This window comes from Anser brachyrhynchus (assembly GCF_964034855.1).
Source record: "Anser brachyrhynchus genome assembly, chromosome: 16".
In the NCBI taxonomy this organism is placed as follows: Eukaryota; Metazoa; Chordata; class Aves; order Anseriformes; family Anatidae; genus Anser; species Anser brachyrhynchus.
In genome coordinates, this window is record NC_137734.1 from 5,427,695 (window position 1) to 5,571,557 (window position 143,863).

Genomic DNA, 143,863 nt, shown 5'->3' on the forward strand with positions numbered 1-143,863 from the left:
TGCTTTTTTCTGTATTACTGTAGTTACATTCTTGTGTGGTAGAACTAAGAGATACTTCAAGTTAATTATTCAAAAGGATATGTGGAAAATGATGAAGTTTGAATTTTTAAGCACTTCTTTTTGCTTTGCAGGCTCAGCAGAGTTGATGCTGGTAGTATCTTCTGCCTTCCAATTCCTGATGTTAGAACTGCGTCACAATTACAAGAATTTGTAAAACAACAACAAAAAAAACTGACAAAGACCAATGATCCCCAAAAAAAGTTTCATTCTGAAGACCAGGAACAAGAGGAGGAAGTGGAGAACAACAAAGAGGTGCATGTAGCATTCCCCTACCTGCACTGAAACTCCAGCAAATAGCAGAAAAATACATGGAGCTCAGATAAAATTTGTTTGCAGCATATACAGGAGCTATAGAAACAGTTCTGCAGAAAAGTTTTGCTCTGTCTAGTTCACTGTGTAGCCTAAGTGATCTCCCAGAAAAGGCTCTCCCACTCCAGCTGTGACTGTTCAATGCAGCACTTAGAGACTCAGGGGTACCTTGGCCTTTCCGGAGGCTCCTGTGTACAGTTCTCCACATCACTGCATCCAGACTGGATCACATCCACACTAATTAGAAAGTGCATTAAAGACATTTTGAGCCCTGTTTACAGATAGCTTGATTTTCACATTACACTGATGTTTGGCTCTTGTTCTTTTACAGGGCTGTTAACAGAAAAAAAGTTTTACAAGTTGATGAAACTCTACTGTTACTCCCAGCTAGTAGCATTGGGACTGGATGGAGTGTAGCTGTGTTATAGGAACACGATACCCTGGTGTGATATTTAATGCAGGAGCATAGACAAGAAGTTCTCTTGCCACCACCTGAGAGCAGAAGCCTGGAGTAGTATAATGTGCTACCGATGACCACGAAAGAAGAGAGTGAGGTGGGCTAGCATTCTCTCTTATCACCATGAACACATTCAAAGAATTTCAGAGATACTATTTCTCCTTTCCTGCTTTTTCCTTCCAGCCATTTAAGTCTCCTAATAATCAAAACACTATTCAGAAAAATAACACCTTGATAACCATGTCAATACGCAGGAATTGTGAGTCACTAGGAAGCAGTTCCAGCTTCCTGCACTACTGCACTAGGAAACTCTGCAGGAAGACAAGTTGCATCTACAATATCCTCGTGTTTCACTTTTAGACAGCTTGTTTCTCAAGTGGCAGCTGGCAGGACAGTCCCTTTTCACAGCCTGTACACAGCCTTTCCTGCAACGTTCCTGCCAACATCTGCAAAGGACCCAGCCCTAATTTACCAGGTACAATCCTCTACGAGTGATAATTACAGGACTAAACGTGACGCAGACCAAAGCACAGTCACCACTCAACCCCAAGTTAAAAATGGAGATGGTTTTGTTGTAAATTCTCAGTCGTGGGGAAGGCAGGACAGTGAAGGCAGCACCAACACACCAAACCCCTGAGGCAGGCAGCCACAGCACTGTACAATTCAGGCCCCAGCAGTTTTGCAAACCGCTCACCACACATTTGCCTCAGTATTGTAGTTCAAGCAGCCTTCTCTGGTTCCAAAAGCTTCCCAACACCGTGCAGGGAAGGGATGGGCGCTGTGCTGAAGCTCACAGGAAGGACCTTGCAGCCATCCTGTGAGCAGCCCAGGACCTTGTGAGGACCATCTGTGGCTCCTGAGGCAGAAGTTTCTGCCACCGAGACCATGCCTGTGTTTCTACAGATTGTCCAGCTCACTCCGGGAGGTGTTGCTCCAAATAAGTGAATTTTGAACAGGTAGGTGGGGGCCTTTCACATCCAACGGAAGGGCTTGTTACACGTGCTCTGAGCAGCGACCAGCTGAGAGGTCTGCCAGTCTCTTCTGCCTTTTCAGCCAACAGTTGCTAGGTGGCATCACGTAAGGCAAGACAAGCCACCTACTAAGAGACGAGTTTGCAACCACAGGCATGGATAGTTATAAAAAAGGTGTCAAGACAGCACAGTGACAGCATCATGCCCAACAGATTTTGTTTCTTCTTATTACAGAAGGGCACAAACCACAATCTTCTTTTGGGAATCCTTGGTGCCCTGCTTGAGGGAATGCGAGGTGAGTATTGGAGCGGTCAGCAGCCTGGGTGAGGTGCTGCAGGGACCTGCTGTGCTGCGCTGTGCTCCTGCGGGTGCTGCGGGGGCCTGGAGGTGCCACAGCAGCTTTACCTGCCTCGGGCTGGAGCTTTCCAAAGGAAAAACGTCATGGGAGTTCCAAAAAGTCCCAGGCTCTGCTGGCATGTCAGGTGTGGTGTTTACAAAGAGAAAAAAAATACCTCCAATGATAGCAGGATTTGCACTTTTTTTTTTTTAAATCAGTTGTAAGAATTTTCCTTCTATTTTTCTTTTCTCTTTTAAAAAGACCTGGAACTTTAGTGCTGGTTGGGTAGAAATTATTTAAGTGATTTCTAGTTCTGACAGTAGGCTAAATAATCCATTATTTGCATGGCTTTACTGGGGATAAACAGGGTATAAGATTCTTTAAAACAAAAATCCTGTTTAGACATTTGTGACAGCAAATGGAGGAGAGAGGAGATTTATGAAACAAATATTTTCTCAGCTATCTCAGTGCTTAGTTCTCTGTTCACTTTGCCCTGGGCCCCCTCCCCTAGGATCGTTATTACACAACTCCAGAAGCAGCATCCCTTGAATTTACCACCTGCCTGAATCTGCTGCTGCCATTCCTGCAGTACTGTGAGGAACGTCTTCACGCATCCCGGTATTGCACATGCTCCAGGACTCGTGTCACACTGCACTCCTGTTCCTAAAAGCAGCCAAGATTGCTCTAAGCGTCCCCAGGCTGGTCTCCTAGCGTAAGAAACACAGAGCAGCATTTTAGATGCTGTGAGTTTCGACCGTCTGTCCTCAGCTTCCTCGGTACTTCTTGCTTAGTGTCATGTTTAGGATTTCCAGATGTCCGAGACCATTTCAAACTGGTCTTGAGAGCCACCCAGTTATTTTGGGGCTAGGCAATGGAGATGACAGCGTATCACGATGAGCTTGCCTCCTGTGTTCGAAAGCAGCTGCCTCCACCCACGGCAGGGGCTGTATTTGAGAGCATTACCTGGGAGCACAACTCAGCTGTCAGATATTTCATCAGCTACAGGTTGTTTTTTTTTTTTTTTTTTTTTTAAATTTGGATCAGAGGCAAGGAAATATGAGGACAGGGAGCGTCTTCTTGGGAACTGGGCACCAGAAACAGTTTGCTGAGGCATTGAAAAACCTGTAGTAAGGCCAATTCTCTGAGGCCATAAACATAAACAGCAGCAGAGACCTACAGATGTCTGCACCTCCTTTGCTCTCTCCTGGTACAGTCTCAGTGATATCAGATGCTGCAGGTGCACGCTGGGCTCTGATGGGGACATTTCTCCCCCTCATCTTCCTCCCACACAAGATAGCAGAAGGTATCAGAGATTCTCAGCAGCTACTTGGGCTATCACCCACTTGCACAGAAGAACAGAATATTGCTTTTAATGTTTAACTCCATAAATAATTGCATTGCTTTCTGACTTCTATAAACACACGACTTACTAATACAGCAAAATTTTGTCTGTATAGTCATACTGCTGTATTTATACATGCATACAACAAGTATAAAGACACTTATTCCAGGAGTGTTTTTTTTCTTTTTTTTTTCTTTTAAGTGTTTCTTAAAACTGTTCTCAAGCTTCACAAGCCAACTCAGGGTAATTTTCTAAAGGACAGTACACTGCAAACTACAAAGCATGCCTTCGTGTTTACTTGGATTGCTGTGTTCTTGCAGATGTGCCTTGCTGCTGCCATTAATGTTATACAGCACCATATGGATTTCTATGTGCTGCTCCGTGTACGTTGGGCAATCTCTCTGCTGTGGCGCCAGAGAAAAGCCGTGGCTGAAATCTGGCCAAGACAGTGCTGTTTCCTGGCCACTGTCATGGCCTTCCAGTATTTGCTGTGTCTTGGCCCTCTCCCACTTTCTACAGAGGTTTGTGCAGTACAGTTGTAAGCTTTGGGGAACTGAGAACGCGGAAAGGACCTAAGATCGACCTGGGTAAAGCACAGCAGAGGACGGCTGGAGGGTTCCTGCCCTTCCAGCTCTGCAAGGGGAGGGCACCCAGATGGGAGGTGGGATCCCAGCCAGCACTGCCAGGCTGCCCTGGGACTCTCCCTGGGTGCTCCGTAGGCTCATGAGAGCCCCCACATGGGGATGCAGACAGCAACCCGAGCCTCAGGTCTCCAAGGCTACTTCCTCAAGATTTGTTTTTATCCGCCCAACAGTCAGAAAAGCAGTGATCAGTTGCACAATAACCACCAAAATCTGTTCATGCTCAGGAATACATGCTTTTTCTCTGTTTCCTTTCAAGCAGCCTCTCTTCCTTCTCTCTCCTGCATCCTAAGCACCCATGTCTAAAGAGGTGTCAATTCCTCATTATAGAAAATCTCCACTCAAATCAAGAATTTCCAAGATTTCATTCAAAGACAGCCAACTGCTAAGATGTTAGACTGAGGCCCACATACAAAGATGAATTAGCAACACAGTGTACTATGCTCCTGACAGCTCCATGACCACAATTTTCTTTTCATGTTTCATTCTGCTGGAAGCAACTAACGCACGGTGCATTTTGAGAACCTGCAGGCCAAGAATACAAAACAGTGATCACTGTTGTAAGCCATTCTCCCACCTGAAGTTTTCCCTTCTCTCTGTACACAGCAAACCGAGGAGCACAGGACTGAGCTCCTCCTGCAGCCCAGCTGAGTCCCCGGGCTCTCTCCCTGCCCACGAGCAGTCCAGATGCCAGGATTCAAGCACCCTCCCAGGAAGGTGGCGGTCACCGCAACGAAATATTTAAAACAAGGAAGTAAAAGGGAGGAAGGGATATCTCAGAGCTCAGTTAGCAATTGGCAGAGCTCAACTAGTGCTGCATAATGACAAGAGACCAGAAAACGTTTTGGAATAGACCCCGATGAGCTCCTTCTGTTATATCCCCAACTCACCAGCTGCAGAGCAGTGAACCAGACAGCGGGTATGCAGCTAGGAACATCCATCTGAAGTCAACTCACTTAGCATCTCCCACCCCGTGTTGTTGCTGTTGGAGCACTGTGAAGGTAGGTGCAGGTTTACGGGCAGCCACATTACCTCTGCACATCTCACCAGACATCTTTTTCCTCTATATAGCTGTCTGTGTTTCTACATCACTAGTGCAGAAAGTGGCTTGAGGCACTGCATGTGATGACAACAACCCCTCTGCTAACAGATACCCATGGAGGAGCTTTCACTGACCCATCCTTTCTAGCCTGAAAAACGTCTCTATCTACCTCATTTTTCAAAAAGAGGTAATTCCAGCTTTTTCTTGCACAAATACAAACAGCCTAGTGCCATCCTACAGCTGGAGCTAAACGGTGCCTTGCTGTAACAGCAAATACCAGCAGACTAACCTCATCCGTACGTGCACTGACATTTCTGGCTCTTCTGCCTTTCTCAAAGACTTAGGACTCCTGCTTTCTGCCTCCCTCCAGTGGCAAGTCGGGCAGGGGACAAAGCAGAGATGTGATTTCGACCGAGGTGCCCTCAGCCACTGCAGCCCCACACCGAGCTTTGTGCACTGCAGGTGGGAGCCAGGGAGCTGTTGGAGCTGGAAATGCAGGACCTTCCCATACTGACTGAGGAGGTTACAGAAGAGAAAGGCAAATGCAGCCAAGACTAACTCAGGGACTGCTGGTCTGCACAGCAGATACTATCACCAACTCTTCTTTTTTTCATTATTTTCTCATAACATTTTTTAGGCTAATTTTACATATGTTTAGTGGTTCTGTCCTCCCCCTCCTTCCCCCCGCTTATCCTATCTCACCACATCATTTTCTAGAAAAAAAATCAAAAACTGACTCTAGTTTACTTGAGTCATTACCTTATGTTTAACCAAACTATATCTTCAGCATTAAGTCTTTGAAGAAAGCGGGAGACTCTCCCATTTCTCCTGACAGTTTGCTCTAACATCTGACTTTGTTCGCTTTCAATTACAAAATAACCCAGTGCTGTCAAGTTTCTCCTGCGGAGAGCAGTCCAAATATCAACAAACCAATAGGGTGCTCATGTCTTACACAGTTTGGAAATAGCCAGAACACCATCTCCTGGCTGCTGCCTCAGAGGAGCTGTCTGTGCTCATCAAAGCAGGGCTTTGCTGCTGGGAGACACCTGTCCACGCTGTTCAGTGGGATTGTGGCTTCTTGCCTGCTTTACAGCAAAGGGTGAAGGGCCGGGTGATTGGATTTGACAGAGTGAGATGGAGGCCATCTGCACACTAAGGCTTTAGTTGATACCATAATTGCACTGGTGCAAACAACTAGCATAAACACACTGCCCCAGCATAAACAGGGACTGACCCCTGTGCTTTCTGTCGCAGGCTCTCCAAAAAACCCCTGGCACAAAGACAATCAATGTGTTTTGTAGATACACCACGGTGAAAGCCTTACAAGAAACAGCTGATGAGAGTCCTTCACTGCAGATGTCTTTATGCAGATGAAGAGAGGACAAAGTACTGGAGCTTCCCTGGAAGACTGGGGGCAGTGTGTCCGATACCAATGTGCGCGGCGAGCGATCAGCAGCCCGGCAGGGATGCAACAGGATCGCCTTGCCATGCTTGTCTGCCTAGACACTGCACCACTTCTTGGCAGAGCACACTTAGATACAGTACGTGGGCTTTCCGTGCTGGAACAACGAGGCTCGTTTTCAGTTTACAGTCAGGCCCGAGTGAATGAAGCCTTCTCAGTGCCTTTCTAGATGAACAAAGATGGATCAAACGCTTCGTGTTATCTGCGGCACAATCTCACAGATGTTTCCTTGTAGAAATCTTAAGTGGAATACCAAATGTTTTACCACCACATACAAAGCTGGTCCAAAGCCAATGTTTATGATGTTGTTTTGTGTTCGTCTGTAGTATCGCATGTGCCTGTCAAAGCTGCTTCCTGTTTTGGATATTAGGTCTTTGGATGGAGAGCTTCCAAATACTAGGCAGGTCCAAAGTAAGCTGTGCTCAGTAAAAATAAAAAACAATAATATCAGAAGAAATACAAATATTCAGATGAATAATTGTCTCTCTATTATTTCCTGGCTTGCAAACTTACATGTGTTCATAGGAGGGGGGCAATTTTAAAAGACATATGCTAAATCCCTGCTGGCTAACGATACGAAAACCTCTGTTACTCTCCCAGGCCTGATATTTTACAACTCAAAGCACTATCCATTTAAGACCCAACCCTTTTCATAAGCATAGAATGGGCTTTGGATTAGGTTTGTGAGCTTGTTCATTGTGCAGTTTGCTGAAGACAAAGGAAATGCTCTTTTGCTGTCACTGGCAGCATTTCAGACAGACATGAGGAGTGGCTAATGTAGTGAAACTGCTTATGAAGTGAGATTCAGAGAGAACGTTGGTGGGATACCCGGTCTAATGAGAAGCAGTGTGACAGTCAGATGAGGTAGAAAGTCATGTTCGTGAATGCGAATGGCCATGACTGGTATTTTAAGCACCAGACCTAGAGCCAGTAGGCTCTTTAGTCTTAGCCTTACATCTTTGGGGAAAATACTTCCAGATTTGCAGTCTGGATTTATTCATTAGAACTGGTTTGACAAGACACAAAAATGTTGTAAAATAAAATAGGGCAAAATAAAAGTATTTGACTTGGTAAAAAAAAAAAAAAGCCCAACATTTTACACTAAAAAATGAACATTTCTCATTTAATTTCTAAATCAAGTCTGAGTTTTCCTATTATTTCTATAACACTGAAGTTGCAGACTCTATGTCACAGAATTGTCACAAAGAGCTTTAGTAAGGCACTCAATTCAGATAAAATGCATACCTAACCTTTAGCAACGATCACCTTAATTTTGTTTTCAACCAGTGAAACGTAACTATGAATATAAGACAGAAAAAATATGAGAGTTTGACACAAGCCACTAGCCCTGCGATCCCACCAGAGAAGGAGCAGCAGATCCCAGCTGCAGGTAAAACTCCGGCATCATGTGGAGCCCTGACCAGCCCTCTGCAAAGGAATGCCATTCTTGTAACTAAAGGGGAAGGAAAATCTGTCCGTCTGCTCTGTTATATTAGTTTTACAATCACCCATGCGGAGGATGGTGAGAGGAAGGAAAATGATGGTGAAAACAAATGGTGGCAACCCTGGCTGGACCATGCCTTGGGTGAGCTAACATCCAACAAGCCATTGCTAGCAGAAAAGACGATGTGTAGAAGTGGAAACAACACGTCCTGCTGGAGACGTGGCTTTGCACACAACCATGGCCTGCAGGAACAAATCCTGCTCTCCAGTAGCTGCACCGAAAGCCACCCTCATCTAAGAAGAGCATGCATATTTTAGCAAGATGCGTACGATTTTCCGCTCTGTCCCTCCCAGACACTACCACTGCCCAACAAACTTTAATGTATATGGAAAATTATTTTCTTCCCAGATGTTCCTGTTTAGATCTCAATAACTGCCTTAAACTATATTAAAATTACATTAAGATACTAATAAAGAGAATAAAAACATTAACAGAATGTTCCGTTATGCTATCATTAACTTCTATTAAAATATGTATCTTATTTAAACAGAAGTTAAATATAGGCACCAAGATTTCCAGCAGCACACACGGTTTACAGGCACGGTTCCTTTGGATACTGAGGAGAATTGCATTTCTAAATCCTATATACTTCTCTAAACTCCACTGCATTTTAACTTGTTTCAGGGATTCAGACTGGCATTTTCCCCCTCTTTGAGGCTGACAGTAAAGAAAAGGAGGCTGCAGAGCACAATGAGAAGCACAAGAAAGAAAGAGCTTTAGGTGCAAGACTTCTTCCTGGAAACATCAGCCTAGAGGATGGGGCATCAGGCGGGGAGCTGTTGAAGATGTACTTCCAATAGAAAAGTCATCGAAGATGATTGTTTTTTTCCAAGCCATTAATTTCTCTGTAAAATGGGGGTACTGAGGCTGACTTCTTCAGTACAGCATTTCAAGATCTACAGGAAAATGGCACAGGGCTGCTCTTACACATGACAGCTGAGCATCAAAACCCCAAGCCTCTCTCTGCTGCGCTCCTCTAGTGGTGCTCTCTGAGCCTGGCGGGGAGCAAAGAAGGTCAGGGACCTGCTGCTGGGAGCCGGGGCGAAGGGATGCGGGGCTGGGGGTGAGAGCAGCAGCAGGCTCGGGTAGCAAACGGGTGCATCCAAGGCAGCCCACGAGAAGCAGCACCCGCCAGGCTCTGCTAGCTGGATGGATCTGTCAGCTTCCTGAGCAGAGGGACTGGAAAAGAGCTCTGTGCAGCTTGCCTCTGAAGCTTGGATGACCTGCTCTACACTGGCTCTAAGAACAAGGGGGCAGGATGAAATCAGAGGATGGAAAAAGAAAGAAGACAAAGAGCACCAAAGGCTGGCAGGTATTGAGGAATGTGCTCAGACACTTTGCCACTTTCTTACCAAGTCAGACCGATTGGAACTGCCTGGGAATGAGAAAAACTGAAAGCAGCAGGTCAGCAAGCACAAGCTGTCTGGACCCAGAAGACTCTGTGGGAGCATTAAATCCACGTAGCCCTGCAGTACACAAGCTGCAAACATTCCCGGGGTTGTATGGTACAAAAATGGGACAAAAAATGTAAGATGTCTTTATCCTCCACATATTCCACATGCTGCATAAAACCTTCCCGTTTCTCTTGCCCCAATATCCTCAGCTCTGCCCCAATAGTTGTGAATTCCAGAACAGCTCTAGAGGATGACTTGCATTTCGGTGCAAAAGCCCATTTCAGTGAACAGTGAAAGGGGCTCAGCACTGATGTGCAACAGAAAGATGTTGAGGCAAAATTTATATGCTTGTGTTTGTATTTCTGTATGACACAGGAGTGGTGAGAATTGAATGCTGTGAAGAAGTGGGAACATCAGCTCCTAGAGAAAGTTTAAAGGAAGCAGGATGTTACCTAGGCTGCAGCAACAGCCCATAGCCCCTGGACTCAAGGTGTCAATAAAAAGGTTAAGATAACCTGAAATGATTTTTACAATTTGTTACCACCACAGCAAGCACTGAGGAATGGAAACAGCAGTGGAAAATCATGGTGAATAATTTCCTGTTTGTAAATGCATGCGCCTCGTTCCTTCCCTGCTAACAGAAAAGATTATCCACAGAATAATCAGGATCTTTGTTCAAGGACTGCGATCTGATATTGCAGGAACACCGAATTCCCTCTGCAAAACCAACCTGGGCATTGCAGAGGTACTCAGAATTGAAAGATGTATGCTGGAGCATGAAATAAATTGGGTAAGAACATTGTTCACATGCATTCCAGCTTTCCACGTTGAATGGATGTCTGAATTCATTGAATTCTTATTGTTACAGACTGGAAATCCTGGTCTGTCCCGAACTGCTTCTACAAAGAAAACATTGTCACAAAGAAAACATTGTCAGATGTGAAAATAATGCATTAATTTTCCTACATAAAACTATCCGAAAACCAAAATATTGTCACTGGCCACAACTTCAGCAGTTTGTCCAGCTCAGGACTCCATTTCAACTAAAGTTTTATTCACTTATTCTTTTCTCCATATTAATATCAACTCTGCATATTCTTGGTATCCATTTAAATGTCCAAGTAATCTGACAAAAAAGAACGCTAAATAATTCTATTCAGTTTGTGCAGAGAACAATGACAGAGCCCAGCACTGTTTCCTGAAGCAGACGAGGAGAAGGAAATCACACCTTGTTTAACAGTGAGAAATCAAAATGAGAGGAAGTAAAAATCAAACCTAGCTGCATGTTTTAGAGGTGAGAATTCACACGGAACCCAGAGGTCTCCCGGTTTGGGATATATCTCACAATCAGTTCCTTTAGCAAAGGAGAATCCGACTGCCAGCAGACTTCCAGAGACAACACCCTGCTGTCTCATGAAACAATCGCATCCAGGTGAACAGACAGTGCTAATGATTAAAGCATAGTATATTATTCTTGTTCTACTGACAAGGAAATGGAGAAAAGACTAAAGTAGTTGAAATGACATACAAAGCTCCGTAACTAGTACAATATCTCAAACGGAAAGACCTAGAAGCACGGGTATCTGAAAATTTTGTTGAAATTCTAAGTTCTAGACCAACCTGACTCTCTAGGTTCAATATAAGCAGCACTCTCATTTAGCAAGCCAGAGACTGCTCCAAAGTGAACACAGAATAATTCAGAATATTCAAAAACAGAAAGATCAAATACTTTGAGTGTATGATTGAGAAATATTTTCTGATTTCTGTAGAAGGTAAATGTTATCAGAATTAAAACGATGGCATAAAGATTCATACAATTAATTAATTGTATTATTTTTAATGTATTAATGCAAGTGTGATTATTTCCTGTTAAATGACCACCTGGGAACACTTCTGAGCAGGCAAGAAAAACCTAAAACCAAACCCACCCGTTACAATATCTTTGTGCTCAGTGAGAAAAAAAACAAAAACCCCACCAACTTAAAAATACAATAACATTTAATAGTTTCCAATTGTTTTAACTTTCTCTAAACTGGACTTGAGTTATGTGTGGACTAAAAGGACAGCGTAAATTGGTTGTCCTAAGACAGGATCGCTGCACTCACAGAGAACGTGTGCCAGTTCTGAACACGTGTCTGCCTGCTGGGATCACACTTAGCCAGTGTTATCAGCAATGCCATCTGCAGGAACTGATGCTCATGTTCACACTCTGCGCTGTGTTTATGGCCTTTTAAAGACCATTAAACTTTTGACAAAGTACTCTGGCAACTGTTTAGTGTCCTGCTCCATGTGTAAGTGTAAACTCATCCTTGTAATTTAGGAGGGATTACAGAGCAGGTGCAGTTCAGATGATTTAACTCGCATCCATTTAATACCTATAAATCAGTCCTAGGGTCCTGGAATATGATTATCACTGATTGAGTCAGCAAAAGCTTTTATGAAAGCCTTGGTTGACATGCTGTTACAACCTCACACCTGCAGTTCTTAAGATGTTCCATTATGTCATCCCCCAGCCTGATTTATTTGATCATCTGGGTTAAAAATGCCTCTTAACGTTCTCACACCCTTTTTCCTAGAAAATAAAATTGATTCATTTGCTGATTTTTTTTTTCCGTGGTTTGGGATATTTCATGACAATCAATTGGAAGGGTCAGAGAAGTTTTACCAGAGTTTGCCTTGCGCTTTAAAGTTGGACTTTGCTTTGTACAACACTCTGGTATCCAGGTCAGAAATGTTTTGCTGTTTTGTGAGTTCTTGATTCCATTCTGAAACATGATTTCTGCTTCAATCCTCACTTTGGTTTTGCCCATTTTCACTTTTTTTTGTCTTTTCTTTTTCCTCTCTTTCTCTGGGTCATGTTATCCATTCCAATGCCAACAAAATCCTACTGGCTGACAGCTGTTGCTTATACACAGGTATGTTTTTCTTACTACTGCTGAAGTTTTTTCTTACTATCGAAGTGAATAACTTTGCAAACAAGATGTATTTAAAGTACAATGAATACCCTTTAAGATCAATGCTTGTGTGGATTAGCAAGTCCATAAGACTTTAAAAAAAAAAAAAAGCGTTCATGAACTGCAGACAATTCACTGTCTTGAAAATGAGAACTAAATGGAGTAAAAAGAGAAAATATTTATCCACCAGAAAGTTTCACTGGCTTTCAGGGCAGCACTTTTTCCTCCCGAGTTTTAAACCATTAAGAATGTCTATTGGAACCATCCCCTGTACTTAAAAGACCTGCAAATTCCTCTGAGAATGCTTATATTCCAAAGGTTTGTGTCTTCCAGCTAATTTGGTTTCTCTACCCTCCTTTCTAGATAATAGCAGCTGTCAAATATTTTCCCAGTTTGGATCCTTTCCCCGGACCACTAAATTGTATTGTGCCATCAATGCAGAAGAACCATTCGTTCTGCCAAGTATTGTTGGGATGGAGAAAAAGGCTGGCTATGCGCACTTTGATCTCATCCAGCTGCTTGCCTTGTTCTTTCCCAGGACAATCCTGAAGGTAAGTTTCCCTATATTAGGAGAGAAAATGATTTTTTTTTTTTCTAATCCTGATCCACGTTTGTAGTTAAATCCAGTGCTGCTGAATGTGTTTTGTTCTACGTTTTTTTGTTATAAATCCAAAATTGACTTTTTTGGTTTTGCTCAGCAGCTAAACTTTGATTTGAAGGTGAATTTAAGAGCTGACTTGCAGCTTTGTAAAAGGCTAAATCCCACATCTAAGCACCACTGTCCCAGATTCTCAGGCTACATGATATGTATAAATGCTGCATATTTAATAGAATATGCTCCTATATCATGGTAATTAAAGACTTGGGAGGAAAAATTTTGGTCCTTTTGGGAAATTCAATAAGTTTTCCCACTGTTTCAAGGAACCCGAAATGTTTATCTGTATCTGTGAGGTTGGGTTCATTATTTATTCACCATAAAATTCTTACATAGATCTCTAGTACAGAGTCTCTTTACGGCCATTCCCTTGTCCATCTCTTTTCCCCGTCTGACGTACAATTCATGATTTTCATAACTCAAGCAATATTGTATTATGCTTTCCTGAATTAGTCCTCTTAATGCCATGGACTATGGAGGTTTGAACGCGTTATGTTCCTGATTCCAAGAAGAAAGGACTGACTAGAAGGCAAAAGAAAAAGGAGCACAGAGGTAATGCAGTGGAAGAGGAACCTGGGTGAGGGAGATGGTATCTTTTCAGACGGTATAATTCCTCAGTGAGCACCTTCAGAGGAAGTCTGACAGCCCCAGGGAATGGAGGCAATGGGACTCAAAGCTATTTTTGTACATTTGAAGAGAACAATGTTCTATTTTAAACCAAGATAGAAAGAATTCAGTGAAAGTATAACAACTGGCAGTTAAGACGTAGCTTCTTAAGAATATTACTTCTGGCATCTCTCAACAAAATGCACTTCAACACAGTAGAGTTATGTTAATCTCAGTCTTCACAGGCTCCATGCATTAAAGACATGCATATGTACAGCTTAAAGGTTCCTTAAGCGAAAACGTCCACTAAAATGGTAGAAATTAGCCCCAGAACCCTCCAAGTCTAACAGCCTGTCATGCAGTTCTTCTATGGTATCATTCAACCAGATACAGCCTCATGTTTGCTGCCTGTGTTCTGATGTTTTTAGTTGATCAACTTCATTACCTTTGGATCTGAACTTTTGTGATAAGTACAAAAGTGTTAATTTTATTCTACAGGCTGGAGAGCAAAATCTTCTGTTTCTTGGGGATCATAATATACTCTCAACAGCCTCAGCTAGGACTTTATTTGTGAAGCTGGGTTTTAGGAGAGCCCTTAGATGATCTGTGTTAATAAAAAGCAGGGAGTCCATGGTCAGAAGCCTGAATGAGCCATATACTTTATTCCCTCTAGCTGACTGCTTTGCTCTACCACTAGGGACATGATGGGAATTTCCTATGATCTACAGCGGCTCTTTTTTTTTCCTTGCTTTTTGATCCAGTCTTAATTCCAGTGAAACATAACTCAGATGAGTATCACGATAACTAACTATTATAGTAGGAAGAGGGAATGCACCAGAGAAGACCATGAAAATGGGATGCAGATGTGGCAACATCACTGCTTCCCAAGAAAAGCAAACTACGTGCTTTGAGGTTTTCCCAAAGTATTTTCCTTTTCTGGGCAAATTGTGGGGGAGTCCTGTACAGGACAGGAGCAGATCTCTTCAGCGTGGAGATAAGGCACATGAAACAGAAATGAATCAGAGGGCCTGGATGACTCCTCGAGGAAGCGAGCCATCCCAATTCCGTCAAGATGCAGGGCTGATGCAGGGCACCGCCATGGCAGGAGAGAGGTCCTTTCAGGATCTGGTTGCCAGGGCTGGAGCAAGGAGGCCAGCTCCACTTCCAGACTGCTCTCAATACCAACTGGGAGCAATAAACTTCTGGAAAAAGCTCTCAGCTCAATCTTAAATGTTGCCAGCACTGCTGTATGCATACTGTGGTGCACTCTTCTAGGCCAACCCTTGCAGTGGGATGTAAAAAGGAGTTTGCATCCTACAGGCACTCTGAGGATTTTAGGTTTGGATCATTTTCCACAACTATTGTTAAAGTGATTGCTTCAATTAGAGATGTGGACACCAGTCTGGGAAGATGGGCGACAATAACAATTGATGGATTTCTTATGAGAGGGGTCTCTGCAAAACAGTTCTAGCAAATATATATATATATATATATAAAAAAAAAAAAGCAAACAAGGTCAAGGATATGGATATTCTTCATCTTACCAGGCATGACTGAAAGGTACTACTTTGCCCAGTGTCATTTAAGGTACTTCCTGTGCCCTAAAGTTCGTCCATTGCTTCCTATGAAGAAATGGGAAAGAATTCATGGTTCTAAGAACTGATCTTTGTGCGTGCTATCAATAGAGCCTTAGCATATTCTTTTGGCAGACACGCTGTGATTGGGGTATTTGGAAAGAGGTAGGTGGACACTGAACTTCAGGTTTTGCTGCAATCCACAACTGAGAAGTACAGCATGTTCTGGGCAATGACTATGCAAGGATGTACAATTAATTATTTCCAATTTTTTTCTGCAGACAGTTGTGCCTGTGGTTCATATGTCTGCTTGGATGTGGTAACTGTATTTGATGCTGATAGGAAGGCCCGAGCTCCACCAGAAAAAGGTGTCATCTGCATATGTATGAACTATGGCAAAGACAAATCCCAGCAGAAGCATTTACCTAAGCTTAGCCGAAAGCTGTTTTCTATAAGTAAACCCCAAAGTTCTTGGACTTTTTACTGTTGAAAATATAGATGAAATGAGCATTTAGCATGGCTTCCAACTCTCGCATGTGGCAAGCAACTCTGAATCTTGGGTTTTGGTGGGTTCAAATCTGGTCTGAACTTTTACAACAATAACACATTTGACCTCTTTAAATACTCACATTTTAATTTGTTAAAATAATTTTTAGGGGAAAAGGACAACAACAGATCCTATATTCTAATTTATAGGAGGGTGAACTTAAGCCAGACCTCTTAGCTTTGGTCAAACGCATGTATTTCAGTTTGTCAGACCATCAGACCAAGCATGGCCAGCCCAGTTGAGTCACAGGCAACGTTCAGACAAAGGGCTGCAGTTGCATCAACCCTTTCTAGTTTCTTGAGTAAGAAAAGCTGAATGTCACAGCTGTTACAGAGTATGTAAACTGCAGGCCCAGTTCCACCTGAAAGGGGCCATCAGCACAGTGGTTTAGCTCTGGACATTTACAATTTGTAGGAAGAACAGCAGAAATCCTTTGCAGGAAATGAGAACAGTGCCTGAACGCTATTGTCCCTGTACCAACCATGCTTCTTACTACTATGCTTGCTTACTTAACATGCCTTACTCTTTCCTTCACAGACTACTCCAATTCTAAATAATTCCTCCATAAGTATCTCAGACACATGGTCTCATTTCTGGCAGCCTCCACCGTGCTAAATTCTCTCTGGTGCCTGGAACAGCTGCTTGTTCCTCCAGCCTGGGCCTTTTAGATGTAAATAGTGTAATCCGACTTCAAGAGGCAAGGAAATATTAGCAGAATTTAATGTAAATATTGTATAAATCATCCCAAAATAGCATGGCCACGGGATGAGCCAAAGACACTAACAGAAAGTTAAACAGACTAAGTAAATACAGACTAAATATATTCCCCTCCTGGAATTGCCACTGGAATGATTCCAGGCAGGAAATAGGTTAAAATGCAGTCTTGTGGCAGTGATATTAAAAAGCCATTGGCCCACTTGGTGACATTTATAGTGAATTTTATGTACTCCATACATTCTTAATACATGCTGAGTTAAATATTATCAAATCTATAAAAAGATATGGAAAAATGTCTGTTTTCATACAGGCAGACAGTGCCCGGAACTCTCTTTGTGGGTTTTGTGTAAGAGAAGTGTTTGAAAGAAAATATGAAAGGGAAGAGAGAGGAAAAAAAAGTCTCCACACCCCAACTTTTGAAAACTGTTGCTTGCCCATTCAGCACCTAGAAGCCACCACATAGCAAGACAACAGAATTTCTAGGACACAAACCACAATGAGGACTAAGGAATAAAATACATTAATTCAGTCGCTTACATGTGCAAGTGGGGAAAAAAATAAAAATATCAGTTAAAGTGCCTAGTATGGGCCTGTGCAGCTTTTGATTCAGTGTGGTGTAAGTATAAAAGGATGTTTTTCTTGTATGGACTTTCTTCTACAAGTCCCAAGACACTAGTGTAGAAAACACAATTAATGACAGTTTTGTGCATCAGTACTGGAAGATAAAAAGATGTCCTGATTCACCCAGTGCAGTCCTGGAATCCAGACTCTTGTCTTGATGTCCCAAAGACCATTTTTCAAAAAGCTATTTTATCCCAAGTTTTACAAACGGGATGGGATTTCCATACCTCCCAGTCTCAGACTGTACCCGAAGCCAGCAGTAGCACCTCAGCCCCTGGACACCCTCCATAGCTCTGATACCCAGATGAATTCCGGTCAGAAGCCACAGGAAAAGTGCAACACACCTTGGCCCCATCAAGGAAACAAAGGTAAAGGCCTGCAGCCAGGACTCCAGCCTCCAGCAGATGCTCCAGCCTAAAAGGTACCAGCTGGCTCTGGACAGGCAGAGCCCATAGCCTCTCTAGCTGGATCTGTGCTGAAGATTTATATGCTAACATTTTCTTTACGAAAGGCTGGAGGGAGTCTGAGAAGGCGAGTGACTCCTGTTGTGCAATCCCTTCTCATGACAACTTCTGGAACAGCTGTGGCCAATTAACTAAAGATTTCTTTCTTTGCAGAAATATTCTTAACCTTCAGGGCAGCAGAGGAAAACGGTTGTGAAATATGGTGTGGGGCTGCACTATCCTCATAGTGACTTGCACTGCATGGTTCCCCCTGCTCCTTATGCCCCTTCGTCAGTCAGTGCCAGGGGTGACCACCAGTCCCTGGACGCCTCTGCCAGCCTTGCAATGGGTGGTTACAGGGTAAGGGGCTCCTCTCACCAGAGCTGACACAGATACAATTTCAAAACTCAATAGCCAAGGGACTTGAACACGGGAGGAAGCCCTTTCACTTCACAGGTTAGCTGAATGCTGTTCAGTCCCATGTATAAAGTGCCAGGGAGAAAGATCGAAAAAAAGCTAAGGGAGAATGAGAAGCGTGGAAGTAGCAAGTCCCGTTTAATCTCATTCAGTGTTTGGCAGCGCCAAGAAGTGGTAATACATGCAGCTGACTTCACTTGCTCCACACAAAATGAAGCTCAGTCAGAAAAATCTGTGGCAAGGTTTGCCAGCTGAAGGTCAATCAAAACATTACAGAGATTTTTCCTGACTGAGCATGTTGGTCTGGGTCAACCCCTAAAGCACCAACTCCTCTTTGCTTCAAGCAAACCAACAGATCACCTGCTCAGCACCTCTCCTGGCGAGGAGGCAGCCCTCTTGCTCACAAAACCAAACAGAACTTTGCTGGTTCAGACTTGCATCCGTGATAATGCAGTGTGGGCAGCTCTGTTCCTCCAAGAGCTGTTGTGACTGTGCAGCACCACAGAGCACTGCCCAGCAAAACTCCCGTTGACTCAAACAGCCTGGAACAAGCAGCATGTCCTCCACCCAGCTGTTAACTTGCTTATTGCTGAGACCCCAGGGTCTGGCAGAAAGCAGAGCAAGCCTTTCCAGCTCTTTTTGTATGCTCAGGTGCACCAGAGCACCAGGCTCCAACCCACCACCGCTGTCCCAAGCACAGTGGGCCCTGGTTTCTGACAGCTCTGCTCACGCAGTTCATCCCACCAATCCTTCCTTACTATTGTCCTCCCTCCCCAAATCTGCCGTGCAGCTCATAGCAAGCTACCAAGAGCAGAACCAATCTGTTGTAGAAGTATTCATCAGCCCCCAGAGCCGGGTGGCCATGGCAGAGAAGTTCACTAACTCACCCGATGGCTGTGTCAGCTTCTACCAGGAAATCCTCAGCTAACAGCAGCGTTGCCCAGAGGAAGTAACAAGGAGAAAGAAATAAGGAGCAAGCTGTTGTAATGCTGTGTGAGACCAGGAAGGAGCCAACATCCACATTTTTCTTTGAGAGGCACTACAAAACACACATAGGCAGAAAGCTAACACTGTAGAAAAAAGCAGGCTTAAGAGGCCTACACCATTTTCGAAGGTCAGCGGGAAGACGTGACCTGCACTCCCCAGGTCTACTAGCTTATGTTTAATTACCAATCTCCTTTTGAAAGTGCTGGGCCCACCACACCAATTGCTACATCTGCAGCAATTTAAGCTTTAATTCCTAGAGAACAATCTAGAGAGACACCTCCCTAGCTCTGTGCTGCTTCTGGAGCCTGGTGTCAGGCCCTGCACAACCTTGCTCTGTCTCTAGCACTTGCTCAGAAAGTAGCAGAGGTGTAGTAGGTCAGCTGGGAACCTGGAGCTTAGGAGCCCCCAAATTTTACTTCTTTACTTAGGTATTAAGGTTATTTTCCACAACCCAGTGAGCCCTGTGGAACTTTGGTATCTTTGGTGGCTTGCTCCAGGGTACCCTGGAGGACATAGGCCCTACTGAAGTTTTATTAAGCTACATAGGTGCGCACTGCCCAGCATAAAGTGCTTCTATTTAAAGCTGCTTAAGTGGTACCAGAATATACTTCAGGTGTGGTCACCTAAATCCACTGAGGTAAACCTCTGCTGTCTGAAGGTGTTCCCCATGAGTAACACGCTGCTTTGTCACATGGAGGGGACTGCACAGTTAAATATGTTCATAACCACGAAGCACTTGGTCAGGACAGTAATAGATGCAGTAAGAACATCAAACAGCTTTTTAATCTGCTCAGCTATTAGCAGAAATGGGTGTCAGTTACAAATTCCAGTTGTGTTTGATACAGGCTTATTTCTGCTTGGTAACTATCCTTTGTATAATTTCTGACACTGGTTATCTGCTACTTCTAAGGCAGTTTTGATATCTCCCCTTTCTTAGATTGTTTCCAGACCTCACACCAGGCTACTTCAAGGTAAATGCTGCAGCAGAAGCTAAAATTGTCCTTCACCTGAAAGCAGGTAAGCAAATCCAGGAGGTGGTAGAAGCATGCCTTAGTGGAACTAAAATTCTGTCCATTAGGGGGCTAAGATAGACTGTGAGCTTAACAAGCATGAGATCTGAAACCTCGAAGAAAATCTGAAACTTGATCTAGAGATCACAAATCGCTTTCCTGTATAGGTACTAAGTTCTGTTGTAGTGGATACTCCTTATCTAAACAAAAGGAAATAACAATGTGCATGGGGAATAGCTAGAGATGTTAATTAAAACAAAACAAAAACGTGACTTTTATTTCATCGTTGGAACAGCTCCTTCTCAAAAAGCATCAAACCTCTTTCTCTTTATTAGGTGTTGGGTTGATTTATTTTACTCTGCTTAAGCAAATTTAAACTCTTTTTCAGTTTTTGATTTCCTAGATATTTATCTCTTCTACTCCTTTTCGAGTATTTCCTATTAGATTTTTTCAATATTAATTTTAATAGATGGCTTCTACTAAGTGCCTTCCAAATTAAATCCAGCAGTATGATGTGCTTTGAGAAACAGCAAAAGAGAATACCATAGTAAGTTATTAAAATCTCATTTCTCTTTTATCTAGACTTGCAGCATTCAGTGAATAATAGAATCTTATACACCACAAAACTGCAGGCTACTGTGTATGTAAAAACCTGCCTCATTTGGCAAAACACTGTAAATTTCTAAGTTAGAACTAATTAATCTGAAGTGTGTTTCTACAGCATGGAGATTTCAGATGATTTCAGAGCACTGAAATTAGAACATTTTGCCATTAGCTTCAGTGGTCAGACTGAATCAGAAATGAAAATAGCTCTTTGACACATTTCCTACAACAGATTTTGGTAGCAGGTAGTGCTTTACACTGAGTGTCTAGAATGAAGCCTGAACTTTCACTTCTATCTAGATTTCCTAAAACTGTGTTCAAGTGGACAAGGAAACTGAAACAGCAATAGGAAAATATAGGAAATAATGAAGTTCTAGGAAAAAAAATTACACTCTGCCTATAAATCAAATATAGCCACAAAAACAATATGAAATTTTTTTTCTACCTTCTGCATTAGGCTTTTCACAAGGTCTTTAATGAAAAAAACAAAGCCAAAACCAGATGTGTACATCACTGTTAGAACTTCCATCTAAATCCCAGCACCAGTTCTCCCCAGAGATCACCTCCAACACAGGGAAAGGTATAATTTTTCACAACTCGGCTTGACTTTATCTTCAAAGCAGCCAAAAGTGTGTGCTGGGTTGGATTTTTTCAACATCGACGCTGTTTGAGCCAAGAAATGTTTCCAAAGGCTGATGCTTGAATTCACCAGGCAGGGACCAGCACTGATTAAGAGTTGGTCACACTGTTCCTAACTCTGCTGCTGACATTATATAAATTGGGGCAAGTCATTTCCCATGTGTGCCCAAGCCAAGCTATTACTTGGAAGCTCTTTGAGACTAATTTATACAGAAACTAATATTACGCATCCCGACTACTGTTGAATCAAACAAATGAAATGAATCAGTGTAAGTTCTTCAGAACTGCACCATACCAATTGGTATAAGCTGTTACTGTGTTAGGGTCTGTTTTCAGATGTGTGAGTGCTGGCAAAAGGAATTTGAATGGAGCAATGAAGTCGCACACAAATCTTTGGAACACTCAGTTTTCTCAGAAATGTAAATAACACTATGAAGCACCACATGGGATATGTAAGATGATTTAATAATAATAAATTTATTAAGTGGCAAGAAGCCACTCTGCTTTGTAAACGGATTTTACTCAATCACAGCCCCCCATTTTTTTCCTCATTTAACATGAATACATTCTGTAATTTGAACGTGAAAGATTTATGTAGAGATATGCTCTGGATCACTTACAGATTTTACTGGTCAGAAATACATTACACATGCGGAAACAGCACCGTATTAAGACTAAAGGCCTTTTCTCATTATATCTCCTTTACTAAGTTAAATTGTCATTGAATATACCAAAACTAGTTTTCTTTTCCTTATCCTGTGTTCAGAGATGTAGTGGGGCCTGCAGAAACATCTGATAAAACCTCATGTAAAATAAGTAATTCAGAAGGCTTTGTAAGCAAGAACTGCAGCTGCTTCTTCAGAATAGAGAGAGCTTCTCATGCATTAATGCACTTAGTTTGGTTTTGTGAGGTGCTCAGAGGAAGATGTGCCTTCCTCCTGGTACAGTTAGCTGAGCCTGGAGTCTGCACCACTGATACTGTTCAGCAACTGCTTGCACCAATAATTTAAAAAAACACTAACAAAAAAGAATCAGGCTGTTTTTATCAGAAACAAGTAATAAATCTTATCATGATAGTAAAAAAAAAATGGCAATTTCTGACGTGACATTTTCATTGCTTGAAAACAAATCAGTGCAAAGTGAGGTAACACATGCACCCCGTCACATAGGGCTGGGGGCGCATTATATCAGGCGCCGCCTTTTGGAATCCCTCTCCATATCCTCAGGGGGAGAGTCTCCATTGCACCCTAGAGGGGACACCATGTTTAGCAAAGGGTCTTCAGATGCCCCTCCAAACAGGGACAGCAACAAAGCCACGCCATAGCCAGTAGCTCGTTCACCCTGGAAAACACAAAACAATTCACATTTCAGATTGTATAATATGGGCTGGTTTAATTTAGCTACTCATCAAAAGCATTGACAGCACATGGACATAAATACTTGGAGACACTGTCAGCCTGCTTGACTTACGCTTCTGTATCCTTACTGCTATTACAATCTTTCCCTGTTAGATTAAACCAACACATCAGTTGATTCACAAAAACAGAGCTCATACTGACTTGAGGATGGACTTATGCTAGCATTCTTCAAGGCAGAGAATGTTCCATCCAACAGGACCATGGATTTGGAGCATGAGCTGAATAAGATGGGTTTAAAACAAAGGTGGGTTGGGGGATGAGGAATAAATTGGCAAATTTTTTTTAGGGGAAAAAATCGCACATGTTCCATCCAACAGAGGAACAACCCCAAGAGCAAATAAATGTTTTGTGTGAGGGAGGTGGGTAAAATGTCAGAAGTCCTATGAACATACTCACCGCATGAACAGGGGCAGCAATGTCTACGTGGACCCAGACTCCAGGCCAGTCGAAACCGATGTGAGAAGCGATGAAGAGCCCAGCACAGGAACTTGGAGTATTGTCTCGGTCCTGTAGAAACAGTAAAAATACAGTTGGTCTTGCAAGAAAAGAAAATGTCAATGTTGTCTTCTTGACTATACAAAAGACAGTTGTGCAAATCTAATTCAAAGCTTAATGGATGGCTATAAACCCAGTCTTTAGTCATGTATACTGTAAATGCATTGAGTTAATTCCTGGGTAGGAATCTGGTCCTACTTTTTTCGTCTTCTGCCCAAACTCATTTCTGCAGTGTTTTTGGAACTTACTGCACACTGTAACTCTCAAATTCTGCAAAAGCAGCTGCAGAAATCCCTGAGGTCTCTGTCCTCAATTTCCTGTTTTTTCCATTCCCAGTTACTGTCTCCAATGGTTATATACGATCTGAGGAATGCTTGATTTTATTTCTTAAAAGGTCTCCATCCAGGAATTTAGCATTCATCTTAAGGTTATGTTTAAAAGGCAAGCAGCCCATAGATAACTTTGCAGCAGGCTACCCTGTTTAAAATGGATGCTAAATATCAGTGGAGTGGCATTTAACTTGCAAAATCCCCTATTAAATGGTCTTTGAGGTCCTAATATGATCCATTTCTAAAAGATTACAACCCACAGGAAGAACTTTCAGGCAGCTATCAACAGATGAACACGTGATCCAGAATACACATAGGAGCATATTTTTATCTAATAACAGAAATGTGAAGAAAAAAATCTTACTGCAACAGAGTTCTTCATATCAGCTACAGCAGAGGTAAATTCACTGAAGTGGAGCTCAGGGCAATACACAAGAGGATGGACCAGGTCTCCACAGTTCCTGCCAGCTTTAACACATGCTTTTTCCCACTCCTCGTTATTGGTAAGGACAGCAGCATGATACTTTCCTGTAGCAATTCCCTAATGAGATATACAACAAAATCAGGAAGGATTCACCCTGACAGTGCTGCATAGGATAGTTCTGTACTCTCGGCATGAATAGCTGCTTTCCATCTAACAGAACCACCAAGAAAAAAAAGACATCTTAAAAGTACTTGACAAAAGAAGGTAGTGCTACAAACAGAGACAAAGACATTGCAGCTACGGCCATATCTCTTAAAATTGTACATATAATGCACAGACACTAGAAGGATGTACCCCCTGTCCACTAGCAGGTCTGTATCAGTACCTGAGCTCCAGTAAGAGTCGCCATATCAAGAATGATATCAGCTCCAAGATCTTTGCATGCGTAAGCTACTCCATCAGCCAGTATTAGCCTCCCTTCTGCATCAGTGTTATTGATTTCCACAGTTCTAGAAAGAAAAGAGGGCATTTAATACAACAATACTTCAGATTGCAAGTTAAGACACATCTGACTAGAACACTGGGTTAGAAAGCAGACTCAAACCTTATGTACTTTCTTACTTGACTCTGCAAAACTGCACTGCTACATATTCCACTGTTGTAAGCATCCAGACAGAACAAACCTGGAAAACTGTAATAATAGTACTGTCGGCACGGTACTGTCACTACCTGTCAGGCCTGTATAATGCCCAGCATGTCTGGCTGGAATTTTATTAATTACTGCTTTCCACTAAGTACCACACTTGGTTTAAAACCACAAGAGATTCTTAGACAGTCCAAGCCTGCCTCTGCAACTGAGACAGTACAGACTACAGATGGTCACAGAAAATTGGTCGTACTGGAACAAACACAGGAACCTGAGTGCTTTAAGGAAACTTCATCTCATGACAGATGATACGTATCTTGATATGCACTTACATACCACACAGGTCACTCTAAGCACACAGAAAACTCGCTATTATGGCCATCTGAAATCCTATTAGCAATCCTTAGGGAAGCTGTTGAGGTTCACGATCTATACAGTACTCAGACAAATAGAACCAAAGATTGTTTCCTCTCAATGTTTCTGGGAAAGATACAGACACAAACTTACTTTCCAGAGTAAAGAACATGAATGTCATCAGGTCTTGTTGCACGTGGTCCAACTGCATTCTCGGCCAAACAAAAAACAGCATGAAGATTGTCTTTAAAACCCTGTAATAACAATAGGAGAGAAATGGGTTTCAATTCACACCAAGCTTATTTATTTGGACTGAAATCAACATGGGATTACGATTTTATGGCAGCAATGCCACTAATTACATAGGAAATCTACGATAAATGTCTTATCTTGTAGCTGAGGACAAAAGTTACAGAAAGCAGGCAAGGAGAAAACATGCAATCCTGGCTTTAGAGTTCTGAACTCACCAGAAAACTGCTGGGCTCACCAAAAACACCCGTTAAGTCACAGAACTACAGTACCCCTGAATGAAATCAGCTGAATACATCTCCAAAGATGTGGTACTTTAATTTCAGTACAACTCCAACATAGACTCACAACAGAGATGTGAACTTTATAACCCCTTCACCTTTCATAGTCAGAAAGGAAAGATCCAAGTAACAGATGCTTTGATCATGACAATTAGAAAGGTTTGTGACAGCATGTTACACAGCCAGTCAGGATGCCTGGGATTATTTTCCAAACCCTGTTTTTTTCCACTGCTTTTATTTAGTTTCCAATAACAACAAAGACACAATTGGGGCCACCTGAGAAACTGAGCTCCTTCCCATCAGAGAAACTGAGCTCCTTCCCATCACATCTTCAGCATTGCAGGAGAGCTTACAGTACTAATGGAAAAAGATGGAAATAATAAATGCTAATATGCAGCCATTTGTGAACTCTACACTTTCCTAAAAAAACAACCCCAGATGAACAGATTCCATCTCTGATAATTTTGCTGGAAAGCAACTTTGACCATGGCAACCCTGGAACATGGTACTCCTCCACGTCTCAGTGGATCTATCAACTGCCAGCAATGCAGCTTGCTGCCCAGAATCAAGCCTGGAACACACGTAAGATACATACTACCAGTACCTACCTTCTCTCTTTACATGTGAAAGTAAAAATTATCCATGGCTAGTATTAGTTGTTTTCCATTTTTAATTTTTTTTATAAATATAAAATTCCTGCTACGAAGGACACAGCATTTTCAAACTCTTCTTACCCCTTAACCTTCTCTTTTCTACCAGATCCCATCTAGTTTACTTTGGTTGAAAATCAAGGACTTATATAGTTATGGATATTTTAAAATGTTAAGATTTTGTTTGTACAATGACTGTATTATGTGGAGAGATCCTACGAACACAAAGGGAGGCAGCAGCACTTAACAAATAAAAGCATCGTTCCTCCTCAACTGGGATAGCTAGCCTTAAAAACACCAAACTCCTAGGGAAAACAGGCTCAGTTTTACTGTGAATCTCTTGATAAAAGTCCTGTAGCCAAAGTAATGTGGGCTTGCTGAATCAGCCCATGTTCTGAAGTCCAAAGGAGAAACGCATCAATCAAAAACTTTCAAAAATAACACGCAACCTCTAGAAACCATAAAATAACTTTACAGCTGCTAGTCCAGCCAGTGGGAAAACAGCATTGTAGATGAGATACCCTTCCATCTACGATCCTTTCCTCTTCCAAAATTGTCTGCAACAAAAAAACACTCTATTAAGAATCTCTTACTGAATTGCACCAAATTTTCCTCCTCCAATTGGGAGATGCGGTTAATCTACTGTCAAAAAACATAAACCTACTTCTGCTATCAACTGCCTTTTACTGAATCTCATCCTGCAGCTTTTTAAAAGCAGGATTCCCTACGTTAACATGCAGGAGGTGAAAGGATTTAGAAAATGTATTTTCTCTTCTTCCTTGTGTTGGAAAGCTCACAATGGATAAAATGCATTTCTGAAGGAAAAAATCACTCACTCGTGTTTGCTATCCAAAGGCTTTTAAAATCACATTGTAAAATTGTTGAACGGCATGTAGGCAGATGGTATTTTCTGAAGATGGATAATAACCTTTGCCCCTCTTCCTACTGAGCTTTCTATCCAACAGAAGTTTAAGCTTCAGTCTTTTTGACAAAGTGCAGCCAATTTAAACCTCTTCCAGATTTATATTATTCTTAAGAGCATTAAAAAAAAAAAGGTCTTGAAACAGTAACAAAGACAAATTATTTCCACTGCCTACCTGAATACATTTTCTGCAAGGATTTAATTAACAAGTCTTCTTGCACGGGGTTGTAATATTAAGCAGTGATAACATTCTCTTGTTTTTACATTCGAAGGCACAGACTTCTTGTGAGGTATGACAGCCTCTTCAGGCTCAGTTTGTCCAAACATATTACTACCAGTTTATTCATTCATGTATATGAAATAACTGATGACTTACATTCACAGCTACTGGGATTGTGAACGCAACTTGCCAGTGCAGATAATTACATGCACACATACTTCTGAAACAAGGACTGAATCACTGAATGTACCACATGCATGACTTTCCCAGACTCTCCCAAAGCACTGTAGAAGTTCTAGCTTTTGTTCCTTGCAAACACGTGATCTAACTTTCTGAAGAACTTTGTTATGAAAACCTAGCAGTTTTTCTATGATGCTGCTCAGAAATGTGTTTTCAATTTTAAGTCTCTGCAGATAACTGAAGTTAACAATTCTTCCACATCAAACATATTGCTAAGGCCAAGGCACAGAGCTAAACTGTTGAGAAATGGGAATTTGGCAATGATCATCCCCTGGACAAAGCTTCCATCAGATCTATGCATTAATCTGCAGCAGTGCAAGTTCTTTGAACTTTGGATACTCCTTGGAGGCAACAGCTGCTCTGTCAGCAAGACTCAGTGACTGAATTTGTGGAGAGGGCAGAGTTTTATTGGCAGCAGCTACTTCATCTCCCCAGTTCATATTGTTAAAGCATAACGTACTTTCAAAAAATTCTTCATATTTCAATGCTTGGCTTCTTCTCAGCTCCCCTACTACTTTCTGACCACAGGAGCCCAACAAGCAGCTCCTGATGAGACTAGAACTGCCACTTCCCTAGTAGGTTAATATTAGAACTGGCACAGGATGTGGAATATGGATAGACTTCATACCCTGAGTTGCTCATCCCTTTCTTTGCTAAGGGGACAACAGTTGCCCCAAATCCCAAAGCTTAAACAAAAGCTTTATACCTGGATAACTCAGGTATGAATCTGATTCAAGGAACTACAGTCAACTCAATCCTCAGAACAGACCCTGAAGCTCAACAAAGACTCATAAGGAAAAATTAGCACGTGAGCAACTTCTCACAATTCCCAAGATACCAGCAAAGATTTGAAATGCTTTCCTGAAATAGCACAAAGAGCAGAGTGGCCCAAGATCACTAAAGGCAGTGGCAGGTCAGAACTTTAGGATTAGGCTGACCCTCATATCTGGGAATATATCCAAAAGCCAGCCTGCTCCTTGCCAATGCTGGGCTACATGATATCAATTAACACATTTTACTTACTTGCTTTACAGTGGCTTTGAAGGCACCCAAAATAGCAGCTGCTCCACCACAGTCTCGCTTCATGCCAGGCATAGTAGTCTATTTAAAAAGAGAGAGAGAGATTTTTTTAAAAAAAGAAAATTTATGATTTGAGTTTCAAAGTGCATCCTGATAAAACTAGTATTTCTGATGCTTCTACAACTCTGCTTTTGACAGTACCATAACAAACGCAAGGAACACATGCACGTCTACTTTTTAGTGGATCTTGCCTTAGAACTGGAAAATACTAAACCTCTACTGCTAGTTTGTTAGAAAAAAGAAAAACATTGATTACAAGACATGCATTGAAGTCACCTCAAATGGGTTTTGGATCTTTCCCCAAAATCAGAAATGAAACATCTTTGTTTCTCACTTTCTGCTAGCAGTGTGCCATACTTAAAGGGCAAAATACCCAGTAGCTCTGTAAAATGTTCCTTAAATTCTATATGGTCTTTTCTCATGGTATTTTGTGTCTGCACAGATGACGGTAAATCAAGTGTTTACTCAAAGAGATACTCTTTGGTTTCTGTGAACATTAACAGAATTATTTCCGTAAGGAAACAACACAGTAAGCAAAGAGAGCAGAAGTGTTTATGTACCTTTCCCTTAATGCTGAGTCCTCCAGTATCATACACAATACCTTTGCCCACCCATGCAATGGTCTGTGTAGCACCATCTGGAGTATGACTGAGAACTGCTAGGGCTGGAGGATGCAGAGCTGCCTTGCCAACCCCGTAGATACCTGGAAAACAAGACAATTAAGCCACAATTAAGCAAGAAAGACTGCAAAAAGCAATCTCTGGCTATATCTTGGAATACTGTGGGCTATAAAACTGTTTCAGAAATGCATAAATAAAATATCACAATGGAGACAATGCAATATTCCTATTAACTGCTAGGAAAAAAGTGGAATTTTCAACAAGATATACCTCCAAAGCCTCTCTCCTTCAGCTCCTCATCTCGAATAATGGTAGGAGTAATCCCAAGATCCTTGCCAACTTTTTTGATTTCCTTCATCATTAAAAGAAAAAGGACAATGTCAGTCAGTCAGTCATCAGGACACATTTGTGTCATAAAACCCACATGCGGGTTTTATATGATTTTGCAAGTACACACATACATTCACTATTTTGGGACTGACGCTGGTTTCCAATGGTCTAATTTCACTGACACCCTTGATTATTTAGTATTGCATGAAATGCAAATCTGACCTTTAAGCTCTGCCAGGAAGAGAAATCTTCATAGGTAAAAGCCAGCTGTTCACTCTACTGAACCACGATGAAATAGGGCAGAAATATTTTCACTCTCAACAGCTTTCCAGATTTTGATTTGCAAGCATGTCAACTTCTGTCCCATAATTTCAGAAACTTACCACCATAGGGCTTAAGAAAGCACTAGCACTGGCAAAGGAGCCAGTGTCATCACCTCTTCTGACTCCCGGTTCCTTACACCAAGCATTACACTAACTCCTTCCAACTTTGGTAACTTGTCCTAAATATTAACGGCTAAAGAAATAGCATGAGCATCCTTGAATAGGTTGTTTAATGCATCTCCTACACTGACAAAGAGGTTTTGCTCAGAGATAGGAACACTAGTTCTTTATTGCTGTAGTCAAGACTTCCGACATGTAACTCCTGCTCATCAGCTGTGTTACCCACCTCCAGGAAGTTATCTGTGTTCATCTCATTGCAAGGGGTGTCCACGATTCGAGCAGCCAGTCTGACTCCTTCTGTAGCGCTTGCCAGGCACTATAAAAAGAAGCGAAGACACTTAAGAACTGGCCTTGCTTTAGGTGGTTTTCTGCATAACTTTGCACCTAGTCCTAAGCAGCCTACACTGGATGTAGGATTTCTGTGGAGCACAATAATGCCTAACTGCAACTGGTCGCAGGTAGCTGAGCAGTACTAACTAATGCCAACCAAGCTAACTTATTTTCCACGCGTGTTAAACAGAAGATATTTTTTCCTATGCTCTGATTTCTAAGCAACTGGATTCCTTCCAGTGAATTGATTCTGCAAAATTAGTAGCGTTCTCCACTTTAAAAGCAAGACCAAGAATGCAGAGCAAGGTGGAGGGCTGGAAAGACAAGATAAAACAAATTCAGGAAACCACAATGAACTTGTAGTCTACTTGGGCTGGAAACCTGCAGCAATTACATAATGTACAACATGTTTTAATACAGCAGGCAGAATGGTTCAGTGCAACAGAGATTAATACCATAAGACGTTCTATATGGCAGGCACATGGGGAAGGTGAAACATGAGCTATCTGTGTGAAACATGCAGGCATCGACTACCTCGCTCCTGTGGCAGAACTGACCGCCCTTCACCTGGACCGAGAGAAGACGTACCTACCCAAGAGTGGACTGAATCAAAATGGCCCACAGCAAGCACGCTGAGGCTGTTCCCTTAAAGAAGCATCCTCCTGGCAAAAAGGACAATGGAGGCACCAGAGGCTAAGCTTTAACTTTCAGCTCCTGGGAACCAACAACTTGAAGCAAAAAAGACCAGGTGGAAGGGAACTCTGTTCAAGTTTTCCAGTAGCCACACTACACCAAAGACCACACACACAGCAGAAGGGTGAGTCAAGATGGGTTTCAAAAGAATCTGATGTGTTGGCTAGTTATTTGTGCTGAGGTATCCGAAGTTTGGCTTGGCCAGACTGGCCTAAGGACTCTATATATTCTGTATCCCAGCAGACTCATAAACCTTGGCTTGTTTTGGAGTGGTGCCTGATTCCCTACAATTACTTTGATTGCTTTACTTCCCCTAAAGGGATAAGAACCTCCTCAGGAGCCAGACTAAGCTGGGAGTGATTCACCACTAGGGTCATGCAGGTAAAAGGAGGTGCTCTAACCTAAACGACAAGTCCAAGGGAATCAATACGACACTCACAGAAATAAGCTGTGCCTGCCTTTGGCTTCCAGGCTACTGAAGAGAACCAGGAAAACAACAATCTTTAGTAATTGCCCTATAAAACTGTGACAATCCCTGCTAGACCTCACCATAAAATACCATGGACAATGCAGTAGGTGCGGAATATGGCAGCATGCCTAGGGAGAGGTTTAGCTAAAAAATGCTACCACATGCCTCCTCCACGCTCTACACTAGCTGTCTGGTGCTGGTTGAATTTAAGGGGGGAAAACTTAGCTTGGAGGAAGCCAGCGGTTGTTTTGGCATTGACATCAAAGGGAAGAATGGGAGAAAGAATTTTTTTTTTTTTAAAGAAAGAAATCTTTTTTATTATTATTATTTTGGGGTAAGGGAAAATTCAATGATCAACTGTTGTACTCATAATCCATCTCTCTCACTTTCCTGAAGGCTGGTCTGGCATCATTTGCTGTATCCAACTCATTTAGTAGAATAAGAGCAAAGTATGCAGTAAAAGTTACAGAAGGAAAAAAACCACTAAAGCTGCAATTCTGCGAATTTCAGATGTAGCAACAGTCTCCTCAATCAGATCACAGTGTCATCGTGCACTGAAATACAGATCTGGAGCACTGACCTGGAAGTTGCCTAACAGCTCAAGTTCAAAACTTGGAATAGCTTTTAAGTTAGGGTCTTGAAGATTAATGGCCTACAATAGTAAAGGTTACCTGATGTGTAGTTTCCTCTCTAAAGTAGTCAGGTGCAAGGGAAACGATCTTTGACTACCTGCTACTGAAAGACGACTTAGACAAACACTGAAGTGTTATGTATAGCTCATCCCCAAGCTAGAGCATTTCTTCAGGGGTTTTCCTTCTGGCTACAGTTTTTTTTTTTTTTTTTATAAAAACTCAGCCAAAGAGGTACATCACACAAATATCAGAAGCCACACATGATCCCAGAATAAACAAATTTTTAGTGACATCAGTGTGATACTCACCTGCACAACCACAGATTGTGCCCAAATAAAAGAGAGCAGCCCACACACTGAAGGTAACAATATTAAACACTAATACCCTACTATTTGCATCTATGATAAATGTGAGAAAAGAGGAATCTCTGTTTTACTTGCTTGGTGTTTTTCACCCCTGAAACGTACACTCTAAATAACATCTTCAGCCTTTGCTGCAATAATATGTTCAATATTTTTACTCACGCATGCTCTGAACTGAACAATTTCAAGGAACCTTGATCTAGAATTTCTTACTTTAGATACAACACCTACGCCGTACGTAGCCTGAGGTACACATCTGTGCATGCGACAAACTGAATAAAATAAAAAAAGATTTCAGAGAATAATGAAAACAACTGATCACAAGGGGAAGGGGGGAACAAAAGCCTACTTTAAGCGTTGCCACTTCTATTGGTCCATTGTTTTGTCCAACCAGGAAAAACTCGACCGTTACAGTTTTCTTCTCTGTGCGTCTTGATGCACTTGACCGATGTGTAAACAGTGGGAAAGCCCTGGCCAACGCACAAGCAGAAGCGAAAACTTCAGACCGCTCACAGACCATCTGAAACAACAGCCAGTAGAGAACCAAGTCAGGTAACATCAGGGACATGAAGACTACATTTAGAAAGATTAATTAATTGGGAAAGAGGAAAAGAACTGATGTCTGAACGGAGACACACTCACACGTTGCACTTTGCTTGGGTGGGGGAGCAGTACAAACAGCACCAAACTGAACTCACTCAGTTCAGTTCCCATACAGAAATGAACTACATTGCTGGACCTGACTGTGTAGGAATTAATTGTCCTTATAAGGGAACTAGACTGCTTTAATTATACTTGTCTAATTAACACTGGTTAGCCTATGGATTGAGACAAAAAAGCAAGGGAACCATCAGTATGTGTTCAAAACAAATAAAACAATGAGAGTAATGATATGAGAATGTGGTTAAAATCAACCCAAACCTTTTTAACATATAAAATATTTTTCTGAAGTTCATTACAGAAATTACCAATGGAAAGAAGTTTTAGTTAAACATCTCCACATTTAACTACAAGGGAAAAAATATGAGTAGAATTAATATTCTTGCAAATAAGTTTTCCAGGTGAAGAGTATAATTAGATTTTGTTATTGACACCGACTATATGAGCTTTCTGTAGAAAGCTAGAACTCTGGATTAATCTGGAGAAGCCATAGAAAGAAAAACCACCAAATTCATCAGGCTCATGCAGAAGATGACCAAAGTAGTGCAAGACCTTTTCCTGCACAGGATTTGTGCTGGAGTACTAGTTTACATTAAGATTTCTAAAACTTATTGACTAATTTGAGTCACCTAAAACTGGCTATCCAATATAGACATAGCACTCTGTATGCAGTCCACGTCAATCTTCTAAAGCACGATATGTACCATGTGCTAATGCCTTAAATATTTTTTCAAATAAATCCACTGCTGGTTCCCTTTGCATGGACGTTACTGGTTGAAAACATTCCATACATATCCATCCTTAATTCCTTCCAACTGTTTGAGCATGCATAAGCTATTATACTTAAGTCTTGTTTACGCTCCAGAGCAAAACCATTTATAAATGCTGGTATAATTATACTGGTAACACTCATCCACCTCTTGTCTCCTTGGATACAGCTAAAATCCTGAAAAGTCAACAAAATACTAGACATTTCACCAGAAACGTTTTCCAACAGCCACTTACAACAATACATCTGTTGACACCTCCTGGAAGACAGTTTCTGACCAGGCGGGTGATGAACTGAGCTGCAGATGGACTATTGTGTCGGCTGACCCTGGAAGGCAACGCGGCCACAGTGGCGTAATTCAGGTAGAGAGGACAGCTGTCGGTAGGGTTTGGATTCAGAGTGCTTAAAGCAGACTGCCATATCTGAGGAGAAAAAAAAGAATTAAAAAAGAAAGAACTGTATCAGACTTTGTTTCCAATACCTAAAATCCTTTATTTAAGAATGCCTCAACATAGTTGGAATGAGACGGAAAGACATTATGCACACCCTTTTAAATGCAATAACCTCTATGACAGTAAAGAGGCAGGAAATATGATGAACCTGTTTATTAATCAGAAAATACAAATGTGCTTTCCATTACAAGTGTCTCTTAAGCCACATGAATTATAATTTAAAAACACACCATTAATGCACAGGCTGCTTCAGACCCTTTTAAGTTAAGACCATTTTGCTACTGATAAATAGATGGACTGATTTACTGGTCCCGTGTTATTCTTTCATACAGCAATTTAATTAAAAACAAAAAAGAAGGCTAGATATTGTCATAAGAGACTCGAGAGCCCAACAAATAAAACTGCCAAGCATCTAGCAACCTAAAAGCCGCGATGCAAAACATCTATCGTTTTGCCACAAGCCATCAACACCATCTAAATAAAAATAGATCCACATACTCCCCAGCAGTAGCTGAAAGCAGGGGAGGAGGAAAGAGATGCGATATCTTTCACCCCTTGCAGGCAGCCAGGCTTAGTCTCCAGCTTGCCACCTGCCACCTAAGAACGTGTATTTCGAGAATTATTTTAATTGCAGTCAGCAGCTTGTCATCTGGGAGGAATGCAAAGCACTTTTCACCCGTCAAAGCGGGTAAAAGGTAAGAGCCGTACGCTTTAAGGGGCAGCGCTGCCCACAGCTCCAGCGACAGGCTCCGGCCACAACCCGGGGCTGCCCCAGGGCCTCGGGGACACCCTGCAGCACCGAGGCGAGCGGGCCCCCGACGGGTTTCGCTTTTCATTTTTCCGTAAGGGCCCCCTCGGGGTGATTTTAGGGCACCGCTCAGCCGGGTAAAGCAAAGCCCCTTCCCGCTCCCGAGGCCGTGCAAAGCCGGGTTTCCCCCGAGCAAGGCCCGGCAGGCCCCGGCCCCTCACCGCGGCAGGCCCCGGAGCCGCAGCCGGGCGGTCCCCAGCCCCCGGGACGGGTCCGCAGCCCCCCGGGGAGCGCCCCGAGGCCGCCCGGCCGCAGCCCCGGCACGGCGCGGGGAGCACCACGAGGCCGGGCCGGGCCGGGCCGGGGAGAGGCGGCCTCGGGAGGGGCCGCGGGCAGCCGGGGGAGGCGGCGGCGGGGCGGCGGTGACGGAGGGGCGGCGGCGGTGGTGGTGTGTGGGTGTGGGGGGAGGGTCCGCGCTCCCCCAGCCCGGCCTCACCTCCTCGGTGACCCGCGGCTGCAGCTTGCCCCGCAGCTGGGCCCAGGGCAGGCGGTGCAGGTTGTGGAGCTGGCCCAGGACGAGCAGCGGGCGGCTCTGCGGGTCCGCCTCGCCGGCGCTGGCCTGGAACTCCAGCTGCACGTTCGCCATCTTCCTGCCCGCCGCCCGGCACGGCCCGGCCCGGCCCGGCCCGTCCGCACGGCTCCGCCCCACCGCCCAGCGCCGGCTCGGCGGGGCGGGCACCGCGGCGGGGCGGGCGGCCTCCGGCGGCCGCGCCGGGCACCGCAGGCGGGCGCGGGGCCCGGATGTGGCTCGGGGCCCGGAGGTGGCACCGGGCCGACGGCGGGGCCTCCGCTGGGCCCCGGGAAGCAGCCCGGCCCCGGGGCTTCCGCCTGGCGCGTGGGGGGCACGGGCTGCCCGACGGGGATGTGTAAATACGCGTAGGGGTACGGGCCGCTTAAGCTCGTCTGGAAGCTTTGCTTGTGTGGAATATCTACATGAAATAACCTGATAAGCTGTAAATAAAACGTGAAGGAAGCGTGGTTTACTGTACGGTGATGGTTAACTAATAACCACCCCGCCACATCTTGCAGCTTGTTCTTCCCCTTCTTACTTGGAAGCCACTAAATAATACACACACACAGAGGAGCGGTGTTCCCCTTGCATCTGCTGGGAACCTTACACATAACAAAAAGCAACACTTGTGCTAGATCACAGAACGGCTCGGGTCGGAAGGGACCTCGAAGACCACCCAGTTCCAAGCCTCTGCCGTGGCAGCGATGCCACCCGCTAGGTCAGGTTGCCCAGGGCCTCATCCAGCCTGGTCTTGAACAGCTCCGGGGATGGGGCACCCACAGCTTCTCTGGGCAACCTGTTCCAGTGCCTCCCCACCCTCTGAACGAAGAATTATTAGATGATATTAATAGGCCTTTTGTATTTGACCCGAGTTTCAGAAAACACACATGTAGATCATTTCGGTTTTCTACAATTTCACAGTTCATAGACAACAATGGAAAAAAGATGCTGCAACACTGCAGTGCACAGTGTGACACTCCTCGAGTCTTTCTGCCTCTTCAGTAAAGGTATTTGTACTAATTCCAGCCACCTCCATGTACAATTAAAATGCATGCAATTTTAATCAAGCTGGAACTCTTATTTGCCTCTCATAACTCCATTTAAGGATGAAAATGCTACATTTTGAAAGTGTAGAATCATACAGGGATAAAAATGGAAAGAGCCAAATTCTTTCCTTCATGAAGCTAAGTATCAGAGAAAATGTGCTTCTAAAAACATTACAGAAACAGAGGAAAAAGCCAAAATACACTCTAAACTATAATATGGGTAGTCACTTAAAGGAAACACTGTTTTACAAGCTCCAACTTTAATAGTAAATTTGTGTTTTAAATATAATAGGATTGTTATCCTTATATTTTTATATTTGTCAAGCACCTCCTATTAATGTCAGGTCAGGAGGGAATCAATACTCATTAATCTGCAGCTATGTGAAAAGTCTAAATATCTCAAAGGGAGTGCACTTCCATTTATAATGGAAAAGTAAATGCAGATGCAAATAATGGAAGTACATCTAAGAAAAAAATACATATTAGGCTGAATTCCAGAAAAAAAGGCTTTCTTAGAGTAACTCTTACTTGGTCCCTGATGGAACATTATGGAAACTTTATTGCCCAATACATTTAAAATTAGCTTGAATAAAAGATCTAGCAAAATCTATTGCAGAGGTCAATCACGCGTCATCACAGACTGGACAGGATAACCCAATAAACAAGTTCAAACTCCAACACTTGATAACACTTCATGTAGAGATATGAAAGGCAACTTTTATGAGTCTCTTTACCGAGCCAAAGAACATAAGCTGTGTAGGGATTCACTATTATTCCATTACATATGGACAGTGAGCAAAATATGAAAGAGAATAATAGAACAATTATTATTTCTCAATTGAGACATTCAGAAGATTCTACCAGGTAAACTCCTTATCATTTAGTACAGATTCTGCCATTCCTAATACTGCAAGATTCATAATACAGTACTGCCCCAATCTGTATTATTCAAAAGAAACAAAGCAGTAGGAAACGCTCATCTAAATCTAGAACCTTCCATCATTAAGTTAGGGACAGCAGAGGGGCGTCCTAATCAAAACAACAGAATGATTGGGAAAGTCAGTTCTATCTATGATACAGAAACTACACTTATTTTCCACTAATAGTAGTTGCAAACATTTCTACTCATGGGAGCCTCAAAGGAAGTTGCAGCATGGACTAATCTTCCATGGCCACTCCAATTGTTACTCCTCAAGAAGTTGCAAGTATTAACGGAATTAAGCCATTCAATATTACATATTCCACCGTAATTAATATGCAAAAGCGTAATGGATTCCTTGTTTTAATTAAACTTAAATGTAAAGTTTCTTAAAAGAAAAATTCTTCCATTTTACTTTTCAGAGTTTCTAGAGAACGCTCGCAATAGATATTAATTTACTGTTGCAGCACTTATAATACTGTCATTTTCAGATATCACTAGAATTAACTTCTGTTAATAAGGAATAGCAGCTTCTTGTTGTATGCTTGCATACATTTTAATGGAGAAAGTCTGTACAAGCCAACAGCTTTATAAGTCGTTCAGACCAAGTGGGGAACCACAGATTCTTGGGAGATGCTCTAGCAACGTCGTGCAGTTCCCCGTGGCGTTCGGTAAGCAGTCAGGCAGAGCCTCAGTACAAGCTGAGAAGAATCCAGCAACCATGAAGAGGCCACAGTCCGCAGAACCCTGTTTCTCTGCAGCAGCCCACAGAGGTGATTACAGGGCTGGACAGAAGCAGTCACTTGGTTCAGACAGCTTTTGCTCCTGTAACACCTGAGTAGGTAGCAGCCACTATTGAAGCCAAGATTCTCCTCATTTGCAGTGGCTTTTTTGGGCACTGAGGCTACCCCTTCCATAACACTACATAGAAAGTTATTCTTCCAAAGCATTGCATAAGGGTTTATGGTTTAGTTATCAATAATTTAGACTGAATTGTAACAAATTAGATATCCGAAGTGATACAGAAGTCTAGAAGTTTGTTTTGCCTTTTTTTTTTTTTTTTAAATATTCAGCCTCAAATTCTAGCTCAAGTTACACAGGACAATTCACATCAGAATTCAACCTCTTGTGCAGTGCATATTAAAAAAGTGCATTTCCTTTCACAGAATTTGGATAGGAAATACATAGCCATTTACCTTAGTGGAGTTAAGATATCACTGGCATTTCAATGGCAACTACATGGGAAAAAAAATCACTGTTTTGACAATATAAATTACATAGTGCTACATAAAGTTTAAAAAAATCAGGTATTTCATGTCACTGCTGCTTTTATTTAAATTCAAAAAATATACGAGACATTAACATCACAAATATTTGCTTCAGTTTATACTATTTTTTTAAAAAATGAGTAATTGACCAATAAGGTTGGAAGTGTTTTATTACTTCTTTGAATTCATTAGCCATGATAAAATGTCAAAAGCACCAGTCAAGACAGAAATAAATAACACGATCTCATGTTAGAAAGTTGCAAATACAGTATATTAAATTATAGCAATATGCTGCTTCACACCAACTGATGTAGACAGCACACTAGGGAGACAGTAGTTTTACTCACGATCATTGAAAAGATCTATTACCAGAACAGGGGAACTGCACACCCACCTAAAAGCATCATTCTTTCTTTTAATGATTTTATGAATTTAATGAAGGGCTTGAACTGGCAGTTTTGGAAGTTCAACATCCCCTTTGTCTAGAGGTAACAGGAGTGGTACAAAGCTTTTCACAATAAGCCCAAAAGCCACAGCTTTCATTTCTTTGTAGTCTTTTCTTTCAGGCTCATTCCTGCACCGAGTCAGTGTAAACCCACATCTTAGGTCCTCCTTAGTACATAGTAAAGACAAGTTCAGTGCAGGTAGAGGAATCCTGTTTCACATGTGCAACATGAAAATCATAATATTATTTAAACTGCACTTCAGGGGATTTGAGCAGAACATCTATGCAGCTTTATGGGGAGCACGGCATCAGTCAGAAATGAAGGAAATATAAGTTACAGTCCCTTTGGGGAAAAGTACATACAGAAAAGCCATATTAAAAATATTAAGGCAAGGCCTCTACAATTGCACACCACTTCAGGCCTGAATTAAAACATGAATACTCTATTACTTAGATGTTTCTCTAATTTCTCTTTTATGGCCTACAGCAAAAGTTTTCCACTGCAAAAAAAGAGTGGAAAAAAAGAAACTTCTTTACTGAAGGCCTAGTACATGTCACTTGTATGACATCTATCATGGTCAATAAAAGACCATAAACACGTCCTTTTCTAGGCAGGCATTAGAAAAAAATAATCTTCTGTCAGGGGAAAATGGATGTAATGTATACTGTAGTGAAATCACTTTTATATAAAAAACTAACATTTGGACAGATGCACTGTAAAATAAACATCTTACACAACAACTAAAGTATGAAACATCCAAGACCACTATAGCAGGCCAGATTGTGTAGAAAGCCAAATGGAGAATCTCTACTTTTTAGTTTTAACTTCATCGCATCTTTAATGTAATGGCTGTATTTAAAAAAAATGTACATGTATATATATGATCATTCTAGTGAGGGAAAACATTCCCATGATTACTCAAGCTCAGAAAAAAAATTAATTAACTGTGTTAAATTATGCCAGTGATTAAATCTTATTATTTACAAGACTATATAGCTTTCTGATTCTTAGTGATGATGCAATATCTAAATTAAGATCAGAGGGATTGGACTAGGTTCTGGTTGTTAAAAGCCTTCTTTTTCACCTAATTCATTGGAGTTTGAGTCTGGAAGAAAAGAAATTAAGTCAAACATTCTTGTGTCTAAACATATTTTAAATCTAGATCAATTTCTGTTATCTAGTTCCATGACTCAGTAACACAGTTTAAATTTGAAGCCTATAACAATTGTGACATAATATAGAAGACAATGCATTATTGTTCACAGTAACAAAGAAATTACTGTACTCACTGGTAAACTTCAATTTTGTAATTATTTAAGTAACATGTTTCCAAGTACCCCTGGACAAAGAACCAAATTATCCATTTGGAAGCATCAAATTTCCGGACTTTTTTTTTTTTTTTAAACAAACACTTCACCAAATTGCCAAACTTGTACTTTGAAGAATTCTACAGAAACATTGCACAGACTTTGTACCACAAGGGCTTATACATTCAAAGGCAGCTTTCTGGAGTGCAGATCCATCCATTCACATTGGGGAAAAAAGTTCACATAAACTCCAAAAATAAGAAAATTAAGTGAAACCTAGTGTGACTTTACACCAATAAGAACAACAATAAGGACAATTACTATAACAAACAAAATTAAAATAACAAGCATCTTCCGATTCTTCTTTTGATATTGCTCTGCCTATAGAAACAGAAAAGAAAGAGTTAATACTTAGATTTCTGCAAAGCTCTAAGTATGGACTCTTGTTCAATATAATTAAGTACATGTACCTCATTTCCTTTGGCAATTTGACTTTTCATGTGCAGTATATTGCAAGCAACTCCCACAAAATAACTCTAATCCGAAGACTTCAGTGAAAATAAACATACACTGAAGTCATATTTATCCATATTAAGTAAGAGACTATAAAGAATGCATCCTCATGTTGGTTATGCAACCTTACTGTGAATTCTTCTCAGCAGTTCTCAAGAAGGTCCTATGCCTCCACAGGACACGTGAGCTATACAGAAGAATGATATTATTTGCAAGAACTCTTAGCTATGAGGACTGTGGAAACAAAAATCAAGCAACAGGGTATGCGAAAGTCTGAACAGTAAAAATTGGCAAGATGTTTTAAATCATTTTGTCAATAGAGCATTTCTATATTATAGCTGGAGGACATTAAAATTCACAACAATACTTCATTTTTAATAGGCATTTTGTTGTACCTGATTCAGCTGTGCATTTTCATTTAATTTCAATTAGAACTGAAAGCTTTCATTTTGTTTTGGTTCTCAGTTTTCTGCTTCATTCCTTCTTTCTTCTAACCACCTTTTCTCATCCCTTTCCTCTTTTTCCCAGGGGAATTAAAACGTGGAGAAAATTCTCCTAAAGCCAAATGAAAGTCTCCTAATAGAAACTAAACAAAACAAAACTTGCATTTAATTCTTTTTTAATTAATAAACCTTTAAAAATTTAAAGGGAAAAGATATTAATTCTTTTCCTTTCTAGTCCCTGTAAAAAAAGATATTTTTATCAGATCTTCTAAGGTGGAATTTTTGACCTGAAACGATGTAATACACAATCACTGCAGTTATTTTACTTAATCAGGCTTTAAGTATCACAAAGCCTGACAAAGTATCACTAATAATTCCTATTTTCCAGTTGAAGCAGAAATTAATAACTAGTGATTCACAACACCAGACTTCTGGAATGAATTAATGCAATTTCTATGAAAGTGCTATCTAGGTAGTTTACAATAATTATGCCAATTAAAATAGAAAAGAAAATTCACATTTATTAAATCAGAATAGGGTTAACAACAGTACTAAAACCGGCGGGGTATCTGTATTTTATATTACTATTCAGACATGTATGTTTTCCTTGATAGGTGAAAGAATTTTTATGCTATGCTGAAAACACCTGATCTCCAGTATATATTGCATCAAAAATCCATACTCTCATCAGCATTCCAAGCAGGGGTTTGCTGACAATTCATTAACTACCACTCGATGAGAAATAGCATTGATTCCAACTGATTCATTTACTTCCAGTTCAGTTTGTGCAAATTGCTTGCAATTACTTTAAGCCTTGTTTGCTAATGGTCAATGCCTTATTTTAGCAACCCCCAACTTACTTTTACGTATAAAAAGAAGAAACCTAGAACTAATTTATTTTGCTTTTCCTCAAGTGACAGTTTTTCCTGTGCATATTTTACAAGTCTGCCACAATATAAAGTTGAATGTGTAGCAGCAAGATGTCCGCATTTCCAAAACAAACTGTTCTACTTAGAAGTTTTTACATAAATCTCTCATTCTAATTTTTCCAGTAATGGAATGACTGAACTGAGCTGACAAGTCAGAACTTAGCTTAAAATCAGAACAAAACAAAAAAGCCAGCAAAACAACCACAGAAATCTGTGTTGTTCTGCCAATTGAAACTTTTCAGATGTTCATAGTAAACCTCCACATTAAAAGCAAAAGGTTGCACTTAACTTCTAACAAATGTCACATGGTAAAAGAAAACATTATTTTTTTTCTTGCTGCTCATGCTATTGAGATAACATTTTCAAACTTTAATGCATTAACTGAGTGACTGAAACCTAATAGCAAGGTACCCAATAACCAGTCCCCTTTCAGAAGTGCTGAGCTCTCAAAACAAACAGTGCAGTGAGAAGAAATTGTAGATACATTCCACCAGGTCAGCAACTCAAGATCAAAGCACGCTACCTGGATGCCCAGAAAACTATTTGACATTAACAAGCATGATGTTACCAGAAGTTACATGGAAAGTTCCTACTACAGCACAGTAGGGCATATCATACTGTACAGCAATCACTTCTGTCAGGGATTACATATAAATGAAAAGTGACTGAATAACATAATGGCTATTGAATAAAAGATAATTAGATATGCAAAACAGGTTAAATATTCTGTCAGCTTACCTTATGTAGCTGTTTTAAACCCTCTTCAGTTTTGATACATGACTGTTCAACGTTGTAGTCAATTCTATCTAGAACTGTTCCCTAAATGAAATGGAGGGAGAGAATGAGCACCAAGTTAAACCTAAACAAACTACATGAAAAAAATACCATTATGAGCAGCAGGGTAATAAACAATGCTCACAGCAAGCAGCCTGAAATGTTCATAGTTTACATAGTTCATTAGAAGACCTAGTTGGGACTTCTCTAGAGGACCTCCTTGCTTAATGCCTAACTTGGCAGCTCTGTCACAATCTCACATCACAACCTGGAATTGCCATAATCCTAGCTCAGGTATTTTTGGCTGACATATTTAACCTAAGCTGAATGTCTAGAAGAAATAACTAACGGAACTCTATAACTAATAGAACATCTGCAGAATAAACAGATGAGTTATTACTTTTTCCTCATTAATTCAACTTCTTGCAGATTTCAAGCAGAAGAAACTTCGCCTGAATTACCGTGTTTGGAAAAGTAAGGAGTGCATAAAAATACGCTATTACAACAGGAAGAGTCTAGAAACCTTAATGCTGCACAGAATCACCCATCTCTTGCTAACATTGTGGTGTTGAGGTACCTGTTCTACTATCATTGCTCCCAGGTCCCTAAATATTTCATTGAGATCGGAGATTGACTGTACAATCTGACGGATTTCTCTTTCCCGCTCTTCCACCAGTAATGTGTTCTGCTCCACCAACGCTAGCTGGTCATCTGTAAAACCCTGTTAAAATAACAGATTTGTGGTTTTCAGGTGTTTTTGAGTGAAACCTCTAGAAAGAATTATAGCAGTTACATGACTCAATAACACAATGCTCCTTTTGGAATTTCAATGATAGACAACTATTTTAGAAAAATTTTACTGTATTCTTAAAACAGTTTTAGGTCAGCTAATTATAGTCTTAGCATAGAAAATTTAAATCTTGCATCCTGCCTAATCACACAAACAACTTGTTTTAAAATAAGATCTGTCCTAAAACAATGTTTGTTATTGATCTACAAAACAGATACAGGTAGGTGTCTTGTATTTATGGCACATCTACTGATGGATCAGCATTACAGAAAGTCCCAGAATGTCAATGATCATTAACACGTGTAAAGACATGCAGCAATTTTGATTTTTTTTCTTTTACACTGTACAGACCTTACTGTTTGTCTCCCAAGGCCATTTACAACTGCACACTATCCTCCCCCTCCACATCCCCATCACTCTTATTTAGAAATCAAGTGAAAAGTCTTATACACTAGGTTAGCTAGATATGTCTTGCCTTTTTCCATAACTTTTCAGTTGAAAAGCAAGCATTACAGATACAAGTATTTTGCTGCACTATTGGATGGGACACCACAGAACAAATTCCAAGGTTGCTTAGAAATGTAGCATACACAAACTCTGCAACAAAATAAAACAGAGGGTGCCTGATACTACTGTTCAACATAAGTGCACAGAAACAAATCCTTACACCATTACTTGCAACAATTTGTAATACTGTAACTGAAGATTTTCACTTTAAATTCACTTTATAGAGTGCCATCTTCCACCAAAACTCAGCATCACACCGACACAATTCTCAAATAATTACTCTTGCGTTTGGCCAGAAAGGTAGGGTGACAAAGGACTGCACTGTATTTACAGACCTTCCAGTCCCTGTCAGTCATACAATGAGAATTCAGCAGCTGCACTGAGTTCCCTCACACTGCAACACTAAGGCCAATGGCACACTCGTCTTAACATCAACAGCAATACTCATTAAGGAAATGCATCACAAATCTGCAGAAATAGAATTCCCATGTAGTTTGGTACTCAGAGTGTACCATTTTGATATTTTCATACTAAAAGTAAATTTAGAAGATTCTTTGTACTGAATTTGCATAATAACAACTTACTCTGTCATAAAGCGTATCATCCTCCCCATCATCCATCAGTGGGACTGAGGTGTCAAAGAAGTGTTTGGATCTTTCCTCTCTATTCTTCATGCCTGTGAAAGACAAACTGTGTTGGAGCATGTTGTTTACACACGCTGATGTCATTCAGATTTCCTAGCACTTATCAAAAGTGTGCGCAAGTAGGACAGTATTTTCCCACAGCTTTTGGAGGAAACATGATAGATACTGGAGAGTAAGAGTAACATCTGAAGCACTAGACAGAAAAGCATATGAAAAAAATCTACCTGATAAATGACAAAGTGTCTAAATTCTAATTGTCACATAGGCTTACTATTTAACAAAGCATAACAAATTCTAGCACACTTACAAAACATTGATTGTATCAGCATTTTTAAGTCATTACATTCCATGAAGTTAAAAGATTTTGAGCAAGCTAAGAGCCTTAAAGTGTGATCACTGGGCTGTTTTCTAACAGATTCTCTCAGGAACATCCCTCTTCTGAATTGTGATCCTCAGTTCCACCTGTACCATTTATACCAGGGGAGGAAGAAATTGAAGCATTAAATCTGAAGATTTTTTTTTTAAATAAATAAGCTTACTTTACTTTGCCAAAAATAGAATTGAACACAATGTTAGACTTTAAATAGGATATTCCATTCTTAATCTGTTTACTGATGCACAATTTTAATTTATCACAGACCATCTTTTAAAGTTTAATCTATCATAAACTACCAATCTAATATAATTCTGGTGGTCCTGTGACCATCACTAACCAAACTTTTCCGTACCTTCCCCAACAAGAAAATAAGTAAACCTTAATTAGTGCTTTCCACAGAAAGTACCCATGCATTACTGCATCTCTTATGCTTACGTTTGAGATAGTCAGACTGTGCATGCCTGAAGTTGGTGGATAGGTCCTGAAGGGACTGTGCTAAGGAAGACACTACATTCCTGAGAACACGTGCTTCTTGTTCTGTACAACTACGTGACTTGCTCTGCAAGACCTGGACTGCTCTCTGACATCTGTGAAATAACTGAAAAAACAATTGCATTAGTATAGAAAAGATACAGCAACACACGTGCTTTAAATATCACATTGCCAAGTTCCAAAGACTAATACTTTTGACCTCTAGATTTTAAAATGAATTTCTTATTGCCCGGTGCAAAGTTTAAAAAGGCACAGAAACACAGAATATAGATTAACAACCTAAATCTAACAGGATAGAGTTACACAAGCACTTCTAATCAAAGGCATTTTCTTCTTCATAACTGTTTGGACTGGAAGTCATATAATACACTCGAGGATTTCTGTGAGGAAGCTGTAAATGTGATTTAATTAAGTCTTCCAATCCCATTCCAAGATAGAAAAGCAAACAAGCAATTGACTCATTGAAAAGTTCACTGAGATGGTAAGTGCAGTACCTAGCATAAGAGCCCAGGACTTCTGGCTCACTCTAATAGTGACAAGAGAAGAAATGCTTTATCCCAAGGAAACCGCTGCCTTATCATGATACGCATTACAGATATGTCAATGTTGGTTTAGAAACAAAAGCTGTCTGTACCTGTGTGATCTCTTGGGTCGTTATTTCTATTGCACGTTCTTCGTCACTGCTGTCATCCAGTGTTGGTCTGTTTAGATGTTTATCATGAAGACTGGCTAATTCTTTCATCTTCTGTTTAACCCTGGCAATATCATACTGAATCTAAAACAGCAAAGCCAACAATAAGGAAAGGGAAGTGACTAATATTTCAGGGGAAAAGGTTCGGACAAATGCTACACAAAAATATTGAAAGAAATCTTTAACAAAAAGTGTACCAAAGATCATAAAAAAAAAAAAAAACACACAAAAAGCTAATGTCTTAGTAACTGAAAACTCAGAGTATGGTTTGCCATTTTTAAACCTCCTCTTGTTAATCTAAGAGAAGACTGCTGTTTTCAGATATTCTCCATTAAGTTGGAGTTAATGTATTTATCATTATATAATTTAGTAAGAAAGGTTTAACAAACTTCCAAAACATAAATGAAAATTCAGGTTACACCTTCAACTCTGTCAAACATGCTACAGACTAAACTTTACAGCTTAAGTTAAATTACTTGCTTTCCAACTAGTCATTACAATAGATCTGTAAGGACGATTACTGTCTTTCTGAACACGCAAACTGATGAGCTGACCTGTTTGAGATTTTAAAAGCATTTTCTGAAAGTCAAGAAGAACTTCACGCTCCAAATACTGGAAAAGGCTCTTAATTGGATGCCTCCAGAATCATTCCCTCATATTTGTCCAAATACTTCTGTAACTTGCAGCTCATCTGTGCTACACAAGCAGGAAAACCTCTCCTGCTAAGACACTAACACTTCTTGTTTTCAAATAGTAAACTGCTAATCTATGTAACTGGATTCCTCAATGGGTTCAAAAAAAGACTAAAGAATATGCTGAATTTTTTGTACCCTCCTTTCTGCATTTATATCTGAGAACTTTTCTTTGCTGAGAGCTTTAGGACTTTCTTGAAGTCTCAAGTCTAAATGCTCAGCTATAGCACGACTGCCCTAATGGCCCAGGTACACACAGTGCCAGTGCTGGGCTCCCGTTGATGATACACATCCAGTCTTCTGGAATCTCTGCTCTTGGACAACCTCCCTTTATTTCACTTGCAATATATCTTTCAAAACAATAAATCACAGCTTGCCTGATATTTTCTCTAAACAGGGGTGTCAGGAGTTAGAAAAAGTGCTTGCTTTAATCTTTCTTCTAAAACCACTTCTATCATAAAAGTTACAGCATTGGCAATACAACTGACAACACAAACAAACTCCTACATGAGAAAAACTCAGGGCTGGATTTGCCATACAACTTACTTCGTCTGCTCCATCCACCCATTTGGGAGGTAAGCGTTTTGTTACTCCAATTGCTGCCTCAGGATCTAGACTTATTCCTGATACCAGTGCCATACGATCATCAGCAAGCTACAAAAGATACAAGAAATATCCTTAAAAAGAGACAGCAAATCAACTTTACTCACACTAGATGCAAATCCTTGACCAAAAAAACAGGTACTTGTATGCCTTCCCTTCCAATTAAAACCTCAGAAATGTTTGCACATGATGCAAGTATAATCACGATCCACTTTTTCTAACGAGCTCTCCCACATACTAATGATCTATATTCTCCCACTTCCTACAGGATATGAAAGTTAGGGTAAATTCTTAACAGATTTTCAAGGAGAAGAGATGTTATTGCAGTGAGAATTCGAGTAATTCTTGCACTGGTACATTCATTTTTGGAAGTGATTCACAGCCAACAGAACCCTACCAATGGTTTACCATGGTTCATACTGAGCCAGATAGGTCTGACAATCTCATTTTGGAAAATTTCCAAATAAAGATGTTTTGTATGTACAAGAATAAACTTGCAGGAAAACGGGTGGAATAATTCTCAAAAAAAATTCCAGGGATTGTCAGAGAGTAAAATAAAACAAAGTGCCAGCCAGCTTTCACACCGCTTTCCACAGATTCACAGCAGTGTTGGGGACAGGAAAAAGATGAAAAAAAAAAGAGTAAAAGAAACGTAAAATCACAATTAATAGTAGCCTGAATTTTGAGTAACTCCAGTGCCACAACATTTAGTGCTGGGGCCTCATATGTTCAGTCATCTTCCTCCTCTGAGGGGAAGGCAGGAAAATGGATGGAATTGGAAGATGGTATAGATTTTTTTTTTCAGGTTTTCAGTTGAACCAAGCTTTGTAATTCCAGAGATTAGATATCTTCCTTTACTGGAGACAGAAGAAGGTGTTATCATAAATGACACTGCTTAAAACCTACCTAATTACTTCACTGTTTGTTCTCAGGGAAAGATTTCACACAAAAGCTCTCTTCCTAGTTCTCTCAGATTTCTACTTTTCCTGTATCAGACTTGAAATCTCTGCAGTCCCCCACCCCTTTTAAAAACCAATACTTATTCCTTCCTTAACAATTCTCTCCTGAAAGCCTGTTGGTTTTTTTTATCCCTGACATTGTTTCCTGAGCAAAGTTTATATAATTTATGCATAGCATAAAATATTGTCAATAGTTTCACTGTACCGTGTCCCATATGCATACAGTAAGTCAGACTAGTTTATACATATATACATATAAATACTATAACATTATTTCACAAAATGCTCGTCTTCTCCATGCAGGCTCGTCCTTCTACTGTATATGAGGATGCCCCATCCTATATAAAGGGATTTAATAAACTTGCAGAATAAGGAAAGGGTCATTTTAGCTCAGTTATGTATGCTTGATGCACCGTGACAAAATAAAATGTGAAAAACAATACCTCATCCAACTCCTGAAGCAATTTGTGGATCCCATCAGCCCCATCCAGTTAGAGACAGCAAAAAAAAATAAAAGAAAAAAAAAAGAGACATAGGACAGATATAGTATTTTCTCAATTGACCATATCCTAGGCTTTTTATTTATTAAACATGATTGTTTACAAAAAAACAAAACAAATTGACTTAAAACACTATTCAATAGAAGTTCAGTATCATGATATATTTGAGTAAGCATTTTGCTTGATGTACAAACTTTTTTTTTTTTTGTATTTCAGCTGCTTGATTAACAGAGAGATCAGGTTAAGAACCCGTTTGATTTCCATACTAGCTGCACAGTGAAGTTTCTAGTTACTAAAATTTCAAATTGAAAAGCTGCAATATATTGAAGCATGACAGCAAGGGTAATTTGACTGTAGTATTTAACATCCACTGGTGATTTAGGTTTGACTCTGATTGGAGGATCCACATACAGAATTCAGTAGGACATTTATTGGTAAGCATCCCAGTCATCACAGGTTAAAACAGACAGCAAATGACGAAAAGCGAAAGCAAACACAGTTTCTGCTCACTTATGTATAAACTTCAATTATGCTCTAGTTTCAGATACCCTTAGTTTTATGTGCACCTCCAAACCCCCCAAAAATTAGCATCTGCAATGTATCTGCACCTTTGTAACTCATCACTCCTTGTAGCGCAGGGGGTATGTGTGAGCACTGAGATCTATAACAAGGACAACGTATTTGTGGTTTAACAAAGCAGAAGGCTTCCATCAATGACCTCTTTTATCCTATACCAAGATCTTGAAATACTACCATATTGTCAAGAATGCTATTTTGATTATCTGAGTTTAAGGGGTGGTTGACAGTCAGCACGAGAACGCATCTTCCAGGGCAGAAAGCAGGTTTTGACATACAGTTCTCATAACACAGGACTTTTCAGGAGAAGCCTAGAGAATGAACGAAGCTAAATCAAAGCACTATGAGCTAGAATTAGCAACACTGCCCTGTATACAGGGGCTCTGCTCTGGGAATACCACCCAAAAGAAAAAGTAACCAGCTAATAGTGATAAACACCTTGGAAACACAAAGGTGAAGAGCTCACAGTACCACCTGTACACTTCTTGCCATGCTTGTAACAGGGAGCTGCTACAGAACTCTGTCCACCAGATCACGGCTGAGCCACTGACTCATCTGCTTGACAAGGCCCTAACAATTTCCAAACACTTCACTTTGGTTATATTTGAACCAGCATCCTAGAAAATGCTTCAGTTCGTATCAACAAAGACTGTAAACAAACATCTTATGCAAGTGCTCAGTGTTACTGCACTCGCTGTTGAGTAAAAGTAGTTTCGCTGCTCGGTAGCCTGTAGGCAAGTTCAAGGATCAAAAAATTTCAAGGATCAAAAAAATGATATTGGCAAGAAAAATTACTGAGAACCAAATGCAATGCCTAATGAAGCACGCATAATACATATCACTACTGATATTTCCGGATCTATAAATGCAATTTGATGCACAGCTTGTATAGATACAGATGTAACGAAATTAAAAATGAACAAAGACTGTTCAGTGGCAACTCATCAGCTGAAATAAGTTTTGCAGCATGAAGCACTGCTTTTCCTAAAAAAAAAAAAAAAACACAAAAAGCTTTAATGGGAAGGTGGGAGTGCGTAAAGATATTTACTGGAGGCTATTACAAATGGTAAGTTTGAAGAATCAGCTTTAAAAACTGGTAAAGCTGAGCTGCCAGGCTGTTTCATTACTGCAATCAACAGTTTTCAAACACCCTTCAAATTGCTCTAAGGAAACTGCTTGTTTATAAACACCTTTTTGTACCTACTTCGGGAAGAATTATTTCAAAAATTCTGAACCTTTCAAAGCAACCTTTAAGATTGCCATCCCAGTGCGACCAGCTCAAAACTTAGACAAAGCCACACACAGTGCCACACAACAAATAGCTTTTCGAAGTTTCCGTTAAGAGGGATCACACTAGAACCTCCTGACGTCCCCCTGTTGCAGATGAGATGACTTTGGGTATTACTCGCATTTGGGGAAACAACAGACATCGGAACAAACTATGGAAAAAGTCAAGCAACAACAGGGATAATCTACAGTACTGTATTTAACGGTGCCCACACTGCAGCGGATAGAAGAGCTCTGCTCTGTGAAACAAATTATTATTTTTTTTTCCACTGGGGAGACAGCAGAAAAAAAACAAGCAATGGACAAAAACCTCATGTCAACACCGCCATGAAGTTATCTGAATTAAACAGAGGCGCGGCGAGCCCAGAGCCAGGCCTCTTCTATTCGCTTTTTGGGAAAGGGGAGCACGGGGGGACGGGGGGGACAGGGGAGGGGAGCAGCACCGGGGGCTCGGTGGGGTCTGGGGAGCGGGCACCCGGCTCGGCTCAGCACGGTACGGTAGGATGAAGGGAGGAGACTCACCGCAGCAGCCATGCTACGTGAACTCAGAGGGCTGGAGGAGCCGTAACTACTCACTTGCTCGGCCAGCAGCTGCCGGCTCTGCACCGCCTTGTTCCGCAACAACAAGAACGCGTCCGTTAGGCGCCGGGTGGCCATGGCCTCCCGAGCCGGCGCCCCCACCCCCCCAGCCCCGGGGCCGCTCAGCGCCTCAACGCCGGGCCCTCGGCCCCAGCCCCGCCCGGGGCCCGCTCAGAGGGCCCGGGGAAAGGCCCCCGGCACCGGGCGCCCCCGGCCGCCGGCCGCGGCCATGCCCCCGGATCCGCCGGCAGCGGCCCGGCCCGCTTCCGCGTTGTGCAGCGCCCGCCGCCGTCCGCCCCGCTCCGCCCGGGCCCGCAGGCCGCAGCACTAACGTTCCGGCTCCCTGCCGGCCCCCCCCGCCGCCCTCTTAGGGCAGGAAGAGCAGAAAGCCCCTCGATCAGCCCAAACAGCTGGGAAATAACCCCTCTCACAGGGCTGACGCAACCCCAAAACCCTACGGGTCCTGGCCTTGGCGGTGGTGGTGAGGGGTGTTAGTGCCTTGTGGCGGTCGCTGTCTCAAAGGGCAGCATCCGTCTTTACGCACCCATCACCAGGCTCCCTTGGTGATGGCACAAAATGTCTTAGCATAAAAAAGACCTAACATTTCCAGAGAGTTTCCAGTTAACTCTGTACATTTACAGAGTTATCTCACTGCTTGATGCATCTCTAACAGAAACAATTTTGGTTCAAAGCATACTATTGTAGCATGACCTTTTTGATTTGCTTCTCTTCCCTCACTTTTTTCCTCTGAGTCCCCAACATTACCACAAATTTGCTTTGCTTTCAGTGAATTCTGTATTCCCCAAAACAACCAAGCGAACAAACAAACAACAAAAAACTCACACAGGTCTTTATGTCAGCTCAGACAATTGAAAACTCCGGACATTCTCCCAAAATAAACATGCCATTTAAAATGACAGCACTGGGTTTGACTTTCCAAAAGAGGCTTTTTAATAAGGCTGTGGCTGAAATTATTATCTTTTTCTCTGCTTTTTGACACCTCAGTACCGGACAGCCTGGCAGCTGTTCACCTCTGAGACAAGCTCCCGCTGCTGCCGGCGCCAGGCCTGTGCTGATGGCTGCCCGGCCTCTGTGGACATCGCATCAGCTGTTCCCTGGGGCTGTCAGGGCAGCTGCTGCATGCTGGTCACCAGGAGCATCTCCAGCTTAAATTCTCACCAGAAAAATCAAAAATTAGTATTTACACATATGGAAGGAACAGTGAGTGTAATCACAACCACATTTTCTGGAAACATTACCCCATTTTATCTAACCGCTTGGACAGATTTGTACAATGAGAAATAGAAAGAAGTATCCCTTTTCTGTTGCAAGACATTTTGGGCATTTATTTGAGCAGCCCTTCTGCCTCAGTGGGAGAGACAAAAACTTGGAATTTAGCAAGGAAATAAACTCCAGCCTTACAAGGATCAACACATGCATTTCATTTTTCGTGGTCTGGTGAAATGTGTTTTCACTTTGGCTGCCTTACAGAGACTTTAAAAATATATGTATATACTTCATTTCTTCATGCTAATTTTTAATCTACTGTAACAATTTTTTATTCTATGAGAACAGTTTCAGCTAATGATCCTCCAGCCTTCTCTTGGCACCGCTACTGTGGCTATAAGCTGAGTGGAATTTTGCATGCAGCCAGAGGTCTTCCAGCAATCTTTTGGTTCTGGATGCCTACACAGAGAAAACTGGTTGGAATATCTCATTTAGCAACTGTGTGCCCAATGGGAAGCCTTACGCCCCTAATGTGCTGGAAGTTGGTGCACACTGGCCATTTGCGTCTTTTACTTCCTGATTTTTGACAGCTTAAAAGGTTTTGAATGTTGGGAAGGCTGGGAACTGAAGCAAAGGGTGTAAAAAGTGTTTGGGACCAGTACACAAAGGGATAAAACTCTGTAAGGAAGGAGTCCAGACCTAACTCAGTGAATAACCACTTCAAAGTGGATATTAGGAATAAGCAAAGGGACTAGAAGGAATGGAAAAAAAGATTAATCAAAGAAAACTACATCTTAGAAGTTAGGAAGTGTAGGCATAAAGGGAAATTTGCCAGAAGTAAAGCTGAGTTAGGCCTTGCAAAGGAAATTAAAACAAATAGCAAAATGTTCTTCAGGCATACAGACCAGGAGATGAAGTAGAGAAGAAGTAGGGGTGATGACAGGGGGAGAGGCAGGACACAAATGAATGCCTAATATATAGTGGAAATGTACATAAAGGAAATGAAGGCACAGAGATAGAAATTTTCTCATCCAAGTGGAACAAAACATAAAGATGAAAATGGGACAATAATTTCTGACCCAGACACCTAACAGTGCTTGCCTGTCAAGAATGTGTCTGGCTATGCAACAACATTGCTGCAGGAGCAGCGGAACACAATGTGAGAGCAGGAAAAATTGTTCCAGAATCTAAATACGGGAAAAATGATTCAAGTCTGATCCCACTAATATACAAGACTTTTGGATAAATTTAGCAGGAAAGAATAATACAAGACATGATGACAGATAGAAATGGTCTGAAATACAACGTGCACTTACAGAAGGTGGATAGTGTTAGACTAACCTGATGACTCTGTGACAAAATTAGTTTTCTAAACAGAGAAGAGATAGTAGATCTAATCTATCTGGTAATGAATAAATGCAAGCTAGAAATTAGAAGAAAATGTCTAACCTTTGGAGGACTGGCATATCCTTCTTATGTGCATGGCAAGGGCAAACAAATATGTTATGAAGTAGCACTCCGTTCATAAAATGGATCATATTTTCTCATCTTAAAACATCGCATATCCCTGAATATATCTTTCTAAGCATATACTGCTAATATTTTGGGCTGTTGTTTCTTGGTGCTAGAGTTCACTGCCATATATATTACTTCTGTTTGGAGTGCTGTGCTTTCCTTTGACTTCTTATCTGATTTTTTAATGTTCTTTTCTGCTGTTCTTAATGAACAATGAGGTAGCAATGCTGTGTGCATGCACACATTCCTGCAGCCACTGCCTCCCACAGCCAAGGCCTGATCCAAAATGGAGGGAACTTTCTGGTTGCTACTGTGGCATTTGGATCAAGTTTCCGAAGGAAGACAAAAGCACTCCAGATTTCAGAATTCTATTTTGAGGCGAATAGCTGAGCATTTCTTTTTAATGGGAAGATAATCAGGGCCATATTTCAAAAGCCAGCTTTTACACCGTGCTTGCAATCTCCTTTCTCTCTGTCCAGTTCCTAGCAGAAGGCTGTCTGTATCCCCACTCCAGCTACTCAGGCTGAATCAAGGGCAAACAAATCTTATGCTTCAGTGATCAGATGCAAGTCAATCCCCATGACATTTTATCTTATGTAATTGAGTAGATAAATGGAGGAGGTGAAATACTGCCGTCCTTGGAAGCTCGAACAATTGGCTTTTGCCAAAGGTAGGATTAATGGACCATTAAATGCATTTTGCCATGGCAAATCCCACCATCCTTGAGCAGCTGGGACACTTGGCTGCTAGAATAGTTCTGCAGGAAAGTTTCTAAATAACTAATCAGCAAAGTGACTGGGTTAGCTTTGTCATTGCTAGAGAAACTTTTTCTGCATGGGAATTGAGGGGCCTCTGGAAAAATTGGCCATATTATTGCCTTTATCCTGTAGCAGAAGATTTTCAGGCTTCAAGGCTGTCAAACTCACAGTGTCTGGAGTGTTTTAATCACTGGAACAGGATTTGTTTGGCCATTGAACTGGGAGTTTCCTGAATTTTGGCAATGGATGTGATTCTGACAGCCTCTCTGTAGGTGGTGCTACAAGGCAATGAGATGTGAGTAAGAATTGTCTAAGGTATTTTTGAAATTAAGTCCCTTGGTTTCTTACCAGCTCCTGGCATTTGAATTTTCTTAAAAGAAAATTAGACATAGTTGCCCATAATTTCTTTGTTTTGCTGAGCTATAATCTAAATGCACCCAGTGGGAATACAAACAGAGGAGAACTGTTATTTTCTCTGGGTTCCAACTGTTCACATTATGTACTTTTCCTGGAAATACCATTGAAGAAACCGTCTTTTCATATTGATCTAACTTTACTGCAAATTTAACAACAGGATGTAGAATATAATGAATTAGAGAAGAACATCTGAGAAAAAAAATAATTTGTTGGCCACACAGATACCCAAGTAATGGATGTTTACATTATAAGGAGAAAGAAATTCATGTATCTAAGTGGACTCTGTCATCTTTTGCTCTACACTGAGAGGTTCCCTTGAGTTCAGCTGCTCTTCTGCATGCACAAAAACAGTAGAATGGATTGTGCAAATGTATCAGTGCTCCTTCCCTGCTACTGAAATGCAATCAACTCGGGTGGACCCAAGTCTTATTTAAAGCTGGGGTAGGCAGTGAAGACTACTGTGTCTGCTCGGAGGGGTGGGAGGAATTTTTAAATCAAAATTCAGCTGCAAAAACTGCTGCTTGCAGGCAGAGATGTGTCACATACACAATAAGACAGACAACCTTGTGCAAAGGCAGATGCGAGAGTTACAGTCTATGAGCTCCTACCCTAGCCTTGTGACAGGCTAATAATGCCTGTGGTACTTATACAATGGAACAACTCTGTCATCTAATATTGTGCAAAATTCCTTTCCTCAGCTGGGGACTATATTAAATCTTCTGTGTCACCACAGTGTCAGGTCACCTCTGTAGTAAAGATAAAAGGTTGTTCATTGTAGGCTTTCATATCTTTGCTTATCCTAGTTACCTCTCCAGTAAGGAGAAGAAGATGAAAATATTGTGTTTAAACTGATGTATCAAATGTCAAAATTAATCACTGGTCCCTTTCTTGTACGATATATATTCAAAAATTTTAGATCAAGATGGGATGCCTAGCTGTTCTGGATGTACAGTTCAGCTGAGCGAAAGTTTTGGGGTTGGATGTACGGCAGTGATCGGATGTCCATCTGCAGAAATGGCAGTGTGAGTTTAAGGTGTTTCTGTCCCCTAGCTGTTTGCTGGCTGTGACCATAGCAATGATGTTACCCTGGTACAGTATGCTCTGCGAGTGCCTCTCACGTGCTTTATTGCAAGACAATCGGTTTAGTTATTCCTGTAGCAGCTTTCCTTGAGAGGTCAGGGTGCCAGAGCTGACATGCTGGAGTGCTGCGGGAGTTCACCTGAGACGGTCTGCAAATCCAGCCTCGAGCGTCTGACAGTACCAAGTCTGGAGTAAGAGAGGAGGGAAATGTCCACATCGTGGCAGAGTCCCATTGTGCTTCAAGTACATGCATACATAAAGAGATAATAATCAAAATAAGCAGACTAGGGAAGTATTATTATTCATATTATGGAGAGGAGGAACCAGTCTATGAAGAGATTCAGTGAGCAGTTCCCTTGCACATATGCTTTAATGTAAGAGCTGGCAACAAAACACAGGATTCATTACTGCTGCCATTTTACAGATGGAAAAACCAAGTCACGAACAATACTGGCTTGCTCAAGGTTGCACAGGGCATTTATAGTAAGCCCAGGACCCAAATCTAGAGCTGCTGTGTCCGGGTCAGCGTTTTTCCCACGGGAATCACTGATAAGGAGCTTGATGCCAATAGCTTCCCTCAGAGCAGCAGAATTTCAGAGAGAGAAGGGAGACTGTTCCAGAAAAAGACGTCTGTGATTGTGTTAGAAAGAGAAGCTTGCACTTCAGTGTTGCCAGCAACTCATACCTATGTTCTTGTTATCCTAATTAGTGGCAATGTTCCACTTCCCGAAGGTTTTATCTCTTTAAATTAGGTGGTGTTTTTTTTAGCTAATAAAATTAGAGAAGGCAATTCAGAAAGATGTATTACAGTAGACCATGATCTGACATTCATTCCAGCAATAACAACCGTTATCAAAGAAAGATCTTTTTCATAAATATAGGAAATAAGTCAGGCTAATAAAGACATGAATAGTTTTTGCACATTAAAATATAAAAATAATCAGTGAAATGCTGAATAAAATCTGGTCAAAAAGTCTGCATAATGAATATTATCTTGCACAGAAGTAGTCTGACTCTGCTTCATAATGAAGAGCATTTAGCCATAAATCATTCTGAAACAAGAGGGAAAGAAGGAATGACCCTGCTAATTTCAATGCCATTTGGAAGCAGCAGAGGGCACGTAAGAACAATTTCCTAGTTAACAAATCTTCGCTTTTTTTTTTTTTTTTTTTTTGGCCTAGATCTTCCTGTAGCATCAGAAACTGTAAATACTGATTTTTTTTTTTTCATTATATATATATATATTTTAATGAACTGGTGCCAAGTGGCTAGCAATTGGGTATCCTTTAAAGAAGGAAATGTATATCCAGACTGGTTTTCTGACCCTAGGATTGCTGCCTGCAGCTGACATATTATGCCAAGATACTGCCTTACATGGTGTTTATTGCTATTCTCAGAGGTACTTAGAAATGGGAAATGCTAGAATCTGAGATAAGTACAAAGATGATGTAAGAGTGCAAGGAAGGAAACTAGACCAAGCAAAAAAAAAATGTTTATTAGACAAAGTGGAGCAAGGTTGGGGTGGTGGTGTAAGAACTGCAGCTGAGAATGGCTACGGGGAGATGATGAAATCCCCTTTCTGCCTTAAATAGCATCATAGTAAAAAAGAAGAGCAAGCCATACACCTGAAATAAAATTAAAAAAAAAAAGGTGGGGGGGGAGGTTGCAAGGAACAGAAGAACAGCAACTCCAAAAAAGAAACTGCTCCATTTGTTTTTCTTTTCTTCCTGTTGCTCAGAAAAACGAATCAGTGTGTCTCTAGAAATGCTTTCACCCCAGCCTGTGAATTTCCACTCCATGGAGCAAGGCCTCACGGGGAAGCAAGCCTTACTGTCCCCAGTTTATACATGAAGAAACTGAGGCAGGGGAGTGTGATGCTGCTTTGACAGTCAGTTTTTCCCCAAGCTATCCTTGCTTGATCCCTCCGAAGACGTGGATGTCCGACCTTGGATGACTCACGCAGCCCAGACTCAGCTCACTTACCTCCCACTGATGTCCTTCTGTCCAGCGATTCCCAGCGCCTGGCTTTAGGCCAGGACCCTTCAGCTGTTGCTTGTGGGCTCCAGCTGGTCTGCAGCAGTCATGAGCATCCCCCTCATCAGCTGCGCCCTGAGCTCCTCGCTCGCCCTCGCTGCTGAGTGAAGATCATCCAGCACGCCGTGAGGGATGACAGCGGTGGTTGGTGTGGGTGGGGGATTTTTTTGATCTCCCTCCTTGGTGCTGCCATGTGTAGGCCGGGTTAGGAGACTCTGTGATCTCCAGGCTATACAGCCCCACCTCTGTCCACTGCTGTCCTTGTTGCATCTCAGCTGGCTGGTTAACCTGACACTGCTACCCCCTTTTTGGGGATGCCTGCTCTATCTTCTTGTTACTGCGTCCCCCTGAAAATCAGTAGAAGAGGTCATTGGAAGCATTCAGCAGCAGGAAATGCTGAGCATGAAGACTGTGGTGGGATTTAGGGTGCCTGAATCTGGGTTATTCTTGGTGCTTCAGTTTCCCAGCTACCATCACAGCCTTTCCCCACCACTGTGTATGTTACAGACTGAGCGGTGTTCGGTAGCAGGACCTAGGTAATGGTCCAAGTGCTGGCCTACTTTCACTGCAGCCTAGCTGTGGACGATGGTGGGCTGGGAGAGGTTAACGGGACATACTTTGGCTCCGTGTGTTTTCTTGAGGTATTCAGTCTAAGTAGGCTCAGCAGCTTTGCCTATCCCCATCTCGGTTTCCTGACCAAAGATGAGGTGCGAGGAACTGAACCACATTCCCTGGGAAGAGCTGATAGAGCCTCCCCTGCCTTTCCCCCTCCTCTGGTGCTTCGAAACCAAAGCAGCTGCAAACTTCTTGTGGCTGGAGATGTGCTGAGTGGCCTGGCAGGGGTTCAGGGAGAGGTAAAGGAATCCCACCCACCAGTAGCAAGGGCTCTGCGCCACCACCAGCCCTTGCGTGCCCTAAATCCTGACTTCCTGGTAATTGCTATCTCCATAAATACCAGTCAGCCAGCAGGAGAGGGGACTTGCATCACTGGACTGCGTTGTATCGTGTGAAATATGAGGTGACACACAATACACTGGCATTAGGCACAGGAGTTGTCTGCTGATGTGGTGACACACTCGAGGCAAAGCTGGAAAATTTGATCCCTTCCTGCCCGCGGTCTCCCAGGCTCTGTGGTAAGGCACGCTTGACTTGCTTTGCTTGGGGATGTCGAGGGAAATGGGAAAATGAAGCACACGGGCCAGAACCATCTGCAGTTCACGAACTCAGACGTGTCAGGTTGGCAAGTGCCCGCAAAGCTGCTCCGTCGGCTGCAATCAGGCCCTGTCACAGCTGGAGAACCTGGGCTAAGCACAGCATGGCCAACTGTGTCCCTGGTGAAGCTCAAGGGAGGTGAAGAATGCTGAGCTGCTTTTGGCAGCGTTGTATCAGCGATGACTTTGGCCAGTAGTCAGTCTTGGCTCCAGATCCAGCTCAAAATGCCTCCCTGCTGCACAGAGTGCCTCGTACCCCTTCCTGCTCCCCGCAGGACCAGCCGCCTGCCTTCTTTCCTATTGAATCAAGGACAGAGATGGTGTTTGATTCTTCTAAACGTGTGGTCCAAGCACTACAGAGGCCTGCAAACATCTTTCTGTACTCCCCTGCCTGCCTTTGCTTCTCCACCTTTGTCTCATTTCTGGTTCCAGATAATTTCTCTCTTTTTAAGCAAGACAGCAGCTGTGTTACGGAGGTCAAAGCCCAGGATGTAGAGGATTCTCCCTCTCCTGCAGCTCTACTCTTAGCTTCTTTCTGTTTTCATGGCCCCGGCTCCAGAATGATACTGTGTATAGAGTGACTACGAGACCAAATCAGTGCAGAGAGAGCTAACGATTTTAGACCCATAATTACATACCCAACCTGCACGTGGTCTGACAGCGGAGCAAGCACGTGAGGGTAGCCGCACACTGAAACGGCTGCTGAGTGAATGGGGCAGTATCCCTCCCGAGGGAACCGTGCCATTGGTTTGGTGCCCCATGCAGCTCAGAGCAGTCATGCAAACACCCGTCCCCCTTCAAGTGCCACTCATGAGGGTGTCTCTGTTCCTGATTTATCCAGGAGCTAGGCAATTTTCTTCAGGTTCCCATGTGGATTTTGTAAAAGCAATTTCAAAAAAAGCCCAACAAAGGCACACAATTAATATTAATTTCTGTCAGTTCTAGCAAAAGCCTTGAACAGGGAAATGAGAATTTCTGACAAGTCTTTGACGTTCCCTGGGGTGTGTATGTATACACACGTGCATCTAGAAGGGTTTCTGGTTGTTTGTGTAGCAGAATTGTCTTGAAACATATCTGTTTGCTCTGAAGAGCAAAGGATTAATGAACGATGTGCAATTAAAGCCCACACAGGAGGCAGAAAGTAGGAATAGCTCCAGATCTGCTCCTTTTCCAGGGCTTCTTTCAAGTGCACTTGAAGAGGTACTTATTTAAACTAATACCTTTCTTTCTATTCTTTGGTACATATTTTTCAATGGGGTTTACAAAGGCAGCTACAAAATAATCCTCCCATAACGCAGGTGGCAGCCACTCGCGAGGTTGATGGGCACCTACCTGGCAGGGGTACCCGAAGGGCTCGGGGTTCACATATATGGCCAGCCCCTTCTTGGAGGGAGAAGTCGGTCCCATGGGGGAGCGTTTGCCTGGGCCAACCTGTCAGCCTGCACGACGATCTGCTCCGGCACACATTTCCTCTGTGACCTTGAGGGAGCTGTTTGGGATGCTGATGGACAAACTGTGCCAAATCTCCCCAGGGTGGCAAAGCTGTAAACCTCTGTGTTTAAGGGGAGGGAGGCACAAATGTCTGCCAGTTCCTCGACCTCTGTAATTCCCAGTTGGCTGTAGTACCTTATGTTGGTGATTTAATTTACTGCGATGAACACGGCCACAGTGGCTGCCAGCTGTGATTTCTGCGACAGCTGCTGGGCTGTGACAGCAGCTTCCACGGGAGGAGCAGTGACCAGCCCCAGTGCCACCAGCTCAGGCTGCCGTGGTGAAGTCTCACAGTACCTTTCCCACCCCTGCACTGTATAACCTGGGTCCCCGAGAGAAAGGGGGTCCCCAAGAGAAAGGGGGAAAATGCTGCGTCCCCGTGTTGCTTCCCAATCAGCATACGCCAGTGGGAGCCCATTGGGAAGGCTGTGCTTTGAAGTTATGAAATGAAACTTTTCCTGAACTTCTCAATGCTACCACATTGTCAATGATAGACTAGTTGTAAGTGGCCAAAAAGAGTGAAAGAAGAAGCAGGGATGATGCTATGGGAGAAAATAAACTTCATGCTGCTGTTGACTGCAGAGAGGGGCAACCCCCATGGAATCTGGAGCCAGGATTTCCAACCCAGCTCATTGCCCAGATGATGAACCCATGGACGTGAGCTTTGTTTCCATTTTGCAAGTGGGAAAACCATGGCACAGGGAGGTTGAAAGATCCCAAAAGGGGGGTGAGGCAGACTTTTGGCTGAGTCAGTGATACAAATAATGTTTCAAGTCTGCACCTCACATTTAGATCAAGGCCTCTGGATCACTTGAAGAATGTGCTGCAGCATTCAGCGCACGTATTGTTGTCCCTCAAAGGAGCAACAGTGTGCACATCATTAAAAAGAAATATTTTATGCTGATGATTCCCAAATGCCTGCTCTCTATCTATCTGAGTTCTTAAGCAGCACCCGTTCTGCACATAATCTCATGCACTTGCATCTCACAAGGAAGATCAGACCTCCTTGGGCTAAGGAATTGTGCTCTAGGCCCCTGATAAAACCGTTTTATGGAGATGAATAACTTGTGTGGTTTCATGCTTCCCTTCCCTGAAATGCCATTAAATGAACATGAAGTACTTTTGTATTTATTTGAGGGAATTTCCTTCTTGATTCTGCAGGCAGAGAAAATGAGGATGGGACGGGAGCTGGGAGTAAATTATGCTGCTAACTGGCAGTGCCTCAGCGAGAGCCAAGGAGCACGGCATGCCGCCTCATTTTAATCCATTGGTGGTGCCATGAGCTGCAGACTGGGATAAGTTACCTTGTCTGAAGGGTTGAAATACCACATCAAAGCACCACGTGGATCAAAGGTGAAAGCAACAGGCATTCCCGGCTGGCTCATCTTTCAGACCTTCCTCTCTCTTTAGTTTCCACTTTGAATCTGATAATGCAGCCTGAACGCAGCCTTTCATACGCCTTCATTCCTCAAGGCACAGGTGGTATGGAGCGTGTATTTCCTTGTCAGCAGGCTACATAGGGCACAGGATTTCCAGAGCTTAGCTCTCAGGCATCAGAGTGATGGAAAAGATCTATCAGCTTGAGCAAGGCGCATGCAATACCGGTGGAGTGGATGCATCAGAGCAGGGGCTCTCTTGCCCCAGGTATAGAACAGCAGTGAAAATCTACAGACTGCGGCTCAACAGCTAAGTACCGGTATTAGTAGTGCTCAGGGCCCTCCAGGGAATCAAACCCATGATTTAAGACTTCATACAAAGATACTCTAAGGTTTGCATGGGGCTTGGAGAGAACACGCTGAAACATACAGGGTAGAGCTGGGAGGAGGCCACAGCTACCGGCACATCCCTCCCCATGGCAGTTGGAAGTGTGTTGAAACTTTTTATGCTATGTGAAGTAAATGTAAAAGTAACTGACCTCAGAGGCTCTGAAAGGAGACTTTCACCCCACAGGTGTGTGGCTTCCATCAACCAAGAGAGGGTAGGAAGTAGATGTTGCTCAGCGCCTATGAAAATCTGGATATTAACTCGTCTGCTCTGTCAGTTCCTCCTGTGGTGCTGCTTGTCAGGTAGGATCAGAGTCATCACAGCACGAAGGAAAGGACTCATGACTTGAGAAATCTTGATTCTGACATTTTACATCCTTCATCCTCTTTCACTTATGCCAGAAAACTTTTACTGAGTCTGTAGTGGCTCTCTCTGGGTGGAAGTCTCCATCTGATGGATGTTCTCAGCTGTGCATCCATTACTGCAGTTTGGTGTCTGAATCAATATATGTGCTTAAGTGAGATTTGTGCAGGTGTTGTGTTCTGGGTTCAGAGCTCTGTGCTAGTACTTAGGACCCTACTGAGTGCTTTTTGAAACAGAGACCCTCCTAGATCTGTGGGTTCACATAATATGAAATATTACCCTATGTTCAAGCTGAACTGGATTCTTTTATGTCAAGGTCAATCTCCAAGGTTTATAGTGCCATTCAAGCTGACAGTAAGATGAACAGGGCAATTGTATAGCTCCTTTCCATACTCAAATCTCCAAAAAGAAAACACTGTGACTCATTAGCCAGAGAAGCTGTGTTTTCTTCAGCAGGAAGCTTTGCAGATTCTCTGCTCCCTGATCTCCTTACACTCTTCCATCCCACCATTCTGGAAAAACTCCCACGGAAAGACAGACAGATATTTTAATCAAGAAATGGTCCTTACTTCCATTAGCAACAGCTGTTTTCCTTTTAATTTAATTCTACATTCTGGATTCTGTTTATGAAAGCTGCCATCAATTATGTTTTTCATCAGTCAATGTTCAGAGATGGCTAATGGCCCAGCACACCTAATTAGTCCTTCATGTATGATAATGTTTCAGCAAGTCTATAGTTAGCGTGTAGGGCTGATATCCGCTGCGCAGTGGAGTTGCAACTGGGGCTGTGCAAACTCCCCTGGTGTGTGTCAGATCGCGTTACAGCTGCCTTCCACCGCTGCTTCCAACATGTGGCTAGCTGTGGGCTGCAGTTACCGGGATGTGATGATAACAGCCAGTGCCAAAAATGGCGTCTAATGTCACTCAGAGCATGCTAACAAAGGGGTGAAGGATTCAAGCTGCCTTTGGAAGCTCTTTGAAGACAGAGAGTACAGAGAGTGGATTACAGCTACTCTTATTTTTTTTTCAAATGATGTCCTTGGTAAGTGTTAGTGATGGCTAAATGCACTGTACTAGAGGTGCTTTTCTTCAGCTTCTTCTGGGCTGAAACCTTCTGGACATCCATGCTTGGGTATTCTCAGCAGACCCACACCTCTTAAGTCAGGTCTCAAGTCACATGAGCTGGTGAGGCAAAGCTGGCTACTTGCGATGACTCTACTTGCTGTCTTTAATATCCAGACTGTCCAGACACTGGCACAACCTAGTCTTGGCAACCTAGTGAAACCTCTGGGCTTAGGTGAGTCTTTGGCTAGGTGTAACAAAAAGCTTGACTCAACTGTCCAGAAACTGTGTACACAAAAACCAGCTCATCTTTGTCCAACAAGATGCATGAGCAGGTCGATTGAATTCATTGCATGCCTTAGAGGTGGAGCTGGAGTTTGAACATCAGACTCAGCTTGAACTTTGCCTTCATTCTGAAGGTGTTTGCAGCTGCAGAGAATAGGAGTAGTTATCGTATCGGCAGGTAGCCTCAGGCAAGAAACATTTCAAATGCTTCAGTACACAGATAGCTTTGAAAAATATCCTCATCTGTCACAACAGTATATTAAAATCACATCGGTGTGTGTGCACAGAGCTGGCTCTGTTCCCTTGCCCGGCCTGTCACCTGCAGAGTTTACGGCATTGTGGAAAATTACATTTACAGAGTAGGAGCATGTTTTGTTTATCTTGGTAGAAAAGTGGCAAATGACCAGCTCAGGATCTGTAGTCATGTATTGCATAAAACAGTCAGTCACCTTCAGCCTCTCCTATACCTGAAGCAGCTCGGTGCTCATGATCATTCTTTGCTCGCTTCGTTTGATTTTGCTGTGAGCCCCAGGGGAGGCTGCAGGAAAGCAAAACTGATCTAGCTCTGTATAATCTTAGCAGCATACATCAGTGAAATCGCTATCTTTGAATAATGAGAGAGGCCATAATATTCTGCGTGATTCTGAAGGTACTTCTCTGTCCTGTAGAATTACATCAGACTTATGCAGAGGTTCTTCAGTGCGTGTTCAGTTGGCCGACTTCTGACTGTGTGACCTCTCTAAGCTTAAAACCTTTTGACTTCAAGAGGAATGAATCTGCCATGCTGCTAAACAGACAGAGGATTTTTCAAAAGGCATCTGCTTGCAAAGCAAATGAAATTTTCTTTGATTTTCATGGCCTGTTGAGGAATGAGAGCAGCACTGACAGGAATCATGCAGGGTTGGCTCAAAACAGTTTAAAGGAAGATACAAGGGCACCGAAAGAGCTGTCATTTGAGAACAGAATGAAAAAAAGGCAGGTGACCTGTTAAAGAATATGTCCTGTTCCCAAAACCTACAGCTTTCCTGCTCCAAAGGTGTATAATTCGCAGACAAAATAGATACAGAATAACCCTGTATTTAGAATGACTCTAACTTAACACATTTTTGGATAGGGGAAGCAAAGTAGTGTCCTACTGCCGTTCATTGTTCAGTAACCTCTTTGATTACCTCAACCTTGAGCTCTCCTCTGAAATGCCTCAGCTGGAAAGTGCCAGATTTACGGAGTGCTTGCAATGGTGATACAAGAAATGTACTAGCAGGGTGTTATGGTCCTGCTGTCAAGTCTTTCACTGGAAACCCAGGGTAATTCCATGGCAGCTGATGGGTTACTGTCGTGTAAATGAAGCAGTGTTCATCTCTTGGACCTCACCTTTTGGCCTCTTCTATTGGCAAATGAACCTGATGCAATATTGCAAAAACACATCCTTTGAGTGAAAGTGATAAGAAAGACAAATGTTTGACTTTAGCCAGAGAATTTAAAACTCAGAGTCCTTTGAAGCTTGCCGAGGTCTGTACTGTGTTAGTTGTCCATATCTATCTAAGAAAACACTCATTTCATCACAGCTGATGACATAAATTCAGACTTGTGAGCAAATGGCTAGATTGAGTTAAATCACCTCTCTATCTGCTAATGGCATTTTTGCCTTTACTTGACGATGAAGGTTATCTCGCTGTTTGGAAATTATAACCTATAACTGTTGGACGGCATTATCTGGAGACTTGGGTGAGATAATTTGTATGAAAAATCCAGGGAATCTGAAGCTTATTGGCTTCCATTCACATGAGGCTGAAGTGCTTCAAGACTCCCGCCGCCTTCACAGACCATGTGCCTCCTGCTATGCAGAGGAGAAAGAATAGCAGCTGGCAGTTGATGGATAGCACCGCCGCGGTCCGCTGTAGGGTTAGGAGTGACATCACTGATAGAAAGGGGAGCAGCTCGAGCTGTTTATAAAACTGCAGTTGGGAAGTTTGCCCCGGACTGCATTAGCCTCTCTTTGCTGCCTACCCTGCTTTTCCCCACTCAAATTCCAAGCCCCTTCAAGGGAAACAAACATCTGCGGAGACACAGTGTTAATTGTTGTACTTAGTGCTGCTGTTTACATTTTTGGTGCAGGCAAGTCAAAGCACGTCAAGGCTATCCCAATGGCTAAAACAAGGCAGAAATCTTGTTCCGGCTGAAATAACAAGGGGCTGGATTCTGATCTCGTGTACCAAGGCATTCCACGTTGGCCCCAGAGGGTGGAAATCAGGATCTGGAGTCCCAGAGGGTGTAAATGAGTAGCAGAGAGGCTTGTAAGAGGGTCAATGTGATAGAGCCACCGGGGAAACATTACAAGGTTAATGCAGTTTTCCATTATCTGAAACAGTTGGGGATTACACAGCATTTGTAAGCTTAGAAAGGCAGGCTTCCCTGGGTTCTCGTCCCTTCAAAATCCAGCCTAATGGCTCCTTATCAGGAATGATGAATCGCTCTTGTGCCTACACTTTGGTCCCTAATTTCCACTTTTCTTGTGTCTGCTTAGAGTCCTTTTTAATTTTAACATGTACGGCCATCTCCGAGCCAAGCGTGGCCCTGGTGTTCAGAGTCATTCTGGTAATTACTGCACTCACCAGGTCCCTTTAGGATGCAATTTCAGTGGGGTGTGACTTTCACAATATTTTTTTTTCTTGTTGTTGCTTGAGCCACTCCAGGAAGGAACTGTTAAACACGAGTCTCAGCAGGATCCATCATGACTGAGGACAGAACAGAATGTAATGAAACAGGGTGAATACGTGTCTCACCGAGCAGGATATGTTCTCCTAGTTATATGGTTGATATAGCTTTGGCTGAGGTTCAAAAGGTGTTCAGCTTTCATCTCTCTGTCTTCCTTCCTCCACTCCCCTAAATATTAATGGCTGCACTCATACCTCCCGTGTTCGTGACCTACTTTAATTGTTTACAGACTTTTTTAATAAAAGATTTGACCTTTTGCCTTTGCAGTTACACAAGCTTCTCTCTGTCTTCGTGCTGATGCCCCCTCCATCACAGCTTGTCCTCAGCTTCCCTGCACCCCGGCTGGCTCGGTCCAATGCAACACAAGGGAGCAGACACTAAATCATCGCAGTCAGGAATATTGTGGTGGAGTTTTCCTGTCGGAGGGAAGGAGGGATGGCACAACACCGTTCTCTGGTCAGGTTGTGACCCCAGTGGCACAACGCCACGTGCAGGCAGCAGTGTGTCAGTGTCACCGGTGTTCTCACCCCCCAGCTCGGCGGTCAGGTCCTTTGGTGACTGGTGCTTCTGGCACTGTGGGCTTGCTGTTTGAAATCACGCTTGCCCTGTTTTTCTCCTTTCTGTCTGGGTGAATGCTGAAAGGCTGTGTGGGAAGCGAAGTTCACACAGGAAGCCCGTGGCAGTGCGGGGAACTGAACTCAGATCTTGAGTCCCCACCTGGTCCGTTAACCACAAAGGCAGTTCCCCTCATTAACTGAACACAAAGAGAGCAGTCTTTTTCGTGTTATTTACGTGCTGGGAGAGCAGAGGCAGCTCTGTGAGAAAGTGACATGGCAACGGGAAGCTAGCAGGATCGCGACGTGCCAGGTCACACCGGGATGGAGGTTTCAGGAGGGTTGGGGTGTTCTTGTTTAATCCTGAGCATCTCTGCAAGTGCAGCCTAGCCAGTGAGTTGTAAGGAAACGACACGGCATCCAGAGCGTGCAATAAACAGATGTATGTCCATGCCAGGAGGAAAGGGAGGACATGTATCCCCTTTGATGCTGACTCCCTCCTGGCACTGGAGGGTCCCTTCATGGAATCCTATTGTCTCAAGACAAATTTCACATGAATCACAGCAGCTGGGAGTAAAGGAAGGGAAAAATCAATCACACTGTTCTGCTTTGGTCGGCTTGCCTTGTTATGTTTCTGTATCAGCCAATTTCTGATCATGAAATTCTCCTTTATCACATTATTGGCTGTGTTTGCTGTGCAAAATTGTGATATTTGAATTAGGGCCTGTGTTTATGAAAAGAGACAAGAATGATTAATATTAATGTCAGCATGAATTAAACCAGTATTTTTAATCCTATGGCAATTAATTAAAGCAGGGTAGTGACAAATAAGACCAGAAATTCCCAGTTAGGCACAGGCGACTGGAGAAAAGAAAAATCTGACGTAAGGAGGTTTGGATCAGACCCTTAAGAAAGAAGAGCTTTTCTGCTCTAAACGGTTATTAATTTGACTGCTATCAGAACAGGAATTTACTACAGTGTCTCTGGCCAGCCTGTCTTCTCCTTCTGAAGAGACTGGGTTCCCATCCTCTCCAGAAGTGCCTGTGTGTGTATACAATACCATTGTGAAAAGTTGTGAATGGAAAAGCGTTCATTAAGTATAACCTCATTAATGGCTGGGAAGGGCTGTGCTGGTGGTGAGATATAATGTTTGTTTTCCTTCTGGCTGCAGCAGGCTTAGGGGTAACCCCAATGTGCAGGGATGAACTGGCTGATGCCCCTGCTTCCACAAGGGACCTATCAGCAGGGTGAGTTAATTTGTGAGCAGCATCTGCTCATTTCAGACAGGACTTTTATTTATTTCCCTCCCCTTAGTCCCCTTCGCCCCACCAGCTCAGCCCCGAGGGCTGGTACCTTTGAAAGGCAGGAGGGCAGGGGAGCTGCTGGAGGTGGCTGGCTGTGGGGAGGAGGGCTGGGGCTGGAATGTGGCTACTGGAAGCCACGGCAGGAGCACGCTGGCAAGCAGCGAGCACGGGGCCCCGCGGCTGCTCTGCAGGGGAAGTCTGCTGGCAGGGCGGCACTGCCTGGCAAGGAGCAGGCCCTGGGATTAGTCCTTGAGCACTAACTGTACCCACAAAGTATTCAGGAAAATAAAAGGAAACCGTGCTTACGTTTGGGCTTTAATGGCTGGCTTTTTGCATCTCTCTTTCTTATTCTTGGTCATGAAACCAGCCAGTCTGCTTAGCGATTCAGATCTGAGTTCTTTAACCAGGAAGGTATTCTGCGTGGTGTAACGTCTCCCAGCCTAAGAGCAAGTCAAGCATCGACGCATCAGTGATCTTCATTTTCCTGGCTGTTAATTCTGGTTTACCAGAATGAAGAACAAAGACACTGAATGAGAATAAGGAATAGGGGAAAAACAACAGCAATGACAAATGGAATGGACACATTGGTTGAAACATCCCATTTCTTGAAAAACTGATTTTGAGGTATCTGTCAAAGCAATCCCTGCATTTCTTATGATTATTATATCACATGGCCTTGGCGTGGTTTTCTGGTATTTTGTGAGGACCACCCAGAAGTGGACCAGGTTTGGTTACTGGATTTACTAAACAGAACAAGAAACACAGAGCTCCTGCCTGCTATTCAAAAATAATATCGCAAGGGAAGCAAACCACAGTGAGACCACAGGGAGGTGAAGCCCATTTTCCACTTGCTGAGGGAACTGCCCTCACTTGCTGCAGAATGCAGTCTCCATATGCTGGGAATGATTCCCAAAAGCACTCCATCCTTGCCGACTCTGCTTCCTTTCAGAAGCTGCATCCACTGGGATGTAGGGTAAGGAAGTGGCTCTGAACAGGATACTCTGGGGTGTTTTCTCTGTGCAGTGAGGTGGAGAGAACAGCCTGTAAGAGAAAACACCAAATGGTGTTGGACTAGAACAGAGAAAGCCTGTTTCTCCCTTTCAGTGTGTCTCAGATTTTGGATCCTGGACCACCCGATGGCTCAAGAGAGCTTTCTGGGGCTTTACACACCACAGAAAGCACTGCTTCTGTGCCATGAGTAGCTCTGTGCTCACTCCCCTGTTGGTTCACTGCTCCCTCCTGCCTCTCTCAGCTGGATGAGGAAGAGGAAGATGGAGAGAGAGGAGAGGACTTATCCCTCCCTAAGAAGACATTGAAATGCATGCAGAAACTAGGGAAATAAAAGGATAAGACATCTGCAGTTACTGGGAATTTAGGAAAGGCAGGCTTCTTTTCGTGATCTGCAGGGAGATACAATATGATAAAGGTAGAGAGTTATGAAGTAAAGATGGCAGAAACAGAGATAATTCTCCACGCCTAGGCCCTGAGGGTGTTTGGGTCTGAAGACACAATCACGTAGATTACATAGTGCATGTGAAGAGCAAGGTTTTGCCTAGCAGAGCATATAGTTCCTTTTGTGGGTCTTTTCCACAAGAGTAATAGACACCAGCTGAATAAAATTGTGCACGTGCCAACAGAGCTGTAATACTGCTATACCCCTGCTGTGTGCTGTGGTTCAGTGGCAGAAACAGAAGATGTAACCAGCAGGCCAGAATCTTTCAGGTCTTGATCCCTGCTTACAAAGGTGTTAGATGCTGGTATGGATGGGAAGAAAGAAGGCAATGGAGACCTTCAGCTCTCCATACATTGACTAAGTGACTGTTATTTTCAGTTTATCAGTACCTAAAGGGTTAATGAGAAAAGTTCCCTCTGGGGACCTTTCACTCCCCTAACGTGTTTGTTGATTTCTTGTCCTCCTAGGCACAATTTTTGTTTGGGAATGAAATGTGCTTACTCACTCCTATGCATTTATTACATAGACATCGTGTTTGGGTACATCATCCATCAGTGGGAATGTCACATTGTGTAAAAGCTCCGTATCCAGAGTGACAACTGAGTTAGTGCTTGTGTTGGGGAGCAGCCCTCTTGCCAAGTTTCTGCAGCTGGACGTTTTTAAACAAAACTCATTTACAAATAGATCCGTGAGCAAAAGAATTTGCAGTCACATGCTGCTCTTGTAGATGCTGCCAGCTCCTGTGGGCCACTGGCCACCCCATGGGGCACTCCCGGACGAGCCGGTGGATCTTGGCCAGTGGAAGTCCACAGAAGGGATTGTGATCAGCAGCTCTTCTCAGCTGATCGGGTTTTGACTTCTCCTGCAGAATGACTCATTGGCCTCAGTTCTGCTAAATAGATTCAAAAGTTGCCGTTGCTAATTCTGCTGCTGAGCTCCGGGCTGAGGATTAAATGGCACAAGAACACGTAACTGCCATTTCTCTTGGACGGAGCTCAGGCTGGAGGAGTGATCTTTGATTTCTCAGCATGTTATTTGCAACTTCTGCCTTTATTCTATTGTACGGACATCTATTTTTTTAATAATGGTTTGGAGTTTTCATGGCAACAGCTGTGGAAGTCAATGGCAGTCATACAAGTCAAACTTCAAGCAACACTTTGCAAAGTGGGCAGCAATCTATCTCAGTGCACCACATCATTAATTAGAGGAGACAGACTAGGCAGTTTGGAAAATGTGATCTCTACTGTTCAATTTCTAAAAGGATTCTGAAATGAACATTGGAATTCTGTCTATTTTCTAACCATGGAAGAAAATACAGCTAGAAAAATTAGGTCATATATTGATTAATTTCAGAATTGAAATAAATTATTTATATTAGCTACCAGCTGACTCTGTGACATTTTTTTTTCTATCTGTAGGCTTATTAACATAATTTGGTAATAACGGAAGAAACAGAGAGGGGATTAATACCACAAGAATATTGAAAATCCAAAAATAGCTTCCCAGTAGCTTTGTGTTTAAAAAAATAAGCGGTTTTGATGTTCATCCACATAGTTTTTTAGATATGTGCAGTGTTTGTGATAGGAATCATTAACTTAACTCATGTATTGAGACATTAACGCCTCAGTACTCCAGTGTGTCACCTGGCAGTGTTAGCAATGACTGTAGGTCATTATACTTTTAAAAGCTAGGCTGGTGTCTATTTGAAATTTGTGCTTTTATAAGTAAGAGCCAATCCTATTTTCATGAATTTTGAAACTTAGTTTTCTCCAATTCCACATTTTATCTTTTTTTTGGCTATGTTTTTTTTTTTCTTCTAAAATTTTTTTAACTGCTTAAATTCTTTCACTTACATTTTTTTCACTTTTTTTTTTTTTGGTGGGTATATCTAAAGCTAAGAAAATGTCAATGTTACTCTGTTTCAATTGAAAATATAATTAATACAAAAACCCAAACTGTCTGAAAATTTCTAATTTATTTTTAATAATTAAAAAAAAAACACAACTACTTTCCTAAATCTGTATTTGATCCAACTTCCATTTTTGCTTTGGAAAATTTTTCAGTGAAAAGTTTCTAACCAACTTGATTTGTATTTAAAGAAGCGGTGATCATTGCAGTAGGGTATAATCATCTTTAGTTCCAAGATCTTTGATCACAGTGTTTTCACATCTAAATCTGAGTTGGGATCTAGATCTCTTTTATGCCTTAGGCTATAATTTGTGGTGTTTCTTTGACAAAAGAATTTCTTTCATAAGGCCTACACACACAAGAACAGCACGATGTTTTTTTCACTGTGTGGGAGTATTCAGCCTTATAAAAACTGTGTTGTGACTCCCTTTGGTGAGAAGGGAGAAGAGGCCATATATTGCCGTCCTGGGATTTTGATGTCAAAAACAGCACCAGGTGAGCATCGCATAGGCAAGGTTAAAGAACCTCGTGTGCCATGGCAGTCTCTCTCTTTTTTCTTTTTTCTTTTTGTTGCAGAAAAAATAATACAGATGTGAAATTGAGAATTTAAAGAGAGGAGTGGGCTAAGATCAGTGCCAGAGGGTTGCCAGAGCTCACTGCCACACAGCTGGGGTAGATGTCTATGTGTGTGTGTTTATCTGCACATCTCATTTGAATTTGCAAAACAACTGAGGCTGGATATGGTGTCACTGGAAACTATGCAGAAATAATTTCAGAAATTGTCCAGTTGTTCCGCCACTGTTTGCACAAGAAATTGCTGCGTGTGTGGGAGTATTCTCTCCTGTTTAGCTTTAACTCGAGTCCCTAAAATAGACAGCTCATCTTGCCAGACTCCCCCAGAGGGACGGGCTCCTCCCGAGGGTGAGTCAGAGGGACAGAGCCATCCCTGACTGCTGGATCCACAGCATCGGTTTGGGGCTCCCACAGTGTGCTAAAAAGCCCTCCACCAATTCTGGATAGCCCTTCAGGAGTGGGAATGAACCTTTTCACACATCTGTCGTCTTCTCAGTACGTTACCGATGTGCTTAGTTTGACTGGCAAGCTCATAACATGTCCAGTGAAAGCGGCTTGTTCGAAAGCAATCGAGGCTGGGATTCTAGGCCTCAGCAAGGCCCCAGATTTTTCTGAATTGTTAGGTACATTTGTACTGCCGCATCTCAACTAACAAACTGTGATGGGAAAAACCTTTATTTACTGAGTCCCCAAGCTGTATTTAGCAACTCCATATTAAAGCTTACTTTTCTGAGTAAATAACTTAAGCATGGCTAATATGTCATCCCATCATCACCATTATCATGATGATGGGTGATGAAAGCAATTATGTTCCTGAACTGTTACATTTTAAAAAGAAAGGTTCAGGCGTTTGCTGTATTTTCATATATCTTTATACACCATGACTGGCTTCAAAGCTTACCATCCTCTACCAGGCAAAATGTTTTCATTTCTTCTGCACCCTTTTCTTAAATCATTGCCTGTTTATACAAAGATGTCAGATGACAGGAGCAACGAGAGGTAAATGGGAATGAGCTGGATGCTATCAGTTTTGACTGAGAAGACACAATAAATCTAATTCTAGCAGGAAGAAAATTGTACTGTAAGGGAAATGGTATTATCCTGCCTCTTCAATTATATTTTCACCTGATGGATCAGGGAAGAAAATATCAGTATTAGCACACAACATATTTCCCCTCCGAGTGAGAGACTTTATATCAGAAACACATGCTAAAAATGTCATCTGCATTCCTGCTCATTTCTCAGGTCCAGCACTGGGCATATGCCCCTTATCTAATCTTGATTGCTGTATTAAACTAATGCATGCTATTCTACTTTATCCTTTGTATAATTTCAGACATAGTTTCTATTTTCTTTGCACTTCACCAAGGTAGCACATAACTGCTTGGAAAATGTTAACATCTGTGAAGGAAAAAAAAAAAAAAGGAAAAAGGGAAAGGAATTAATCAAAGCCCTGAGATTTATGGGCTAAATCCTTGGACTTTGGTCCAGGTAGTAGTTTTCTTTCTCTGCTGAGGCAGCAGAAAGCAACCAAGGCAGAGTAATTGAGGATTGTCCTGCACAGGAGCTGTGGGGCAGAGCAGAGCTGCCCTGGCTGGCTTTCTGCTGCCTGTCCCCCATCCCTGCCATCACACATGGGCACCAGCACGTCCCATGTAGCCAACCCCTCTGCTGGGCCAGCAGCTGGCTGCAGCTGGGCTGTGCTGCAGCAGCCCCAGGGCTGCCCTAAATCATGTTGGAAACTCTTTCAGCCCAACTTTTGTTCAGCTTCAGGGAAATGGAAGCTGAGCCTGCAGCACGGTTGTACCACTGCTGCAGTGCCAGCAGAGAGCTGTGAGCCTTGCCTGCAATGGTGTCACCTGCCTTGACGCATCCAAAAAATAATTAAACGCTCGAATCATTGGTGCCTGAAAGAAATGTGGTCCTGACATGCAGTGGGTACCTTCCTCTTCAGTATTGCCCTAAGGCTTGTGGTGCTCCCTGGGACAGCAGCGCGCTGGGAACCTCTCCTCTGCTCATGGGCAGCTGGGAGGATTTACCTCTGGGATAAACAGTTAGTACGGAAAGGATAAAACTTCCTAAAGAGTGAGGCCTCAGGAAAAGCCACAACTTGAACAAATCTAAACTTGTGGTTGAGGTGTGTAAGGAGGAGGGGATGGTGCTGTTTTCATCTAAACATTTTTTCTAAATTTCAACGATCAAGTTTTCAAAAGCTACCCCTCATTTTTCTTTTCTTACGTTTTCAGGCATTAATACAGCTGCAGGCAGAGCAGGAACAGCATGTATGCAGATGTCTAGGCTATTTTTGGTGAGGTAAACAGGAGGCTCTGATAAGGCTGGTTGGAAACCCTGAAGGTGTGGACTTGATTTCCTCTGAGTGTGTGGTGGAAGTGTCCCATGGCAGAAATGTGGCAAAGCTTCTGTAGACCTGGTGGCACAGAGACAAGTGAGAACCTCTGAGATCTTTGAGAACTAAACCCAGAGTAGTCTGCTGATGATATCCATGGTTTAGTCATCAAATTCTTGGGCCTTTGAAGACAGTATTGGCAGGATGAATAGGTCTGCCGCATACAGAAATGTACTTGTGCGGTGATGTATTGCTGGAGGACACTTCACAGTTACTCTGCCGTTGACTTATTCTTGTATCGTTATGATTATTATTGTTGTTATTGTTACACCTTTTTAGGGAATAGCAAGAAATTAAGATCTGAAGTGGAAAAGTCAAAGTTCTTGGGAATGTTTTACTATTCACAGAAGATTACCTGCGTGTTTGTGGTTTCACAAGAACCACTGGTACTTTAACAGTCATACTGTTATAGTCTGCTAGAAACATATATTCAGACTGGATACCCATTACTGGAAATGATAGCGGGTGTCTGGAATGGAAATTGTATGTTCTTTTGGAAGTTTCAGTTGTCACTACATGTTACTTACAGCATTAATATCGCAAATTGGAGTACAATGTAGAAACATAAGGGGATTTACTACTACAGAACTGGATGTGTTATGTGATGTAGTGCTGTGATATTAGACAACGTGACATTTCATGAATAAAACAAAAGATCTTACAGCACTCCTTATAAAGGGAAAAAGGGTTTGAAGCTGGTCACATTCACAGGGTGACTCTCTGAGGACTATTTCAAATGCTAGAAATTTAATAATGGCTTTTTAAAATCTAATTTTATGATATCCACAGGGCTAAGATAGGAATTAATCATATCAGATCCATGCATATATACGGATATACAAAATCATGCATGTTAGCATTTTAAAATTACAATGAAACACTATCTAAAGGCACACAAAACCTAATTAATGGAACTTGAAAGAAAAATGATGCCACAAACTAAATAAAGATACTTCTCCTCCTTATATTGTGTATATTCTAAGAGTCCAAACATATGCACAGCACAGCATGGAGAGGAGGGGAAGCAGTAAATAGCTACCCTTGCTTTTTCATTATGGCTATTTGACTTGTAGTGTGACTGAGCAACCTGGGGGGTGGTGGCCACTCAGGCAGAAGTGAGGCATGACCAGCAGTGCCCTTCTCCTTCAGCATGTCCCAGCTGAGCTTTTTGCATGCATGGTGTTTGAGAATTGTGATGTGCAGCCCCTTATGCCAACTGCTCCCTTCCTTCGTGCTGCTGAATGACAGGACCTGGAGTCCATGATCTGCCCTATAGATCTGGATAGAGGTGGTCTCTGTGGCTACCACAACATTTAGCTGGTCATCCTGGGCTAGTCTTGAAGTCTGGGATGTCTTCTCAATCCCAGAACCCTGCATTCATTACTGCTCTTGCATGCAGTTTGGGTTCAGCCTGGAATGCGCAGAAATCCCATCTGCCCTGGCATGCCGTTGATGTTGTGGCCTGCTAGAAAAGATTTCAGGCAGTCCTGCCTGGCCAACGCTGACTGCGTGGCATCATCCCATGGGCAGACAGGGCAGAGGGAAGCACAGAGCTAGGCATGGATAGACGTGGAGCTCTGGGCCGCACGTACGCTGTGGGACTGCTGAAAAGTGCAGAGAGCACACGAAGTTCTCCCCTTCGAGAAGAGCCAGATGGCTCAACCCAGAGCTGATTCAGGTTGCTACAGCAGCAAAGAAGTGTAGGTGAACTGCAGAGCTGGCTTTGAGCCCAGCCTGGGGTTTATTTCTCTACAGATGCAACCACTGTCCTTATTTGCCACTTCCCATGCAGTACCGTGTAGAGCAATGCATTATTCTTCCCATTATTTTATTACCAGAGAATCATGCGGGAATATTCTCATGGCTGAACTCAGACTCAAGAGTATTTTGGCCTCTAAAACTTTCACTAGTGTTGACATGGAATAATTTCCCCTTTATTAATCTCTGGATTTTGTGATTCTGCAGTTGCATATGGAAAATATTAAATGCGGTAACCTGTCTGGCTTTCTATTATTTATTTTTTGTTTAGAAAACTTTATATCCACATTTCTCTGAAGCCACCTGTTCAGCCCGGGACTCTGTATTTGCACATTAACATCTGTATGTACTGCCAGGTGGCACATAAGACAAAGCATACATCTCTCTGTACAACTAGTAGTTAATTGCTGATTGCTGTTACTCTTATTAGCAGACCCTGTTTGGAAATTACTTTCATCATAAGCATTTTCATAAATATGATCATTTTTTAATATTATTATTGTCTGAACCCAAACATCACTCTAATGCTATTCAGTTTGTAACTTTCCGTTTTGAACATTTCTCTCCTAATTAGCTGAAAATTTACTTTGCCGAAAATATTTGGTATTACCACAGACAGCAGGTCTGATGCAGGCTCTAGCCTTCAGATGTGCAGTCCTCCACCCAAATCACGGGGCTATGCTGAGGAGGCTTTTTCCTAGGACACACGTACCAGAGCATCTAATTATACACATACACCTGCTTGTGCTTAGTTAGAAGCTGACAGAGGTTCATTTGTAAAGACAAACTGCACTGTGTATTAGCACCTCTGCTTTTATTACCAGCTCGTAACACACAGCCCTTCAGTACACCGCACTGAATTGCTTCAATCACCTTTCTTGGGACCTGGCCCTGCAAACATATTTCTAATGCTTGTATTTTTTGCCTGTGTAGCCCCATGGGAACTAGTGTTACCCTTCCCAGTGGCAAATGTGACTAGTACTGGCACTAGTGACATGATTAATATGATCAGTGGCACTTGTTTGCAAAAAAATTCCTCCGGTCTCTTCCACTGTTACTGAGTTGTGGGGATGGGATGTGTTCAGAGGTGCTGGGGCAGCCACAGCAAAGTGGAGAAGCCCTCAGGCTTTGGCATCAGGAAAATGTGTGGCATCAGTTCCACTTTAGAGGCTTACTGCTACACCAAAATATAATTAATGGGACACCTACTATTTTTTGATCTTGAGGTTCATTTCAGCCATGTTCAGCATTTAAAAAAATGAGACGATGGATGCTTGATGTTGCGGAATGGTGCCAAAAATGTAAGTTTGGAGCATTCCTCCTCCTGATTTGTTTTGACAGCTATTTCATTTTCTGAAGCTGCAGTTAGAGCAATAAAAACAAAATTCACCACAGAAAAACAAACACCGGCTCCCTTTCCATCAAAACTGATATATTTTTCAAATGCTGGAAAATTGTGCGGCTAGAGCCTGCTGAATTTCCACAGGAGGTAAAGCTCGTTAGCAAACACGTGAAAGACAGCAAGCAGATTATTGTGAGAAAGATGTTTGTACAGTTACTTCAGCAGCACTTTATTTAAAGTTTCTGGTTTCTGGCACTTAGACAGCGTGTGTGACCTTGGTTAGTGACTGGTTGCTGCTGCAGAGCAGGCACCCTGAGAACCTCTGCGGCCAGCCAGAGAGCTGCCGGGAAGGCATCGGTGAGGAGGAGGAAAAACTGCCATTTCTCTTCTTACTCCGCCAATGGGACATCCATTTAAGGAGGCATACGGAAGAAGAAAAATCCCTGGAGTGGGAAAAGGAGGGACGGCAGGGATTGTGCCTGGGGCTGTGCGCCCTAAGGGGGGTATCTCCCATTTGCCCCCAGTCAAAGATTTGTGCTAAGCTGGTTGCCTAAGGACGTGGTCACTGTGTGCCAGAGGAACACAGAGGCGCTTTCTGTTATGACTTCCTGTTCTTTGTTTAGGAAAATACATTAACTGGAGGAAGAGAGTTCTCACTACAACCCTGATTACTATTTCCTTTAATTCCATCAAAATGACTTCTTCCTAGCCCAGTCTCCCCAGCCAGACGCTTTCCCCAGCCTGGGGAGTGTTTGAACTCCCTTCATCTTTTCTGCAGTTAATGTTTTGCAGATTTCAGCAAGACTCCTAGACTGTGTGTATAAAAGTACAGTTTAAGCAGTGACAAATAGAAAGCACATGCTTATTAAAGCTACATTACACAACTCAGTACTGCTTTAATGTCATCTGCTCCTAAAACAACAAACCTGTGGGGACTTGTGCCTGTGTGTGTGTCTTGGAAAAGGAAGGCAGGTCTGAGGTTATGATGACTCAGGAGAACAAGCTGGTAGAGAGATCTGGGTCCGTGCAGAAAATGCCAAGACCACTGGTAGCTTGGGGACTTGACGGCCACCCTATTAATGGACACATATAGAGATTATCCATGGTGGGCTCTAGGCAGGACAGCCTCCAGCATGCTTAAACACATGACGATGCCTTCACCATGAAAAATGAGGCAGAAATATAGGATGCTGGGCTGAGAGCTGGTGCCTGCCTGATTTCCTTGCTAGTGCTGTAACAAAACCTACATGCTTGAGCTCCGGGTTAGCCTGGGTTCAGATACACGAGCCTAGGTTTTGCAGGTCAGGTTCACCTTTAATTCATCTTTCTTTTGACAGCGAGAAGGGTCCTGCTGGCTGCTGGTGGTGGATGCTGGCCAGATCCTCTGCCAGCACAGTGCGGGGTGAGCAGGGATGACCCCCACGGTGCGCATCCTCCTCGGCTTTCACCCCTGGGGCCAGGGGAGCTGCTGGTGGGGCGGGCGGCCCTGCAGCCACACACCTTCCTCCTCCCTCCTGCTCCTACCCCCAGGCTTCCTTGGTCTGTGCCTAGCAGTCCTTGAATATTTTCAGCCCTCTAACTTTGTTTTACTTAGAGTCTGAGGCAGGCTTCACCGGCCAAACTTCTAATCTCTTTGATGTGAGCACTGAGCTGGTATGCAGCACTGGTAGCATTGACTGAGACAAATGCTCCCCACGTGAGCTCAGAGACTGTGTCTTATTTAATTTTGTCATTTTCAATTAAACTTTGCCTGTCCTTCTATTACCACTTTGAGTCCTGCTTAGTGCTAATACTTAATATGCATGCAAATCAAAGTGTTTTTCTTACTTCAGCTACATATTTCAAACATTCTTTCAAAGATAAATATAATGTTTGTTTTTAGCTTCTTGCTTTCTTCTGTAACTTTTGTTGCTACAGAATTGTTGACGGTTCAGTTCACTTAACATCATATCACTATTTTCATATATCCGGAATGGGAAGGGAGGAGGACAGAAAAACAGCCTGTGAAGGCACTGAACACTGCTACATGTAAAACTAATAGAAGAAAAGTGAAATAACACGGGGTATTATCACAATTTTTTTCAAAAATGCTTTCTGAAGTTATCTGTATATTTTAAGTTTCCCACAGTGATACACTTCAAGTTTTTAAAACAACACAAACATTTGCTTTGGCTAACAGCCTAGTGTAAAGAATAAAAATTATCAACACAACTAAATGGCCTAAAAAGACAAGGTATTCTCCCCAAGGAGAAGCAGAGAATGTAAAAGTAATCTGTGCAGGCACAATCCCATTCACGTGCAGCCAGCAAAAACAAATGGCTTGAGTGAGCTATCTCTTTTAAATGGAGAGATTACTTTCTCTACCTGTCCATCATCTCTCTAGGATGCTCACCTACCACCTGACTGGACTACTATAAGCACAATTAATATTTGTTTTATATCCTGTAGGTGCTTTTCCAGTAATGACATGACATTTATTTATTGCTCTTCTTCACGAACTAATAAAAAAGCCAGAGAGGCTATGGAATCTCATGAACCACTGGCAGAAGGTTGTGAGCAGGTTACCTGAACTGTATAATGCCCCAAAGGTCTTTTTTTCGTGGTATGGGGCTTAGTGCATTAGCACTGATCATTGAAATCTTTTTTTTTTTTTCTTCTCCATTATTTGTTCTTCAGCCTTTCTGCGAAAAGCAGCAATAAAGCTCAAACCTCTGCCACACTGAATTCTTTGGCAGCTTCTTAAAGCTGCCCGGAAACTGTTGTGAAAGCTTCCATAATCAGATAATGACTGATATACAGTGGGTGTCGATGGAAGTGTTCGAAAATAAAATGCAGGGTTGCTATAAAATGGGTTTACTAGATAGTAAATAACATTTCAAATATGCAAGAGAATCACATTCCAGTCCTGCTTTCTCTCTGTGGCCTTCATTCCCTCCAGGATCTGCTCTACTTGTGGGAAACCCAGTGCTAACTCAAACAGTTGTGACTGCGGGGAATACTCACACCACTTCATACGAGGTGTAATTTAGGTTCCTCTCCTGTCTGGCTGGTCTCCCTGCATGGCTGTAACACCGCCGGGGACAGGCAGACCCTCTGTGCTGTGCTGCCTTCCCCTGCTGGCTGTTGTCCTCTTCTCTGCACTTGTAGCCTAAGAGAGAGGGTGAAAGGAGTGAATCCACAGCTGGTGCCTCCATTTGGTGACCATAACGAGCCATAGCGCCCCGTCAGTGCCCCCCCACCGGCTGTCTCTACCCGCATTCTGTCTCTTGTCCAGCATCTCAGCCCGCGCTCTCCGGGGGCTGGATGTGTGCTCTGTGTTTGTAACAGGCCTAGGATAATACGCCTGGAACACGGCTTCACTGGGTGTGCTACCTCACTGCGATTTCCAGGTAAGCCTGGAGATAACCAGGTGCATCGAGAGGATTGAACAGAGGCCGGAGGTGAGAAGGGATGCAGAAAAAAAGCCGTGGCCCAGCCCTGGCACCGCGGTGCCGCGTGGAGCTGGCGCGTGGGTGCCTGCTCCACTTGATCCTGCAGTACCTCCTCAGCTGCTGGCTCTGATAAACATGAAGTGATCTGAGATAATGTAGTCCTAATGAAAGACGAGTGCACAGAATTACTGTAAAAGGTCTTAAGAGGCTGTTTTGTTGCCAAAAGGAAAAAAAAAATCCAATATACACAGCACAAAGCAACGTCTGATCAAAATGAAACTGTGAGAGCGACCTTGCTCATGCAAAGGACTTACTTGCATGGAGCTGTAGATGAATGAATGACCAGCTAGGGGAAAAATATTATTTGCCTCAGAAAACTTAACATTTGAATAAGGAAAAAGGACTGCTTCTTATCTTTAGCAGATCACTGTGCCCTATTGAAAACACTGCTATGAATTTTTCTCTCCCCTTCTTTGAAGCTGTTCTTTTCAGATAGAGTGGGAGTGAAAGAAATGTTGTCTCATACTTAATCTCTAATCGCAATTTCAGTTTAAATAAGTAGTGCCCTTAGCAGAGGAAGGGAAAAATGCAGTTGTTTGGAATGAATATTTGGTCTTTGAATACAGAGACTGTAGCATACTGTTCGTGTCTTGTGCAAAGGACTCTTTTGACTTCTAACTTGTTGAAAAAACTGACTTTAAATGTTTTTTAACTAACAATAAAAATTTATGGGATTATCTTAGAGATAGGAGCATGAGAAGTAAAGGAAATTCAGAGGGATTTTTGCATAGAGATGCAGGACATGACTGTTAAGTACTGGTGAAGGCATTAGTTTTACCAAAGTACATAGGCTCATTTGTGACTATAATCCATGGAAAATCTATTGAAGTTAATAAGAGTACTCTAGTTTTAAACAGAAGCATGTTTAACTACCTTCCAGGGGCATTAAACATCTGTCCCGGTGTTGGCTGAGCTTTGGTAACAATGAAGTTACCCTGCTTGATGCATTTTGCCCTCTTAGTGTGAAATCACAAATGGTTTTCAAGAGAATTTTGTGAGTTCCTCTGAATGCAAAATCCAGCCTGTAGATGTGTGGATGAAAGGCTCTGTATAAATGTCAGCCTTTATTATTGTTACGAATTTCCGGCTTCTGTTACTGAGACATTTTATATGGATCTTTTTGTGTCTCCCTGTCTGTGAGTTTGGACTAAATGCCTGCCACAAATCTCCCTGGCTTCCCGTGGAGGGGATTGCTCTAACTTGGTGCTCTCCTAACCTTTCCTTCTGTTCGGGGAATAAACCCCCCTTAAAAAAATGACCTCATAAAAATGGAGTAAACTCTGAGCTCTTTGTTTTTCTCAGGTCTAACCTCCAGGAAGACCATAAATTCATTTATTCTATAAAACACAGAGAAGTAAATCTTCAGCGTAATGTGTGGGGAATTAGCCACTTAACTCCCATTAACATTAATGGGAACTGAATATTTATTTACCCCACAGCACATAAATCTTTGCCTTGTAACTTCTACAGTTTCTAACTAAAATGTTTCCATTGTTCTAAGGATCATGGTTATCCTGAAGGAGTGTTTACTAGGTTGTCAGCTTATGGGAGATATATTGGATGTTTCAGCCCTTTCCCTTCAAGTAAGCTGTAAAATGCATTGGGGCTCTGTAATGTGAACTTTCTGAAACCTCTGTGTGATAAGCTCAGATGATTCAAACCTCCTCTGCTTGGTGCTGGTCCTATCATTCCTGCTGGGAGCTCGAATTGTTTGACATGAATAAACGTTTGTGACTGATAGACTTCTGGTCAGCGCCTGGGGTCATGGATGGAGGGGCTGAGGCTGTCAGTGCTCTGCTGAGTCTCCACCTCTTACAGAATTTGTATTTTGCCTTTCTTCCTTCGGTCCTGTGTTTGCATATTCTCAGGGAATTACACCCTCAGCTCTTTCTTCTCTACTTAAAGTGAAGATCAGGCAAATCAATCAAAGATGATGTAGCCCTACTTTGAGGAGATTTTTCTCTTCCCCTGAGGGAGGTGAAGGGGCCAGAGCTCAGCAAGATCTGTTGGAGGCTTCACAGTTGTTCTGTGTATCTACCTGGAAGACACTGAAAAGCTTTCAGGATGGATGAGCTGATGGATGCTAGCAAAGAGATGAAAATGAAAGCTGCCAGTCACTGAATGAAATCCAGGCTCTGCTGTACGCGATGGCAAAACACCCTGGGACTGCAGTACCCCAGGTCTAATGGGTGTACTGAAGTCATGAGTTTATACCGCATGAAACTGCTTTCCCCTAAAGCACTCTGTAGAAAGCTATTGCTCTTTTGTGTATGCATTTGAGCCACTCTGAGGTAGTTAATAAATCCTCCAAATTTCTGGTTAAAAATAAATAAGTAACTATGGAAGCAGAATGGCTCCATCTTGCCTTCTATCGATTTATGAAGTATTGTAGTATAAAGCCTTCCTCTGCGCCTGAGTGTATTGGGCAAGAATCTTATTGGGCTTAAACTGCAGCTTGAGCGTTTTAGGCCAGACAATAGCAAAGGCTTCCCAGGGGCGAGGGGTGTGAAGCACAGCTGCAGGCTGCTGTCCCTAGGGGCAGGGCAGACAAATGGTGAGGAAGGACCTCTGTGGTGTAATCCGGACTGGATGGTTGAAGAGGAGGAGATGGGAGGCTGCCCTGCCAGCTCTGTCACTCTAACGGAGCCAAGAGGAGATCCATCGATTTTCATGGTTGTTGGATCAAGTCTGTTCAGTTCTGTAAGATTTTTCAATGAACCAATAAAACTTTATCCAATATCCTGTCCTTCAAACGGCAAAGATTCTGTGTGGGGCAGGAATTACTGAGGAATATGGTGTTAAGAGAGCAGAAACCTTGGGCTGTGACTGACCCATGGCTGAACTCATGCTGAGAGTCCCAGCAAACTGTAAAATAATTGCAAAGAAGAAAACGTGTGGAAACCCAATCCCCAGGTCCAAGTTTCCTATGCGAACAGTTCACCTCACCTTCTGATCTGACTGGCCCCCGTTCTGCCTGGCTGTGACCTCAGGGGCTCACACCTCGTGTCGTGTCATGGACAACCTGCCTTCCTTTCCCCTCCCCAGCATTTCCGTGGGAGCACACACCAGCGGTGCGGGACCTCGCCTTTTTAGGCAGTTTTACAGACAGCCCGTAACTGAGCTAAGCATCCGAGCCGTGCGTAATGCCTGTTTTAATAGCGTATTGAACCCATGGCTTTTATCATCCCGAGCAGCTCGCTAACTGCACCTGTCAGGTTCCTCCCGAGACTGAAATGAGAGCGGTCTCTGCATTTGTTTTCACAGCTCCAGAGCAGAGACAGGGATTTGTCAGGAAACCATTAAGCAATACTACCCCATTTGTTGTGGATCCATTTTCTTTCCTGAAACCAAAGTATTTGTTTTCAAGGTTCAGGGAACAGGATTCTGGTGTGAGTTATGCTAGTATAAATGCGCAGGACCCCTCCAGGCAATCAGTAGAAAGCCTTCTGATTTACACACTTTGCTGCACACTGATTTACACGTGTGAGAACCGCATCTATCTCTGGAGCTTTCGAGCCACAGAGACTGGATGCATGGTGAGGCTCAGGGATGTGAAACCTATCAAATATTAAAACATCAATTGTTGCTGCTGTTATTAGCATCAAAGGTATTAAAAACTCTTGAATTATAAACAAAGGGCAAACACACAATCATATGTGCAGCATGCTAATGGCGTGTTAAGCATGGACCCAGGAGACAGCTTTGATTTCAGGTTTAGCTACCTTGAAACCAATTTCTTTACATAGATTTTTTTTTTTGGTCATTGTTTTCACAAATGTGGCACTATTAATCAAAATCTTAAAAAAATACCGTAGCAGTTTTAATTGTGAACACATACAATCAACATATACTTCATTCCTTCCTAAATGATCCATTAGCAAACTCTATACACTGTACCATTTACTGAAATATACATATCTCAAGGACAGAAACAGAAGCTGCTTTAACAACGTTCAGCATCTTTCTTCAAGAAACAAGGTTAGGAAATGACCAAAGTGAAAACTAGAGGAAAAAAAACAAATAGGTGATTGCAATTTTGCAATTACCCAACCTTAACTCAAATGCTTCCTGTAGGGAAAATAATAATAATAATAATAAAAAGGTGTTTTTAATCCTTAAAAAGGATTGCCATGAACTTCTTTGCCTGTCACATACATTACAGTCGCAAAGGCTCCATCCAGCACACAGATGGCTCTTCCAGCTGCAGTGGGTCACGATCCACTTGCTGCTCACGTGAGGGAAGGACACTCTGGCTGGACTGAGCCACCAGAGCATCACTCTGGAGCAGCCTGGTTTTCCCGGACACGTGGCTGCAACCTGACCTGGCTTATACAGCTAATGAAGTCCTAGCTGCTGGTGGCATGGCCATACCAGCAACGTGGTGATGTAGGAGCATGGAGCACGGTTATGCTGTTGGGCAATATCACTGAACTAGTCATACTGATACACGTTCAAGCACTAGAGGAACAAACAGAGGTATCAGATATAACCATATTTCCCACTTTTTTTTTCCTTTTTTTCTTCTGAAGTGCTGGAGGGGTTTCCAGCAATAGATAAAATCATTTTTTTTACAAAACTGAGATGCAACATTTGTTCCGGAGCTTGTTAGGTCCTGAAATCTGTAGGTGGGGTTGGGAGAATGACATTCTGAGCTCTTCGCCAGCAGCGAAGCTATTAGAGCCTTTATAAATGTCATCCAGTTCAGTGCTGCTGCTTGTGCCATATTCCCAACAGCAAATGCAAGCATCATCAGGATCCAACAAGCTCCCAAGAATAAGACCAGCAATTCAACTAAAAATAAATATAATTAAACCATAAAAAGAAAAATGTCTGCAAGATAATCATCCTTGCAGTGAGTTGGAATGTACTGGAGAAATATTTTTGTAGCTAGTTATGAATAAAATATGTTTTACATGGAGAGAATGTTGCCAAAATATCACAACATAGATTTATTAAATTAGAAATGAAAATGGAAATAGATAAAGGAAACATAGAAATCACTTTTTCACATTGTAGGACAAGTTGCTTCTAAATTTCCCCTCCTTCTGCTGGAACCAACCATTATTGTCTGGCCTAAGGTTGTGTCTTGCAACCTGTCAGACTGGGAGCCGTGAGAGTAGATAGCAAACATCAGATGAGTGATGCAAAGGATTTACCCATTTTGAGTTTGTTAATCCTCCATTCTTACAATGTTTTAACACTTCATGACCTTTATTGCAACCCATCCCCTCCTAAAATTTCCATTGCTGGTATGCTCATGAATTTGTTCATCTTGACCACATGATATTTTGACTATATTTTTTAAATCGTGTTATATCATTTCTGGTACATGTCTGGCTAAGCGAGACTTTTTGTACAGGACAGTAATGAGGATCACATAAAGAACATTATAACACCTCCTCCAATTTCTGAAATAACTGATCTGGGAGAATCATTAGTAAAGGGTTTACAGCATTTCTGAAAACTGAAAAAGTTTTCACAAATATATCAGTTAAAATTGTCTCAACACTGATAAATAACTAACTTCATGTTACACCCAAAAATAACTTCAGAAGAAAAGGAGTCAATGTGCTCAAAGTCTGAAGGACAGTCCCTCTGCTGCCAACCTCTAATCCTGTTAAAGATTTCTTTCTCATATTGCTACGGGATGATGTCTGAACGTACTGCCACTGTTATGTGCCCAACAACTCCTTGTGAAGGGCAGATTGGTATCTGTGCCTGCATCCCTCCAGCAAGAATGAACTGAGACTCTTGACTTTCAGCAAAGTGAATGGTCTCGCTGAGCACCTCTTATGAACTAACAAACATCTCACAGGTCTGGGCTCATTAGCAAAAACTGCAATTGGCGCTCTCATTGGTGTTATTGGTGCATTTCTTATACCATCTCCTCCAGGGCTCCCAGTGTTCATCTGAACTTGTTGGTGTCCGGTATATTGAATTCTTTGCTTGCTAAGGGTGCGAGTAGGCGGGAATGCTAACATATTAGGCAAGAGTTAATTGCACAAAACAACAAAAGAAAAGCCCAACTATTGTAAGGTTTGGTGGGCAACTGAATAGGAATCTGACAGGGAATTCATTAGAAATCGTGTCACATATGCCCATTGCAAAGCCACTACTGGCAATTGGCTTTGTTGGAATGAAAAGGCTGAGCCCAAATGTTGCTGGAAAACTCCCTAAGGCCATTTCATTTATAAAAAGACCAAGCTTTTGAGAGCATATAATTATCCTTCATCCCTGCCATCTTATCCTGCATTAAGTTTAATTGCTCACAAAACTTGGCAACACTCTCACACCCATTTAAAGAAATTAAGTGGTTCTGTCATTTTTAGTGCTTTTGATATGAAAGTGTTTCAACTCAGACTACTTGTGACTAATTCACTCTGTGACAAGAACCTCTGCCTCCTCCCCTTCCCCCAAAATATACATTCTTCTTGAGAGAACTGAGCTCAGAGGGAACAGATGAGCTAAAAATAGTTGATTTTGGCCAAGATGGTCAAAAGTTACCAGTGGTTTCCAGCGCCTCTATTTTTAGAGGTGAGAGCTGACCACTTTCTGAAAGTCACATTCCCTCAGTTTTTCAGAGCTGGGCACCCCAAATCTTGATCATTCATTTCCAAGGAAATAGGTCCAGAGCGATGGTCACCCAAGGGCTGTGGTGGGATTGTCGCCCTGGTCCTTGACCCTTCGCCAAGCTCGGCCATCCCGGCTCAGGAGAGGCTGCCCGGAGTCGCTGCACTGTGGGTCAGGCCTACTGGGTCCCTGACCCACTGGTGTTCTCCCACCATGAGGGCACCAGCTGCAGTTTGTGTTTCCTCTCCACCCTTTAACATTTTTGAGCCTGGTAGAGTCAAACCTGCTACCTAGAAATGAAAGAGTACTAAAATATGAACCAAGAATAGTCCAAATGCTCTGAGTCATCCGTGCCCAGTCTTTGTGGCTGGTAACTGTATTAGTTCATTAAAGCTGCCCTCCCTGAGAGATTGATTCGATATTTACCTGCCCAGTATATGAAGTCTTCTTTTTAGAGACAACAAGTCATTTAAATACATTTCAATAGATAAAAGATGAACATTTGCTCCTTTCTATAGATAAGGCACACAGCATAGCAATGTGATTAGAGATGGGGTGGAAATTTTGAGTTCACCAAGTGAATGCCTGTTCACATTTGCTTTTCATCTACAGGCTTACTTTTCAACTGTGAAATGCAGTTAATCCATCATGAAGTCTTGTCACGTGCTTGGTAGTTATATGTTTTGTTGTTCTTCAAATGAAAACAAAAGAATTGGGGTTTTGGGGTGGATGGTGTGTGAGGGAAATTCCTCATGATAAAGTAAAAATACACTGTTGGCACTTGTAACAATTAAAAAACATAAATAGGCCTGTAAAAGCAGGGTTTTTTTCGAAGATACTGAGTACCTACAGTTCCTGTTGTCTTCAGTGTTATGTTCTGGACTTGACTGGACCCAACACAGCACTATATTAAGTAAATGCTGCGTTTTATGTCCAGTGTGAAAGAATATCATCTGAGAAGCAAAGGTCAATGAAATCAGATTTTCTGCTGTGTTTACTGGTGATAAATATCTTGAGAGAAAATGTGAGCATCTACAAACACAAGGTTATAATGTTAATATGGTCCCTTATCACCATATAAATGATCTATATCCTGACACAGGAAGTGAGCTTCAGTCGCAGATGAATTATGAACCAGTGACTCCCTAACATAAATAAAAGCAGAAGGACGGGCCTTGTCGAGCACTCTGAGCAGACGAGCTGGAAATAGGAGCCAGGAACTTATCTCAGCTTTGGAAAGTGATCTGCTTTGGAGTCCGGTCCAAAGCTCAGTTAATTAAGTGGGAGTCTTTCCAACAACTTCAGAGGACTTTATCACCCTTTATTAGGGCTACCATATGTCCACCTTTTTCTTACATTTGTCTTCTTTTTCTGTCCCTATGTCCCTCTCCACTAGATTTTTGGTAACTGCAGCCCGCATCCAGGTTTCCTCAAACTCTGAAATGTGTGTGTGTAGGAGTGGATTCGGTTTGCTTCAGTGGGCAGACACAGGATGTTAGCGGACGCAAGTGGCTGAGGGAGGTGGGAGGTGATGGAGGGTTGGGGCAGGATGAGAAGTGTTGTGGGTGGGCAGAGGGACCTGTGCTGGGAAGGATGGTGAGGGGGAGAAAGTGGGATTGGGGGATGAAGAAATGGGGAAGAAAAAAAAGTTGTTGGGGAGGATAGATGGGAAAAACAGATTGGGATAAGAGGCCCTGGGGAGTGAAAAAGGAGGGTATGTAGTGTGGGGGTCATAGGGTAACTGCCCTGGCATGTAATCCTTCATCAGGGCTCTGAGAGGGGATTCCTATAGACTCGCCCAGGCTGCCACTGCCACTCCTCTGCCTCTGTCCACTGTCACCGCCTCCCTGGGCAGAGGGAGAGGACAGCTCTGCTTTGTGGCCTTAGAAATGTCCCCAGCTTCCCTGCTTCAGCACCCCACCTGCATGGCGGGGCGAGCGCCATGCTCACCTTCACACAAGGGGAGCCAGGAGGGGAAGGTGGCTCATAGCCACCTCTCCCTGGTCTTTGCCACCGTATGTGTCCCTCTTCTCTGCACCGCAAGGTGTCCGATGACTTCATCCCTCCTCAGGGATTTCCACAGTGTCATGGTTGAAGCTGAACTCCAAATGCACACATGTCTGGAGCTGGGGCTATTCTTTCCTTTGACAAATTGTTCAGACCTCACACCTCTACAGCTAAACAAATGTAATCCAAGCATCAGATCATAAAATCTTGGAAAAAATTTATTTGAACTGCTGGCATGGCTTCTAGTAGCACACTGGGGGCAGCTCTCCTTTCACATGTCTCCAGAGGCATGTAAAACATTTCACTCCTAGTAACTGAGCTATAAATGTAGGTCTCGAGCAGTACATGCTCTGTGTTACAATGTGAGAAACCTGAGGGCTTTTGCTTTTTGTGCAGGGGATTATCAAAGCACCTTTAAAGGGAGCCAGATTTCCTGCCTCACCTTTCCTCACCCATTGCTCTGACATCCACTCTTCAAGAAACCAAAAGGTGTCAAACGTTCTTCAACACGTACAAATGAGCCACACTGCCTGGGCAAACTGAGAGGAAAGATTTGGGTCTTGCGAGTGCTTTCTGTTGGCTGCTTCGCAGGCAGGTAGCAGTGGCCGTGCTCTTTCTGGCAAAGCAGCTCTCTGCTCGCATTACCAGTTACAGCAACAAGGAGACGAAGACATGCTGATAACCACGGGCAGACAGACTCACTTCCCTAGCCTGCTTATGCTCCACTATGAAACCCCATGCGCTGGAGCAAACGTGCCCCTTCACGTTTTAGGGTAAAGAATGTGATTTTGCAACTCTGTATGCTGTTTTTCCCTCTGGTTACCTGTGGCGCACACTTGGACATGAAGGAGTAAGAACAGAGGACAGTCAGGAAGGACAGCACACAGGTCCAGTATTCCTTCCTCACCCAGGTCTCCCAATTACCTGAACAAACTGTTATTAATTAACTATGAGAAATGGATTGTTATTAAACACAAACTTCTAGCTCATCTTTGCAAATGACCTTGGGAGTTTCAGATGTGCCAGGACTGATGGATGGGGAGAGCTGGTGCCAGGCCGTGGGAGAGGCTGGAGGATACGACGGTGGGTCAGCAAAGCTTCACCCCTGTCATTCCGCAGGGGCCAGTGCCAGGGATAAATGAAAAACCAAGTTAAGTGTTGTGTAATCTGCAGGTGTCAACATTTGCTTTGTTCTTTAAAAAATGAAATTAAAAACTACTGATTTTCAGAAAAAAATCTTTGAAAAGTTTTCTTATTCTGAATGAATGTCTGAGCGGCCAGGTTATAGTATCCATCTCTTATGGGGTAGAAACCAGTGATTTTTCACTACTTCAGACATTAGTTAAGGTATCAGGTGAAAGATTTTGCGCGATTTCAGAAAAAAAGGACTTAAAAATAACTTTCCACAGTGCAAGTGAAGACCCTGAACATCAGGTACTCTCCTGGATGAGCAGGGCATGGGAAATAGAAAGGAGTACGGTCCCTTTCTGCCTCCTTGCTCAGCTGCTTTCTGCCTTGCCTTGAGTTAAATTTGGTAAAGCCAATACATTTCCACAAAACATTTTGCTTCAAATTACCTGCCATTTTCTGAACAACACAAACCTTAAGGCGTTGAAGACTTCCGTGTGACTTGGCTAGAAACCTCATGGGTTTGATGGCGCTCATGACATAAGGCAGGATCAAACTCGGTAGTGGAAGGATAAATAATCCATTTGTGCATGCTAGCAGAGCAAAATTTCAAGTTTCAGTGCAAAAAGGCACCTGAAGAACTAGAGGCTGACATTCAAAGCACTGGAAAATTTGACTCTGAGAGGGGGCACTGAGCTTGAAAGAGCAAAGAGAGGTCACACGGCATTTTTTTGTGGGAAGACAGTGACTGCACCTGCCAGCCATCTCATCCTAACGAACGCTGCTGAGGCGGGTGGATGGAGCTCAGGATGTGCCAGTTCTTTTCTGTGTGGTGGCTTTCTGCCCACTGCAATTACAGAATGAGGAAAACAGCAGTTTTGTGAATAAAGCTGGCCGCTATCCAACACCGCCTGAAGAAATAACCGTACCTTGGAGAATCCTTTCTTTTTCTTTCTGGGTTGGGCCAAGCTCTTTAAAGAAGTTTAGCATTCATGCAGACATCTCCATTTCAAGATGCTCATTACTGATAAAATCTATCCTGATCCCTGTGCAGTCGCCAGCCTGTGCTGGTCTGAAATGCCTAAGATGCTGGTGTGGGAGGTTCACCTGCTCTAGACACTTGTTAATCTGAAGTGGTTGAAGGTCAGTTTCAGGCTGAAGCTTTAGTTTTAAAAATTCTTCTAGGATTTAACAGTAACCATTATAACTCTGGACAAATTTATTATCCTATATGGTTGCTGAACTTAGCTTAATTCTTGACCACAAAGGCTTCCTCTGGTGCTAAATTCTGACTTTTACTCAGGCTTCGTGTGGAAAAACCATCCTTGGATCAGTTTTGACCACACCGCGTTTACTGTGGCTGGATGCACAACGACTTTGTTTTCTTAGTATGAGACGTCAAGGACAGAGCTCCACAGCTCTGTGGATCATGTTGGTTTAAAAGCAATGTGTGTGAGTCGTTATCCCTCCCTGCCTGTATCTCGGTCATTACCATGCATTTTGCGGCATCCCCATGTCCTCCCCTGGTTGCAGAGCTCTGCTAAAGTCTCTTTATAGCATCCTTGGGGCTGCAGACTAACCCCATACACTTTGAGCTCCTCTCCATCATGTATTTTAGCACGTTCTTCTGCAGAGTGGTGAGGCCATTGGCCACATCCCAGACATCTCCTGACAGTGGAGAAGCAAAGTGAAACACCATAAGTAGCAATCCCCAGCATGCTGAGGCTGGAGGGGGAGGAACAGCCCTGCATGTTAGCAGCCTCCTGACAAGAACAAAGCCTTCTCCAATGGGTTTGTGAACAAAACAGATGTAGGAACATTGATACCATGTGTTTTTTTAAAGCAGATCTTTGTTTGATATGGTGAGAAACTGTATTACCAAGGCTTTACAAATAAAAAAGACACAAATTCAGCCTTCCAGAATAAGAGTTTTGGCTCATATTGAGCAAAAGCTGACATCCATTTGCTAAGAGATCCTTCAGGTTTCACCTATTGAAAACTAACAGAAAAACACATTCAACGAGAGTAGAGGAATCATTAAGAAGAAGAGATGAAATGAGAAGGAGCAAGAAAGAATGCAGAATGTTAGAAAGAGATCATTGGAAACATAAGTGGCATAAAGGTTAAAGTAAGACTTTAGACAATAAAACCTGCTTTTTTTGCAAATCCTTTTATGAAATTATGGCAGAATGACTAATGTGAAGAAGAACATAATGCAAAGAAAACAAATACTGTAGAGAAAAAGGGTGAATCGAGGTTAAGGCAATGAAAATAGCTTTCTGAGATACTGAGGTTTGCTTAAAAGAGCTCACACTCTTCATGTCAGTTGTTCCCTCTGAACAAAGGTATTATATTTTAAAGTCAATAGATATGTTTATCCAAGTCACTCCTAACACACTTCATGAGAAAGGCTTTGGGGTTTTTAATTTTTGGTTCCAGACAAAGTCATTTTTCTTTGTCTTTTTTTTTTCTTTTAGAAAAATGTAATACATTTTTCACATTAAGAAAACAAGAGATTGAAAGATTACTTTTGGCACTTCCCCTCCATGACCCCATTTGTTGCTTATGTGAGGAAAAAAACACAGAAGATGGTTCTTGCTGAGACTGCAGCCCCTACAATTACCAGATGAGAGTACGGAGAAGAATGGAGACTTGTTAGGCTGCTAAACCCACCCTCACCCAACTTTATTGCATCTGAAGATACCTGCAAGAGCACTGACCCTTTAAGCACCGCCAGGTGCCACCACCTGAAGTTCCTGCTGTTTACTGCTAAGTTTTGTCCTCCCAAGTACAGAGCTCTTGCCTGGAGAGGTAAGGGCATCCCTGCCAGCACACCCATGCATACACAGCCAGCCCCGTGCCTCTGGCAGTGAGTGCTTGGTAGGAGCCACATCTCACTCTGTGGAAGTTTGTGCCTTGTCTCTTTACGGAGCAATGGCAATACGTTTTCTCACCATTTGCCCTGGCACAGATAGCAGCCAAATGCAGCCATGCCAGAGGGAAGCAGCAGTACCGTCCTGAAGGCAGAGCACCTCTCCCCCAGCACGCCTGGATGCATCCTTCAGGCATTTTTTATCTGCATTAGGAGAAGATTGCCTTTTGTCTTGCTCAGAACGACTTAGCCAAGTAGATCTTCCCAAAACAGCACTTCTCTTATCACAAGACCTTTTCTTCCTTTTGAATCTCTCCCCCACTGTAATTTATACAGCAAATTGCACAACGCTGATTACAGAATTCCTGGTGTGGCCAGACGAGGGGAGCAGTCATCTCCTTTGCTTTGTAACCAGTTCCCCATCCATATATTCCCCAGCCCTATTTGACTTTAATGCAGCTACTGTTGCCAGCAGGTCTGTTTTCTCTTTAGTTTCCTGATGAACATTTCCATACAGAGCACATTTTGCATTTTTATTGGTCCTCCCCAGACATGTAGCCTTTCATCTTTTGACATTGAAACCATATGCCGATCCCAGCAGAGCATGCAGGCTGCAGCACTTCCCTGTGCAGCGCTCCCTTCTTACACCTCTTTCCAGGTTGAATCTCTCACCGTCCCACTGCATGAACACCAACATCCCTTCCCCTGCATCTGGACCAGGTTCTGCCCCGCACACTGCGCAGCTGCCCTTAAACATGCTCTTCAAATACTTTTGCCACAAGCCTCTTGTTTCCTTTCAAAAAATACCTATCATTTTAGGGGTGACTGCTCCTGCCTTCTGCCTGATAACCTAGCATGTGTGCGACCCCACTGGCACCCGCAGTGGGGATTGTGAACCCCAAAGACCTCCGTCACTTGGAGATGGTTCCAAACCCCACTATATCAGCAGAGATTTCATTAAACTGTGGGATCAGCCACCCTCCTCCATCAGCTGGTCCTCCTGCTCACCTGATATCTGCACAAGGAGTGTCCTCCTGCCCTCAGCACCTGGATGTCCTTCTTGTGGAAGGGGCATCGCGGAGGGCTGGAGAGGCACCGGAGCCAGGAGACTTTTCCACAGTGTGAAAGGACTCGTCCAGGCTTTCTCACTGGCACCAGGAAAGCTCTGATCCATTTTGGCAGGGATTGCTGTTCAAAATGAAGTGAGCAGTGCCCGTGAGGGCTGCGGGAGGAGCCGAGCCCTGGCACGGCACCTCGGGTGTACCTGAGTATGGCGGGGCCTGGACCCGCGTCAGGCCTCAGCATCTGCTTCGGGGTCTGCTCCTCCACTGTGGCGTGTGTAGCTGCAGCTGATGCTAATAGGAGGCACATGTGCATCTGGACAGAAGAGTTATGGAGTCTGAAATAACGCCTCTGCACATGGCTGCTCTTGCTGCTTCAAGGCCGATTTCTTCCTCACGCACAACAAAGCAAAAAATCCCCACTGCTTGCTTTCGACTTGATATCCTTTACAGGTCCTGGCGCAGTGGGCAGCCTCAGAGCAGACCCACAGAAAGGGTTTCTGCTTGGTTTGGATCTTGAACTAGTTGTCAGAAAATGATGCTCTGGTCCTGGGAGGTGCAATAAAGCTATCCCGTAAGTTAGGCACTGGCCAGATGGAGGCAATTTTTAACGCAGATTTCATTCGGTGTGTGTCACATTTGCTAATTTCCCATGAATGATTCCTGATTCTCAATCGACCTTGGCCTTGAGGTTTGTAAAACTGTTCTGCATCAAAGTCTTTTGGAAATGTGGACCTTTGCCTGCAATAAAGTAGGAAAAAGACTCCCTAAAAAATCAGTTCAGTGGGGTTTTGCACAGGGTGTGGCACTATTGTCCGACAGTGTATTTTCTGTGCTCCTACTGACTGGGGAGATGTTCCTGTAGGTAAGGTGGCAGATTTTAAGAGAGATGGGTCCAGCTCGTACCTCTGAAAGGCCTTGGGCTGATCTTGTAAATGCTTTGGGACTCAACTTTTCCCTTGTAAGTACAGACTTTATGTTTCACGTCGTGTCTATTCAGACTGTGATTTTCAAAGAGACCCAGAGGAATAGCTGTACAAGTCCCACAGAACTGTAAGTCTGTTCTAGTTTTGTTAAACGCCTCACTGAAGCGCTTTCCTGGGAGAGCAGATCATTCACCCTGCTTTCCTATACACGAACCTGGCCCTATTTTCACAAGCTGACAGACTACCTGATGGAGCCATTATTCTCTTTTCATATACAGTCTAAACTATTTCCTCTTGCTGGGCACTGAGCAGTTTTAAATCAAGATGTCTTAGTTCATGGAGGCTGGGAAACAGTCTTTTAAAATGCCTTATTTCTTCCTCGCACCTATGTAAATCTATTTTATTAGACAATCGGAAAGCATAACACTTGGCTTGTGTGGATAACCCCCCATATGCTTCCAAATACAGCACAGGGTATTTTTTTGGAAAAAGCTTTCCACGAAAGCCTTGTTGTTGCCTGCACCCAGGCTGAGGCCTGCAGAGCGGCCTGCCCTCCAGCCTGAACACGCCCAAATGGCGGCTCTCGGCCTGGAGCACCGCACCAGGCCACATCTCTGCGCTGAAACTCAGACTGCATTGAGAGGGTGTTGGGTGAATTTAAGCCTGCAAATACACATTAGGCTAGTGCTATAACCAATGAAAAAAAACTCCAAGGGGCTTTGAATAGTTATCTGTTGCCTCCTCGGCCCTGTGAAAGGGGGTGCCCGAACAGAATGAATGCGTGTGGCCTCTCCCAGCTCAGCCCTGCCATCCCGCCCCAGCGCACACTGGCACACAGAATTTGTTCTGGCTGGGAACTGGGTTTACAAAGACTGGACAGATATTGTGTGGTGGGCAGTGAGCCTCCGTGTGCGCGGAGATAAAGGTAGCTTTGGAGGCGGCATGGGCACAGTATGGACCAGGGTTTTTTGGGGAATGGGCCTGCCAGGGACACAGGAGGAGATACACAAAACCCGAGTGCATCTTTGGTGACAAGGGCACCAGCCTCCACACTTTAAACAAGTTGTGCTGGCCTGCCCGAAGGCTCTGTCCCTTCTGTTGCAGCATCTGGCTCTCTCTGGACCCTAGCATGGTACAGTGCAACCGTTATGCTCTGCAAAGCTACTTGTCAACTGCCCAGTGGCTATATAAACATGGCAGGAAAACACTGCTTGAATCTTTAAAATCCTCAACAGGCTCCTTTAAACCACTGCCTCATACCTCTGGTTGAGATCTAATGCTCTGCATTAAAAAAAGAAACAGTTAACTGAAATACCACCTCATTTTTACAGTCAGGAAATATCTTGCAATTATTGCCATTGTCAAAAATGATTTTAGCTTAAACTATGCTACTGTAGCACAGGACATAAAAAAGGAAAGGATTTACTGCCGAATGCTAAGTCATGCTTTATTTTAGTATGTAAGGAGCTAATATAGCAATGTAATATAGAGAACATAGATCCAAATAAAAGTTCACGTGTTCCTGCCAACTCCAAGCAATTTAGTTTTGTGACTCAGGCAGCATAATTGTGAAGTTGGCTCAGAACTCATTACATTGCTTTATCTGTTTGTATTTTTAAATGCATGCTTCAGGTTCATTTCATTTGCCTTAAGACTCTAAGGTTCATCTCAGTTGCATATTGAAGGCTTTTGTGCGTGTGTGTAACCCTACGGGCAATGAGGCTACTTCTTGTTGCTGAGAGCAGAGATTCTCTCACAATTGTTTGTCAGACTGGGACTGTGAAACATTAAATGCCCCCAAAATACACACAATAAAATAAAGGGGATACCGTAAGCCTTAACACAGGCACACTGTGGCTCTGCCCCATCTAGCTACCCACACTCTGCGGAGGATACAGGATAAATGAAAGGGATGTGCAAAATACCTTAAGTGTATTTCCTGAGATGTCACTAGATTTTGCTCAGTTTGTCTCCAAATCCAGAGACAAAAAAGATGTGAAATTCTAAAACACTGATTACAATGAGGAGACAGTTTTGTATCGTGTTAGGGTGCGTTTCATAAGACAGTTTCTGAGACTGCGTGCTGGTGCTGAGTGTTTTCAAACGTAAATCTGATCACAGGCTGCAGCCCATGTGGTGTATAAACAAGCCATATTTTTAAACACAGTGTGAAATGTGGGGGCTGACGTGACCATTATCAGAGCCTCATACATGACTTATGAGACATCATAAAATATTTTCATGTTGCAACAATGAAAACTGAAGCTGCTCAGTGGTAGGCTTGTTTGATCTGATAGCTGCCCCGGCTCCCTTCACTGGGTGAAGGGAGGAATGTTATTCAAAGGCTATCCTTCTGAATGCTAAGTTGTTTTCTCATAAATTTCTTACAAAGAAAGAACATCTTAAAAGGTTTCTTACAGAATGACTGATGAAGAATAGACCACTAAGACAATGGAAGTGACATTTCCAGGGATTTGGGGCCATTCCACCTTGCCCATGAAGCAACTCAGCTAGACACCTTCATCAGGCTGGAACAGAGCTGCAATGTGAGTGCAGAGTTAGGTCATCTTAGGGCCTTCTTTTGTCAATCAGTTAATGAATATATTTTATTTTGAAAATAAATGTTCCTAGGGGTTCTTCAAGCTAATGAGCATAGCTGGATGGAGACAAACGCAGTCACTTCATCTCCTTCAGAATGAAGCTATCTCCACCGGACTTCAAGACTCATCCTGTAAATTCTTAATGCCAAAAATTTCCTTTGATATATTGAGATTAATTTCTTTGATCTTATTTTATTCTATTGTGTTCATTATGTAAGTGATTAATCTTACTCTTTTTTGCATAGCTAGATTATATTTTAGAGAATACCAGTCAGCTGAGTTACGGCATGTTAGCGTGAGAGTCTGGGTGTAGATCTTAAGATTTAGGCTTCATTCCTCCCAGTGGTATTGATTCCCTGAGTGATCTTGAGCTAATCATCAGATTTTGCTGTATTTCACTGCTGCTACAGCAGCTATTTAGTGAATACAAAACACTTGGATGCCTCTGAATGTCTTTAGGTTCCTATGGGAATTTGGCTTGTTCCTGCTTTCCTACCAGATGTAAATGCTTCTTTTCACGGCATAAAGCATAAGAGGGGAAGGAAAGACAGACAGTGCCATTGGTGCTGCAAGCGGCAGGACTAAAATTCACTGTCCAACAGGGGAGAGGGAGGGCAGTCTGCCCACACAAGTGTGGCAGGGGCGCTTGGCACTCAGGCCAGCAATGTCTAGGCATTGGCTTGTGGGGCTGGCTCGGATCTGACCCGCACGGTGCCGTGGCAGCGTGTGGCTGGCTCTGGAAGAGCTGTCCGTGCAGACCTACCCTTCGAAGCAGCGAGTCCAGCTCTGCGGTTTCTGGCACTGCAGAACTGACTTCAATGGCAGGAGCCCATGGGAACAGCTGGATCCTGCCGGGCATTACTGAGAGTCTAATTTGTCTTCCTGTCATGGGCATGAGGTTCAACTGTCTTTTTTCCCTCTCTCTATTTATTGAAGAACATGATAAAACGCATGCAAATGGTTAAATATTTGGACCTATTTTTGCTTGGCAGAATATCCTTCTCTTCTTGTCTTCACAGCACTTTACTTTGGGGACACACATGCACACTGAATTCATGTCTGTGGTGCCTTTGCACTGAGCCGATTCCAGTCAGCCTAATAACAAAGCTGGGCAGAGGGAAAACTGAATTTTCAAACTGATGACACATTTATACCAGAATTGTAACTTTATAATATTAATGTATCATTTAACTTACATGTATACTTTGGAATGTTTATAACTTCTGTAAATCATAGACGAGAGCGGCCAAGAGAGTGCCACACAACATTCCTAGAACAACTTGTAAAATAAATACAACAATCGCAGAAGAACAACATTCTCTGCTACAAAAGGGGAAACGTAGCTGCTCTGCTGCAGATGGGAAAAGCGCTTGGCAAAATCTCCATGAAGCCCAGGCACATGCAGAGGCACTGGAGCAGAGTTTTCCCCGTACTGCCCCCGGTGCTCCAGCTGCCGTGGAGATTTCAAAGGACAAAATGCCATCAGGCCAGTGTGAACGAAGCGTCATGTCCCTGGGAAGTGACACCAGAGCTTTGCTTGGCATCGTTGTCTGCATCTGTGTGATTTTGTGACATTTCCTTCCCTCCTACAGGGTGACTGCTGAAAAGCCATCCCCACTCCGCACGGAGCACTGTGACCTCTGCCTTGCAGGTACCTTGAACAGAATAAAACCCTACTGTTTCCTGGCCCATAAAATCCCGTGGCTGATTTCTGACCTATTAACCTTCAGTTTTTCTTTTCAGGTTTATAGGACTTTTATGACTTAACCAGCGGACTGTAAAATACACATTTAAATGCATTCAACTCAGATAACAATCTCATCATTAAAACAGCCTAGCTTCTCTGTTTGAAGTTAATCACTCTCAAATTCTTCTGGATTCATCAGCACACTTACCAATACCTGTTTTTTCTCCCTAAAGTTGGCACTGTAACGTGACACAAAGACCTTCAGCTCTTAGAAAATAGCATAAAAGACTGCAAATCTTATTGAAAATTCTCTTCATCTTTAGAGAGAAATCTACAGAAAAGTCAAATCCCAATTTGAATTCAGGACATCTTCAAACATTAAAAATTGATCACGTTCTCAGATCCAGGTGAAAGGATGACTGCTTTTCGAGTTTTATTATGCTAAAAATATAGTCGAGCAGCGAGCACAATGTGGTAACATTGCACAGGCAGCAAAATACCAAAATAACACCAAGGACAGGAGACTGTTTTAATGTACTTTCTGGTAAGTTATTTAACATGCTTTTGTTGGCAGTGCAGCTGGTTTGGGGCTTTGGATCAGGCCTGGATTACTTAGAGCAGGCGGTAGGCAGTGCCTCTCACGTAATGGTCGTTCCCAAATACAGCTGAACGCTGGTGTAACGGGACACTCCGTTCTGTTTCTCTTCTCTAACACTGACACCACGAGTATCCCAGTGTGTCCTTGAGTTTGGAAGAAAAAAACCACAACATTTCACTGCAGCTGCGGATGCTGAACTGGGGTCCCCCATTGCTCCTATCACCAGCAGGAAGGATGGGACCCAGAGCTCCGTCTTGGGCTGTAGGAGCCAAATAAGTTATGGGGAAAGTAAAGGTGATGGCAGAAGTGGGCTGGCAGAGTTCAGGGCTGGTGGTGTTTGGGCACTGTTTGGGGCAGGTGGAGAAGAGCTGCCTACAGCAGAATCAGCCCCTCCAGCTGCATGATGTTGCTGCTCAGTAACTTCACCCTGGAAACTTTTGCCAGGTTAACAACCCCAAAACTGCATTTCCTTCTCTCCACAGTTGGATCATTTCTTATTATGGCCGACAATGAAAAGTTTTACTTTAATACATTGCCTAATTTACAGTGGGTTCTGTCCATCATACACAGAAATGCTCATTTTTGGAGTCAAATATAACTGTGCCTGTGCTCATACACTTTCTCTATGCAATCCTTGGCCTCTGCATTTAAGAAATGCAACCCTAGGAGGTGTTTATAGAAGGCTAAATATAGGTTTATCTGTTCTAGTCTTTCCATGAAAGATCTTTTTCCTTCAACACATGGAGATTAAATACACGGAGCAATATTAGTTAACACTTAAGTTATGTCACGCTCCTAAAAACGCCAGGAAATTCCGTTTTGAAGTTGACGTTCCAGCCCTAACTCCTGTTGACTTTATATTTCTTTTCTCTCACAGGCATGAACCGAGGATGGAGTGTGGCTGGAAGCAGAGTGACGCCGCTTCGGGCAGGCACCTCCCGTTAATCTCGTTAGGCGCATGCTGCGGGTTCACTCGGGCCCTCACGGAAAGCAAGAGCAGAAATCCCACTGTTCTCAGCAGCCCAGAACATATCAAAAGCTATATCTGCCATTCTGGTGCATTAAATCCTAGTTAAATGAAGGAAAATGAACCAAACTTCAGGGAATTTACGTCAGAGCAGCTGTTTGCGTGCATCTTCTGCTGGTCTTAACTCTCACACTTTGGGTTTTCCTGTTAGCGTTCGCAATAACGTCATTGCATCATAGTCCTAGTGTTTAATATTCCCTCTTTCAAAATATGAAGTTGCAGCTGACTCCCTGTATCCTTCTGGGATAAATGCAGAAAAAGCTTTACTTAACAGCTGCTATATATTATTATTATTACCTATTACATCATATCTTATTACGGCTCTATTACAAGTTTCCTCTAAAATCTAATCACATTCTGAAATTGTTTACAGCGAAACTAGAAATGGGCCCGAGACATAAAGTTCACATCCCAGCATGGGTCTGAACTTTCTTGAAGTTCAGCTTTATTCGGAGGCAGCGTTTAACTCTCTTGCTCCTGGCAGACGGGAGCGAGGGCCAAGTCTGGCTGCGCGCGGCGGTACCGCAGCTGGGAGCACGAGTTGGGGCACCTGAGATGCGCCTGCACAGAGCAAATCTGAAATGGTGGCAGCTGAGACAGGGCTGCACCTTGTGGTCTGTCCATGTCCATGCTCTGAGACCCAGAGGCAGAGGGATAAGGAATAAAATTCTGGCCCCATACACGTTCTGCACTTGGGTCTGCCCAATGAAAGGGGTTTGAGAGACTTCACTAAATTCCAGGGACCCAGCCCAGCCCTCAGAAGCTTCACCAGGATGCCTGAACTTCTCTTTCCTTCATCTCCTACCATCCAGCCCTCACAGACTGGGAAACAGCCCCTCGGCAAGACAGCAGCGGTGCCGCAAGGAAGTGCCCGTGTGGCTGCTCTTACGGGAGCAGCTGCTGCTGCGGTGGGTAAACCTTCACAGGCTCACTCCCTGAGCAGAATTGCATGCTCGTAAAGGTGGAATAAAAACAATCAAGGTCACCATCCTCATCCACACACTAACGTTTCTATAGGTCTTTGCTTTACAGCTATGATATTAAGTAGTTTGGCTAACTTTTTAGAAATGTTACTATTTTCTCGACAAAATGTCAAGTAAGTTTTCAGGGGGGAATACTTCATAACTGAAGTATGTTTTCCTAAGGGCAATAAACCACTAAGAAATGTACTTTTTTCCCACCCAGCCTTTGAGCCAAAACTTTCACATGTTTTTCAAAGAAATAAAATTATAGGTGTTTTTCTGTAGTAGGGTGAAGTACCACCTGGGTGGCAGTGGTAGAAAGCTGGGCAAACTTTATAAATCTAGAAGGGGGAGATTGTTTTGGCATGACTTAGGGTTACAGCCTGGGTTTCCTATGCATAATTTTAAAAGGAATTGCTCAAAGCATCAGGAAACTCTTGCTGGTACACTATACCCAGTGTACGACTCTTGCCTCTTTTAAACTCACAGAAGATTGCCATGGCTAAAAAGGGGATTTTTTTTTCAGTGCAATGCACAGTAGAGTCAAGAGGCAGGCTTTTAATTATTTCTGTATCCGACAAACCCATGGCCCTTTCACATGCTCATTTAAGTGACCAGAAAAATGTAAAGTGAATTGGAAATAATGAGTTGGTCAGCACGGTTGAATTTGGTTTCCGTGCTGAGGTTAAGGTGGGTTCCCAGAGACTGCTGGCCACGAGGAGGGCAGCCCTGGGCTGGTGTCTGGGACACCTCCAGTGCACTCTTGGCTCTGCAAAACCAATGGGAGGTTTGCTGGCTTTTTGGAATTACTGGTGAAAAGCTGAGCAGCTGGAAATGCACTTTGGTTTTGGTCATTTTAATCTTTGGCGTTACAGTGCTCGGAATATCTGTAAATACTTTCTCTTATTGAAATAAGAGAGAAAATGAATCAACTGAACATCCGTTCATCCACAAACACTTTACAATGGAGTGGGAAAGTGAGGAAAAGTGAAGGACAAAGACACTTTTGCTAACGCGCCTAAAAGCAGTGCAAGACCACCGTGAGTTAAGGAGCACATAGCTGGGCTGCCTAGCACCCTGCCGGAGCAACCAGGTGTTTTTTTTAAATATTAAAAAATAGGCAACATAAAATCTCCCTCCTGGAAATCAGTCAGAGGAAAAACTAAAGAAAAGTTACAGAGGAAATCTCATTCTCTGGCCCTATTTGCATGCTGGCTTCCTATGTGCTGGGCTGGGGAAATTCTGAATCCTGTGGAAGAAATCCGTGGAGAGGAAGCAACAGCAATCACAAATTATAAAAGATGGGGCTGGTTTTAATCAGGGCTGACTCTTCACAAATAACAAACGGGAAGGAGAGGTTAAAGCGGGGCATAAGGCTAAGCCAATAAAGCCTTTTTTGAGACAAAATAAGAAGGGTTTATTTCAATATGCCACAGCGAAGAGAAAGTCAAAGGAACTAACGTGTCTAGGGTGTAAAAACACTGTCTGACTCCAGGCATATGAGCCTGTGCTGTTGCACAGCTCATGGCAAGAAGCAGGCTCCTAATTTAAGAGCTCTGAGTAACCTCGTCGGAAGGTTACACAGTCAGGCCAGATCTTAATTGAATTAGACATCCAAATTTAGAGAGAGGGAATGTCCACACTGCCTCCATCTCCTTCCCACCCCTTAACATGCACTTTCAACATTTGCATGGGAGTATTCTAGCATTTTTCCAAACTTTTTTGGGGGAAATTACCGTTTTTTTGGAAAGTCAAATTAGTGAGAAAGGTGTGATTTAAGTGCCATATAGATCCAGTGCACAGTTTTTAACAATCTTTCTGCAGACAGCATCTAAAGGAGCCCTTAAATTGCCATGCTTGTTTTGCTGAAACCCTGATGTATTCAGAGACTGGATAACCAGGCTGGAAACGAGGGAGTTCTGGGGACAGAGGGCAAAGTTTCAGGAGGAGATCTCAATCTGATGCGCATGTGGGGCATGGGCACTAAATTGCTTAGTGTTGCAGCACCAAGGCCAATAAATGATTCCAGCAAGCTGTGTAAATGCATTGGGTACCAGCAGCTGTTAGAGCCAAGGAAAAAAAGGCAGCCTTCTGGATTTCTGTGACAGATATTGGCAACACCTAGAGTAGGATCTTCCAAGACCACAGCAGAATTTTCAGTGCTTACTGGATTTTTTCAGTATAAAGCTGAGGTTTGTGTGGTTGCTCCTTAGTGTCTTTCAAGTAACTAGCCTGCTGCTGTGCAAACATTTGGGGTATGCAGTGGCCTGTGTGGATGCTGTCTTGATTTATAGTAAACCCCGGGAAGAACTCCTATAGCACCTGAAAGCAATCTTTCAGCAACTCAAGGAAGCAGAGTTGATTTTTAATTCCCCTGCGTTCAGTAAGAAAGCAGGAAACCATACATACACACACACACATATATATATGAGATACAGGAGGGCAAGGGAGTTATGAAACCAGAGATAGGTAAAATGCAAAGCTATTAAAATGCACCTATTGCTGGCTACTAAATGGCAGGTGAGATCTTTTCTGGGTGTTGCAGTATATTATTGGAAATTTATTCCACGTTTTGCAACACTGGCTGCTCCATTAACTGATCTCACTAGGAAAAAATCATCTCATAAAATAAATATGACCCCATGGCGTGTGCTAGCTTTTCAAGGACTGAAATCAGTGCCTAGAGATCAAATGGTTTTCATGAGTCTGGAATTTTAAGGTCCACAGAGGGTGAATCTCAATGTCAATAATCTTAAATCAGGGTCAAAATTAGCATAAAATTTTAAAAGGACGTTAAAAAATCTACATTTGCTTGATAAATTATCTGAAAGGAGTGACATTCCCTAGATATTAAGAGATTTTAATAAAAGAGATCACAGCATTTCCCTGGAAGGAATTATATGCCACAGTAAAGCATAGGTGGTTAAACAACAGGAAACTCATGAAGCCGAGCAGAAACCTAGTGATTGCGCAAGTTTATTAGTGAGTTAGATTTGCATTGGATCAAATACACCAATGACCAACTCTATTTTTCCCAGAGTGACTCAGAATAAAAGGATCGGTTTCAAGTAATGCAGTTGCCCTTTGCTGAAGTTGATTTGGAACAGATCTTCCTAAGTATAAATCTTTTATTAAAACAGAAATCATTAAAAAATGATGAAATGTGAGCTAGAGCTCTTGCAGTGAGGCAGCGCTGCCTGTGGTTTCCAGGACACCAGAGATCACCCTGGTCTCCTGCTCTCGGTGGCTCTCCAGGTTGCCAGAGCCCAAAGGTTTGACTCGGTGCGCAACAAATGAGGGATACAAGCAATTATTCATGCAGAAAACTCACTGGTGTAAGACTGTTTCCTTTAGAGAAAATAAATTTTCAAAGCCTGAGCTTCATGATTCTTCACCCCTGAAGCAAATAATTTTCAGCAATACAGGGAGGGAAAACCAAGTTTGTCTGGAATATAATTTCCTTTCCTGGGAGTGAAGGATTGACTTGGCCAAAAGAAAAAGACTGAAGCTGTCCTGAAGGTAGGAGTCGAGTGTGCAAGTGACACAAGCCAGTGCCTCACCTGCTCTCCGGCAGTGGTGCACATGCTGTGGAGAGAGAAATCACAGATGTGCTGTGAACCGCCATGCTGAAGGTGGGTTCCCAGAGCCCTTGAGCCTGTGATTTGGTACAGCTTGAACCAAGCCATGTCCTCTGTCTGAGAAACTGCGCTAAATTCATTCCTATGATTAATCTTTCTCTGCATCTAATGTCTTAAGTGTTTTCTGATCTTTCTTTCTTTCTTTTTCTTTCTTTCTTTCTTTCTTTCTTTCTTTCTTTCTTTCTTTCTTTCTTTCTTTCTTTCTTTCTTTCTTTCTTTCTTTCTTTTTCTTTCTTTTCTTTCTTTCTCTTTCTTTCTCTTTTTCTTTCTCTTTCTTTCTTTTTCTTTCTTTTTCTTTCTTTCTTTCTTTCTTTCTTTCTTTCTTTCTTTCTTTCTTTCTTTCTTTCTTTCTTTCTTTCTTTCTTTCTTTCTTTCTTTCTTTCTTTCTTTCTTTCTTTCTTTCTTTTTCTCTCTCTGTCTCTCTTTCTTTCTCTCTCTCTTTCCTTTTCTTTCCCCACAGATTACAATTTAGCACAGCACTAAGGAATACATTCATCCAGCAACACCAGTAATTGCCACGGTGGCTCATGCAGCTCCGACCCTTTCAGCCCCTACCTGTGCTCCCACAGAGGGAAGCAATACTTCCTTGTATATACTTCCTAGTGCTACTCTCCACAGTGCTACAGGTGCTTGGCTTCACCCTGGATGGGAAATCTGCAGCATCTTTGCTGAGATCCAAGTATTAATTTAGGTCTCTGCTTTTCTGAGAGCTCAGGTCTCCATCTCCATCTCACAATGGAGCCCAGGTGCTCTACGTGGAGGGTCAGCTTGGGATTTGCAAGGAGGGAGTGCAAGGAAACCTAGTGCTGGGGAGCAGACCCCTGGTTTGCATTGTCCCTGTGCTCACCCAGCACCAAATCCTTTGGGTATTTGCACTTGAAGAATTGATCCAAAAGGCATGGAGACCCAGCCAATCTCTACTCCCTTGCACTGCTTCTTCCCTCTGTGAAACATGACATGTGGCCCTGTCATTTGGTTTTCCATCCAGAAAGCTTGACCCCAACAACTTCTATTTTCTTAGGCAGGCTGACATTTAATTAAAAGGAGACTATCAGCAGTAAAAGTAACCCTCTTAGATATGCTGAATCTCTTCCCAGCGTTGGCCTGTCCATGACTTCCCCATGCACGATTTCCTCCAGGATTCCGCCCTAAACCGAGACCCACTGTGATGCAACACCACTTTCAGCGCAGGAGATAGGGTAATGCTGGCTTGACAAGTGAAATTAGTTATTGCATTCCATTAATTTTGAGTCATGCGCCCAGCCCATGGAAGCTAGGAGAACATTGTGAAAAACAAACTCGCTACATTGTACTGTAATATTGTTCTTGGCCGGAGTCGGAGGCAGCCTGCTGGGGTCCTCCTCAGCAGCCGAGCTCCACAGCGGCTTCTCCGCTAGCATCAGTAGAGCAGCTGCTGCCTTTGGAGAGAGAAAGAGCAGTTTGGTCTTCGTCTGGGATCATAACAAGGACAGCAAGGGCCTCCTCGGGACCTTTACATGCAAGTATAACTTGGGAGGGCGGTGATGTTGGCTCCTCAGGCTTTTGAGTGTTTAGCTCCAATTATATATTTACTTGCAATTGCTAAGTGAGTGTTTTCAGCATTTCCTGTGCAAAACTCAGCTCCCAGAGTGTGCCATGGGAACGGCTGCGGCAGAGGAGCAGTTTTGGTAGTGCTGAGAGCAAATGATCTCCATAAAGGCTCTGCGAAAACCACATGAAATCTTTCACTCCGCAGTGTTCATCTCAAAGCCCGTGGTAGCATCTTCCCAGTTGTAAGGCTTAGTGTGACTCAGAGCAAAACTCTGCCCATCCCAAACGTTGTACAAAAACTTTGAGCGTGAGTCAGCCCCGTTCCCCCCGGGGAGCACAATTACTGTCAGCAGGCGTCTGCTGCGCCAGGCCCCGCTCAGCGACCACGTCCACGGGACTCTCCCATGGGAACCCGTGGTGGAGACACCTGGGCATGGCGCTGGCCTGGCACCGCGTAGGTAAGCCCGTGACTCACAGCGGTGGCTGTCTTGTAATGCTGACTTCATCAGACCACGGGGCACTGGTGTGAATCCGCCAGACTTGAGGAGAATGGGATAAAGCAGAGCTTCCCAGGCTCGTCCATAGGGCGACCTCATGTTACGACAGAAAGATGATTTTACTCCTCCTTCAGTAAAGATGGTGGCTAAGTCCTGAGGAGACAAAACTAATGGATAAGGTTTTACAGTATTACAACTCGGAGCAGAGCCTGTACCCTCAGCTTGCAGGCCAAGACAACAGTCGCCATCCCAGTCCCTGTTGTTTCTCTTCAGTCTTTTCGTGGCAGAGTGAAACGGGCTGGGCCTCCACAAGAAGCTTCAGCTACTTTGGTGAACAGACCTTTTGTCCCAGCTGTACTGAATGCAGCGGTGCCCTGGGTCCTTCCCAAATGCGCAGCTTGGTCTCGGGCACGCAGGCCTCACCCCCTGGAGAGCCAGGAGGCATGGCCGGCATCTTCCTCAAGGCCACCCAGGAGCCTCCGCATCGCCTCTTCACTACTGATGTCAAAAGAGCTCTTCCCAACCCCACCTCTTTTCCTTATCACCCATTTTCCGTCTCTCTCTGACAGATAATGAAGCATATGAGTGCTGTCTTGTCTCAGGTATCAGTCTGGGGCATCAGAAATCTTCCCTGCAGTGAATGGAGGCGCTTTGGTGCCGTTTGGGGGCAGCTGCTTGCACGCCACAGGCCGCTGGCACGCACGGCTTCTGGCTGTTCCCCCGATGAGCTGTCTGCTGTCAGGCTGCTTGTTTTGTGTGGGAAGAGAAACAAGGGGACCGGCAACGGAGATAAAGTTAACTGCGTCGGCAACACGGAAAGCCTTTCACTGAGCACAAGGACAAAGCGAGGGGGATGTATCAGCAGGAGCACGGTGGTCGTGGGAGACAGGAGAGAGATAAAGAGCCTCCCACTGCCCCCGGGCATCCTCCTTGCATGTGCCCCTGCTCTGACCTTGTGGAAGAAGCAGGGGGATGAGGAGAGCTCCGTCCCCCCTGGAGTCCTGTTAATGTCGGTTTCCGGTGGAGAATCCTTCCGTTTGCATTACTGTTTTCAGGGGAGAAGATCTGTTCTCAGCATAGTCCCAGATTTCTGAGAACTGAAACATTATTAGCCTTGTTTCCTCATCATTTTTTGAATGTAAAAATTCTCACCTATGGAAACCACTGGTCATTTCTGAGTGCCACTTGTCCTTGGAGGAAGAAGAAACAGAAAGAAAAATTCCAGAAAGACGGGTCCCTTATTGGTAAGCACAGGAGCTTCTTTTTGCTTTCAATGTGCTGAAATGGCTCTGAGCCTCTGGCTGGCATAAGACACCACGCTTAGATGATGGTCTGCACCCTGGTCCTCGGGAGATGCTGCAGCACCACTGCAAGGGCAAGTCAGTGCACACACCTCTTGGGTGCTCTTCGTGGGCCCGCGAGCTCCATCTTCTGAAGAAAAGCCTTCCATTGCACCAGGGCGAGTGGTGCTGAGCGTCTCAAAATTTCACATCTGGATGGATGAAGTTGCACTGTCACCCATTCTGCAACCAAGAATGTGAAGCTGGAAACGACAAACCCAAACCACAGTGAAGACCAAAGCCTGACTCTTCCCTTCCCTGTTCTAACCACGGAACCGGCACCAACAGCCTGGGAGCACAGCCCTGGTAGGAAACTCAAAGTTATAATGAGCTCAGTGACAGTAGGGAGCAACCTAGTCCACCTGTTGTGAAAATACAGGTAATAAATATTAATGCATTGAGGCTCTGAGAACAGCAAGGGAAAACAAATCAGAAGCCTTTTGCAGAATTGCAGATATTACAGTGAAATTTCATTTAAAATAGTCAATAAAGGTTGTTCTGTTTTTACTGTTTCATTTCAGTCACATCAAAATGTTTCAGCTTGGGAAGAAAAAAGCAGCTTTGTTTTAACAGTCTCAGTTGGATTTGTTCTGATTTATGTTACTTGCAATGTTAAAAAAGATTTTTGGTTTGTTTGTTTTTTTTTTAGTAAGAACTGCAGTTTCCAAAATTCTGAGAAAAAATGTCATTTTCTGACCCAGGACTTTGCGAGCTCATGCGTTGTCCAGGGTGGAGCCGGGACCACATTTAGGCCAGCAATTACAGAGCCACGGCCACCCCGCCCGGGGCTGGAGCTGGGTTTTGCAGAAGGGGCTGATGGATTTGGTAGCCATTTCCCCGCATGCTGTGCAAATTGCTGCAGAGAAGAAACCCTGAGAACAACCGTGATGGAGTGACTGCCGGTTCTCTGAGGGCCCCACATAAATCTCCACAGCCTCTCTAACCACTGACCCAGACCGTGCCAGGCTGTCATTAAGGCCCTGGAAGCCTTCTTGGGGCGTACAGTGGGATGTCCCTTAATGCTTCCTGCAGCGAAACCCCAGCCTCTGTCTTGCCAACATCCTACACCAACCGCACGCTGAAGTCAGGAGGAATTTAGCATGCAGGGGTCTTGTAAGGTCAAGGCTAACGTGGATTTTAATCCACCCTGGTTGCAGTTTTTGGAACAGATGAGTCCTGCAGCCACATAAAGGCACTAGCTCCCTACCTGGACTATTGAACACAGACATATGAGGCAGCACTTCACCTCAAGAGGTTCACAGAGGAGCCCAGAGTGGTATGCTGCGGACTTTCATGTTATATAATCCCATTACACTGTTGTGCAGTTGTAACTGATGGCAAGAAAGCTTGGTGTGCTGGGAGGACAGCAGTTTTGCAACCACCCATGAGAAAAAAATTTTAGAATGACACAGATTTTACCAAAAGATTTGTTCTTGATAAGTCTTGCAGAGAAAAACAAATGATTATAAGAGCTTTGAAATGGACGGTACATGTTAATTTTATCTTAACTATCTTAATTTTAAAAAGAAAGATGATCATAAACTACATTTTATAACTTATCAGTTCAACAGCATCATTGGTGCAAAATGCCAAGTTCTGTTCATTAGCTGGTAGTTTCCTAGGATCACTCATCCAAGGCCTGGACTTTGGTGAAAATCTTTGACTGTAACAGACTGTCTCTTAGACTTCTTCCTCATGTACATCAGGCTTGAAAACACAGCTAATAAAGGCCAGATGGCTGCAGGCTCCTTCTCACACCCATAATATTGATGGGAACATTCTGGAGGGAGTGGATTCTGCATGAGTCTCTGTCTTGTGCATGACATGATGATAACCACATTTCATCCTTTGCGCTGTTTGGTACTAACTCAATTCAAATGTTTCCTGGATTTCTAGCAAATGAATGAAGTGCAGCTCAAAAGAAAATACATCCAGCCTTCGTTATAAAAGGCTGTACTCATCACAAGGCATTTAAGTGTCTCATTTCTGATAGTGAGGAAATCCTTTTATTACTGAATTGTTTAGAAAGATTTTGAATAAGTCATTATAAAATCACATTCATATCTACCAGAACATACAGAAACTAGTCAAAGTCCAGAAACTGCCCTCGCTCAACTCCATGTGATTTTTTTATTTTTTTTTTCAGTGGGATCAGGGTTTAGCATTAAATGGCACAACTACTAGGCAGAATGTTTTGATCTGGAATAAAGCATGAAGTGTGATGAAGTGTGCTCTCCAAAGCCACAAAGGCCTTGCAGTTAGATTCTGTCTGACTAGGCTAATTAAGAAGACTAATTAATGCCAAAAAATAATTCTCTGGAATGCTGCAGATATCACAGATACCAAACTATTGCACAGGATATTGCACAGGATTAGATGCTGTCTCTGTTGGTAAATTCCTCATGATTAGTAATCTCATCTTTTATATTTAGGTTTTAATAAGGAACTGTCTTCATTTTCAAGCCAGCTCTGTTTAAAGCTGCAAGAAAAAAGTAATTAAATCTGACAGAACTCACTTTCATGCCATATACTGCAGGCTATCTCATGACATGGAGACCTGGTCATATTTTTGTTATAGGGAGGTGATTTATTTTTGCAAGTATCTCCACTGGAATCAGAGTTTTCCCAAATTCTGCATTTCTTTGGTTAAATGAGACCACTGCCTCTCTCTAGCTTTGTGCTCTGCAGCACTGCTGGCTGCACACACACCCTGTGTATGTTGACATGTAATGGTTTGAACATTTGACATTTATATGTAGCTGGCATTTGTTTTGTTGCCTTGCAACCATCTGGTTCCAGAAGAAACTCATAAACTGATCTTGAATCATGCAACCACCAGACAGCAAACAGATAGAGCCGTAGGACTCTGACAGCACATTTATCACACTTCTGTCATAGCGGACACAAACACTGCACTGCACTGTCTTCTCCTATCTCTGTCATGCAGACCTGTGAGGGCTGCATTTGAAAAAGAGGATTTGATTCTTCACAGCACGGGGAGCTTACAGCTTGCACTGACTTTGGCACATCCCTTTAAGGCTTGCTGTTAGCCCAAGAAAGCTCTGGAAGAAGCAGTAAGTGCCGCGTAAGATAGTTAAAAGTTACATTTCTAGCTCATGTTGATTCTGTTGGTGTTGGCACACCTAAGCAAAGCGGACTGGCAGCGACATGCTGTTACCCCCTGTCTCCATCGACAGGAGCAGAGGAGAAGCAAAGCAGCCTGCTCAGAGGTTTCTACAGGACAGATAACACTCTGGCCAGAATATTCTTGCCACAAAAGCTGTACTGTTTATTGGTAGGTGGTTTGCTCAGTGGATTAACTGATACACGAACGAAAAGTTTCTAGGAACAAAGCATGTTCTTGCAAATAGAGCAGGGCTAGTGCAGTTGCAATTTTTTTTTTTTCCTGTGGTTTATATAATAAGACAGTGGCTCCCCTGCCATTCCACTTGCTTGTCCTCTCCTTTTTATTTCCATTTCCTAACTCCCTGGTCTTGTGTCCAAGAAGCAAAGAGATCACCTTTCTCAATAACAAGAACTGAAAAATGCAGGAAGACCAGTTTATTAAATCCGAAGAACTTTTACTCATGCATTATGTAATACCATTTTTAACAAGAATCTTGCCCTGTAATTAGATCCCCATAATTCATCATATAACTGGTACCTCCTCTTTTCAAATTTAACATTGCTTTTTCTATAATTGGATAATATTAGAGAACTACAGCAGTTTGGGTTAAGATTTCATCATTGGAATCCATTTTTATTTTCAGCTTCCATAAATGTGTACACAAACATGCATTACACACTAATGCAAAAGAATGACTTTTACATTATAAAATTCAGCAAATAATAGTAGCTGTCACTGGAGGGCACCTACCTGAAATTCTGGCCTGGCTAAATATGTCAAAGAGGAAAAGTAAGTGCTTGAGATAATTGGAAACAATGCCTTTGGAATTACTAACTCTTTTTGGCATCCCTTCTGTTTTCTTATTCTTCAGTAATGTCAGAAGACAGAGAGCATTTTGTTGCTTCAGCCTTCAAGTATTACCGCTATTAAGGACAGTTCAAAGTTCCTGTTAAATATTCTCATCATGTCGTGTGTGTGTGTGTGTGTGTGTGTGTTTGAGTAGGTGTGTGTGAGGGCAGGATGGAGGAACCAGAGGGAGAGCTGAGTGCTCAGGCTGGGTAACCAGGTACGGAGCTGCCCAAGCTCAGCCAGTTCAGCACTGACATCAGCAGTTACTTTGCTATTCTTTGGTATTCTTATGATAAAGAATTATAGGAGAAAAGGGTCTCTGCTATGCTAAGGATTTCACGGACTTAGAACGAGAAGCCATTCCTGTGCCAAGGATCCTTATATGTACATAGACAAGACGGTAAAGGAGAGGATGGATGCACAGGCAGTTACGGATGCAAACCAGGAACAGAGCTTTGTTATCAAGATAGGCCTGAACCTGACAGAGGCAGCAATTTTCAGTGCCCTTTAAAGGTATTGGGTCTTTGGGGAGTGCTTAAAATCTTCTTTAAAATTGCATCTCTGTAAGGGGTAGATAAAAAGAGAGGCATTGCAAAGACTCAGGGAGCTATTCATCCAAGCCATTTGTACTGTTTGCAGCAGCTGAAAGGCTGTTTCAGCTAAAGGACATTTGCAAATAGAGTTCTTTGAATTTTAACTTTAGTTTAAAATATTGATTGATTATTTAAATTCTTCTGGTGTGGAAAACAACAGCAACAACAACTGGAAATCCTTCTCAATCCTTCTCTATTCTGTACACATAAATTGGAACAGAATGCTTATTAAGAAGCCAGTGGATGATTTCAATAACCAGGGTCATTTGGTAGACTAAGCTACCTTCAGGGAAAAACATGTTTACTGCATGAAGATTAAAAGTCCCACGTTAGTGTCTGGGATATTCTCCAGCCCACCACTGAGACGTGCAGTGGGCACTACTCATTTTTCCATATAGCATGAAATGCTATATTCTGTCTATATATTCAGAGAAGTAGAGGAGTTCTGGCTCAGCTGAGACTATGCTTCACTTGGCTTTATGAAAGAAAAGCCCTAAGAAACAGAGATGGCCAGTAACTTAGGACACGTTACTGAGTATCTGCTTCTGTGTGATGGTGGCTGCTTGGTGCCTATATCGGAGCTACACTGAAACAGCAGGAGATTCAAGCCTGGCTTTTCCCAACATCACGGCAAAGCCTGGGTTCCTCTTGCCCTATAGCCAGCTGCTGGAGCACCTACACTTCCCTCTTTTCTACTTCTTATATTTTTCTCTTCCTTAGGTGATATTGAACAATTTATTTAAACACTCTGTTATTTACTAGTTCCATGTAAAAGCACATACAGCAGAGCTTCCCTCACTGGGGGCTTATCGGCCTTGGTTCTTACCCTGCTCATGCTACATCGAGAATATCCTCGACACCAGTTTATGGTGTTTTTTTCCTGGACTCTCAATTTACTGCAAACCACAGGTGAAAAAACTCTCAACAAAGAAATGCAATGAAATTGCTCTCCACAGAGAAATTCCTCCTCTTTAAAAAAACAAACTCCAGGGAAGAAGCTGTGAGAGGCAAAGCTCTGGAAACCATTCATATGGCTGGGCTCTGCAGGCCGCAGCTGTTCTAAGGCCTGCATGTTGAAAACATATTTGAGCAGCGTGACAGATAAGAGCAAAGAGGATACAGGAGAGCTGTCCTGGCCTATTTTCTTCCAGTTGCTGGCACTCTGTCACTACCTTGGAGGGCCCCCACTCCTGCCTCAATGGGCAGGTTCTGGAGGCTTTGTGCTGAGGCCTGCTCTTGTCATGGCCAATACGTCTCAAAGCCTGGGCTAAGCCCTGGAAGCGCGCAGGCTTTACGATATAAAGCGTTACAACCAGGGGCTCAGCAGGGAGCTGTCTCCTGAGGGACAAACAGCAGGAGCAGCACTCCAACCAGGCTGCAGGCTGCAACAACGTCTCGCAATGGCCTACCGTGCGTTGGTGTCCCGGGCGAGGAAGAAGAAGGTGGTGACTGCAAGCTTCCTGAGCGCTGCCGTGGCACAGGACTCTGGCAGGGATGATACTGCCTGGTAACTTTGGTCTTTGATGGATTTCAGCGATCTGCCGGCAAATCCTTAATGTGTTTTCCAGCTGATGTTGGCACGAGGCCTCTCGGCGGGCAGTGCAGCGCAGCCCACATCTAGAAGCACAAATGGTGTGAGAGGATTTCTTGCTGTTTGTCACGGCAACATGGCAGTCGCGCTGAGGCCCTTTTCCAAACAAGATGGAGCTATTAAAAAAGCATTTCCAGGCAATTTAAATCTGGAGTTGAAAACCTCTCCACCTTGACTTTCCTCCTGCAAACACCTCTCTGTGCGTATGTGAGCAGCAAACCACAACCGGAGGGGAATACTGGTCATGAGGAGAGAAAAAAGAAATGGCCACATAACTTTGGTATCGGAAGTATTTTGTCTTATTACTGTTTTACTCCCCAACTGATTTCTTCTATACTTTTCCCCTCATGTATTTTTACTTATTTTCTTTTTCTTTTTTTTTTTTCAAGTTTTAAACCAAAGGTAAAAAGATCGATCTGTTCGGTCTCCAGAAACCCAATAACTTATCTATCAATGCAAACAAAGGAGAAGAAAGTTCCAGATTTTTTCAAGATCTTTGCAAAAGGAAAGACTACAGCAATTTTTAGAAGTATTTTTTAAATCCTTTTCATTCAAACCAGCCAACACAAAAGTCATTCTTAGGTAATATTTAAGGAGATATTTCACTCAAGTTCTGAACACTCTTGGAATGTTTTCAAAGGAGAAAATGAAGGAAAGTCCACCATTAACAGGCAGTTAGAGAAATTTTCAGATTACTTTCAGTTTCTTACTTATCTTGGCACTCCATTAAAATAATTACATTTGCTGCAGTAACAGAGAGATTGATTAGACAGAAAACCTTATTGTTAACATGTTTAACATTATATTTACCCCAATTAGCAGCTTTTGATTCAGTGAGACAGTGTGTTGAGTGCATAACCTTAACAATAAAAAATAGAAAGTAATTTCTATAAGGAGGCTTCAATTTTAGTAGAGGTAGTATAATCATTATAAAGGGGAACTCTGGTTGAATCTAATTTTTCTTGGGATTAGAAGGCTTTTAATTATTACTTGGAATCAAGCTTTCTAGCCTAGCATGAAGGAACACATTAAAGCAGGGATTTTAAAAGAGCCCAAGGAGTACATATATCATTAAAATTCAGTGACACCAGCAGCTTAGCTCCTTGCTTCTTTTGAACATCTCGAGCTTTCTTATTAATAAAAAAATCTGGGAATTTTAGAAAAAAATATTAATTTTGTCACCTTCTGTTTTTTAAATGTGTATATTGATCCAATGCAAACCTATCCTCCTCTCTCACAAACTCTTCCCGCACCTTTAACTTGCCTATGAGCAATTCTCTTTAGTCCTAGGAAACGTTTATTGAAATCCAATGTTTCCTCAAAGTAAGAACCTTTCAGAACCATAGTGGGTGGATTCTCTAATCATTTCTAGAGACAGAGAGAAATGAGCATCAGCATCAGTCAAGGACTACGTGATGGGATGAACTCTAAAAATGAGAACCTGAACTCTAGAAATGTAACCGCCAGCCGTCATTTCTCTCCTATCTGGTAGATGGACACACTACGCTGGTCACCCTCGTACTCAGGCGGACTCTCCCAAATGCAAACCAATACAGTTGTCCCTCAGACAGTGCTACTGCTGCTCTGAAACCTGTCCCTATGACTGAGCTTTGCTAACCCCAATGGAATATACTTAGACAAACCTGCTGCACTAAAAGTGGCATTTATCTTTAATTCTTTCTCCCCCAAAGTTTCCACTGAATTCCCATTACAGACAGAATATTGGCAACTGTTCAGACTAAACACCAGAGTGAATTCGCTTGGCTCCAAAGAAGATATTTCTGTGTCGAAAGCTAAACTATGTTGCTGTTTTTCCACCTGTTAATGTGTAGATTATATAATAAAGACATTTTTCTTTTTTCTTTCTTTTTTTTTTTCCTTCTTATGATTGTACTTGATGTGGAAGACATTGTGATCTTTTTTGCTTCACAGAATAATGCCAATTCTTTTGTCAAGAAGATCAAAAAATAATATTTGAAACCATAGGCATTTTTCTTGATGCTTACAGAGCTGTTTTTAGTGGTAAATCTTACAGAAATTTTACTCCAAAGCCATTTTTAAGGTTTTCAGCTTTGGCAATACAAGAATTCAGTCCTAAAATCTGGATAGTTGTGGGTAATGCTGCTGGAAATCCAGATGTGTGCATCCCAATTTGTGTGTGTTTTGGGTTGCCTTGATTTCAGGGTAGCCAGCTTGCAACATCTTTTGAAATTCCCAGCTTCCTGGGATGGTACAGTCAGAACATTTGAAGACCAGTCCCAACATATAATGAAAGGGCAAGTACAAGTGGTGAGATACCCAAATCAATGGTCTTGCCATGCAAGTTGATAACAGGCTGTGCTATAACCACTGTGTGATTATTTTCTTCAATGGACTCAAGCTGCACACACTGTAGCGGCATGGATATTACATACTGCATCCACTAGTGCAGCTGGGATTTATATTTTCAGACTGCTCTTGAATACAGAATGGCAATTTCTTGTTACCTTTTAATCTCTCCTTAAACAAAGTCATAGTTCTTAAACAGTCACCTCTGAGACAGGGAGAGAAATATTTTCCTAACAATTACTGCAGTCTGCTTAGCTGGCCATTTGAAAGTGACAGACATTTAAAAATATACAATAATAGTAATCTTTAAAAATACTTTATTTTAAAAATATTATTTGGGAAAAAAAGTCCTTGCTCTCTTTATTCAGCAGGAAATGCCACACAATTATCTTTATTTTCTTACTGTTTGTGGGATGAATTGAAAATCATTGTTTTAGATGAATTTACCTAGCAGCAATTAACATTTAATTTCCTTTAGAAATATAGAAACAAGATTAAAATACACATTGGGGGGTCATTTCTCCTTGATTAAAGTTCAGAAGTGGACAGAAAGGCTGATGTTCAATGCATTAATCAAGAAATAAGAGAATGAAAACCTACACTTGCTATTCCAGAACTAAACACAGAAGTGGCTTAGAAACTGTTTTAACTTACTTTTATTATCAAAGAAATAAGTGTCTTATATACATACAGGGGTGACCATAGCTCAGTGAAGCTGTGATCTTTCATGAAGGACTGAAGCAGACTTCCCACCGAACTCAGTAGACTTTGGCTTGGGCATGGCTGGAAAGTGGACAAATATTTCTACACTCTCCATTTTGTATTTTCTTCTATGTAAAAGGAAAGATGGGATTCAAATGTTATAACCTGCAAGATTCAAATTCTAATAGTATTTATGATCTGCACTAATGTATTGTCTATTACTACAAATATCTGACGCTAACCTGCTTGTGACCCTGTGAGTCCATGTACTGGAGTTGCCTAGAAAGGTAAATATTTTGGGGTATATTAGAAACCTTTTATCTCAAAGGCTCAATGGGGAGATTTATCAAGGCCATCATATTCTGTTGTGCTGTACTGAGAGGCCTTACAAAGAGGAATAATAAGAAACAATTGTGCAAAAATTCCAGAAGGAAATACGTAACTACTGAGAGAAATGATGCATCGAGTAAGGTGGCACTGCCAGCATAAAGAACGATATTTTTAAAGGGAGTGTATTCCTACATTCCCAGCAACATTTATTTATTTAATGAGAAGCGTGAACTTTACACCTTCAGAAAGACCTCGCTAAAAGGATTAAGAAGCGTTTACATTCTCCAGGCTTAAAAAGATCTTAGAGGGTGGCTGTTTCCTTACAGTTGCATTATGCATGGCAGTAAATGCTAATTTCCACATATACCGGCTCGTGCACGAACACTTACTGGGACATCCAGACATGAGCACAGCTGAAAGCCTATTGCTGTTTCTGCTTGAGAGACTTACAGCAGAGGATTGCTGGTGGTTTTCTTTCCAAGAACGTGACCCAGAATCCACAGTTCTATTTTTCTGTCTTCCTAATTTTGTCTATTTTCCTCATTAGCAACTGGACAGCTAATGCACTATTGAAGGCTAATGGCTGATGCAACTCCTTTTTTAGGGCGATGATTTCAACAACAGTGACTGTGTATGAACAGCCTTTTTAAGCAAGAGAAGAAGAGCAAACAGCTAGAAAAACAAAAATGTAAAGTGCTTATGCAAAAATCTGTCATGGACATCTGGACCACCCTTGTCCAGCTCAGGAAATGTAACACCAGTCATGCTTGTAAGTGAAAAGAATCAATTGCACTTTCTGTTTTCAGAGGATCAAAGGTCCCCCTGTCAGCTCTGCATTTCAGGCTGGGCAGCTCCTCGCAGAGCTGGGGTCCTGGTGCAGGTCTCTGCCTCCCCTGTGCTGCATCCCAGCTGCAGCTGCAGGCTCTGCCGCCTGCATCGCAAGGTGTTTCCAGTGTTCCTGTATCTGAGACTTCTTAGCATCCATGCAATCAGGCAGCTACTTACTGTGACGCTGCGGTGGCGATGCAGTGAAAGGGAAAGGCTGGCACTGAGAGTCACAGAAGTCACTTATTTCAGTGAAAGCTTGGTTCCTGACCCTAACAATATCATCCTTTACAGCACACATACAACTCTCCGGGATACTGAGGCAAAGATCTTTATTCTGTAAATGCACAGTACCTTAGCCCTAAGGTTTTGGGACTTTGGGACATACAGGCTTTCCAGTGATGCGATACAGAGCTCAGATTTATAATAATCTTATTTTGGAATACCTAAACTGCCACTGATGCAATTGACTGTACTGGCTGAAAAGCCCTGGTATGACTAAACAGAGAAACATAGCTTGATTTAGGTTGAGATATTTTTGTAAAAACAAAGCTTTACTAAATACAACATGAGGGGAAATTTGCCATATTTATAGTTCAAATACCAAAGAAATTTCTCTCCCCAACTGTACTGGGTCTAGACATCTGTTTTTCATGCTTAAAATACAAATGCTGTAACAGCAAACCAGTTCACAACTGCATGAATTGAAACTGTCTAGAAACAAGAATAAAAATGACTTATCCTCCAAGGCAAGCAAAAAGCAGGAGGAAAAAGCCTCTTGCAATTAGTGGTGGAAAATAAAATTAGTTTTTTGAAATTATTACAGCCATAAGTAAGATGGACTCCCTCCCACTGAAGCCACAGGCAAAAACACAGTCTGGACTACTCTTCACACACTGGTCCCTAAATAGCTGGGAATGATTGGGACATTTTTGTTCGTAAAGCTCTCAGTTATCTCATAAAACCACATCAGAAAATGCCAAGATAGGTTTTATGTTCTCTCTCCCCCTTCCCCCAGTGGAAGAAAGCTGTGCATCCGTCAAAAAGCAGTCCAAATCCAAGTCCCTCTTCACCTGTCTGAGGTTACATCCATCTTCTCTCAGGTCTATTCTTTGTATAATGAACTACGCTGTCTGTTGCCTTAATCCTCCTGAGAGTCATTGATTTACAGCTTCAAATGTAACATGGATAGCATGAAAAGAACCATCTATAAAGAAATACATATGGCCAAATTCACTGGCTACCCTGGACAATGTTCCTTTAAGTTTAAAGCCTCTATTGTGCTAAATACCCAGCTGTTAACAATCTCTTCTAGAGGCTATTGAATGCAGGAAGGACATGTTTTTAGCAATTAGAAAAATAGTAGGACACTTACACATGGCAATATTTAGCAGAGTTTGTTTGGTTAATAGGTCAGCAGTTTGGGACAGTTGGTGGTTGTTATGGGGCAGCAAGGAGGGTTTGTGCAATGAGGCGTACTGGAAAGCATGCTGCACTGCCAGATACCACACGGTACTCACAGATGAAAGTGTGCTCTATAAGCCAAGGCACTCAAAAGACATCCCTTATTCCATCATTTGCTTCTACCTTTAAAAATGCTTTGAAAACTCTTTGCCATAGGTTTGAACACTGGCAGGCAAAGTGCACACATACAGCAGAAAAGATGCAAATGGTGGAATAATGTTTCAGGCACATAAAAGTACTACATATATAGGCCTTGAACTGAAGTTTGTGTCCTTAAGTACTTTTCGGGTGGAGCAAGAATTAAAGAAGTGATTAAGTGCTTTCCTGAACAGGGCACCAGTCCTGACTGCTGTTCACAGATTCCTACATAGATTATTCCAATTCTTTGCAGGAACAGAACATGCAAGGGACTGGTCTCATGCAGTGAGCAGGTGCACGCTAACATTACTTCTAGAGGAGACATGTCTGCTGCAACGATTTATGATGCGTTCCTCACAGTAGCATGAATTTGGCTGGTGGCCTTTGTAATTTATCTATGCTGATACCATTCTCTGCCTTGAGAACATTTATCTTCCTGAACATAAAGAGTAAATGATGTGTTTTAACGAGGAGAAAACAAGCCTTATTGTAACAGCCCTGGACAAGGGACTACAGAAAGGCTTGGATTTTTAACACGCTTCAATCTGTTTTAACAGCTGTTTATGGTTACTATAGTCACTGAACAAATACATGGTTATTTTACCTTTCTTTACTGATGGCCCAAGTTCCCTCTTATTTCCTCTGTCTTTGCAGAATGGCAGGGGCTGCGCTTGGAGCCACAGACCTTTGCAGCCAGCCAGTTCTGTGCAGTTTTCTGCATGCAGTGGCGCAATTGGCACTTCTTACATTGAAACCTTACACTGAAAATTGGATTACATATAAGAATACAGAAGAAGAGCCATATCCAATCTGAACAATCCATCCACTGATCTCAGTGGTGGTTTTCAACCTCTTAGGATTCATGGACCCTCATGGAGTCTACTGACAATAGACATGCCTCTCAGTTATTTGTTGCAGAACCCTTAGAAGTAGTTCAGAATCACCACCAGGTCCACATAAAACAGACTTAAAATCACACAACCATGGTATTTAAAAGACACTACCACCTAAATTCCTACAGTCCTAATGGGTGAACACTAATAAGCCTTGAAGATGTTCTATTACTTGCCCAGCAGGCTCAATACATGATTATGCTTGCTTGTACTTCCTAAGCGACAAGTCTCAGTACAACCTACATCTGTATGTATATAGTAGCCACTCCCCTAGCACGAGCTAGTGGTGATTTTTGCAATTCATAAGAATAAAAGTAATTTCTTTCCAGATTGTTATTCTTCTCCCTTCCTGGATATGGGCAGAAATGGAAGAGAACAGGACCTCCCACTGATCTGAAAAAGTTAAACCCAAGAGGATTAAAATTAAATTTTAATGAGGAATCAGAGCTTTGGAGGTGTCAAGTGTTAGAATATGACTGTCCCAGCTCTCCTGCCACTAGAAGGGAGAATGGAAATTAATGCCGGGCTGCTGGGATTGTGAAGGAAGCAGCATAACCACAGAATCAGCACCAATTTTTTGAATACAGGCCCAGGTTTTGCTTTGGAACAAGAACTTGGAATCACATGAATTGTGTGAGGGCTTGGCCTTGAAAAATCAATGGGTGCTCAGTATCTGGCAGGATCAAGTCCATGGTGAACAAGAAACTTGGCCCAGATGTGAAGCAACACTTCTTCTGCTTTCCAACCCCATGGTGTAACCACCAGACCACAAACGTCTTTCCCACTTTTTGCTGTTAAGAAGGAAGCGTCAGTTTTCAAACTTGGAGAAATGTGGTGGACTGAGGGCAGGAAGGATCTGTCATTCATAAGAAAACGTGAGCTAGAGTTTCAAGATCTATTTTAATTTTAAATTTCCCTAATACTGATAGAGTCTGGGGGCAAAATGTTCTGTTGCCTGTAGCTCTTACTGCAGCATGCAGCAAGATCACTCTTCTAGTTGCCTTTTAAAGCATCTGTAAAAACTGAAGACACAATTTCTTCACACTTTGGAAAACAGTGGCACCTTGCACAAGATAGAAAGCTGGCTCATTTCTGATTCTTTCTTCTTTCCCCAGCCCCAAAAGGGACCCAGAATTAATGCGCATTCCTGATTAGCACAATGATATATATCACAGCAAGCTGCTTTCATGTTGAGATGCGAAGCCAGTTCTCCACAGTGCCCCGCAGTGCATATACTCTCAATGGTTTGCAGTGAAATAAAACCAAAGTTGCTTCTGGTATAATGCCCTACACAAACTGTTGCAATTATCTCCGGGGATGTGGGAGATTTATCTGCTTCAAACCTTTGCTCTCAGACATTATGAAGTTAATTATAAAATGTGCCAAGGGGGAGGCAAGGAGAAACCTTGTTAACCTTTTCTTTCTGTGGTTTTCCCCCCTTCATTGCATTTACATTGGCCTTGAAGAACTGGGACATTTTGCAGATGGTTTAGGGTCTATAAATTCTTATTTAAATCTTCATGAGCCAAGTATAACAGGTAGCAGTCCAGACTTCTCTAGAAAAGACAAGCCCCAGCTAAGCATGTAAATAATACTCCAGTGCTTTTTAGCATATAAATGCATACACTGAGCCAGGTGCCCTAGAAGGTTTATTCACATTTTCCTATTGTTACTCATTGAAGTGCACTGGGTATTTACTGTATGACTCTGCAAGATTTTTTTTTTTATGCTACTTCTCAGTGAATAGAATAAAGGTAACAGGCTACAGCATGGTGACATGTCCTTCACAGATCCGCCGTGAGAAGGCTCTCATCTCTGGTGGCTGATAAAGACAGCCCAAACAGCCACAATCTCTGTGTGTATCCACTAGCAGCCTCAAATAGCAATGTCCAAATAGCCTGTCACCAATCATGGAAAAGCAAGAGGAAAGCACCTGCTTGATATCAGGTTGGCAGGACAAATCAGTCGTGATCAAGGTGGGCAATGTCATGTTGTCTTTATTAATGTCAAAGAGTGTGGAATAATATGGTTATGTTGCACAGCAGGGGAAGTATTATGCTGTGCTGAACAGAGAGAAATAGGGTACTCATTACTGCACGTTATAGCTGAGAGATGTTCTGAGACAGACCGATGACATCAGCTATGTTTTTGGGAAATCATATCATCCCTGGAACCCAGTGTCCCTGTGGGGAAGATAATGCTAGCTCCCTTTGGCCATGTTATGGGAGTTAATGAACAAAGGCTCTGTATGTTGTTCTTCAAATGAAGAATCCTCTGCACATATTAACTCTTTTTATTTAAGAGTGAAAGATATAGAATCTGCACTTTTTATTTATTTATTTTCTTCTGAGAAATTCAAGAATCCTTTACAGACTTGTTTATTTTTTATAGCCTTTTTAATATCTTTTTCTGTCCCCACCTGCCAACTCTGCATCATGGTACATCTGTTGGTGAGTCAAAGAGTGTTAAATGTATATAGCTCCCTCCAGAGTTTCCCAGTGAGATTCAATGAAGTTCTTGTCATGAGGGATGCCTAGCTTTTCTCCCACAAGCCCCCTAAAAGTTTATTATTCAGTTCTATCTATTCCACACTTGACAAAAGAAGCCTCAGATTGAAAGCCATTTGCAGACCCTGACAAGGATGTTGGCCATGCCTTTAAACTCTGTCCAAATGCGGAACCACATTTTACAGGTGACCATCCATAACAGATGAAATTATCCGGATGAAAACAGAGTCTGAATGTTAAGAAATATATATCTTTTTAATACTGTACTTTCCCTAATACTTTTGCCATAGTCTTGTGCCTAAATATATAGGCTATCCTAAAAGGTGGCGAGGGCATATTAATTCCCAAAGCCCCATAAAATACACCCCTGAACTGAAATAGAGTGCAAGAGGTTCTACAGGGTAAACATTAGTTGTAAATGCACATACTCAGCACTTTCAGGACACCCAGCATTTTCAGCTCTGCAAACATAATATTTCCTGGTATTACTTCTTAGAGACTGAACTTCAGAAGTGAAGTTGCTATGGCTTATAGCCATGGCTTTTGGGGGACCCAAGTATCTACTCAGAGGATCTTTCTTCAGACAAACAGTATTTTCATGGCTGTTGGCTTATTAATCTTTGGTTTCCTGGCCTTCTGCCTTCATGTGTGGTTGCCTATCCTTGCTAGTCTGGAACAGGGAAGAGAAAATATTTGGCCTTCGGGGGCTAGGCAACTCATTGCCCTGTATTGCTGACAAGAGTGCATGAAACTGAGTTCAAATATTCTGTACCTATTTTGCACAGGAATGAATATTACACAAGGTGCCAGGCAAGTGAAGCATAGCTAATGTAAAAACACCTTGGTCTGGTTCCCAGTTACCCTGCAGCTGTGTTAGTATTTACAGCACAGTGAGTAAAGTGCTCCTGAATCAGAATAGGAACCATTTATATTCACTTTGAATGCGTAAATCAGGCCACATAGTTCTGCTGGAATTACAGGCTATTTGCAATCATTTGTTTCCCTCCACGTGCTTTGCCCAGCAGGTAGTCAGTAATTATTTGATAATAAAAATAATAAGCACTTTTACATCGCTAGTCCTCTGCAGGAGCTGAAGATTACCCAGCAATTTTTACATGAGCTGAGAATTTAAGCCTGATGTCCTGGCAGTCTTCCAGGCTGGAAGACTAAATCTCCTATCTAAAGCCTCCCGGCACTTCGAACAGGCTGTGGCACTCTCATCCTTGCGAGGCGGCGTGCTGCAAACAGCTGCACGGTGGTGCGCAGGCATCCCTGCAGCACAATGGGGGCAGGAGGAATCTTCCAAAGAAAGAGTGCCTATAACCTGGTTACTTCAATAAAGCCCTTTGGGAGCTGTGGAGATGGAGTGAGCTATATGAATGAAATCTGTCACTGAGCCCTGTTAGATATTATAGGATAAAACTCAGGATAGTTTACGTAACCGTGTTAAAATTTTCAGACAGCTGTGTAAAAACTACTCTGAGATTGCTTTGGTTTCACTCCCTCAAAAAATACAAATAAAAAGTCTCAGAATATTGCAGAAGAAATGAAGGAGATTAGCATTAGAAGCTTCTATATGTGAAGGATCATAGGAGAAGTGCAGAGCCAGGAACAGAGTTTGGTCTTGGTAGAACTTGTGCCATCATCTGCCAGTGCTTCAGTGGCCTAGATCCAAAAGGAGTATGTCCAGCTTTGTAAAGGTAACTTCTTGCAAAATGATTTATTTCTCTCTGACAGCATTATAAAGGACAGCTTTTTTTGCCTACGCATTTGATGATTTATGTATTTGTAAATATAATAAAACCACAGTGGTTTGGACATTTACCGAGAATGACTGGTTTGGAGAATTTAAGAAACAAAAAGAGATAAAAACATCAGCTTGAAAAAGGAGTGTCTGCATTACAAACGGACTTTGTTATTTTTATCTTGGCAAGTATCATTAAACTTTAATTCCTTAGGCACCCATGACAGATAAGTTTGTCCCACTTTGCTTTAAAGATGTTATGCGTTACTTTTGACAAAGTAATAAAATCACTGCACAGAAACCTCACTTCAGCCTTCTGATGCCTCTGCTCAGCAAATATGGGACTGCACAATGAGGCCTCCACTTCTCATTCCAGTCAGTGGGACTGCTGTTGTGAACTGGGAGACCTTTTTTTTTTTCACCTTAAAGTTTCTGTTTATGGAGCGAAATAGCCACTTTCATTAGAAAAAGTAAGTTTGCAGAGTCATGGGATTCTGCTGGGGGTGTGCATTCATTTTGGTTTGCTCCTGAGCTGTCTCATTTGCGAAAACTGTGCCTAGTTTTTCAGCCCGGAAATATGTGCTAAACCTCAGCCTTTAGTGCAGACACTGGAATGAGTATTAAACTATCAGAGTCATTACAGCTTGGCCTCTTCCTCTCACAGCTTCCCAAGACAACCCATACATTATCGGGAAACACATTGTTTTGCTTGCTTGAAGGGTAGCAAACGACCAGCTTCACCTTCAGCCAACATCTCGTTTCCTGCTCATTGCTAATCACCAGCACAGACAAAGAAAAGTGCTATTTTGTCCTAGGCACATTTCAGTTCAGGTTTGCGCTCAACTTTGTGCCAAGAGGTGGTTATAGGCCCTCTATCATGGCCGTCCTGCGGGCCTAGTTTGGAGAAGGGCAAGGCAAGGTGGGGAACTGGCTCACGCCAGCACCAGCAGCGGGGTGAGCTGAGCTTGACACAGGCCCCTGTGAGCCACCAGGCCAGGAGCACCCTTCAAAGGCTCCCACTTTTCCTCAGTGTGGGATATTATGAGGACTTTTAATGGGTTTAAACCCTTCAAGGGGCACACTAGCATCTCTTGACGACCTCGGCAGCGGAGGCTGAAGAGAAGGGTGCGCAGATGGGTCTGAGGGAGCAGTGGGCCATAGCGGGACAACGATGCCCAGAACGTGTGAGGGAGCCGTGGACCATGGCGGCTGTGGGGCTGTGTGGGACGACGCCGGGGGCGCCCCGCTGAGGAGAGCGCTGGGCCCGGGGCAGCCAGGGCCGAGGCGGGGACGACAAAGACCGAGGCCGGCCCTCAGGCTCGGCCGGTGCCGCGTCGGGGGGGAGCCGGTCCCGGGGGTGCCGGTCCGGGGGTGCCGGTCCGGGGGTGCCGGGGGAGCCGCGGCGGGGCAGCCCCCTCGGCGTGCGCGATGCGCGGCCGCATGTGGGGCGCAGGCGGCGGAGTCTCCACCTCTTCTGGCAACTTGAACCTGCGGCTGCCAAGCTCCATTAGAGCTATCAGCAGTCGGGGGGGGACGCACTTCACAGCGAAGGCGGGGGTTGAGTTGCCTTTTTTTTTTTTTTTCTTTTCCTTCTTTTTAAATATATATTTTTTCCCCCTCTTCGAAAGCTTGTGGCTGAGCACGGGGACCGCTCCGGAGCCTCCCTCCCAGCTCCCGCCGGGCTGAAGCCGGGGTCCCCCCGCCGCGGGCACCGGGGGCCGCCCATGGCTGCGCCGCCACCGGGCGCCGCGCCCCGCTGAGCTCCGCGGGCACCGGCGGCCATCGCCCCTCTTCGGCCGGCGGCTCGGCGAGAGGAAGCAGGGCGCCCACCATGCTCCGGTGCTGGTGGCTCGCAGGGCTGCTCGTAGGTAGGTGGCACCGGGGGTGGCGGTAAGGGGGGAGAGGGTGCCGGGGGGAGAGGGGTCGCCCCCTCGGGGAGCTCCCCGGGAGCAAGGGGGGTGGCGAGAAGGGTGCAAGGAGGTGGGCAGGAGTTTGTTAGGAGGCTGCAGGGAGCGTGGGCGAAGCCTGCGAGGGGAGAGCGCAGCGCAGCAGTTCCTCAGCTGAGGAGGAGGGATGCGAGGCGGGTGCGGGGAGGTTGCAAAGCGGGTGCGAAGAAGCGGCACGGAGGGTGCCGGGAGGCTGCAGGGGGTGAAAGGACTGCTAGGAAATCGCCCGGCGGGCCTCCGTGCTGCAGGACGGGGGTCCCGGGGTGCCCCCCGCAGCCCCGGGACAGGCAGGAGGCACCCGGAGCCCCAGCCCCGCTCCCCGGGACGTCCCCGGCCGTGCTCCTGCTCCTCGCAGCGCCGCTTCCCGCAGGGAGAGCCCCGGGACGGAGCCCGGAGTCCCGGGGATGCTGCCGGGCTGTGGGACCGGTGTGTGTGTGTGTGCGTGCGTGTGTGTGCTGGGGGGCACAACCCGCCAGGGGTCCTCCCTCTGCCCCGGGGTGCAGGGTGCCAGGCTGCGGGACCCTCTGCCCAAACCTTTGCCGTTCTCGCCTCCCTGCAGCCTGGGGGTGCCGGGGGGCGGCAGGGCTGGGGAGCAGCCCCCCGGCCGTCGCCGCTCGCTCCCGGCCGGCCGGCGGAGCACGGGGAGCGCCGCAGCTCGGCGTGGCTCAAGGAAGGGCTCAGGGGATTCCCAGTGGCTCTGCAGAGCTGCTGCTGGGAGTCATCCCTGGGAGAGCCCAGCACCTGCCCCGGCCAGGGACTGCTTCAGGAGTCTCCTCCAGGGACACGGAGCCCCAGCTGTGCCGACCCTCCGGGCAGCGCAGGCTGCATCTTTGCGGCCGCCTTTCGGAAAGGCTTCTTGCAACCCCACAGTTCTTGGAGCAGTTTCAGAAGAAAAGGTTCTGGCTTGAGAGAGCATATGGGAGAACAAAGACAACTGTGCTGTGAAAAAGGCAAAGTGATTTCTGTTTATGACAAAGAGCAGAGCCTGGGGAAGGCTTCCCCATCCTTGGACAGAGTGTTTTCCTAGGAAATGCACAGGAGACCCTTGAGTGAAACTCCACACCCCTGAACAGGTGAAGGGAAAGGTGGGGAGATAGCTGCCATGCCCCCTGTGCAGCCTGGACCCTGGATATCCAGCCAGCTGGATATTCTTTCCTTTCCTTTCTACCACGTGCTTTACTCCTCTGAGTCTTTGGGCAGCACAATATCACACTAACTTGCCTCTTAAACTTGGGGCTCTGTTTAGTGAGCATTGCAGAAGAATTGTGTAGTGACAGCTACTGGAACTTATTTGCATTAAGAGTGAAGGACCACACTACAGAAAGAAATCTCTAAGCATGGTACTTGTATAGGGTTATTTTTCTGCTCTCCTTATCTGGGATCTTTGTCATACACTGTTTCCCAAATATAAGACTTCACAGGTTGGGAAATATGTATTCTGCATCTCTATAGATTTCATTAATTCAAGTTGCTCTGCTCACAGATCTGTTATACTGCATTATGAAAGATTACACATCTAAGTCTAATTAGAATACTGCTTTCTTAAATTATCATACAGTTTTAGTCCAATCTAATTAAAACCAATGCTTTTCCATCTAATGTCAGTGACAGATTTTCCACTGATTTCAGTAAGAACAGAAGTTGGACCCTAAAACATATGTTTAAATAGCTAAGTCAGATCCAGAACTCATTAAAACCAAAGCAAGGTTTGCCAGTGACTTCAGTGTGAGCAAGACTGGTATTCTGAATTTTGCATAAAACTGAACATCAGCATGACACCAGCGCATAATTAGTTGAAAAAATACTTCAGATAGGTAACTGGATCTGATTTTGGAGTCTCCACCAGCAAAGAATCACTCATTCTTGGAAATGTCCCGAGAGACTTGCTGAGTTTTTACCTAAGCTTTCATTAAAGTCTTTACATTCCAATAACACCACACTGATATTTTTCATGTGTAGCTTCTCCTCCATGGTTTTAACATAAAAGATCTATTCTTGCTTCCAAAGTTTATTTTAAATTTGAAAATAACTGTGATGGGGTAAGATAAGATAAGATCAGCAGTTGCATTCATTTGTGTGATTAGGAAGAGAATCCTCTAAATGATAGCAGTGAATTAAATCTAGATGTATGTATTTGCATGTATATATATATTTATACCCACTATTAAATTAATATCATTGTCTTTGGATCAAATGTTTGTTTTGGGCAATGTTTACTTTGCTAATTTATTTTTTCCAAGTTGGTATTTTTTTCTTCTTCATTTCTCTAGCTGGCCAAAAAATCAACAACTAATGTATTATGCTGGGTCGTGTGATTTGACTCTATTTGTTCTTCCATAATGATAGGTTAGCCATGTTTCAAAGTATATGGATATAGATAAAAACAGGGCTGAGATGTAAAAAAAGCACAAGTGAAAAAAATATCGTGTGGTTTCTATATTTTCCCCACAAGCACAAATTGTTGAGTAAGGAGATTTTCAAAAGCCAGAAATTGCTATGAAGAAAACCAAAGCTGGAATCCAATGCTAGGGGAGGCTGCATCTGGCAGAACAAAGTTTGGAAAGAGATTTTGCTTTCAATGGGATCCTGTGTTTCCCCACAACACAGCATATGTCATCTATAAAAACAACGCTTTCATGGATGAGATACCATCACTGCTATAATCAACCTCAAAATTAGGAAGCACCTACACAATACTGTTACACAGTACCTCTGGTTTTCTTACCTATTTGCTAAGGAAGATAAGGCTATGAAAACAGAGAATTCCTAACTTTGTGATTTTAAGAAAGAACATCTAAGATACAACAATACCAAGAAACTGACAGTGATAAAGTGGGAATTTTAAAACGTAACCCTTTTCCTGTAGGCTAAGGGTTCCTCCAGAACCTGAAAATATGATTCATACGACAGCTCCTTCTCTAACCAATTTAAATTGTGTAACATCTGAGGGGTTAGTAATCTGCAATCTGTTATTTTTTATTTTTTTTTCTTTAGGGAGCTAAAAGGTCTCATGCTGTAAAGTGCGAAATTGGGAAAGTTGTATTTCTGTGTATTAGAAAAAAAAATCTGATGTCTATGTGAAAAGCCAAAGCTCCAGATTGTTAAGTGTTAAAGGGGTTCAAATACATCATTATTTTTTTTATTTTTACCAGGGTGATGGTGTGATAATAATGTCTTTCATGCTGATGTTTTCTCATTTTGACTGAACAGCTTTTTAAATAATCATGGTTTGAGTTGAACTGAAAGTGAGAATGCTGCTATGAAGCTCACCTCCTGTGGCACTGTAAGAGAGACATTTGGAACAGTTCAGCAACATCTCTTGACTCAGAACTGGTGTGATGGTACATAAATCAACAAGAGAAATCTCACCACTGAGGGTTCAGAGAGATTTGCCTAAGTCTAATCTTTAAAATAAAGCCTTAAGCATAAGTGCACCCATTTGATCAGTCACTTAAAAAAATCCCTCCCCAGGGTTTCTACTGTGTTGATATGAAGCACTGACAAATCTGTGACATTTTGGTCTTGTCCGTGTCAAAGACAGAAAGCCTTGGAAATGAGCTTTTGACCCTGTACGCAGAACAACGTATACTCCAAGCTCCCCACTGAGAGAACTGGATTCACCTTGTTCACATTTACTAAATCCACAGGTGCTGGACACTGGCAGGTTATGGCTTTTAAGTGTCTCTTCTGCCCTGCTAATACAAAACCATGATGACACTTTATTTTTAAAGCTCTTTTTCACATAAAAAATATTTTCTCCTGGTTAGACTCCCTGGAAAAGGTGAGTGAAAATATAAGTGACAGCAAAGTTTTGCTGCGAAAAATTCCTAAGTTTTGTTAATTTTGAGTAGCGCGAGTCCCTTTATTAGATTATGCAGCACGTAGGCTGAATGTCAACTTTGATTTCAGCATCTGTCGGCAGTGTTTAAGAGAACTGGAACACATCAAAACTTGGCTAATGTTGACAGGCAAAACAGTAGACTGAAATTTCAAGCTATCTAGAAACCACACCCAGACCCCAAAACACATGTTAGAAGTAACTTTAATTCTCTGCTTCAGCTGAACAAGTAACCTTTTTCTGTGGTCACTTGTGATTCAAGTTAAACATGCGTGCATATTTCTGGTGTGGGATGCGTATCAGTTTACCACCTTTGTGCAGAACCACTTTCTCTGAGGATACCCTCCACTACGACTGCTTTTGAATGCCCTTCTCCTCCTTGGTTTTGTGGGAGCCAAGTAGCCTTAGACTATTAGATCCCATTAGATCCTATTTTTATTACTATAAACAGTATACTTGCAGCAGTGCCAAGACTCCTATTGTGTTAGGTGCTAAATAAGGAGAGAACAAAAGGATCGTTCTTTTTTTAGAGGGTTTATAATCTAATTTCCTGGACTTAGATTTTCAGCAGTGAGTACTCGACATTGCAGGGACATACTGGGATTCCCAGCTGTGTCCAGCAGTTAGAACCTACTGTGGTCATTTATGTCTTTACGGACCTAAATGCCTTGGTGCTTCTGGGCCATACTTCTGGTCCCGTGGAGGCGATTTCAATGAGGAGGAGGACAAACAATGAGCTTACACAGGAGAGCAGCTGTCTCCCGTGGGAGCCAGGGACTGGGACTGCTCCATGGCAGTGGGAGACTGAAAGGTCACTCTCAGCATCCCGCCAGCTCCCTGCCAAGAGCGGGTTATTCCCTGCTGTGCTAAAGCTTTGTTCAACCCCTCTAAATCCTGCCAAGCAAGTGGACTTGTGCTGCCTACTGGATTGTGCGTCGAGAAGTTCACCCTGATATACAAGCCACATTTTTTCCCCTCTTCATTCACTCCCAACAGAACCTCTTTATTCAGTGTAAGGAATTCCTTCCCTTCCTTGGTGTTTATGCTTTGTGAATATTTATAGGCTGTTATCATGTCCATCTCTCCCCAGCTGTCACTCAGCCAGGCTACATGCACTCTGCTCTCTTAAATCTTGCTTCGTAACTCAATGCCTCCCACCCCCTAATCATTTTTTGTTGTTCTGCTCTCAACTCCCGCCAGTTCCAGTTGCTCATTTTGCTTTGGGTAAATGCTATATTTATGTTAATATTATGTGGTGGGTGGTCTTCTCTGTGCTTACGGTCCATGTGAGTGATTTAGATGTTTAAAATGACGTGGGCATTTTATAGCCAAGCCATTGCCTGATTACCAGTTCCGCTCTTCAAAGCACTCCGGGAAAAAATACGCTTAGCCATCACTATTAAAAATGGCCACAATAGCCACTAATAAAGTGCCTGTGCAAGGGTTTGAAGGAATTGCCAAAACTGCATGGGTGCTCTATATTCAAAATGATGGTGTGCCATGAATTTCAAAACCATGCGCTATATTGTCTAATGAGTTTCCATCTTATCTAAATTAAAGAAGATAGATGTAGTATTTCCCATTTGGTTAGAATATGAATTCTGGTTAGAATTTAACTGAGTCACGGTTGTACCCCTGGGGTGTTGTTCAGCCTTGGACTGAGCGGGTTTGGTTTTGTTTTTGAGAGGAAAGGCCTTCCTCCAGCTGTCCTCACCGGTCTCCCACCATCCAGGTGTCCAGGGGATTAGAGATCATCGCACTCAGATCTCCCCCATGTAACCAAAATCAAATTTAAACTCTCACCTGTGTTCAAGGAAAAAAGCTCGAGCATTCCCCTTCTTCCCTTCATTTTCTGTTGCCTTTTACTTCCGTGTTTCTCTGTGCCAGACTTCTGCGGCAATACTGGTCAGAGCTTAACACAGGTCACGATGTGTTAGTGTTGCCTGAACCCAGTTGCTTTTTTTCAGTGCTTGCCAACGCTGAAAAAAAGAAGGCAAGTAACAATTATCCCGTTAGTTCTTAACTCTTCTGATTAACCACCCCTTTCCCCCCTGTGCTGTGGGTTTCGGAGGCCGCAGCCGGGGTTGCGGGGAGCCCTGTGCTCTCAGCTGGCACGGGACACCTGCCCGCTCCCTGGTCCCTGGCGCGGGGCTGGCAGCAGGACAGCTTGCTGCTGCCCGCAGCGGCTGGGCCAGCTGGGGGCCGTCTGGCCATATGGCATTGCTCAGCTGTTCTTGAGGAAATCGTTCGCCTTGCACTGTTTTAGCCGTGGGAGAGGCGTAAGAAGGCCTCTTGCTGAGGCCTGCTGGGTGGTGGGAGGAAGGAGGAAGGGGTGAGGTGGCTCCACAGTGCCTGTGGGCTGCCAGGCCGGCGCGGGCATGGCGAGTAAGGCTCTGTCGTGTAACCAAAAGGCCTGGCATCGTGGGCAACGTTAGCCCCAGGAGGTCTCTTGGGAGGATGTGCTCACACCCACCGCTGGGGCTTTTGTTTCACATCATGCTGCCCTGGTCCTCTGTGCCAGGTGGTGTGCCTCGCTTTGCTCGCTCCAACTGGAGAGAGTAGGCCGTACCCCATTTCTCCTTTGTCCCCTTCGTTCTTCCAGTGAGTGTTCACCGCCAGCTTGTGGGGAAGGGCATTTTCTGAGTAAGGGCCTGACGCTGTGTAGTAACGGTCATGGGATCTTTCCTATTTATGACTCCTGTGAAAGTGGGATCAAGCCCTGCAATCCCATTGACAGTGTTAGGCCTGGTTTTCTTCTTCAGGGTAAACAGCCAGAGAGAGCAGTTTTAAGAGCCATTTTATGTAAATGTAGTTTATATTGAAGAGGATCTCTGGGATGCGGGAGAGAAAATCTTCTCCCTTCCCTGCTGCAAATCCCATCTGTCTTGTCATCTGTCCCTGGACATGACACTTACAGGAGAAATAAATGGTTCCATGATTCCAGGAGTAAAATATTTACCTCTCTAGTGCCTTAAAAACCTCTAGTCAACTCACCACAAGTGCTTCACTATTTTAATTGTGGACATGAGACAAATCAGACAAAGATCACAGCCTCAGAAGACAGCTAGGCTAAAACCATTTAATACAGTGTCTGAACTTGTTTTTTAATGTGCTTAAAGCTACGGGGTGAAAGTATGTTTCAAAAAGTTCTTCTCTAAAAACCTGAGCTCCTTGGGACTTTTGAGTGAGCTTTTTGAGTTCCCTCCTAGGATCTGCAGAATTTCATATATGGTTATTCAGCCATGATAGCTAACATATGTAATACACTTACTGTGCCACCCTTGAAAGAATACTGAGAAACTTCTAGTGAATTCAAAGCATTTTGCAAATAGCATGAACCGAGCATCAAACTGGTAAAAAAGCTATATATAACTATACCCATTTTACTGACAAATAAGAGAAGGGATGAATAATAGAAATACTTTTCCAGAAGCCAAACAGTACTCCAGTGAAAGCACTGGCATCGTCCCTCAACCACTTGACCACATTCTGGCACCAGTTCAGGGAGGCATTACTAATCAGGAAAAATGTTCATGAACTGGCTTAATTTGAATCTCGTGCTTAAGTTTCACTGAAACCAATTAGACTTAAGTGTGTGCTTAAGTCCTGTGCTGAACTGGGTTTAGTTTGCAGATAAGCAAAATGCAAAACTGTGATGTGATACAGTATTCCACCCCCAGTGGGTTATATTTAAGTTTTTTAACTTTATAGTATTATAAAATAAAATATATCTCTTCCCACAGAATTGTTCTCTTGGGAATGCCTTATTCTGAGTGAATAAAAAGCACCACTAACTTAATCTCCACACAAATGCAAGAGAAATCGATTTGCTTAATACAGACATCTTTGCTTTTGAAAGAATGCTTATTCCTTTAGTGGCTAACCCAAAATCAATTCTGCGTGCTCTCAGGAGAGAAACGCTAAGGAAACACTATTTTGCTCTGTTAATGATGTCTGTGTGGATAAGTACAATTTGAGTGTGCAGAATATATCGATATGTTTCTTATCATCCATTTCATTCCAGTCTGAACATTCCTTAGAAAATATCAAAGGTTTTATGTCATCTCTAAATGAAGAAATGTGTAATGCTCCACGACTTCAGGCACTGATCTTATCCCTGTGAATGTGTGACTAACTGAAACATTAGATTTATAAATTGAAATAATAAATTCTGGCCATAGGAGGCAATAACATGTAACAGATTAAGCAACCTAGCTCTGGAGAAGAGTTGATCTACAGTAACTAATTTGGTGCAAACTCTAATGTATGCATTTTCTCCTCCTTTTATAAAGAAACAGATGTGTGACTCAACTTTGCGCTTTTCCAAAGTCAATCTGTGTGGAGGAACACAAACAAGATTTGTTTCCAACAAGGCATGTTACAATATTTCTCTCCTGGCTGGTATTTTTTTCCTTCATAATGGAGAAGTGGGTCTGAATCTGCAGCATACAGTAGTTTGTAGTACAGCCCCCGTGGCAGGTTCTCATTTCAGGCTTGGCCATTGCCTAGGAATCTTTCGTCCTAATTTTACCAAGAATTTACTTCGCGTAGGAATTTCCAGTTCTGCCTTTCTATCATTTGATGCTGCGGGTCTGATTTTTCTAAAAATTGCTTATACAAATGAGCGTATGGAATAGTTGATTAGTATTTGCTACTGCAGTTGCCTCAAGGCTTGATCCAGTTTCTGCTGATTCCAGGGATCAGCCTCCGTTCCTGGGTACTGGCGTTCCTAATTGCCTGAGAGCTTGTGCAGCCCTATTGCCTGGAGACCTTGGGCCAGTGCTTTGGATGCAGCACGCACCAGAAAGCTGGAAAAAGATACTGTTTTGTCTAGCTGCTGCACTGAGGAGCTCTCTGGAAACGCTTGTGGTTAATCAATACAGACAGACAGGATAACGAGTGAGTGGAAGAGATCACAGTTGAGGTTTTTTTTTTTAGATTTTCCTATGAATGGGTATTTTTGTCTTGAAGATGAATTGTGAATAATTTCCTCCTCCTCCCCCCCAATAACAACTCTGTGAAGCAGTCAATTTGAGTCTCTTAAGACGGAGAGAGAAGCTGCCCTGATGCGCTTCCCCAGGGGCTGAGTAACAGAGTGACATATGAGTGACAGCCACTTTATGCTGCTCTTGGAATAGAAATGTGCCCTAACTACAGATTTTAGGTCTGGAACTGAACTTTTCCAAATTGAAATACTGTTTGGATCTGGTGGGACTGGGCTGGAGTATTTGAGAGAGAAAAGCAGCCACAAAATTTGGATTCAAGCCAGTAGCTTTTGGTTTGAGGATGCATCCAGCTTGGAGTCTTGTGTACAGTTAAGTAAGACAAAATCCTTAGGAATTCCCATCATGTCAAATATTTACATTCTGGAGGGTTTTTTCTTTTTTCTTTTTTCTTTTTTTTTTTTTTTTTTCCCATGGAGTTTGATCCTGATTATAAAAATTCCCTTTTCTATTGAACGTGTCAAAATCTTGTGATGGTGTTGCCAAAGTGTCTGTGCTCTCAAACAATGTAGACTTTTGGTGTTTCTGCCAAAAGCAGCAATAAGGGTTCAGTCAAATATTGAAGCTTCTGCTGCAATAAACACATACACAGAGCAGTTAGCAAGTTCAGAATGTGGCTGTATTTTGCACTGTTATTTCGGTATAACTATAGACTACACCGACACCTCTGGAGTCTTTCTGTGGTTATAAGCAAGAGCAAATTTGGCCTGTCTAGTCTGTTACCTCTAATCCAAATACAGTTATTTTTTAGTTTACAGTATTCTCTAGGATAATGATTTCATGTGTTTTTAAGTGTAATTCAGTCTGGACTGTCATTGAACTGAAAGATCTCCAAAAGCTGTGCCAGTAATTAGGCCTCGTGATAGGGCAGGCAGATGAAGCTTGGTGTATTTTGCAGGTGTGTAAAAGAGCACACAGGAGTAAGGCATACACGGGAGTAAATTTTCCTGAGGGCACAGAGCAAAGTCATGGCAGAAATTTGATGAAAGTGCAGAGCTCTAACTCTGGGCACCCACAGAGATGCTGAAATGAAGGCATAACTAATAACAATGAGTTTTGTCATTCAATATTGTCTGCTTTTCATATGAGGGCTCACAGGAACTGCTCTTTAGGAAGCACTATGCAAGCAATTGTGAAGGAGCTGGCTATCCCTGCTCACCATGTCAAGCCCTTACAGATGATTAAAACAGTACAATTGTAAGTCTGCTCCAGAAAGACCCCTTAACACTAATAATATGTCTTTCCAGCTAGTTTATGCACTTCAGTGCATAGTGAGGTACCAGAACATCCACGGCTGGTTTCACTAGCCTTTAGGTAGGTAGGCTGCTTCTGTTACTGCTCCCCTGCTTAGCTGGGGGCTTCATTTTCCATGTGGTTATTCCCTTTGTGACCTGTGATAGTTTAAGAGTTTGTGTGCTAAAATCTGCACAAATGCATTTCAAAGATGCTGTTACTGTGATGCGTAAAACCTTTGCAAATGGCAGCTCTGTAGTGAAGAGACTAAATTTGTGCGTCATAAGTCTTAAGTTGTATAGTATTAGATTAGTAATAAAATACCATTTGAGTGGAAATGCCTCTGCTTTGCCACATGTTCAGGAGCCTCTGACTTGCACAACAAGAGTTTATTTGCTGAGTTGCCGTTTCGCTTAGTGTAGGCCTTGTGTGTATTTGTGGCAAACAGATGCTGAAGATTTTCAGCAGGCATTTGACCCCGTGTGCGTGGAGGACGCATTGATGCCAGAGAGGAGAGGCTCCTGTCTCGGAATATATTGGCTGTTGGGAATCGAGGGAGCCTCCCTGGTAGACCCCAGCTGTGAATCTGGCCCCGAGTGTTTATATTTGTGTTACATCCCAAGCTTTTGAGCCAGGGAATTTTGCTGACATTGCTCAGCAGCTTGTATGTAGTCTTGCCCATGGTTGACAGCAGACCCTCATGCGCTAGCTGCCTTTGCAAACACTTCTTGTTACAAGGGCGCTGCTCAGAGAGGGGCTTGTGCCCTCCCAGCCTGGCTCGGGCCCTTTGTGGTTCCTTCCCTCACGTACAGTCAGATGGTTTGGGTTTCCCTTCCAATGAGAGGTCTGGTTTAAACAAATTTCCCTACAAAGATCACGGGGTGGTTCAGGTTATGTGAAGGCGTTGGCTCATAGGGACTAAGAGGAGCAGTTGAGATTTGTTGTGGAGCACATGAAGATCAGATCTCTCCAGACGTGATCTTGAGTGAGGAGGGGAATGGATTACATGTGCATAAGCCATAAAAGTTGGCTTGAAAATTTCCAGCACACTACTACAAAAATTGCAAAGCACAGCTAGGGCGAGTGAACGCCGGCTGGGCTAATAAACCCGGGGCAGCGCTGGGCCGGCCTGGAACCGCACCAGGCTGCGGGACCTGGCTTTGCCGGACGGACACTTGTCCAACTGCAGAAAATCGGTGGGGTTTCAGGAGCTGTGCTGGGAACTCGTTTCACATCGTTACAGAGGCAAATCCCATGTTTCTTACTGAAGCAAACTCACGATGAATGCCACAGAAGTTTGCCTAAGCAAAGAGTGAGTAACATACAGGAATATATGCATATATGTGTGTGTGCATGCAAAGGTCTTCAGGATTTAGCTGAGTGTTCGCACATTCCCTAAGCCAATAACATCCGTTGTTATGGGAAATGAGGTAAGTGACAGAATTACTGTCCTTATGGCGGGCGACAGGCGAGTCTAATGTTCCCATGCTGTAATTCCCTGTTCCAGTTACTGCTTCAACAATAGCTTCAGAGAGAGAACAGGAACAAAGCACGCTCAGTTTTATTCGAAGATTTCATCTAAAAAAGTGGCTGCGTTTTGTTCAAACCAAAGCTGGAAAACAGTAAATAAAATTTCAGTATCCTTAACCAACTGTTCGCTTCTTCGCTCACCCGGCTGGGGTGTCAGGCTCTGACTGGATCTTCTGGTGAACGTAACCCAGGAGGTTTTCTGGGCCTCGGTGCGTAAAAGGGTCTGTGCCTGTGAGGAAGTGCACGTCCTGCTCGGCAGGGCCTGGCCGTGGGTGCCCGACCGTGGGTGCCCGGGCCCGGCTGTGGGTGCCCGGGCCCGGCTGTGGGTGCCCGGGCCCGGCTGTGGGTGCCCGGGCCCGGCTGTGGGCTCTCGCCTCCGCGGCCCCTCAGCGGGGTCCCCAGCCCCGAGCACCCCCGGGGCCTTCCCGGGAGCTCTGCGCGGCCCCGCGGTTGGGCTTATGCGGAGGGTTCGCACCCTCCGCGCTGCTGACGACTTCTTCCCCCCTTTTCTTTCTCTCGCCCCCATTTTCTCTCCCCCGACCCGGCGCAGCCTGCGCTGCCGCGGAGCCGCCGCTGCGCTGGGAGCCGCGGTGCCGGCAGCAGCTCCGCCACCTGCAGGACGGCGCCAGGATCGCGGCGCGGCTGCCGCCCCGCCTGGAGGGCCGCTGGGTGTCCACCGGGTAAGGCCCTTCCTCCCCCTCCTCCTCCTCCTCCTCCTCCTTCACCCCCGGCACCCCGGTGCCCCCCGCCCCGAGCCCCCCTTCAGCCCTCTTGCCTCTGTCCCTCCCCAAGCTCCCGTCCCCGGGGCACGAAGCGCGGTGTCACGCCCAAAGAGTGCCGCCAGCACCCATGGGATTTCGCAGGATCACACCCATGGGATTTCGCAGGATCACACCCATGGGATTTCGCAGGATCACACCCATAGGATTTCGCAGGATCACAGGACGGCTCGGGTCCGAGGGGACCCTAAAGGTCACCCGGTTCCAGCCCCCTGCCGCAGGCAGGGACGCCACCCGCTTGATCAGGTTGCCCAGGGTTTGGGGAGCAGGTGCTCAAAATCACCCACCCGAGCACTGCCACCGGCGGTGGGAGGCTCCTGACCTCAGCGCTGCTTGCACCCACACTCGCCCCTGCTCTCCCTGCACCCCAATTTCACCCATCCCGGGCAGTGCAGGTGTCCTCGTCCCACGCCACCCCTCTGCTCCCCATCCCGCTCCGTGCAGGGTGCCCGCCTGCTGTGCCCCGTGTGTGGGTGGCTCACGCCTGCCTTCGTCCCCAGGTGCGAGGTGCGGCCGGGACCCGAGTTCCTCACCCGATCCTACCTCTTCTACGCCAACCGCCTCTTCAAGGCTTACCAGTTCTACTACTGGGACCCCTCCTGCCGGGAGCCCTCGTACTCCCTGGTCATCAAGGGCAAGCTGCGCCTGCGCCAGGCCTCCTGGATCACCCGCGGGGCCACCGAGGCCGACTACCACCTCCACAAAGTCGGCATCGTTTTCCACAGCCAGAAAGCCATGCGGGAGGTGGCCTCCTGGATCAACCAGACCTCGGGCGAGGGCTGCAGCGGGTTCCTGCCGCCGGGGCGCACCTGGGCTCCCGGAGCCCTCTACGAACTGCTGAGTGCCAAGTCCGAGCGCGACTGCACCGCAGCCCTGGGCTTTGCCATGCACGAGCTCAGCCTCGTGCGGGTGGAGAAGCATTATCAGCCCTTGCTGGAGCCGCAGCAGAGCGGCAGCCAGCTGGTGGAAGAGCTGTACCTGGGGGACATTCACACGGACTGGGTGGAGAGGCGCCACTACCGACCGACCGGTTACCAGCGACCGATGCAGAGCGCTGTGGTAAGAACAATGCTTTAGCACAGGCCCTATTGAGAGCAGATTCCCGGCTCTCCCCTCATCAGTTCACTGGGCTTTGTGAAGCACACGTTATTTTTGTGCTGTTAAAATACTGATCACCTGCACCTCGAGCCCTTGTTATTCCACGGACCCACAGGAGGAGATGCAGGGCATGGGTGTGGGTTCACAGCATAAGAAGTAAGCCTGCAATG

General features: G+C 43.3%; 3 protein-coding genes and 3 long non-coding RNA genes across 12 annotated transcripts in view; 3 read left to right on the forward strand and 3 right to left on the reverse strand.

Moving 5' to 3' along the window:
• Window positions 1–11,592: 11,592 nt before the first annotated feature.
• On the forward strand, window positions 11,593–15,738 carry LOC308178603. Its single transcript, XR_013939847.1, has 4 exons — window positions 11,593–12,434; window positions 12,837–13,024; window positions 13,582–13,680; window positions 15,590–15,738. It is a non-coding gene; the product is annotated as an uncharacterized lncRNA (long non-coding RNA).
• Window positions 15,739–21,738: 6,000 nt separating this feature from the next.
• Window positions 21,739–35,846, reverse strand: NPEPL1 (aminopeptidase like 1). The gene is made up of 12 exons (XM_080558156.1): window positions 35,605–35,846; window positions 34,145–34,330; window positions 32,829–32,999; window positions 30,220–30,309; window positions 29,491–29,572; window positions 29,161–29,303; window positions 28,544–28,621; window positions 25,112–25,212; window positions 24,344–24,467; window positions 23,899–24,075; window positions 23,107–23,217; window positions 21,739–22,633 (listed from the first exon to the last, which is right to left on the reverse strand). Exons 1-12 carry the CDS (start codon window positions 35,752–35,754, stop codon window positions 22,475–22,477), a joined length of 1,572 nt encoding a protein of 523 aa, XP_080414282.1. The 5' UTR covers window positions 35,755–35,846; the 3' UTR covers window positions 21,739–22,474.
• A 2,834-nt stretch (window positions 35,847–38,680) lies between these two features.
• On the reverse strand, window positions 38,681–52,276 carry STX16 (syntaxin 16). 6 transcript variants are annotated; one of them, XR_013940030.1, is made up of 9 exons: window positions 51,964–52,276; window positions 48,063–48,170; window positions 46,768–46,908; window positions 46,077–46,239; window positions 45,206–45,297; window positions 43,902–44,045; window positions 43,289–43,369; window positions 41,574–41,764; window positions 38,681–41,046 (listed from the first exon to the last, which is right to left on the reverse strand). XR_013940030.1 is itself a non-coding variant. In XM_080558165.1 (9 exons), exons 1-9 carry the CDS (start codon window positions 52,096–52,098, stop codon window positions 40,942–40,944), a joined length of 981 nt encoding a protein of 326 aa, XP_080414291.1. In that variant the 5' UTR covers window positions 52,099–52,274; the 3' UTR covers window positions 38,681–40,941. The 6 variants fall into 6 exon arrangements, 5 of the variants coding, with proteins under 5 accessions (XP_080414291.1, XP_080414293.1, XP_080414292.1 ...); XM_080558165.1 differs by lacking the exon at window positions 41,574–41,764 and adding an exon at window positions 49,522–49,533 and having other exon boundaries at window positions 51,964–52,274; XM_080558167.1 differs by lacking the exon at window positions 41,574–41,764 and adding an exon at window positions 49,522–49,565 and having other exon boundaries at window positions 52,017–52,273.
• A 4,491-nt stretch (window positions 52,277–56,767) lies between these two features.
• On the reverse strand, window positions 56,768–82,469 carry LOC308178922. 2 transcript variants are annotated; one of them, XR_013940033.1, is made up of 3 exons: window positions 70,107–70,231; window positions 59,001–69,220; window positions 56,768–57,203 (listed from the first exon to the last, which is right to left on the reverse strand). It is a non-coding gene; the product is annotated as an uncharacterized lncRNA (long non-coding RNA). The 2 variants fall into 2 exon arrangements; XR_013940034.1 differs by lacking the exon at window positions 56,768–57,203 and adding an exon at window positions 82,245–82,469 and having other exon boundaries at window positions 60,178–69,220; window positions 70,107–70,326.
• Window positions 60,091–107,965, forward strand: LOC308178920. The gene is made up of 5 exons (XR_013940031.1): window positions 60,091–60,184; window positions 69,668–73,656; window positions 101,489–101,547; window positions 101,640–102,127; window positions 103,059–107,965. It is a non-coding gene; the product is annotated as an uncharacterized lncRNA (long non-coding RNA).
• Window positions 107,966–129,625: 21,660 nt separating this feature from the next.
• Window positions 129,626–143,863, forward strand: part of APCDD1L (APC down-regulated 1 like) — an 18,272-nt gene continuing 4,034 nt past the window's right edge. The window contains exons 1-3 of the mRNA XM_080558198.1: window positions 129,626–130,134; window positions 142,367–142,496; window positions 143,096–143,654. Coding sequence (XP_080414324.1) covers window positions 130,098–130,134; window positions 142,367–142,496; window positions 143,096–143,654 — 726 coding nt within the window. The 5' untranslated portion in view covers window positions 129,626–130,097. The remainder of the gene's footprint in view (window positions 130,135–142,366; window positions 142,497–143,095; window positions 143,655–143,863) is intronic.

Bases quoted from the DNA above. Each gene is read 5' to 3' on its own strand.
- NPEPL1 (XM_080558156.1), bottom strand. From the start codon at position 35,754: ATGGCGAACGTGCAGCTGGAGTTCCAGGCCAGCGCCGGCGAGGCGGAC. The intron at 34,331-35,604 runs GTGAGGCCGGGC...TTTTCTCCTCAG, and splicing joins AGCCGCGGGTCACCGAGGAG to ATATGGCAGTCTGCTTTAAG. The intron at 25,213-28,543 runs GTAAGTAAAATG...TTGTTATTACAG, and splicing joins TCAAAGCCACTGTAAAGCAA to GGTTTTAAAGACAATCTTCA.
- STX16 (XM_080558165.1), bottom strand. From the start codon at position 52,098: ATGGCCACCCGGCGCCTAACGGACGCGTTCTTGTTGTTGCGGAACAAG. The intron at 44,046-45,205 runs GTAAGTTGTTAT...TTATTTTAACAG, and splicing joins ATGATACGCTTTATGACAGA to GGTTTTACAGATGACCAGCT. The intron at 43,370-43,901 runs GTACCTCAACAC...CATTTCATTTAG, and splicing joins GAGCAATGATAGTAGAACAG to GGAACAGTTCTAGATAGAAT.